The sequence below is a fragment of the Ochotona curzoniae genome, unplaced genomic scaffold, assembly GCF_017591425.1.
Source record: "Ochotona curzoniae isolate NIBS_2020 unplaced genomic scaffold, NIBS_Ocur_1.0 contig_46, whole genome shotgun sequence".
In the NCBI taxonomy this organism is placed as follows: Eukaryota; Metazoa; Chordata; class Mammalia; order Lagomorpha; family Ochotonidae; genus Ochotona; species Ochotona curzoniae.
In genome coordinates this window covers 7360034-7498239 of record NW_024466340.1, presented here as the reverse complement: position 1 = coordinate 7498239, position 138206 = coordinate 7360034, and the positions used below count along the sequence as shown (strand labels likewise).

Sequence of the window (138206 nt, the reverse complement as noted above, 5' to 3'; positions counted from 1 at the left end):
TCCGATCATGAACAGACAGCCTGCACTCAGCCCTAACGTTCCGGCCTTAGCTGCAACACGGACGTAACGGCAACGCCCTGCCCACAGGGCTTTAGCCACCATGTAGAAGGTCTTCCTGACAAGCACAGGTTCCACGTAGCTCCCGGGGCTCCCCAGCCTCCTCCTGTGTCGCTCTCACGTTCTGCGATCACCCTCTGCACGACAACAGAATTCCCAAGACCCGCCCGCCTCACACTGGCACGGCACAAGTTTATGAGACGTGTAAGTATCCATTATTATCCATTATTACAATAACCAGCGCCCCCCGGGGCCCACAGTGCTGGCTCGGAGTGCAGCCAGGCAGGAAACGTGCGGCAGTCCCACGCCTCTGCCCCTCCCTCTGGACCGCACAGCAGATCCCTGACGGGCCCGAGTTTGCCCCCTTGCTGCCCAGGGCCAGCACAGCACTGGCCGAATGGCTGAAGAGGTGGCAGAGGCCAATGGACTGAGCCCTATGTAACAGACCTCATTCCCGTACCATGGCTGCGAATGCTGCAGCTCTAGAAAGAGGTGACTCCCAGGAGAGCCAGGAAGGCACAAGTTCGAAACCGTGCCTGTCCCTGAGTTGGAAACTCGCTGCTTCCCTCTGTGTGCACCAAGCCTTCTCATCAGTAGCTCCTGGTACCCCAGAAAGCCCACTTGGCACAGTCACACTCAAATCAGAGACGGAAAGTCCCATCTGAAAGTTACGGCTTCACCCTAAAATCGCCCTTCATCCCTGCGGTTCTGCCCCTCCGTGTGCACCCAGGATCAGCAAAGCAGGTACTCCTGCACACCCATCTCTGGCATGCTGGCACACACACAGGAGTCCCAGCCGACTCACAAGGGCCACAAAGGGAAAACAGCGCCAGTGTTCCTGTCCCATGGCAGAATGGAAGAGGGTCCGTGCATGTGACTGAGAAAGGAATGGCCAGCTGACCCCCTGCACAGCCCAAGTTCACGAGAAAACACATGCCTGCAAGAAGCCAGACGCCAAGGACACATACCACATGGGACAGGGCTGTGGGACGTTGTGAGACGGGGAGTGAATCAGCAGGAACCCAAGCCTGAGGCCACCAGTGGCGGTCAGCGACAGCCAGTGGCTGTGGTCATTCTCGGGCGTAACAAAGCTGCTCTGGGAGTCGACAGGGGTATGGCTTCACAGGTGGTACATACTCCACTGCTAACAAATTGCATTGAAAAAGTCATATATGATGAATTTTACGCTATCTGGATTTCACCACCAGAAAAAGGCATGGTCAGAACTTCACCTTGAAAAATCAACATTCTGCAGATGAGCCTGTTGGCGCGACATGTAGGCGACACTTGACAACCACAGGCCTGTCTTATGCTAACGCACTAATGGCATTGCAGAATCCATGGCCTAAAACCATGAACCCAGTGCAGCAGCCCCTTCCCCCGTCAACCTGCTCCTGCAATGAGCCCAGGGGAGGCCCACTGGCTGAGACGGCACTGGCTGAAGGTCATCTTGGCTCCTTTGGCGTTGAGGCTGTTCCCTCTGGAAGCCCCCCGGTCAGTGGGCACCTGGCCAGCCTCCTGGTCTTCAGCGCCCACTGTTCTAGCCCTGAGTTTCCCTTCACCCCATGGGTTTGCTGTGGTTCCGGCAGTTTGCAGGTGTCATGTGCGTCGACTTCTTGGAACCCTGGTTTTGCCGCAAGCCCGCAGCTTCTCGTTGTGACCAGCTCACCAGCACACACGGACCCCAGCCGGAGCCATGAGAAGCAGGATGGGTGAGGACCGATAACTGCACCTCACCCTGGGCCAGTGGACTCTCCCCGGGAGCGACCCCAGACATTTGTCAATGTCTAGATCCGTGCTTTACCTCCCAGGCTTGTGGCAGCCATGACCAAGCCAGATCAAAGCCCAGAGCCAGCAACTCCCTCCAGTGGACCGCGGGCACCCAGGCACCTGGATTCTTGTCTGCTGTCCCTCTGGGAGGAGGCAGAGCCAGGACACAGCCCAACACCCAGTATGGGGTGCAGGTGTCCCCAGCGGCAGCTTAGCACATTGTGTCACACGCTGCTATTTGGAACAGCATTCTATCACTACTCCCCAGAACACCTGCAACGCTGGAGCCAGGAACATCTGGACCTCCCACAGCGGGGGCAGGATGCCACGGACCTGAGCCATTGTCCGCTGCCTCCGAGGGGTGCCTTAGCAGGGCCTGGGTGACAGCACAGAGCACATGGGACTGACAGCAGGCATTCCAGGCAGGGGCCACAACACCTGCTCCTAAAAGATCTAAGTAAATAATATACACACACAGCACAGAATTCAAAAGCCATGAAAGCATGCAGTTAAAAATTAAGTCCCACCTCATGGCCAACCAGGCCCCTCAAAGAGGTGTCAGCAGCCACCCATGTGGGGTGACCCTCCACCTGCCCTCACAGCTCGTTTTGCCTGCTACACTAACCTCTCCCAGCCCTGGATCAACACAAATAACACTGTCCTGGGCTGGATTTTTTACCAGCTGCAAACCGTTCCATCACCTACACACCCTTCAAAACGCTCAAGGAAAACAGAATTTAAACTACATTTATTTGGGGCACAAAATAATTTTGAGATCTACATCTAGGTTTCTGACAATATGCATTCTCCATGACCCGGGTGTGTGAGTGTGCGGGACGCTGGGCAAGGTCCAGTGGCTCTGGGTCTGAGCGATCACGCCCCCGGGTGTGTGTGTGTGCGGGACGCTGGGCAAGGTCCAGTGGCTCTGGGTCTGAGCGATCACGCCCCCGGGTGTGTGAGTGTGCTTTAGACTCGAGGGAAGATGTGGTCGCAGAATGAGAATTTCCTACGTAAGCTCCCCAGGCTCTGAGACAGAATGACCTGAGATGAGAGGCAGGCATGCCCATTCCTAAGATGGGAAATGGGCCAGTGTTGTGCTGTAGCACATTAAGCTACTGCTTGAGTTGCTGGCATCCCATATGAGTGCCAGTTCAAGTTCCAGCTGCTCCACTTCTGACTTGGCTCCCTGCTAATGGACCTGGGGAGACAAGAGAAAATGGCCTAAGTCCTCGGGCCCCTGCCACCCACACGGGAGACCCAGACGGAGTGCGGGGAGGGTTGTCTCTACTGCCCTTTCCCTTCCTAATCCTACCCTTAAAATCTTTACTCAAAAAGGGGAGAGCAAACTGACACTCAGAGAGGAGAGTCGGCAGTGCACCCTGCACCTGCTCCTGCCTGGCAGCTCCTCCTGGCCATGCCACCCTGCCAGGGTGCATCTTGCTCCAACCCACCAAGCCACACGTGGCTGGCTCCCTGCCTCACAGCCCATACTCCAAGTGCCCCTGAATCTGTTGACTTGTGGTCCTGCCTTGACACCCATATTAATCACCATAACTTTTAATTACACTAATACAAGCATCATATGTTGCTAATTACACAATGTGCGTGAAAACCCTTGCGGATGACCCTCACATTCGGGCTCAGCAGGGCACCAAGTTGCATGTTAATTATGCGCTGGCACAGCCAGAGACAATTTCTGCGTGGCTGAGCCCAGGGCCTGGCATCTCCAGCTTGCAAAACGCCAAGCCCGCGGTCAGGGCCTGCGGCCTGCAGTCTGCCAGCTGTGTAGGACGGTAGAGGCAGAGGCATTGCCGCCTGGGAGGGGCCAGGAATCTGTGGTACGGTCTCTCCTCCCGCAGCCAGGAGTGACTTCAGGGCTGCAGCCTCAAGCCAGCCCAGGAGAGGAACCACGGGCTCCTCTTCCTAGCCGCCCCTTAGCTCCGAAAAGGGAGCTGCCAGTGAAGAAACACAATGAGAGGCAGAGAGAGAGGCGGGCCCTGCTGCCAGCCCCGCCGCCTGAGGCCCAGCCAGGTCCAATGTCTCACAGGACTTGCCACTTGAACAGAAACCAAGTGATGTTTGCTTTCAGTCATGACATTCAAACAGAAGCCACTCGTGATGGCTCCCAACCCCATCCCTGAGCCCACAGTCATGTTCCTGCCCTTCACGGAACCTGTGTACACGGGACCACCTGGCTCCAATGCAGACCGGGCACCACAGCCGCTTCTCCCTCTGCCCAGCTCTGAGTGCACTGGCACGTGGGACACATACATGACAATTTGCCAGATGATGCATGCTCTCCCTCCGACGGGCCCCAGCATGGAGAGCTATCCCAAGAGCAGAGCCACAGCTGTCTCACAGTGAGTCACCTTGGGAAGCAGCCCCTGACCTGGCGCTGCCCACCTGGCATGCCTGTGCATGCCAGAGAGACAGGGGTCCAGGGTGAGCAAGGTGGCTGGGCTCATTCGCATGGGAGTCACGTTCCAGTCTGGAGCAAGGGAAGTTAGATCACATACAAGCAAACCATGCAGCCAGCCACAAAGGGAGATTCATTCGGGCAATGGTGGGTGCAAGACAGAAAACTCAAACAGGGCGGGTATTGAGAGTATCCTGGCTAGAGAAGGCATCACACGACAAGAGGCCACAGAGTAACCTCTTAGGCACCATTTGCCTAGAAATAAAAGACTCTTTCACCAGGCTCAAAATTCCAACAGCTCACAGGTTGGCTGCCCCTCATGGTCCATGTGGAGTTTGTAAAAAGTAGGCAGGTGCATCAAAAGCAGGTGCATCCAACAGCAAGAAACAGGCACTCCAACCCTTGAAAAACAGGCATCCACAGCAACACTATTTACAACACCCAGAAATGTGGCAACAGCCCAAGGTCCACCAACAGATGGTGACGAGGTCCACGGAGGCATGCAGACACGATGTGACATGACTCAGTCACTAGGAATAAATGAGACCTGACACCTGCTGCCATTGGGAGAACCAACCACAGCCCTGACACCTGCTGCCATTGGGAGAACCAACCACAGCCCTGACACCTGCTGCCATTGGGAGAACCAATCACAGCCCTGACACCTGCTGCCATTGGAAGAACCAACCACAGCCCTGCTGCCATTGGAAGAACCAACCACAGCCCTGACACCTGTTGCCATTGGAAGAACCAACCACAGGCCCTGACTTTTTTTTTTGCAAGGCAGGGCAATAGAAAAAGGAGAGGGAGACAGGAGACCCTCCATCTGCTGCTTCACTCCCCCAGTGCCTGTGGCAGCAGGAGCTGGACCAGGCTGAAACCAGCAGCTCCTTCTGCAGCTCCCACACGGTGGCAGGGGCCCAAGCCCTTGGCCATCACCTGCTGTATCCCAGGCTGCAAGCGCAGGAAGCTGGGTTGGAAGCAGGGGGGCCAGGAACTCTGACACTGGACACAGGGTACAGTGCCCGCCCTAGCCAAGATCTTCATCTGCTTTATGCCTTGGTACATCTGGCCCCTGCAGGACACAGAGCCAACAGTCCCTGCAGGACACAGAGCCGACAGCCCCTGCAGGACACAGAACTGACAACCCCTGCAGGCCCCTGCAGGACACAGTGCCGATGGTGATGGTCCCTGCAGGCCACGGTGCTAACCACCCCTGCAGGCCCCTGCAGGACACAGCCCCTGCAGGACACAGCCCCTGCAGGACACAGAGCCATCAAATAGGCCCTGTTACCGAAGGACCTCTCTGTGGGGCAGAAGGTGGAGCGGGGGTGGCAAGCTGGGGTGGGAGTCACTGATGTGTGGGCCGGGAGGTGAAAGCTCTCGGAGGGGGTGGTGGCAGCTACACACAAGGCTGCTGCAGGCTACAGACTCCCGGATCTTTCACCAGCATTCCAGACACATTTCCTCAGCTGCGTGGGTGGCATCACAGTTGCTGGGTGCCAGCAGGTGGTGAGTGGATGCCACTCTGAGTGCACCGAGCTAGCACACAGACTCCATCTCCACCGTCCCCAGAAACCCTGCTTGTGGTTGCTGGGCTGGGACTCCACCAGGCAACAGCCACAAGCAGAAGCTCTGATCCCAGCACCTCCATGGGACCTGGCACACAGGAGGTGTACAGCTAACGGCCCACAGAGAGAATTCCACCCTCAGAGGCCCTCGGCGCCCCGCGAGAGAACCCTGACTGCCAGCCGGGAGACGCCAGCCCCCGGGTCACCAAAGCACCAGGACTGTGTCCAGCCAGCGGCACCGCTAGTCCACAAACAGTGGACAAGAGCAGCACAGGCCCCAATAGGCTGCAGCCCCAGGAGTTGCATGGACAAGCTTGGGAGCCCTGCTTTCCTCACAATGAAGTGGCACTTGATACAGGTGAAATTAATATTCCAGTGCAAGTTGTTCAGGCTGGCAAAAGGAGCAGCAGTGGCAGAATGCTAACACCCAAACGCAGCCCATGTCATAGGAGCAGCATGAGGAACAGGGGTGGGGAGGTGGCAATGCCAGAGCTATCCACGAGGAACCCTCAGGATCCCCACCAGAGGCTGGAGACTGCATGCCCACAGGGGTTTCAAGTCCATCAGAGCAGAGTGCTCACTTCAGGGGTCCCCAGGGCCCTGCCTCCCGACTGTGGTGCTGGGCAGTCCCACCCCAGCCCAGCCCCATCAGACCTGGGTCTGTCCCAGGGAATTGGAGAGTCAGTGAGAAGCCTCGCTTACTGGCTTTGCCTCGCAGTGCCAACGCTGAGATTCAGCCAACATCGCCTGCCCTTGACCCTGGCTGGCCTTGAGGAATAAAATGTGGCCTGAGTGACTGAGAAGCTGTCAGCGGCTGGCCAGATTCCTCCAGAGAACCCCTGTGGAGCCCTGGGCCTCCCTGGGAGCAGTGGGGCCTGTGTAGAGACCACACACAGTAGCCCCAGGTACTCCTGCTCAATCAGGTCAAGTCCAACTGTCCCTCAGCCCCAACCCAGTCTAGGCAGGCCAAAGGGCTGAACAACAAGCTCCGCCCCAGAACGTGGCTTCTAGTTGGAGGCTCCGCCCCAGCCCTGGAGCCCAGCCTGGCTGCACCTTGCATCCTGTTGGCCCATTTCTCTTGAACATTCTCTCTATACTAATCTGCTTTGTGCCTCCCCACCCCCTGGTGCTGTGAGCAACTCGTCAGCTGGGAGCTTCCTTCGCTTAAATTCCCCTGGGCTTTGGCTCTCCTGGTTAGACCCTACTGACTCAGCCCCTGCCCATATCCGCCCCTGCCAATGTGGAGGAAATGCAGGAATAGATGGCACATCCCAGCTTTGGGAGGAAATGGGGGAAAAATTACACTTCTCCTCGTGCGTTAATAAAAAGCATTTAAAGAGGCTCGCAGAGAGCACATTATACTTTGTACATATTGGCTTAATAGGAGGTCATAAGTTCTGGATAGGCAATAAAATTCTGCTAACTCTGGAAAAATTACAAAGTCATATCACTAAAAAAAATATATTTATCAGGTAAATGTTTGCATATGGCAAAATGGTTACAGATGAAATCCATTAAACTCACAATGTTAAGGGAATCAGCTAAGTGCCACTTCCCATTGATTCCTGTGGTCCCCACCGCAAGTCAAGGCTGTCGTGGGGTCAGTGAGCTGTGGGTGCGGCAGGCACGGCCACTAGGGGTAGCATCAACATGTCTGCCTGTGACATTCAGCTAGTCAAGGCTGAGCCGGGTGCGGGAGACAAAGAGCTGGCCACAATTCCAACGGACAGGACTGTGCGAGGCCCTCTCAGACCCTGTGCTGGTGGACAGCCCCACCCGGGGCCAACGGCCACCTCCCGTCTGAGGGCTCACCCCAGGTCTGATGACCCCCCAGCCCGGATCTGACAGCCCTACCCCAGGCCTCCTTGATGCTGGAAGGAAGGGAGTTCAGCCGGGGTAGGGCCAGTGTGGGGCGGACCTAGGCTGAGGCACAGGTCGGGCCCAGGCATGGTCCCCCGCACAGGACCCAGCGCCTCCCCAAAGAAGCCAGAGGGCCCGAGAGCCACACAGGCCAGTCTCAGGTTCTTTGGGTGCAAGGGACAGAAACACCACCACCACGCTGAGCTGTGGGGCACGTCCAGGTCACAAGCAATGCCCTCCCTCAGCAAGCCCAGAACAAGGCAGCGTCCACACTGGCTTCTCACAGTTACCGGGAGGGCGTAGCCCGGGACACCCTCTGCGGGGGCCTGCGAGAGCTGGCCACTGACTGTCGGGAAGGAGCTTGGGCCGAGGTCCTGGCCGCCAGCGCAAGGGCCTCCGGGCCGTGGAACCCTGCCACCAGCTAGGGCGTAAGGCAGCAGCTCCACCCGGTCAGCCTTCGCCAGCCACACAGCAGCTGGTAGGACTCCAGGACCAAGGTCCTCCCCAGGCCACGCCTGCTCGGACCCGCAGGAAACATGGGGTAGAACGCATGTGCTGCTGGGAGCTCCTCATGGTCGTTTACTTCACAGCAAAAGCTCCTTAAACCCACACTCATCCCACCAGCCCAGCCACTGGAAGGCCACAGGAGGGACACACACACACACTCACACTCATCCCACCAGCCCAGCCACTGGAAGGCCACAGGAGGGACACACACACACACTCACACTCATCCCACCAGCCCAGCCACTGGAAGGCCACAGGAGGGACACACACACACACACACTCACACACATCCCACCACACACACACCAGCACATATATCCCACCACATATGCACCACACACACATCACATCCTACCATACACACACATTCCACCACACACACTATACACACACATTCCACCACACACATCCACAACACACTCATTCACAACACACACATCCCACCACACACACAACAGCTTCAGCCAGCATCCCAGGGCCCTCATTGGCGTAGCCTCGGTCATACGCCTACCCCGATCCAATCCTTGAGGCCTAAAGAGATGGGGTGCTCCAGTTGGTCAGGAGCCAGTCCTATGCCTGCCCATGAAGGAGGAGGAAGCCAGCCATCCCCAGCCCCAGGGACGGACCGCAGGCACTGTGGCATGACAGGACTTGGAAACGGGCTCCCATGAGAGACAGAGCCGTCAGCACCACAGCAGGGCAGGAGGTGTGAGGTGTGGCCAACGGCCCCTGAACCCCCCCAGGTCCCAGCCTTGTGCCAGCGACCCTCCCAGGGCCCCCGGAACACGCACTCTGGAACACCAAGGTCAGGAACTCCCCCCAAGCCACGGCGCTGGGAAGCGGCAGCCCAGGTTTCCAAGATGCAGTGGGGACAGTTGGTGAGGGGAGGGCAGCAAACAGAGCCAGAGTGAAGCAAGCAGGGCCACAGGTCCGCCCCGCCCACTGAGAACTTCCAAAGGTAAGGTTGGAAGCAGGCAATGCTGCGGGGTGGGGGCATGGGACTCTGAGAAGGACATCCCAGCACCTGCCTGCCTCCCGCTGCCCCTGCCCCACCACGAGGGGCGGGACGACCCAGGGTGAGCGGAGGATTGATCGCACTGGCAGGTGTGGCGTGTCAGAGCTTGCTTACGTGGGACAGGTGTGAACAGCCAGGCCGACGCCTCCTCCACCAGTACTTTCCCCCAGAAATATGCATACTCTCCTTGTAGCTCAGCCCACAAATTTAAGAGAAAAATACTTAACTGGGCCGGGCGTGGGGGATGGTGGGTGGAGGGAGAAGAAAAAGTCATAAGAAAATAGAATTTCCATCATAAATGCATGGGGGTTTTTAACAGCCCTTTCCATTAAAAACAAGTGCTCCAAAGACACACTCGTCAAGTCCACAGGGAAGCTGTCACTCCCATGAGCAGATGCGCTGGCACTCTGCATACCCTGGGCACCGTCCACTGCCAGGGCCGATGGGCCAGGACCTCAGCAGGCAACGCACACCGAGGCTCCGAGGAGCGGCTGACTTCGGCAGGAGCCCCCTTGCCGGCCCTGGCTGCCCTGAGCTCTGCTGTTCTGGAACTCCACTGTGGCTCCATCACCCTGGCTGTCCCCGAGGGCTGGACACCTGCAAAGGGGGCTGGTCCCCACCCAGTGGGAAGGACGTGTACAAATCCTCCTGAGCCTTCCTCATGTGGCAGAGGAAATCATGAGGCATTTCTGTGTGTGCATGGGAGGTGGGGGTGTGGGCACTGGGGGAGCCACGGTGTGCAGCTGTAAAAGCATGGTACAGTGTTGTATCACAGAAGGCTAAGCCGTCACTGGGGACATCCACACCCCCATGTCGCAGTGCCTGGTGCAAGGCCTGGCTACCCCAAGCTTCTGAGCCAGCTTCCTGCTAACATGCCCAGAGGGGGCAGGTGACAGGCCAAGAACTAACATTCCTGCCACCTGGAAGGAGCTGCTGGCTCCTGGCCAAAAACCCTGGTTACTAGGGACATTTGGAAATGAAAGATGGATGGCCTGCCTCTGTCACTCTGCCTTTGACATAAAATAAATAAATCTGCTAAAAGAAGGAGGAGGAAGGGGAAGAAAAAGGAGGAGGAGACAAAGGAGGAGAGAAGAGGAGAGGAGAGGAGAGGGGAGGGGAGGAGAGGAGAGGGGAGGGGAGGGGAGGGGAGGGGAGGGGAGGGGAGAGGAGGGGAGAGGAGGGGAGAGGAGGGGAGGGGGAAGAGGGAAGGAGGGGGGAGGAGGAGAGGAGAGGAGAGGAGAGGAGAGGAGAGGAGGGAGAGGAGAGGAGGGGAGGGAAGGGGAGGGGAGAGGAGGGGAGAGGAGGGGAGAAGGAGGTGGGGAAGAGAGGAGGAGGGGGGAAGAGGGGAGGAGGGGGGAGGGGAGGAGGAGAGGAGGGAGGGGGGAGGAAGAGGGGAGGGGGGAGGGGAGAGGAGGGGAGGGGAGGGGAGGGGAGAGGAGGGGAGGGGAGGGAAGGGGAGGAGGGAGGAGGAGAGGAGGAGGGGGGAAGAGGGGAGGAGGGGGAGAGGGGAGGGAGGACCGAAGCCCCTCGCTCTCACTGTGAGCTGCCTCTGATCGGCCCCACGCCTGTGCTGCCGTGCCCCTTAGGTCTACAACGTACAGACTGCCCGGACACAGGGTTGCTGCATCTCCGCCTGGGCACCACGTTAACAAACAGTAACAGATGCGGCCCCCATTATCCATGTTCTCAACCAAAGCAACCAAGATCATGCACCTGGAGGCCAGGGTCCCAGCAGGACCCAGCAGCCCCCAGGCTGGCTCAGAGCGCCTGGGAAAGTTTGCCTTCCCCTCCTCGTGGGCTGGAACTGCATGTGGTCAGATTCACGTCAACCAGGGAACTACAGGGTGGAGTAAGACATCTGCAACTCTCCTCAGCACAGCAGGGGCCCCTGGATCCAGCCATGCCTGAAGCCTAACCTTCCATGACCACACCAGCTCCAGGAATCAGTAACCACCCACTTTGGACCCTTGGATCTAAGCAAGGATGTCCCCTCGCACCCCAATCTCCCCTCTGTGAGTGCACCTAAGTTCTCAGCCCTGGGAAAGTCACAGACAAACACAGAAAAGACCGTATTCATTTCCAACCAGCTCAGTAGGGAAAACACACACATGGATTCCTATGGACTGGAGTCACCAGCCAGTGGGCTCCCGTAACCCGCACCCTTCCAGGGAGCAGCCTCTCCAAGGGGCTCCTTGAGCTGTGAGCCACCGAGCTTCGTCTGCAGAGTAAAAAATATCTTGCACACACATGTGCTACTATTTTTAAAATGTTACATAAATGTGACTGTAATTACCAAAACCTGCTCTTTCAAAAGCACAGCAGAGTTGATGGCAAATTTTCATCAATGTTTTTCTCCTTCAACCAAGAGACATCCAACCCACAATTCTCATTCAGCACAGCTGGGTGATATTTGTTACATTAACAAGGTTCCTTGTTCTGGAACAAAGTCAAAGTGCTGCAAATACACCAGGTTCCTGCACTCCTGCTCGACCACTGGAGGCAAATCCGCCAGGAAGGGGCAGGAGACGAGGCCGTTTATTTAGGCTTTGCAAGCCAAATGAGCTCCATCTCCACGGCCCATTGCCATTCTCCCTGTGTCAAAGCATCTACAGTCAGTATGTAAACAAATAAACAGGGCTGTGTTCCAATAAAACTTTATTTGTAAAAGCAGCTTGGAGAGCCTCGTCCAGTGCCTGGTTTAGAGGATGCAGAAAGTAACAGGTGGAAAGTATAGACAGGGAGACTGACAGACACAGCAAAGCAGCAAACACAATGGTGTGGTGTTGCAGTGACCGATACCCCAGCGGCATTCAGCTAACAGCAATCTGAACTCCACCGGCAGCCAGAACTCCTCCAGCATTCAACAGGAGCGCAGGAGGTGAACCCAAAGAACTGCCCATCCTGCTGGTCTGTCTGACTTGACCAGGAGCAGAAACAGAACAGTAGGTCCCTGACAGGCAGTGCGGGAACAGGGTAGATTTCACAACCCAGTCCGCCCCCTACAGACAAGTCGGGCGCCATTTTGCTTAAGGTGGCAAAGGCTTTGGGGGGCAGGACTGAACATGCACCAAGCTGTGCAAGTGAACTTATTTCTGGCTCAGTAAACTGCCACAACATGACATCCTACAGGCTCCACCCAGGATAGGTTTGGATTGCCCACAGACCTAATGGTCAGCAGATCAAGAACTCTAGGAGTGGTACATCAGGCACCATTTTGTACAGTGCGGCAAAGGCTTTAAGACTGCAGGAACAACAGTGAACTGCACATGCACTGAGCCGGGAGCGATCCCACTGAGCTCAGTGCATTGCACTGGTCCCATAGGGAAAATAATATCAACTTTGGCATTGTACAGGTCAAAATAGGTCCATGGTGCCCTCAGACCTAGCAGTCAACAGGTTCCGGCAAGATCAGCATCACCAACAACCTAGCTATATAGGATACCTGGTGTCTCCCTAATGCTGGGACCTGCTCCAACCGGAAGTAGGAGAAAGGTTGCACAGACAACAGTGCAGCCTCAGCATGGTATCACAGGAGGTGGAGACCGGTGAGCCAGGAGCTGGGGCTATGGAGACCATGGTGGAAATCTAACATAAGAACCTAGACCTGGAACTTGCTGGAGGGAGTGGCACAAGTGACTGTAAACAGTCTATCAACTGCAATTTGTAAAATCAAATTGTAGACCTGTGAGTGACACAGCTTACACACCTGCCCCAAGGAGAAGAATCTGCTAACTAGAAGTACAATGACCAAGAGCAAAAGAGGAAACAAAGGCACAATGAATATGACTGAAGACTCCCTTGAAAAGGAGCAAAAGCCTTTGCCAAATGCAGAGTTAATGGAGGAGTGAATCGAGAAAATGGGGGATACAGAATTCAAAACACTTGTTATAAAGCTTCTTATCAACAATGAGAAGCATGTAATATAAGGGTTCAAGAAATTTAAAAAACATGTCACACTGGAAATGAATCAAATGAAAGCTGATACATTAGAAATGAAGAATACAATGGAGCAAATTAAAAGTACAGTGGAGAGTCCCCAAAATAAAATGGAGAAGGCAGAAGAAAGAATATCAGAATTGGAAGATATTTCCTGTCACCAGAAGGAAACAAACAAAAAGTTAGAAGCAGAGATGGATCAAGCTAAAAAAAAAAAAAAAAAGTATTTAAGAATTGAATGACACTATTAAAAGGCCAAATATAAGAGTTATGGAAGTCCCAGAAGGTGCAGAAAGAGAAGCTGGGATTAAAGATGTATTTAATGGAATAATAAGAGGAAATTTCCCTGAACCTAGAGAAAGAATTGGGAAACAACATCCAGGACAGTCACAGAACCCCCAACAGGGTTGATCAAAAGCGATCTTCACCACGACACATGATCTTCAAGTTCTCTTCAATTGAACATAAGGAAAAGATCCTTAAATGTGCACGTGAAAAAAATCAACTGACATATAAAGGAATGCCAATTAAACTCACAGACCTCTCTCAGGAAACTCTACAAACCAGAAGAGAAAGGAGTGACAGATTCCAGATTCTAAAAGCCAAAAAATCGTCAGCCCAGGATAATGTACCCAGCAAAGCTTTCCTTTATCTTTGAAAATGAAATAAAATTCTTCCACAGTAAAGAAAAGTTAAAAGAATATGCCTGTTCCAAACCTGCCCCACAAAGAATAGTTAAAGATGTTCTCTTAACAGAGAAGAGGAATAGCGCCCACCAAAACCAAAGGCAAATGGGAAGGGCATCCCAGCAAAATAACAACAAAAGACTAAATCAATGAACAACTCCTTGCTAAAATAACAGGACCAAATTACCACCCATCCGTACTAAACCTGAATGTAAATGGCTTAAACTCATCAATCAACCATCATAGATAAGTACATTGGATTAAAAAAAAATCTATTTGTTGCCTACTGGAGACATATCTCACCAACAAAGATCACCAGAAACTATATCTCATGGGTTGGATTTTGATTTTTTGTTTTAGTTTCATCTCTTCAAAAACCTTCTTATTAAATTCTTCACTGACCCATAGATCAAACAGCGACATCATTTTCTTCAAGAAGATTCTTGATTTTCTTTTTAATTTCTTCAGTGACACATTAGTCTTTTAGCATGTTATTTAACTTCATGGTGTTTTTAATTTCTTTTTTTCTTCCTGTTGTTGATTTTGTTTGGTGGCTTTTCTCTTAAGGGGATGTATAGTAGCTGTGTAATGGAGACTGTCGTATCCAGATGTGAGGATACAATGCAGTATGCATCTGTACTTCCAGACAAAGATGGACTCCCAATGAAACTGTTAACTATATCCTGACAATAGGATGCTGGACCTTTGCCATTGTCCATGCCCGCAATGATGGACATATAACTGCTTATAAAGAACTATACTATAGTAATAATATAGTAATATCATAATAAAATATAATAATAAAGCCAACTCACATGGGAACTCAGTAGGGGAGAGGGAACTTGGGGAGGGGTAAGGGAAATCCTAGGGCCTATGGAACTATATCATAAAATGATAATAACAATAATAATAATAAAGTATATATTAAAAAAGACAAAGAAGAAAGTAACAGCCACCGGGTCTGTGGATCAAGGCCAGCACGGGGTCAGATGCAATCCACACTCCTCTAAACTGTCATGGGAATGGAAACCAGAACTTCTCACCCGCACAGCTTCTTACTAAGTAATCAAGAACACCTGTACTAGCAAACTAACAATAAACTGCCAGGGTAATTGCATCAAGAACACAGAAAGACGACTTTTCCTAATATTAGCAGTTTCAGCAGGAAAAAAAAAAAATGAGACCCAAACTGCGTCCTAGTAATTGCAGTTCCAATCCGAAGTGCCCCTTGCTAGCTGGGAAACTGGCGGGCCAGAGCGTGGTCATCCCCAACAGCACTCAACAGGGGACGCAATTCACTGGGCACACGGCCTGGGCACAAGTACCAGCCAGCAGTCTGCACCTGTCGTCCCATGGCTTTCCTCCCCTCGGGACAGACACATTTCCATTTCAGGGTGAACAACGGCGGGCTGGGCATGCAGCACAGCCCGGGAGAGGGAGGCCCCCAAAGAGTTAATTCAGGTTAACGCAGCAGGCAGTCAGCCCAGCCCGCCCAATTCAACACACTCCATCACCCTCAGTAATAAAATACAGCAAATCCAATTGGACTCGATCGATCTCTTCTGTAACTATTTTGGGGCGGCCGCCTAAGGAGAGAGTATTGATCAGCTGCGGAGTCGGGGTGTCAGGGAAGGCAGTTCAGTGCACCCTGGCTGCAAAAGCAGGCCACCTGGTCCCCTGGCTGCTTGGCCGCATGGCTGCATGGCCAGGAGAAGGCACAGGGGCCCTCTCCCTCCTGGGACCTGGAGAGTTCAACCTGCCCCAAGGGGAAGCAGCCCGGGCCCACGCAGCTCTGGACACCAACGCACGTATGTGTGTGTGCACCTGCCTCACTGCCTCTCCTGCCCCTCTTTGCCCCTTGCTGAGCCCCACTTACTCAGGCCTGCCCAGCCGCTGTCCCTGGGGTGCTCCCTATGTGTCAGGCGCTAAGAAGAAACCTTGCATTCCTCGCACCAGGCTTGCTCCTTCCAGTCACTGAGGCTCTGGCGGTCACTCCCACCCCAGCGCCCTGGGACCAGGGGATTCTGCTCCCCCTGTGTTTCTGGGCCTCTTCTCTGTCTCCCTGCCCACCCCACCCATGTCTGCCCTGGGATGTAAGCTCGTGGGATCACAGCCAGGGAAACGGAGACAAAGCTCCAGGACAGAAGACATCATTTGGGTGAGATACACCTCCGCCAGTCTGTGGCTGTGTTGTCTTGAGCCACGCCTGGGCTTCCACTGAGTCTTGGTGACCCCATCCAGGGGACATCAAAAGTGTCCCAGCATCCAGGGATGTCCTGGAGGGAGAATCGTCCTTCTGGGGTCTGGCTCAGCTCCCCCACCTCTGGTCCCCACCCAGGGGCCCTGCCCAGCCACACCCTACTTTGTGTACAAGCTGCTTCCCTGCCAGAGCCTCAACTCTGAAACGCGACCCACAGGGGAAGATGCAGTCCCATACCACAGGCAGAGACTCCAGTCGCTCCGGGTCTCCCCAACTCTTGAGGGAAGCCCAGACGCTGGGACTCAACAGGCTAATCCTCCACCTCCAAGGGCCACCAACATGGATGGGTGTTGGTTTGTGTCCCGGCTGCTCCACTCACATCTAGCTCTCTGCTTGTGGCCTGGGAAAGCAGCAGAGGACAGCCCAAGGCCTTGGGACCCTGCACCCATGTGAGAGACCCAGAAGTTCCTGGCTCCTGGCCTTGGATCAGCTCAGCTCCGGCTATTGCGGACATTTGGGGAATGAAGCCGTGGATGGAAGATCTTTCTTTCTGTCTCTCCTTTTCTCTGTAAATCTGCCTTTCCAGTAAAAAATAATTTTTAAAACAAACAAAAGAAGTACTTAAAGGAAAAAAGCATGGCTCCCCTCTTGTCAGTGCCCATAGCACACAGAAGTGTGCAGACCAGGCAAGACCCAGAGATGCCCATCAGGGCTCTACCATCCTCCACGCCTGCCCAGTCTCCCCAGAAGCAGCCAAAGCCCTCGAAGCCTGGACCCAGAAGGTTCTGAAGGGCTTCTCGCAGAAGACCCAACTGCCTCTCAACTCAAGAAACACTCTTTAATCCCTTGGCTCCAAATGAGCCTCAAGATTCACAGACTGTCCCCAGATTCAGAGGACCTATGACAATGACAAGACACAATGTGAGGGTCGCATCGTCACTCTGCCACCCAGTGAGCGGGTGACGTGCCCCAGTTATGCTCCCCTGAGCCTCAGTTCACTCGCCTATGAAATGGACAGACATTAGTTCCCACCCATCCGAGAGTTCAATGGAGCAAAATCTACTGGGCAGGGCCCATTGTGTTTACTGTGGATTCTGGGGCATCCAATGGGGGGGAGACTAAAGCAAAAGAGGGGGCTCTGCCTGGTGAGACCTCAGCCAAGAGCATGGTAACCCAGACTCTGCAAGACACAGGACCCTGAGCAAGCCTAGTAGGCAGTAGAGCTGGTTCCTAATTTCTGCAACTCTTGCACTGAGTTCATACCAGCAGAGGTGTCTGAGATGACCCTGGGTTCACACCAGGAGAGGGCTCTGTGGCAGACACAGGGCAGACCAGGGAGCAGGGAGCAAACAGCATGTGACCCTAGCTGGCCAAGGCGTGCTTTGGACACTGACCTGGGCCTGGGCTGGGTCATGAGTCAGCAGGACTCCTGACATGTCCCCAGTGTCTGCACCCTGACCAAGGCCAGCAGGGACTGAGTGTGCTCACTTCGCTCAGCACTCACACGCCTGGCTTCCCCCTAGCTGGAGCACAGGAGTGGCTCAGGGTATCTGTGACCCCACCGCCACCCCACTATGACCTCACACCTATGAGGGACACACCACACACCTGTGACCTCACCTCACACCTGTGACCTCACCTCACACCACACACCTGTGACCTGACACACCACACACCTGTGACTGACTGACACCAGGACCTATGACCTCACACCACATACCTGTGACTTGATACCACACACCTGTGACCTCACACCACACACCTGTCCCCTGTCTGACACCACACACCTGTAACCCCAAGCAAAACACCCCATGCCCCAGTCCCGAGCCCTGGCTATAGAGAGGAGGGCTGCTGGGGCAGAGGCCCTGACCACTTCCTGTTCTGCACATCACTCAAATGGGGCCCATGAGCTCCCGCCTTCCCACGGAGCTGGGAGCGCTGGCAGACCCCACTGCCCAAGGCAGCCACGCCCTCTCTGCCCCCACTCAGACTGAGACCCCAAGGAAAGAAAGGAGCCACCCAGCTGCACAGAAGCGGCGACACACCCCAGGGCCCCAACTCCACACCAACACACAAGGGATTTCTCTTTCTCTGCTGGGTCATGGCAACCAGCATGCCCACTGCTGGCTCCCAGTGCCAGGCTCCTGCAGCAGCCCCACAGCCCCTGCTCCCGCCAGGGGGGAGGGGCGGTGCCATGAGTTACTCTGAGATCACTGAATCACTGGGGAGGCCCCGTCATCTGCATACCACCCCCCCACATCTCACACAGGCAACCTCCCCTTCCCAACCTGGATCACAAAGAGAAACATGCCCCCTGCCACATCAACGTGCCCAGCAGCTCTGCCTGCAGCACTCAGAGTCCCCTCCCGACACCTGCCAGCCAGTTCTGCCACTCGCAGGGCCTCCCTAGGGAGGGGGTGGGGGTGCTCCACCCACCCCTCGTCTGCCCAGCAGGGAGGGTAACCAGGCCACTGATTTGCAAAGCCACAGCGTGCACAAAAGGGGCTTGAATAATGGGGCCCCTAGTCACTCAGCGCTCAGCCTGGGGATTTGTGCTCTTAGCAAGTGCAGCTCCATATGTCTGAGCGCCTGTGAGGCTGAAAGAAGCCTACCCACTCCAGCTCTGCCATGGTAGCTGCCCACGCAGGCCCAGAGAAGACAGCCCCTGGGTGTGACCGGAGCCGCCTCATTGCTCCAGCAGGGTCGGGGGAGCGTGGCGGGGGTCGCCGGAGAAGCCAGCCTGCGCCACCGGAGAAGCCAGCCTGCGCCGGAGCCTCCTTCCTCTGGCCCTTCTGACCAAGACGAAGCCAAGTACTCTCCAGGAATTCGGGCCTGGGGTAGTTGCCGGGTTTTGTGTTTTGGGGGTGGGTTTTTGGGGTGGGACGGAGCTGTTGCAGCTCTGTGCACTGGTGCTAAATACAGAGCTAGCAAAAACGCTGTGCCCGGTGTCTGACACAAGACTGGCAGACGCTTAGCTGTGGCACGGAGGGCTCTGCCCCAGCAGCGGCTGGCAGTGCGAACTACGTGGGGAAACTCCCCGGGAGGGAGGCGGCTGGCCCTAGAGTTCCAGGCTGGGGCTCTGCGAGGTGCGAGGGAGGGGCCAGCATGTCCCTCCACGAAGCAGTAGAGCCGCGGGTCCTCCAAGGTAGTCTGTCGCTCACCTGGGAGACGACCCTCGCAGAGACGCAGGCTACAGACGCGACTGCCACCTTCAAGTACAAAGAGCTGAGCTCTCTCGGAAACAGGTGCCAGGCTTTCCCCGCCCCCGCCCGAGCATCGCCCCGCGCGCCCGCACCGCAGAGGAAGGACAGCAAAACAGCTCCCGGGGCTGGTCCTTATCCAAGCCGCCTGACGCCCGGCCGCCCGAAGCCCCACACCTCTCCAGGCTGAGCCAAAGCTGACGCTGGTCCCTCCGTGACAGAGGCGCATCCCCTACTAAGAGTCAGATCAAACGCTGGGGGTCACGTAAGGGCATCTCAGGGGGGCCAGGCGTTGACTCCTTCACGCGAATGCATCGCAGGTCTTGCTCCCCACCGCACCCTCACCAGGATACTTTAGAACTGAAAGTTAAAGCTGTCCCCCCACCCCCACCCCCCTTTGCAGGCTGTGGGATTTGTTTGTTAAGGAAATGGGAAGAGATTTCCTTCCCAGAAGCGAAAGGGACCTACCCCCACCCCGGCCGACCCTGGGTGCTGGTGTTCAAAGCCTTGGGAGAGCGCAGCTCTTCACTGCTAGGGAGCCTTCTCACGGCTGCGCCCGTCCCTCGGAGCCCCCACGGGGGAGGGGAGAGGGACTGTCCGCAGAGTGGGCTCGTCTGGGGCCGACAGGCAGCCACTACCGACCGACGAGGCAGAAGGCTTTCCAAACTCCAGCCCAGGCAGAAAATGCCCGGCTACGTTGCCTTCCGCACTCGCTAGGTTTGGGCGACAACTGCGCCTGGCTGACGGTACGCAGGCAATGGCTCTGGACATCACCGCGTACCAGGCGGCGCTGCCCGCCCGGCTGCCTGGCCACCCGCTCCCTTCTCCCGCCAGTCCTGCGTTCGGGTCGCCCAAGAAGCGAGCGGTGACCTGCGCCTTGGCCAAGCCAAGGAGGCCACCCAGAGAGAATACATGTTTTGGGGAGAGTCGCGAGGTGTGGGGAGGGACTGCAGACCAGCCAGACTGCGCGGGCTGAGACGACCTCAAGGCCCCGCAGGTGTCCTGGAATCGCGTGGCCGAGCGACCAGGGGCAGCAGGGAGCCCGGAGAACAACCTCCAACTCTGGCCGCCTGGCCCCCAGCGAAGCCCTGGAGGCCCCCGTTCCGGGGAGATGCTGGCCCATGGCGGAGCGGAGAAGGGGGCCAGATTCCTACAGGCGTGCCCCCACCCGTCCAGAGAGGCTGGGCGCACCCCAAGTGAGCCCCTGTGCACCCCGAGAGCATCCGCGGGGACGCTGGAGGTTCGGGGGAGGTGGCGTGCAAGCTCTCGCCCCAGGCAAAGCGGAACGCGCCAGAGGGGCCCTGGGTTCCCAGGATCTCCTCAGACCCGTCCACGTCCGGGAGATGCACGTAGCCAGTGACTTGAGAAAGAAGCAGCCCGGTTCGGGAGGCAACTTTGTACGCCGCAACCGGGGTCGGGGGTGGGGGTCCGGGGACGCGTTACCTGGGCACCGGAGCGCAGTCAGCGCCAGCAGGAGCCCGAGCGGCGGCGCCCGGCCCGGGGGCGGCATGGTCCTCGGCGAGCGGTGGGCGCGGCGCGGGGCTGCTCCTCTCGCGCGCCCGGCCCGGCCCGCGGCTCCCGGGAGCAGCCCCCGGCGGCTACGCCCGGGCGCCGGGCATGGCTCGCTCCCAGCGCGCTGCTCCTCCCCAGACGCAGGCGCCGGGGCTGGCGGCGCTTCCTCAGCTGCGCCTCTGCGCGCTCTCCTGGGCTCGGCCGTGCGCGCCTGGCGAGCCGGGGGCCGCCCGGGCTCAGCGCCCCGCGCCCTCGCCGGATGCCCCGCACTTGGCCGGAGTTGCGCGGCCTCCGCCGCCACCACCAACACCGCCACCACGGCTCCGGCGTCCCAGCGCCCGTCCCATCCCGGCCGCGCCGCCGCCGCCACCGCCGCCGCCTCTGCCAGCGCCAGCTGCCGGCCGCCCCTCGAGCTGGCGAGAGAGTGAGCGAGCGAGCGAACGGGTGAGCGAGCGCGGGGACGAGGGAGGGGGCGGCGCGGCGAGGGAGGGGCCGGCAGGCGGGGGAGGGGCGGCGGCCCGGGAGCCGGGGCAGCAGGCGACCGCCGGGATAGGTGGCGGGACGTGCCAGTCGGCGGCGGCCCGGGGGAGGGCGCCGGACGCAGAGGCCCGGGGACACCGCGGGCGCGGCGGGGGCCGCGGGCGGGCGCGAGGGCGCAGCGGCTCCCAGGTAGATGGGGGCGTGTTTGGGCGCAGTGGTGGGCGTTCCCAAGGTCGAGGGGTTGCGAAGTTAGGGGAGGGTCGGCGGCATCCGGCAGCGACGTCCGCGGAGGAGGCGTCTGCAGGGGGCAGGCTGCGGTGCCGAGCGCGCACCGAGGTCCTCCGTTGGCCGCGGCACGGCCCCGGGTGCTGCGGAGGAGGGGGTCGGGGACTCTCTGGGCGGCGTCTGCGGGTTTCCCTGACGGGGCAGGGGTGCTCAGACCGGAGCGGTCAGGGACGCTGACACCGGGGAGGAGAACGTCTTAGGAATGCCCACCAGGCAGAGGGGCAGATGCCCGCTCAGCGCGCGGCCCTACCGAGGGCAGGTGCCCTGCGCGGGAGGGGCCGCGGCGCGCAGGGTTGCTGGGAGAGGCTGGGTGGTCAGCCTCTTGCGTTCAGTTGGCAGGACCTCAGCTGGAGGCTAAGAGCGACGTTAGCCCTGTCGGGGTGCTGGGAAGCCCAGGACCCCATCGCCCCCAGAAACTGCCCGCCCTCCTGGACTCTCCACGCGCCGGGGTTCAGAAGGGGGAGTTCAGCCTCGGCTATCAGCCTGGACTGTCCCTCCACCTCCATCCCACAGCCCCTGGGGCAGCAGGCCCTGGCTGGGTTCGGGTCCTCGCATCATCACAGCCCCAGCACAGCCCCAGCACAGCAGCCACTGGCTCCACTGCCTGTTTTCCATGAAAAACTGGGTCAAACTCTACAGAAATAGTCAATAAGGCAGCATGGGGTGATGGATAGACTGGGAGACTTCAGGTCGCGGGGATGGGCTCTGCACCCCCTCCAGGGGCAGCCAGGACACAGGCCCTTCTGTCCCCACCCCAGCCTCAGTTTCCCCCATCTGGTGTCCCTGCCCAGCGAGAAGCATATCTGGAAGGCTGGGCCGTGAACACCTCACCCCTTCGTGGTGCACTGCCCAGCTCCCATCAGACCAGCCCCCTGCCCAAGCGGCCAGCAGGATGGAGGGAGACCCAGCACCTGCTTGGTTGGCACAGACAAGCTCACTAGTGGAGATAAAAGCTGGGGCAGGTGGCCTGTCTGTGGTCAGGTGAATTACCAGACATAATGGATGACCCTCCCGCGGTTACTGCCCAAGGATCCATCCCCCGGCAAGACCCTTCCGGGATCCTTGGCAAGCCCCCCACAGCTGGAGGCCCCTTGCGGGGCTCAGGAGTCCTTCTGCAAGGGTCTTCTGTCCCAGGGGTCTTCTGACCCAGCTGGGCAGGTGCTCCTGGGGACACTGGATGCCCCTGCCAGCTGGTCGGTGTCCCCACTCGCTCACACAGAGGCACCTGCAGAGCCAGCTGCCCACTGGGCACCAGGCCTGTGCAGACAGGGCCAAGACAGACAGTGACCAGTGGGCACCAGGGCACCCCCTGCCCGGGCCAGCCGAGGCGGCACCACCCCAAGCCAGGGCTCACAGCTGACAGCTCTCCTGCCCCTTCTACCCTCCCCAGCTCAGGTGACCCCTCACGCCCCCCACAGGCAAAGCCGGGGCTGATGTGGCCAGGGACCCCCTGTTGTGTGACTCGGATCAGGCTCGGGCCGCTGTGCGCCCACGCAGAGCAGGGCTGAACATCTCAGCCGCTTGGGGATTGCCGACCTTAACCAGGCCTCTCTGACTAGGCGGGGCAGGTCCCTCCTGGTCCGGGAGCTGGGAGATGGCAGCAGCTATGAGGGGAGACCTCAGGACTGAGCAAACCCCCTTAACCCCACCCCCACCACGCAGCCCCCGCTGGCAGCCCGGGCAGGACCCTGAGGCCGGGTCCTCCACCCCACCCTGCACCTCGTTCTGTAACTGCCGGGAGCCCCGCCAGCGTCGACCCAGCGCCCTCGCCGCACCTTCCCCGCCCCCTTCGCGCCGCGGCTCGGCCCACGCGTGTCCGCCAGCCGCGGGCGAAGAGCAACACTGCCATCTCGCGGCGGCCGCGGGCACTGCGGGCGCGAGGGGGCGGCCGGGCCCGACAGGTGGAGGTGGTCGGGGCGTGCGGGCAGCGGCTCGGGATGGCGAGGGGCGGCCGAGCCCGACAGGTGGAGGTGGTCGGGGCGTGCGGGCAGTGGCTCGGGATGGCGAGGGGCGGCCGGGCCGGGATGGGCGCTCGGATACCCCCGGGAAGCGAAGCTCCTACGGGTGCGGGGAGCCGGACGTTGCCCTGGGCACGGGGAATGCGCGGGACAGCATGTGTAGGGCTGGTCGGGGTGGTGGTACCCCAAGGCCAAGATTCCCACGAAAATAGAGCCCGGACGGTGGATCCTAACGCGAGGTGACCCCAGATGGGAAACAACTGGAACAGAGCGGGCTTGTGGGGGGTGCAGCGGGATGAAGGACCGCAAGACGACCCCCTGACGCTGAAGACCCCTCCTGCTGGTCCCTGTCCCAGCTGGTTTGCCCACCCACTGTCACACCCGGGGCCTGGCCCGGGCGCTGCTGTGGGTCCGTCCATCGGGGGACAGCTCCCTGGGCACCTCTCTCGTCACCGTGGGCTCCTCCTCACGTCCCACCCTGCCACCAAGGCTCAGAGAGGCCGAGCAGGGAGCCATGTCCACCACTCCCAGGAGACCAGGCCTCTGCGCACCAGGCCCCGGCTGCCCAGACCTGGACCTCGTGAAGGCCTCAGCCACTCCCACGCCCCTCTGTCTGAAGCAGACACACGTGCCTGACCGGTGAGAGCCGGGGTCAGGCCACGTGACAGAGGCCAAAGGCTTATCCTCCTGGGCAGTTTGTGGAGGTAGGGTGAGAAGGGCAGGGCTGGGGCAGCCTCTGGGGAGCTGAGGCAGCCCCGGCTGCAGGTGGGGCGATGGGACAGAGTCCCCTCCAGATTTCCAGCTCCTTGAGATGTGCGGCGGTAGCTGTGCTGGGTGCCCACTGCTTGCAGCAGAGCGTCTGACCAAAGTCTGTGCAGAAAAGTCCTAAGCGGGACTTCAATGCATGGAACGTAGGACAAATTTTTTTTTTAAATACAGAAAATTCTATTTCTTTTTTACTGGCTTTATGGATAAATTATTTTCCAAGTTATGTGTTCCTGGCAGAAATTCAAAAGCACAAATATTGAACATGCACAACCCCCATTCTTCAGAGAGAAACGTTTCTAATACTTGAAGGAATGTCTCCGCGCTTCCTGCATGTGCACTGCACGTATTTTTTATTAAAGCTTGGCCCACCTGCTAGGGACTGTTTCAGCTTGTTTCCTGCCTCATGTATGAACATCTTTCCATGCCATTTAGCCCTTCCCTTCAGGATGGTTTGCATGGCGTATATTCTACTAGCCGGCACAGTGTGTCAGACGTCTGGGGTCACCCACACTTGTCTTGGCTGGACTTTTGGCACAGCAGTTAAGACCCTTTGGGCATATCTGCGTCCAACCTGCAGGTGCCCGGTTCAGGTCCCAGCCCCCCAAGGGGCCTCTGCCAGTCACCACAGGGCTGTCCTCCAGCTCGCAGTGGCGCTGTCCGCTGCAGGTTCCCCAGTGTGCAGCCACAGGCCTGTGATCCCACTGGCCCTCACAGCTGCCTCCCTCAGGGGTGCCCATGGTCACAGGGCCCCAGCTGAGCCAAGCCTGGCACACTTCCAAAGGCAAGTCCAGCCCTGCCCACCAGTGCCAGGCTCCTGGGTGGGCAGGGAAGCGCTTTCCATAGTTACTGCAGAGGGGACATCCGGCTGCAGGGCACAGGGCTCCTCTCCCAGGGTCAACCCGAGTCCTGCAAGGATTCAGACAGGGGAGTGTCACCACCACGGCCAGAAACTCTGGGCCAGACCACCCAGGCTCAGGAGGGCCACCCAGGCTCGGGAGGTCTGCCCTGCCTCAAGAGGGTCGCCCTGGTTCTGGAGGGTCGCCCTGGCTCTGGAGGGCCACCCTGGCTCTGGAGGGCCGCCCTGGGCAGCTGAGGCCCCAGGACACAGGGCTGATGAAGAAGCACAGAGCCACCATCTAGTTCCACAAAAGGACATGGCAGTGGGCGTGGCAATAAGGACATTGCCTGAGACCCCCATGGGCCCCGCTCTGCTCCCAAGCCCTGGCTGGTGACAGCTCCAGTAGTTGGGTCTGCACCCCCATGGGAGACCTGGGCTGTTTCCAGCCCCAGCGCAGGCGTCTGCACAGTGCGTGGGGGGCCCTTCTCCTCCCTCCCTCTCAAATAATGGAAAAGGAGCTAACCAGTACGAAGCCACAGCCAATGCCCTGGCCCGGCAGGGAGGGGAGCTGGGACTGAGCTGTGTGGTCCTGGAATGCCTGCATGTGGACACCCACCCCAGGCTGGCCACAGATCAGAGAGCTCGCGCGCCCCACAGGACACAGCCGAGGGGAAGGTTGTCTTAACCCAGGGAGGGGGTGGCAGGGCAGGCTCAGAGCCACGGACCCTCCCTGTGGAAGCAAACCCCGAGCGAGGCCCCAGGGATGGTCGGAGAGACGGGGCACATGGGGCTGAAAGTGGCGTTCCACTGGCTACACTGGCCCCCAGGCACCCATTCGCTGCCCACCCCACGATCATCCCGGATATGGCTTCTGTCCCTGAACTGTCCACTCTGACACAGATCCTACCAGCCACTTTGGATCAACTGGCTGGGGGGAAGGGGAAGGCACTGCTGTGCCACCAGGAGGGAGAAAGACAACTGGACCAAGAGCCCACGGGTGCCCACAGAGCACAGATGCCCACAAGGTGAACTTGACCACCGTGGGAGGCCCTCGGGGCCTGGAGCAGGGGCCATCACGGGCTGAACGATCCAGCCCTTGAGCCCATGCTGCCACCCACACATCGGGGGTGCTGCTGACCCCGCCTGCACGAGGAACTCGGGTGGCAGGAGCCACCACCCTTTTTCTGGGCAGGCTGGGAGCTAGGACGAGGGGTCCACTGGCCTTGCTGTGGGTCCCACCTGCCGCCACGCCCCTCGGTTGTCTGTGCAGGGGCCTCCCCAGCTCCGCAGCCCACACAGGATCGCTGTGGCATTTCCTTGTCTTTTCCCCCAACCCTTTACAAATGCAGAGGGCCAAAGGGACCTAGCAGGCACGCACCAAGTCTCAGCCACATGCTGGAGGCTGACATCCCATCTGTTGGGAAGTGGCCCTGCTTGTCTGACCCGCTCCATGAGCCACCGGGAGTTCCCAAGCGTTGCAGGAGGCCAGCCAGGGACAGCCGAGGGTGCCCCACTCGGACCCAGTCACCCTCCAAGGTGTCACAGGGACCGGCTCCTGTGTCTCCAGGAACGCGATTAAAACACGACCAATGTTTTGGGCCCCTGCCCACAAATGATTTCTCCGAGCAGAGGCATGCATGCTCTACCCCTACTCTGCACATGAGAATGGGGTCCAGAGAGGTGCAACGACGGGGTGATGTCACGTGCCACCAGTGCTGGGGTCTGACTGGGACCACAGTCACTGCCACGCCATCCTCTCTGCCTTACAGGGCTTCCTGTCCCAGACACGGGTGCTCAGGGGGCAGGGCTGCACGCCTGCGGGCAGCCAGAGGGCCTGTCTCCCAGGGGAAGCCAGCCCCAGCCCAGGAGGCTCCGGTAGCCACACTAAATATGCCCACTCACCACGACAGCGTCTCCGGAAGCCAGCCCGCTTGCATAACAAGGTTGCCAGGGAGGGGGAGACTGTGTCTGCTCAGGTTGTTCCAAAAAGAAACGAAGGCGTATGCCAAAGGTTGAGCCTGTGCCATGCGGACCCCCTTCCTCCTTGCCCCGGGCAGTGCCCCAGGCATCGTGGCAGGCCCTGGGGCTCAGCAATGACTCCCCATGCCTGGGAGCCAGGCCGCAACCCAGACGGCAGGGACCCCATGAGGGAGGGGGAGAGGGAAGCCATGCTGCCAGCTCTCCAGGGGCAGGTCACACGCCGCCTGCCAGGCGAGGCAGCACTCCAGCCGGGGGCCAAGGCAGGGCTGTGCCGGCACTTCCTGCCCGGGAACAGCTCGCTTCCCCCAAAGGCACGTCCCATGCCACAGGCACCATCTTGGACCACCGTGTCCCCCACCCTGGATCGGCTCCTGGCCGGAGTAGATAGTCCCAAGACCGCCCCCCATGACCAAAGGATTGGAAAGTTCTTGGCCAGGCAGGCCTTGCTCTTGCGGTTCCGTGGGGGCGGGGGCGGAATAATTCATCAGGAAACGGAAAGCCTAGGCAAGAGCGAGACGTGCATTTGCATAACGGCGAGTTCTAACATAATCCACCTGCAAAGTGGAACTCCAGCTCCTCAGACACATGCAGTCCCCAGGGCGCCCAGGAGGCCTGGCAGGGACCCACAGACACTTCTCCATGCCTGAGGAAGAGACAGATATGCCCACGCAGGCCTCGGCCTCTTTCCCTGCCTAAATTAGCACCTTGATGGCTGGAGTCACAGCAGCCACCTTGTGAGCACGAGGAGGAGGCCAAGGAACGGACAGAGCCTTGACCATTACATCATTAAGCTTCTAGATTATCATCCAAAGATAAGCAAGCACCTCAGAACCGGTGGAAGATAGCCCTTCACGGCCACAGCAGTGTCATTCCGTGGCGTGCACTTCAGATCGGCCGGCTGTGTGGGCACAGCCCCACATGTGCATGGAATGATGTCTCTTGCCAAAACCACTGATGGCCACAGTCTGACATGAACATGGCAACACCTGAGTTCACGGCAAGCCCGAGCCCCCGCTGATCGGGCAAGGAATCAGAAGTTCAGAGAGGGGAAGTGAGTTGCCAGGTGTCACACAGCACCCAGGGCAACGTAAGACTTGGAACTAAAATGTCTTAAGTTGACCCCCAGCGCAGTACTCCGCTGAGGGCAAGGGTGACCAGGGCCTGCAAGGCGGATGTGGTGGGACAGGACCCCAGGCTGAGGTTGGGCTGCCAACCAGTGTCCCCGAGCACAGGGGCCTGCACGGCTCGGCTGGACCAGGCTCAGGCGGGGCCCAGCTGGACGCAGGGGACGCGGCCGGTGAGGGGTTCACCGTGGCAGCCCCAGCCCAACCCCACAGGGTCCCCTGGGCGCACATCCTGTGCCAAGGGGGTAAGAATGCATGCTCGGTGGGGGAGGGGCACCTGCCTTCCTGAGCAAGAAGACTGTGCAGTACCCCAACACAGCACCCCGACAGTACCACGGCACAGTACCCCAACACAGCACCCCGACAGTACCACGGCACAGTACCCCAACACAGCACCCCGACAGTACCACGGCACAGTACCCCAACACAGCACCCCGACAGTACCACGGCACAGTACCCCAACACAGCACCCCGACAGTACCACGGCACAGTACCCCAACACAGCAGCCCGACAGTACCACGGCACAGTACCCCAACACAGCACCCCGACAGTACCACGGCACAGTACCCCAACACAGCACCCCGACAGTACCACGGCACAGTACCCCAACACAGTACCTTAGCACAGTACCACAGAAGACCCCTAAGAGCAGCGCCTGCAGACCATGTGGGCCACAGGGCCCTGGCTGAGTCCCTGGGGACCAAGGCATGGACCACCCATGGGAGCTTCCCTGGGAACAGCAGTGATGGGCTCACACCTACAAACAGAATGAAAAGGAGGAAAACAATCAGAGGCCCAGATGGGCCAGGGTGAGATCTGGCAGCCCCCAAGGCTGAGCAGCAGAGAGCACGTGGTCACTGACCCCTCGGAGCCCTGGGGCCCAGCTCTGTGGCCTGCCCAGCCCTGCAGCCAACCCCGCAGCCAGCCATGACTGGAGACAGCCCTGGAATGTGTTCGGTTCTCCCATGAGCTAGCAGGAGGCAGATGTGTGTGTGTGTGGGCTCAGGGATGGGATTAATCAAAGTCCCTCTGTTTCTCCTTTCATAAGGATCCCTCTCACTGTTTATTTGAAAGAGTGACAGGGGCCCAGTGTCATGGCTCAAGGACTAAACCTTCACCTTGTAAACGCAAAGGTCCCATATGGGATCCCGGTTCAAGTCCCAGCAGCTCCACTTCCCACCCAGCTCCCTGCTTGTGGCCTGGGAAAGCAGTCAAGGATGGCCCAAAGCCTTGGGTCCCTGCACCTGCATGGGAGACCCAGAAGAAACTCCTGGCTTCAGATCGGTTCAGTTCCAGCTGTTATGGTCACCTGGGGAGTGAACCAGTGAATGGAAGATCTTTCTGTGTCTCTCCTTCTCTCTGTATATATCTGCTTTTCCAATAAAAATAAATCTTTTTAAAAATAGAATGACAGGACAAGAGGTCTTCCATCTGCTAGTTCACTCCCCAGGTGGCTGCAACAGCCGAAGCTGAGCCAGGCCCAAACCACAAGCTCACAGCGGCACAGCCCGCCCCCACAGACACACACACCGTGGGCAGCAGGGCCCAGGCAGCGTTGCTTTGCCTCCAAAGTCAGGTTCTTCTGCTGATCTCAGAACCCCAACCACGAAGAGACTGTCAGCCAATGGACTCTGAATAGGTTTCATCGCAATTGGAACAGCGAGATCGGCAGCAATCCAGAACTGTTGAACTATCAAAACTGCTTGAGCAGGACCCTCGCAGCGTGCCCCACACCGGGGACCTGGGATGGGTGGGAGGCTGGGTGGGGCTCCTCGCTTTGTTTCTCCCCGACCTCAGATACAAGGGAAAAAATGACACTAGTGTGGAAACAAGGATATCACCCACTTTCCTGTAGCCCTTGACCCTTTGTACCCTAATCAACTAAGATTACTAATAAATAAATAATAAACAAAGCCCAGTTCTTCTTCTCTGGACTTAGAATACATTCACCAATGGGACCCAAACTAAAAGGCCAGGTGGGTGGAGCAGGGCCAGGGTGGGCAGTAGGGAGTGCTGGGGGCCATGGTGGGCAGAGCGTGCGGGCTCTGGTTCAGTCCCTATGGGGCAGTTGTTGACCAGGTCTCCCATAGGTGGCAGGGGTCCCAAGACTCGGGCCCGTCTCTGTTACTTCCCCAGGCCGTCAGTGGGAGCTGGCATGGAAGCAGAGGACATGAACAATGCCTACACGGGATGCCAACACTGCTGGAGGTGGTTTTAGCCGCTAAGCCACAACAGCCTCCAGTGACAGTTTATAACACATTAGGTTAAGCCACTGGGACACCAACATCCCATGTGGGTGCAGGTTCAAGTCCCAGCTGCTCCACTTCCCATCCAGCTCCCTGCTAATGCTCCTGGGAAAGAGGCAGAGCATGGCCCAAGTGCTTGGGCACCTGCACCCGTGTGGGAGACCCGGGTGGAGCTCCTGGCTTCTGACTCTGACCATCGTGACCACTTGCGGGAGTGAACCAGTGGATGGAACATCCCTGTGTAACTCTGCCTTTCAAATAAATAAATCCGTTTTTTTTTAAATAGCATGAATAGCGGAAATTTGCGGTGCCCCCCTGTCTCACATGTACTGACTCAGCCCTTGCATCACGCGCAAGTGGAGAACAGGCTGAGGGCTCGTGCCGCCCAGCCTGGGGCCACAGGGCACACCTCAGAAAGCTCCTGGAAGGTGGCCTTGCACAGGAAGCGAGTCCGCTGCCCAAAGAGGCAAAACTCTACCTAGGCGAAGTTATCACGCCGGTCGGCTGTGCTGTAACCCACGGCCAAGGTGCCTGGGAGGGCCGTGCAGGCGGCAGTGCCCATGGGCAGCCCTGGCCTAGCCTGGCTCCACAGCTAGGAGCTCGTGCCCTTCAGGGACAGGGCGAGCTACACTGGGGCGGCAGTCCTGGGCGGCCTGGCCAGCGACACGGGGCGCAGCAGGCACCTCAGGGCTCCAGGCGGCACACGGGCACCTGTCAGCCTCCCGCCGGACCTCCTGGCTCCTGTCAGTCAGGTCACCCCGGCAGAGTCCGGACCCTCGGCCCCAGGGGGACTCTGGCCCCGCAGCCCCCACCCAGGGACCTCCAGGCCCCCCAGACAGGCGCATTTCACCATCACCAGGAATCCACTCCGTGTGCGCAGCACAGCCAGCACCCCTCCAGCGCCTCAAATCCGCCCGCCATCTGGGACAGACTTCACTGGCAGCGCTGGGCCCAGATGGACGCCCACAGGGGAGCTGAGAGCAGAACCCGCAAGGGGTGGGGGAGGCAGAGGAGATGGAAGGAGGGAGGGAAGGAGAGAGAGAAACAGGGCGAGTCCAAGGGACGGGAGAGGGAGAGAGAAGCCGGAGGAAAGGGAGGGAAACAGGACAGAGAGGAGGCGAGTCCAAGAGAGGGCCGGAGGGAGAGGGGGCAGTCACAGAGAGAAAAAGAGGAGAGACAGAGATGGGGTGAGGAATAAAACCACTGAGAGGCGTATACGAAAGGGGAGAAAGAATCGAGAAGAGTGAGGACCGCAGTCTGAGAGACTCCGGGCGGGTGAGGGCGGCTCCCCGGGCAGCCCTGCCCCAGGAGGTCAAAGGGGAAGGACCCCACCCCCTTCCCAGAGCCCAGGGGATGAGGGGACAGTACGGGGGGCTGCTCCCACCTGGCACCACCTCCAACATGGCGCCCGCTCCCACCTGGCGCCTCCTTGCGGTGGAGCACAAGCCCCGCCCTCCCGAGCTGAGCGCCTGCGGACGGCCCCCACTGCACCCGGGATTAGGTTTCACGTGCCATAGCATCCTGGAGGACCACAGACCCTGGGACGCCAGCAGCGATGGTGGCCTTCCGCCCTGCCCCCGGGGATCACCGGGGAGGACAGCGGGCGCTGCCTCCCACCTGGGCTGCTGCCCCAGCTTCCAGCCCTGCGGCCTCCAGGGTCAGCCAGCGTGCGACAGAACCAGGGGCCTCCAGAGGCAGACACCCAGGCTGCCCCCAGCCACAGGGCTGGCCCTGCGGCGAATGTGGGGTGGAGGAGCCTCCGGGCTTGGAGCTGCTGGCAGTTGCGGGAGCTGAGCATCTGTGCATTGTGGTCTGGGAAAAGGGCTGTTTGGAGGGGTGCCTCGCTGCCCCTCTGCCCACCCTCCGCAGGATGCTGTCCAGAGGTGGCAGCCGTGTGCACACTGGAGACAGGACCTCTGCAGCCCACGGCTCCGGCTGTCCACTAGACATTCACTCCCCATCTCTCCCCTCCAGGGCCTGAATATCTTCTACTCACTATTTAGTAATTTGTCCACTGTAGGTTTTGTGTGACATCACACCTTCTGTCACGCCTGTGTTGTAGTAGGTATCAGTGCTGGGTTCCTTTTTAGAGCTGGGTAATATTTTCCACTGGATGGACAGACCATGCTGTGCTTGTCCTGTGATGGATACTGGACCATCTCCACCTGCGGGCACGACAGCCGACACTGCCCTCACCATTGTGCTGGAGCCATGAGGGCCGCTGGCTACAGACCGTGTGTGGGACTGCTGGGCTGCCTGACAACTCTGCGAGAAACCCAGGGACCGCTTCCCATCAGCCAGACGGCAGGGGGCGTCCTCTTCCCCGCACCCAAGCCCCGGGAACCACAGGGCAGGCAAGGGGCCCTCAAGGGGGCCTGTAGGAAGTGCTGCAGCAGAGGGGTTTCCGCAAAAGCCCTGGTCAAGGCCCTAAGCCCGCTGTGATCCCATCTCCAGAAACAAGCCCTGCACCCCAAGAGCAAGGATTCAAAATGGCGCTGTCACCCTGTCAGAGTGGCTAAGACCGCAGGCTGGGAGCCCCTCCCTTCAACCTGGGGCACCGGGGGCACCAGGAGAGGGACATGGCTCAGGACAAGCCATCCCCACGGCACATGGGAGCCCCCACTGTGCCCCGGAACACGAGTGTGAAATCTAGCAGTCAGGGCAAGGCTGACCTCCCTGGATTCAATTTGCAAGGTGAACCAGGCAAGAGCCTGGGCCTAATGGAATTGTCACATTTGCGTGGCAATCATTTACCATGCGCTCCAGGCATGTCAGAACAGGAAAGCAATTACACGACACATTCCCTGGCAGGACCCTGACGTTCTCATCCAGGGTAGAGACTGCCAGCAGGTCAGGTTGCTTTAAATGAAAAAAAAAAAAAAAAAAAGAAAGCCACAAAGACAGGTTCCTAGTGAGAAGTTGAAAGTTTGCTCGTGCCTGGAGACCCCGTGTGCGAGCCTCGAGGCATGCTCTCTCTGAAATGCACTGTCTTAAAGGTCTATAGTGAGCTGCCTGGTGAAAAGCCCCAGCTTGCACAGGTGGGAGGAATGGGACACACCAGGCCTGGGCGCTGTGGTTTTAGAATTCTGTGACATGTGAACTGATTCTCACTCCAGATCTAATCAGGGGCTGGAAATGACAGGGTGTGTGACAGAGCTGAGGGACCTGGGAACCATGCGCGACAAGTGATCTTAACACTGAGGGACAATTTTTCCATTCATTCCAGGAACTACCCCCCACAACAACAAGAACAAACAAACAGGAGGTGGTGTTTATCCAAGGGTCCAGCCACCCTCATGGGAATCCTCCCCAAAGGCTCAGTGCCTCGCCCCCTGGCCAGGAGCCACAGCCCCCAAGGGTCCCTCTGGATGCGCTATCTCCTGAGAAGCCTGGCACCCCTGGCCCAGCCAGCTCACCTAGGTACATCCCAACATACTGGCCACCAGCCCACCCACTCTCAGGTGCCTTTCTGTGGCTGCCACAGCTGGACCCTGATGTCATGACCACCCATCCCCTGCCCTGGAGCCTGTGGAAGTGTCAGGAAGCACTGACCAGGGCACAGCTGGTGACTGTAGACTCTAGCAAGTCGGTCAGCAGCAGATGTTAAGATGTGGAGGATCAGCGTCTGGCACTTGGTGCAGTATCCAGGACGCCACCTGAGGGGTCGGCCTGTGGTGAAGTGAGTTAAGCTACTGCCTGCAACACCAACTTTTCCTAGGAGGGCAATCAGAGTCCCGGCTCCTCCACTCGCAACTGAAGTCCCTGGGAAAGCACGCCAAAATGGCCTGAGTACGTGGGCCCTGCAGCGACACAGGAGACCAGACGGAGTTCCTGGCTCCTGCTCTCACCTGGCCCAGCCAGCTATTCTGAGCATTTGGAGAGAAGCCAGTGAACTGGAGATCTCTTTCTGTGTGTCTTTCAAATAAAACTAAAATGTTCTACTTCAGGGGGTACAAAGTGGCATCATCCTAGGACCCTCAGACAGGCCCGAGGTAACCCAGCCTGCGGGCAAGCCAGAGGGCGGGCCCTGCCACTGCCAGCCTCAGGGAAGTAGATTCCATGGCGCCTCCAGAAGCAGTCAGCCCTACGGAGACCTCTCCCCGCACATCTACCAGCCTGTAGGGGGTTGCTGCAGCCACCAACTAGACAGCAAATGCAGCAGCCACAGGGGCCTGGCAGCCGAAAGGCCCCCCGGGAAGACGTGGGCCCCCAGCTCTGTCCAGCGAGCCAGACAAGCGCCTGTGCCAGCGACAGTACAGCCCAAAGGCGTTCTCGAGAGGCCACTGTTTTGCAGATCAAAGGGGGCAGGTGTGGAGGCAGCTCCTGGCCTTGCATCCAGCCCTGCTGGTCTGTCCCCTCCCTGGAAGACTGAGACAAGGCTGGAGCTGCAGCCTGAGCAACAGGCCGTGCCGGCTGTGGTGCCACTGGGCCACACAGAAGGCTGTGACACACAGCAGACACAGGCCCACTCCCAGCATCTCTGTGATGGGAGAGAACCATAGACACCAGGCCAGCTATGGGGGAGCCCGGAGCAGGGGATGAAGGGACCCAGGGTGTCAGCCACCCTGAACAGCATGGCTTGGCCAGCAGCAGTAGCCACAGGCAACCCCAGCAACGTGGGCCAATGAGCCCAGGGCACAGCGCCCCCAACCCCCAGATCGCCCCCAAGAAACACACAGGCACAGCCGCAGCATCCAGGGGTGTGCCGAGGCACACAGGAGGCGACTCCTCGGAGCAACTGTGCCCTTGTATTTTACAATCCAGAACAAAGTAGGTCACCGTGCTCAGTCAAAAGATACAAAAATGAACAATGGGGCGATAGACACCTGCAAGCCTTGAGGAACAGCAAGTGCACAGGCGCTGCCTGGCCGGGACTCCAGGCCTTGGTGGACAAGTCACAAGGAGAACCCCCAGGTCTGTCCCCTGAGGCCTCGACCTGGAGCAGCCCCAGAGAGCCCCAGGAGGAAGGTGGGGTCACACTCAGCTACAGCAGACACCATCAGAAACCTGGGCAGGGCTGCAGGCTGTGTGCTGGGAGTGACGGAGGAGCCGCGTGTGCTCAGACGGGAGCTGCCCACGGCAGGGGGTGTGACTGGAGTGTGGCTAGGGGTCCAAACTCTGTGTCAGCCATGACTCAAGACGACGGGAGCAGCTGGTTGCTAAGGCCCAGCTGCCCACCGTGGAAAGGCTGGGCCGCCGGCCGTCCAAGGCTGGGGCCGCGTCCTCTGGGGCTGCTCCCTTCTCGGGCCGGTGCTCAGCATGGAGTACATGAGGCCTGCGGGAAAGCAGAGCGGCCAGGAGCACAGCAAGAGGAAGAAACAGGCCTGCATCTGCAAGGAGTGAATGTGAGCACGCCGAGCACTCAAGCCCATGGGTGCCCTGCTGGCTGCGCGCACCCGGGGCCACATGCGCAGCCCCCGCTCCGTGCCCTGGCCAGGGCATGGAAGCCTCATATCCCTGAGATCCACCAACAGGACAGGGCACGGCTTGCCCCACCCTGGCCCACAGGCTTCTACACAACTGGTATATGGAGGGCTCGCTGCACATGTGTGTGGCCAGGCAGCAGGCAGGCCAGCCGATTCAGAAGTCCCGCAGCTCAGGGATGTCCCAGTACAGGTCCAGGCTCTCGGGGTTGGAGAAGGCCCCACGCTGCTCCACAGCCTTCCCAGCGATGACCTGCTTCACGGCCACCTCCACCTTCTTGCCATTGAGCGTGTACTGTGAGGAATAGGAAAAGAGGACGCAAAGACACACTGTTACTTTTTAAACTGACCCCTTGCAGACCCTGGACCGCAACCAGCCCCGGGGAGCCACGCTCAGCTGCAGCACCCTCGGGCTCTGGAAGCTCACTGCAGCAGCCGAGACAGACAGCCACTCTCCTGAGGCTGAGGGCCCAGCACCAGCTCAGCATGTGCCACCCATCCATGGCCTCCAGGCCTTGGGTGCTGCACACCCAGGCCCCTCAGAACCCAGCTGTCTGTCACAGGCCAGCTGGACGCCACACAGACTCCACTGGCAAACAAGGCCTGTGTCATGACCAGGAGGTGATGGCAGCTTGTCCCCAAATGCCAACAGGGAGGAAGCTCTCGGCACAGCCGGGGAGTCGTGGGCCAACTCCTCACCCAGACCTGCCTTACCCTTACATGAGCTGAGGATGGGGTCTGGCCTCAGAGGGCGGCAGGCCTGCCCAGGAGCTGCAGGAGGCTGGCTGTGTTCATCTCATCCCACACACCATCCCCGAGTGACCCTGATTTGGCCTGCAGAAGCAGACCCATCTGAGCAGCTCTCTCTCAACAGGCAGAGCGAGACAGACAGCGAGAGCACCTGCTCCCGGCTCACTCCCAAGGCCCTTGGCAGACGGGCCCCAGCCAGGAGCCCAGAACTCTGCAAGGTCTTGCACCCACTCAAGCCGTCCTCACTGCTGCCAGGGTCCGCACTAGCAGGGAGCGGAGGTGGGCAGGAACTGCAGCCCAGCACCCTGACGTGGCAGGCGGGACGTGGGCCTCCAGACCACCAGCTCACAAGCCTTGTATGCTCTCAGCTGACAGGAAGAGCTGGCTGGGACAAAGCCTGCTGCAAAGTGAGAATGCTTCAAGTCAGAAAGGCCTTGCAGGTCAGAGCCGCGGCACAGCAGATGCACGCCTGCAGCGCTGGCATCCCATACGAGCACTGGTTTGCACTCCGGCTGCTCCATCCAATCTGACTTCTTCTAATGCACCTGGGAAGGCAGGGGAGGGCAGCCCAAATGCCCGGGCCCCTGTGCCCATGTGGGAGACCTGGAGGAAGCTCCTGGCGCCAGCCTGGTACAGCCCTGGTTATTAGAGCCATTTGGGAAGTGAATCAACAGGTGGAAGAGCTCTCTAACTCTGCCTTTCACACAGCTCACCCAAAAAGCATGGTGGCCTTAAAGGTACAGGGACACACACGCTGGCCCTGGGCAAGGCCACCACGTGAGCCGCCTTACTGATGTGCTGAGCACAGGGAGCCAAGCAGCCGCTGTACTGAAGGTGGAAACAGGAGAGCCAGGCCGTGCAGGCACCATGGGGAACCACACAGCACACCTGAGCTGGCCGGCTGCTAACCTCACTGTGCCTGGGTGCAACAGGAGGCCTGGCCATGAACTTGGGCCACACCCCAGAACCTCACTCATTCACAAGTGTTCCTGAAAACCACTCCTGGAGGCGGTGCATCACCTCCCTCACAGGCAAAGTTCCCTTTCAAACTCCGGCAGCACGTCGCATGCGGCACCGGGCTCCGGGCAGCCTGGCTGAGGTCACTGCCAGAAACTGCTAGGGCTGCCGCCGCAGAGCCAGGAGGCAGGCCGGCCACCAGCACCCCAAGGGCCCTTGACACACACTTTTTTTTTCCCAGAGATGTAATTAAATTCGCTCATTGGTAAAATCAGCAATGTGTGAACTAATTAGGGCTCTAAACACTGACTTCCAAGGGAACTGCAAGGGCGTGTGTGCTGGCCCTCTCGGATGTCTCATGTCCGTGTGACCAGGCTTCACACACACGGCACAGCACGCGACGGCCTGCTCCCCTCCCATCCTGGCTGTGTGGGCATTTGGGTACGTGAAACAGAAAGTCTCTCACCCCATCCGTTGCTCTGCATCTCAGTACTAAACCTGTTATAAGTCAGGAGGCGGAGCAGCCCGTCAGAGAAGACGCGGCACCAGCAGAGGAGGCGCCATCACCCAGTCACACCCTCTCTCTAAGCGCCTCTCCCGTGTCTCCTTTGAGCTCCCAGTCTCTGCTTTGCAGTTCTGACCACGGCCAGCAGACTTGGGGCCCCTGCCGGCTCAGGAGGCAGCAGGGCCTCCCCCAAAACCACCACAAGCAAAGCCCCTGGCCTAGCATGGGCCACCCACCCGCCCTTTCTGACCTGACAGGGGTCCTGTCCCCGAGGAAGAGGACCGTGGTCACTCCTGGGCCCCGCCCTGCAGAGGCAGGCCAGGCCAGGCCCTCCCCTCCATGTTCTGGGACACAGGGGTCTGCTAGCGGGTTTCGGGAGGGAGGGCGGGAGTGGGGCACAGCTGTAGCCCACAGGCGCCTGGATGGGGTGGGAGGGTGAGCACACGAGAGCTCTGAATAACTGCCCACACTCCCGAGACTGTGTGAGCCTGGACATGCCCACATTGTAGCTAGGGACACAGGGCTCCCTCCAACACAGTGACACGCCCCCAGACAGAGCTGGCTCAGACCCCAAGGACAGGAAGACAGGGAAGCGTCACTCTTGCAGGACGGGGTGCATCTCCACGGAGAGCCAGCACTGAAGGCAGCTGGCAGGAGAGAGGAAGAACCCCACCCCCACAGCAACAGCATGACAGGCAACCTGGGGCCGCTGCGGGACGACTCAGCAGGTATGTACGGCAGGGGTGTGGGCAAAGCAAAGAGGCTGAGGGAGCAGTGGCCTCCAGCAGCGAGCCGGCAGCGTACCAGATGTGCACGGGGGCTTACCGCCTGTCAGGTGGACAACACCCTATTAGTGCCCTCCACACACCGGAGGCTTACCACGGGCAGCAGATGCCCTGCAAGTGCCCCCTCCACAAGCAGAAGGTTCACCACGGGCAGCTAGTACCACTTGTACAAAGTAGGCATTCCCTAAGCACTCTCCCTCCCCCTACTCCAAGACAGGGGGTTTGCAGAAATCCTTTAAGACAAAGAAAATGGGCCAGGTGTGTTTCCAGGATCTCAGATCAAGGGCTTTGCAGACTGCAGTACTGCTCCACCCCTGGCTAATTCCATCTAGCTGCTCCTTACACACTCAGCCCTGCTCATGTTCAAAGTCAGCTCCACCTGTGAACGAGGCGGCACTGCTCCAGGGTGGCAGGAGTCCACGCAGCCCTCTGTGCACCTACGTGTTTAGACCGTGCACACACATGTACACGCACAGGCTCACATGTACACATACGCACACGGCTAGAGGCACCCTCTGCCCCCAGAGACTGTCAAGCCGTGCTTGAGCCGAGACTGTGGGCAGAGCACAGAGGGGACAAAGGTGCCAGGCTGGCTGCCCCACAGACTCAGAGTCAGCAGGCAGGAGTGACAGCACCCCAGCAGCTCCAATCAGAATTGATCTGCTCATTAATAACTCTGAGAACACATGGAGCCCCTGAGGGAGAAGTCAGCGGGGACCGTGGGGCCACTGAAGCCCAGAGCCCAGCGTTTAGTGGCGAGGGCGGGCTGGCAGGCCCAGGCGGCGTGTGGGGCAGGAGGTGGGGCGTACCGGGATGCCCTGGGTCTCCAGGATGAGGCTGGGCACGTGGCGCGCAGACAGGCCCCTGCGGATGGCGTCCCGGAGGCGGTTCACCAGCTCAGGCCCGAAGGTGTGGCCCGGGGCCATCTTGAGGAAGAGGATGACCCGCTCCTCGCCGTCCTTGTTGTACTGGGGCACGCACAGGCTGTCCATCACCTCCTCGAAGGCTTCCACTGCGGAGACAGTGCCCTGGCTCAGGGAGGCTCTGAAAGTGTGGGCAGGACCAGCACGGGAGGGGTGGGGTGGGCCGAGGCCATGCAGCAGGACTGCCCCCACTGGCTGTCCAGAGGCCGGGACCTCCCTCCGGAACTCTGACCCAACTCTAGCTCGGAGGCTGCCTTGCAGCAAGAGCAAGGCAGTGGCCTGGCTGGGCCCCTGGGCCAGCACCGCTATACTCCACGGCCTGCACAGTACCGTGTGCCCTCAAGTCACATGATCTCTGACACAGCCAACCACCTGACCCACCATGAGGGTCTGGCGTCACCCAGAGCCCCACACCGAACGCCTGTGGGCAGCAGTGTCCTCAGGAAGGACTTGGTCACGCCCAAGGGAACAAGGGAGGAGGGTGCCACGTACCAATGTTGTAGATCTCCGAACTGCCGAACCGCACTCCATTGGGGTTGAGTGTGCCGTCACTGGAACAGACAGGGTGGTGCACAGCAGGTTGTGGGGTGCTGTGGGGAGGCCGCCAGCCCTGGGCACAGCCCCCCTAGCACCCACAGCTCCAGGAAATGCGGACCGGGTCAGTCCCTCTCAGCAGGGAGCAGCCCACACTGCTACCGACCAAACAGGGGCAGCTGGGAAGCTTTCTCGGGGGGCTCCAGTCAGAGGGACACCAGGGACCTTGGTCACAGCAGAGGTGGAAAACCCCAGCCATCAGCCCGGAGGGCCCAGGCCACCTCTCGCCTCCCAGCCCCTCCCCAGCCATGCGAGAGCCCACCCCAGCCGTGCAGACCCTCACCTCCGGCCCAGCATGACAATGCCCCCAGTCTTTGGGTTGATTCTGCAGTAGTCACCATGGGCCCAGACACCTATGGGAGGGTGGGGAAGCCTGGTCACCGTGAGGGGCCGGAGGACAGCAGGCCACCTGTACGCGTGCAGCACGGAGGCTCCGACCAGCTGCCATATGGGTTGGGGGCCAATGGGAGCGGAAAGGAGCGAAGCAGCAGCGACCCTGTCGGCAGCTGCTGCCCAACTGGCTCGGACCCAGGCAGTCGGAGGAGCTGGGGAAGGAATTCCACTGGCAGGACCAGCCTCAGCAGACCCTGGAGGCCAGCAGAGCACCCAGCGGAGGGAAAGGCCAGCCAGGCCCAAGGACACTGAGCGTCTGGGGCAGCAGGGGACAGGGGTCAGGACTAAGCATGAACTCACACACTGTGACTGGGCAGGAAGCCACCGCCCCAGACCCAGCCACGCAGCTAGTTTGTGTGCAGCAAACATGGTGGCTTGCACCGTGAGAACCCCCATGTGGCCAACAGGCCATGCTACCACCCCGAACGCCAAGAGACCCAAGGGGACCAGACCCTAGCAGTGGGGTCCCTCTGCCTCTCCAACACAGCAAGGAACAAGCCTTCTTCACACCCGCCACTCAGATCCCAGGCAGCAGATGCCGCGGCGTGTGAGGGCGGCCAAGGGCGCACATGAACGGCCTGGCCTCCTCAGCCAGCCCACGCTGTGTGCTGTGGTGGCGTGGATGCCCCCTGCGGCCACTGCCACAGCAGCCTGCCTTCCCACCATCCAGGCAGGGGAAAATGCTGACTAAGGCAGCCTGCGTGGCAAGCTTCAGGAAGGCACCCTGCCCTCCCCTGCCCTCTCCCGTCCCTGTCTGTCCTCTGTTGCCGACTCAGCCTCCGGCCACAGCACCTCTCGGTGGCAAGGACAGCTTGGGGGACTCCACGAACCACAACCCTGACCACCCCCACCCGGCAGCTACTCCCACACCCTGACTACCACCACGACCAACATGCTGTGGAGACGAAGGCCGTGCCAGGCCCGTTCGGAATCCGTCTTCCTCAGTCATCTATTGAAATGTATTTATTCATATCACCCACCTACTCCCAGAAAATACCTGACGACATCATGGCAGGACTATTTAGAGTCACAAACCCTGATCCAAACCATTGCAAAAAAGCAACCATTTCAGCTCGGAGTCTCCTGGCAGCCATGAAAAAAAAACAGAAATGTGGCCTTGGGGCCTGTTCAACTCACACAGCTGAGGGTCTAGAGCGACCAGGTCTGCTTCCCACCAAGCTCTCTGCTGACACACACCGGGGGCAGCACTCAGGCCCCGCCTCCTACAGGGCAGACCCTGAGCGAGCCCTCGCCTCCTGCAGGGGAGACCCTGAGCCCCTGCCTCCTGCAGGGGGAGACCCTGACCGGGCCCCCGCCTCCTGCAGGGGAGACCCTAAGCCCCCTGCCTCCTGCAGGGCAGACCCTGACTGAGCCCCCGCCTCCTGCAGGGGAGACCCTGAGCGAGCCCTCGCCTCCTACAGGGCAGACCCTGAGCCCCCCCCTCCTACAGGGCAGACCCTGAGCGAGCCCTCGCCTCCTGCAGGGCAGACCCTGACCGGGCTCCTGCCTCCTACAGGGGAGACCCTGAGCCCCCGCCTCCTGCAGGGGAGACCCTGACCCCAGCTCCCAGCTCCTGGCTTCAGCCTGGCCCAGCCCTGGGTATGGTGAGCATTTGAGGAGTGAAGAGCAGATGGCTGGCCATCTCCATCTGTCCCTGTCTCCCAGTCTTTCTAACAAAACTAAAAATTTTTAATTGTTAAGTCCTTCAAAAAAAGCAAATACCTTTGTGGGAACTTGAAGGAAGTAAGTGCTTGGGGCAGAAGGCTCACAGGGTATGAACTGCCCACAGCTCGGACATGAGCTCGGCAGGAGCTGGGAGCCCCAACACGCCCCTGCTGGGGGGCGAGGCACCCGCGTCGGCAGGCATCCATCTGTGGGACAGGGACCCCGCTGCAAGATGCATGGGCAGACAGGAAGAAACGAGCCCAGCAGACGCCATCTGGATCCACCAGCTGCCCTCACCCAGCCAAACCTGGAGTTCAGCCCAGCTCCCAGCTAGGACCGCACCCAGCGCAGCCTGGGCCTTCCTGCACCATGGGACATGGCCATGGACGGAGACCTGGCAGGGGAGCTTCTGGTCTGCCAGGGCCTGTCGCAGAGGCCCCACCTGCGCCATGCCCTGTGACCTACCTGGGAACTTGGAGAAGTACGCCTTCCTGTACTTGCTCCCGTTCTCATCATTCCAGAAGTGCGTGGGCTGGCAGGGCAGCGGCTTCGTACACACCAGCTCCCCACTCCGTCCCCAGACTGCCCTTCCTGGGAGGCAGAGCACAGGCTGAACCCAGCAGGCCGGAGCACACGTCTCCGAGCCAGCACTCACGCCACGACACCCCAGTCCCCACTCCCCTCCCTGCGCTCTGGGCTTCGTTCCTGCCAACTATGACCCAGTATGCACTGCAGTTACCCAGCCCCAAGCAGTACACACACACCCCATAGCACACAGCTCCAGGTATGTGGCATTGTGCCCCGTGTGGCCCCAACATCTGAGTAATGTGGCCACACTCCCTCCCGCTGCTCTGGCCCACTCCCACTGCCCAGCCATTCTCTGAAAGGACCAGCTAGCCCACCCGTGGCAGCCATGTCCATGGCTCTGATGTTGCACCTATTACAAACACCTGGCTTGAATACCCTGGCTCTGTCAACCCTGCTCAGACGCCCAGGGCTTCTCCCAGGAACAGGGCCCCACCCACAGGAAACAGGCTTCTTCCTGGAGCGGCTGCATGGGTCTCTGGAACCCCAATCTAGCAGCCAAGTTTCTAGTCCGGGCACAGCGAGGGCCACAGGGGCCAACGGCGGGGGCAGAGGGCTCCCTTCCCAGCAGGGTCGAGCCAGTGGGCACCCTCTTCCTGCAATCCACTGCAGATGGCCCAGGCCCTGCCACCTGTGCTGTGTCATCTCAGGCAGGACACCAGGATCTGGGAGCAGGGTCTGCGCAGCTGAGAGCCAGGCACAGGCCTGGCACAGGCCCTGACCGGCTCAGATTTGGGGATGGGGAAGACCTGCAAGCAAATAGGCAAAGCACTTTTCCAAAACTAACGATCTCCTTCCAGCAAGGCCACTGGCACCGTCCTGGCACCACTGCTGCCAGCTTGGCCCCTGCCTGCGGAAGTAAGCACACCCTCCCCAAAAACTAAGTCTGTGAACATGTATAGCACACATCACACCAGGCCCTGTGTGGTGTTGACACAAACGGCCGGGGGTCACCCTGAGGGGCATGGTCTCCTTTCCTCTGAGGGTAGACCACCATCATGCAAGTGCTTCCGGGTGACCGTCCGCCCCAGGGAGAGCAGCAGGCAGTAAAGGCGTCACCTTCCTCACTCCACGCCTCCACGGCCATGGCCAGGTTCCGGGCCTGGATCTCGCCTCTGTGCACGGGGACGGACGGGTTGTGGCCCATGAAGCAGGAGATAATGTCAGTGCCACCTGCAAACAACGGCCAGAGGAGACTCGAGTTCAGACTCCAGAGGCAGGTACCAACCCCTCTGAGCGGCACTGCGGCTCTGGATCGGCGTCTCTGGTCCTGGCCTTCTGTCTGCCCTGCTGGCCAGCGGGAAAACAGAAACATCCTGGCTATGGGACAGACACCAGGAAAACAGCCCCGCTCCAGGGAGCAGCCCCACAGAGTCAGACGAAAGTGCCAAGCTGGGGGGCAGTGTGAGTGCCCAAACTGGACAGCTGTACCCTGGGCCACACAGGGCTGTCCATCTCCCAGCCACTAGTGCTCGGCACAGGGCGAGGAGGGGAGGGCAGAGGGCACCTTTCTGCCTCGGGATCCTGCCTGCCACTCCTCACACAGGTATGGACACCAGAAAACGTCTGTTTTAATGGAAACTTTTGTTGTTGTTGAATTCTGAAGATTTATTTTTATTGGAAAGTCAGACACATAGAGAGGAGGAGAGACAGAGAGGCTAGATTTTCATTCTGCTGAATCACTCCCCAGTGGAAACATTTTTTACTTCCTCACACTCTGCACAGGCGTGGAGGGGCCCCTCTCGGGTATGTGGGAACCCCAGGCCACCACAGTGCTCAGCCCAGTCAGCGGGGTTCAGCTGACGCTCGGTCTGCCCTGCCCAGCCCTGGTAAGTAACCCCAGCACCCGCTGCAGGGAGGGCTGGCCTGGGACCAGCTTGGAATCCCACCTGGAAGCTGTGAGCACCACTGGGTTTCACTGATTCTGCAAAGCGGCAGCCCCATCCCGGAGGACTTGGATGACGAGAGCAGCGAGCCGTGCGTGCTGCTCCCTGGAGCAAGGACCTGCCAATGCAGGGCTGCGGCCACCCCACAGGACATCACGCCTCAAGGACACACTGACCATGCACAAGTGCAGGGACCTGCAAGGCCAGACAGACTGCTCCCTGTGCTGGCGTCCCCAGTGGTCAGCAGGTGGCCCAGAGAGTTGCCCTCACGGTCCCCGCTGTCTCTGAGCCTTCTGTCACACTCAGATGCCCCGTCTGCCACCCCAGCACGTCGAGTGGGAGGCGCACCTGAAATGGAGCCCAGCAGGACGCTGCTCTTGATGCACTTGTAGACGTAGTCGTAGCTCTGGGCTTTCAGCGGGGAGCCGGTGGACAGGATGGTGCGCAGGGTCTGCAGGCTGTGGGTCTCCACTTGGGGGGAGTCATGGAGTCATGGGAGACTGAGCCACGCCCCAGCTGGGAACAGGCACACAGCCCCCCACCCAGAGAGGCACTCCATCTGGGACCTCGCACACCCTGGGAGCACGCACATGGTCCCCCCACCCAGAGAGGCACTCACCAGGCTTCATGTCCTTCTCCTCAAGCACAGACAGCCACTTGGCACCTGTCCCCAGAATGGTGATGCTGGAGGGGTGGTGGGAAAGGAAGCGTGACTGGCTCGAAGCCACACGGGCTGCACGCACCAAGGTGCCCAAGCTAGTGACGCACGGACCGGAGATTCGGGGCCGGAGGCGCAGTGTGCCCCATGGTGAACTGAGAGCCCACTTTCTTCACAGGCATGTGCCTATTCCTGCAGCTATCCTCACCCTGGCAGCACAGTGCCCAGGGCACAGGCCCCCAGACCCCCATTTGTCTATGCAGGAAGCCGCCATCTTCCCCTCCCCAGGAGGCCCTGCCTTCTGACCTCTGCACCTGCCGCAGCATGAAGGGGCCCAAGACAGACATGGATAGCCAGCCCTTCAGAGCACTCACTGCCCCTGGGGTGTCTTCCAAGTCTCTCCTGGGGTTCCAGGAGGCAGAACGTCAGGGTGCCTGCCCGTGGGGAGAGGACACTGGCACCAGGGCCTGAGGCTGTGTGCACAGAACACTGGAAATTCAGGGCCAGCAGGGCTGGGTGAGAGTGGCCAACCCCTTGGTGCCTACTGGCCCTCCACTCTCTCCAGTTCACCAGGACCAGCTGCCACCATGAAGCCAGGTCCACACCCACGGGCAGCTCCAGGGCCACTGTGCCCCAGACCAGAGAGCCCCATGCCAAACCTGCAGTGCCACGGAGCTGAGTGCGGTCTGACCCATTCCCAGGAGGTGGGTGAGGCTGACAGCAAGGTCCCGCCCCTTGGCTCTCCTCCCCCTGCCACTGGCAACCAGAGCAGCTCCACAAGGCCTGCTGTCTTTCCAAGAGCCCCTTGCCCCTACCATGCACACCTGCTATGCTGAATCGCAGGGCCAGCCCCGCCAGGCATGGGAAGGTCACATCCAGGGAGGCCCAGTGGGCAGCCAAGACTATACATTAGGGCGAGGACCCTGGCCGAAGAGGGGCTCACCTGCTCGGTATGTGTCCTGGCACCCAGGGCCATACACACATGCACAGAGGGGCATACACAGGCACACACATGCAGGTACTGGCTGCTGCACTCCCACACACACACTCTTTCTTCCACACTCTCCAGTGCACACCACACCGACAGCCCTAGGGACCAAGCTCCAATGGGGCAGTCTGCTTTCCACCTGCCTTCCCTGAACCCTCCCAGCTGACCTGACATACACACCCCAACGAGGTGTCTCCACCGACCTCCACCAGCCACGGGCCACAACCACGGGCCACAGCTATGGACCCCAGCCATGGGCCACAGCCACAGCCAACCCAGTCACAGGCCACAGCCACAAGCCCTGCACGGATGCACCTGCATGTTCAGGCTCCACTTCACTCCTGAGCAGGCAGAACCCCAAAACCAATTTTCTTTCCACACTGGCCCTCGGCTCCCCACATGGACTTCCAGGCAGGCCCTGGCCTCCACAGACACAGACATGCATGCACAGACGGGGCGCTGCAGGGGACAGTGCCCAAGGTTGGGCTGGCTCAGCACCAAGCTTCTCCTTCCAAAGTCTGGCAATCTCAAGCCACGTCCGCCTCGGACCTCCGGTGCCAGGCCACGTCCGCCCGCCCCGGCCCTCCAGCGCCAGGCCACGTCCGCCCACCCCAGCCCTCCAGCGCCAGGCCACGTCTGCCTGCTCTATGGTAGCTTACTTCTGAGGCCAGCCTGCAGTGACCACTTCACACAGTTTTCACTATAATGTTAAAAGAAATAAGTGCAGGTACGAATCTGGACTAGCAGCCCCACATGTTCCATGTCGGGGGCCTGGGTTGCAGTGGCGCCAGCTTCCTGCCAGCATGTCCCCCAGATGGCTTCAGGGGATGGCTCAAGGGCCTGGATTCCCATCCCCACTCCACTCACAGGGGTCCTGGCCTCTCAAGTGGTCCCTAGGGATGGCACCCACCGCATCCCCACCTCAGACAACCTCAATTCTGCCTCTAGCCCTGCCCACACCCTGTCTCTCCTCCCCAAGCAGGGACACAGTGAAGAGCAAAGCACTGCACACCAGCAGCTGGCAGCTCCTGGCTACTGCAAAGCGCCTACCTGACAGCTGAGTGTGTTGGCAGGTACCTACCCTATCCTGTCCACCAGGTCCCAGAGCACATTGGGAGTTGGGACCAGGGGGGACCCGTCATAAAGGACCAGAGAGGCCCCCGTGGCGAGAGCAGACACCATCCAGTTCCACATCATCCAGCCCACCTGTAACAGAGGGGGCAGCTCAGCCGGAGCGCAGGGGGTCACCGTCCACCCCGGGCAGAGGGGGCAGCTCAGCCGGAGCGCAGGGGGTCACCGTCCACCCCGGGCAGAGGGGGCAGCTCAGCCGGAGCTGCAGGGGCAGCCACCACCCACACCAGGCGACAGGGTCCGAGCTAAGGGGCGGCACCACCATCCCGGGCGCCAGGAGACCAAGCTAAGGGGGTCACCGTCCTCCCAGCCTGGACACACACACTCTGCCCCAGCAGCACCAGGGCAGAAGACACATGTGGTAAGGCCATGTCACAGGATGTCTGCTATGGCCTTGCTGAGGACAAGAATCAGAACAAGGCAGACACCATAAACGTGGAAAGGGTCATACTGGGTGCCCACATGCCAATGACACCACACACATGTGGTACCCGCATGAAGCACACACACACGGTACCCACACCATCAGCACGACACGCACACGCCATCCACCCCACAAAATAACGCAGGTGCTATGGACACCATGCACTTGGGGAGCAATCCCCATGACACTGCCCTGGCAGCCAGCGGTGAGCCCACAGCTTCTGCAGCGTGTGCTGACAGGGGCTGAGCACAGGGCTCACACCGAGTGCGACAGGGCAGCACCACGCCACCCGCCTTCCCGAAGGGCAGACAGTGGACACGCGCACGCCTGCCCTCCCAACGGCCCCTGGGAGGCACAAGCCTTCCCCACACAGCCTGCCAACACAGCCTGAAATCCTCACCATATGCAAGTTCATTTAAACTTTAATTTTAATTTAATTTTTTTTAATTTAAATGTTTTTGAAAACTAAAAAGGTGGTACCACCCACTGACAACCATGCCATCTCCCCAGAGAGAGCCTGTGGGTGGTTCTAGAACAAGCAAAGGCGCTGGGACAGGGCCAGGAGGCAGCACCCACAGGAACCTGCCCCAGGGCCGGGGGGCAAGGAGGTACACACACAACTCATATACACACACATTCATAAACTCACACAGCCACACACACACAATCACACACACTCATCAATCTCACCCACGCCACACACACACACTCATCAATCTCACCCACGCCACACACACACACTCTCGCACAGTCTCACACACACCCCAGGGTTGAAGCAGGCAGCCAGGACGTCCTGGGCGTCACCCCACCCCTGGGGTCAGACCCTCGGCCACGCAGGAGGTGCCCCATGCAGCGCCCACGTGCTGCTCGGCCACGCGCTGCCCGGCCCGCAGAGGCCCGCGCCCTTCGCGTACTCACCGTGGTGTAGTAGAGCAGCACGTCCCCGCTCGTCATGTCGCCGTGCAGCACGTGCTCCTTCAGGTGCTGGATGAGGGTGCCCTGAGGGGCACACATGCCAAGGACACCTCGTGAGGTGCAGGGGCACGCGCAGTGCCAGGATGAGCCCCCACAAACCCTTCCCAGGGGCCATGGTCACTCTGCCACCTTATTCCAGCATCACCCCCAACTGTGAAAGGAGAACCCAGACCCAGAGCCCTCAGGGACCCACCCCAAGGCAGGAATAGGTGACCCTTCCTGCGGGACAGCCCCAGCCAAAGGACAGAGCAGGGCTGGGCCAGTCTCGTCCCAGCCTCCGGCTCCCCCTGGTGGCAGACAGGGAAAGGTGCAGTGGCCCAGTGCTCACCTGCAAACCTGGGGTTAGAACTCGGGAACCTTAGCCAGTGGGACCACACCCGAGCCGTGCCCCCTCCCACAAGCACCACTTGACAGGCAAGCCTGTGCAGGGGTTGCGAGCTCCAAAGTGCAGGCACCCCAACCTGGAGGCAGCCAATGTCACAGGCTCTGTGTGAGTGCCCAGTCTACGGCCTGCCTGTACCAACAGACGTGTACCAATGCTGAGTGCTCAGCCAGCCTGCTGTCCCTGGACCCAAGCTCTCCCTCGGCCCAGCAAGCACCCTTAAGAGTTTTCTGGCACCCAGAGTCCTCTGTCTGTGCCAGGATAGCAGGGAGGAAAGGCGTCTCACCATCACCACAGAGCCAGTACTATGCCAGTCAGCCTGTGCCCACAGCCCAACCCCACCCCACAGCCTGGGGACACCACCCTGCAGTGCACTCCACAGGTGCAAGCAGCTGGTTCAAGGCCACCAGCCACCTGGTGGTTCAGACTCTCACGGCTGGTGCAACGACCCATGTGCCAGACGGCCTGTGTGACCCTCGCCACCACCGAAACAGTTTCCCGAGAAGCCAGGAGGAAATGACCCTTTGAAGAGCTCCAACTCGCAGCCACCTAATGCCATGCGATGTCCCCATACACTGCCCAGGTGGGCGGGCAGCAGGCGCCACAGGGCAAACACTGGTTCCGGGGGCCCTTGCGCCAGTGGCAGGGAGGCTTGACCACCCTGTCCTCAGGCAGGCTGGGTGCCAGCACTTCGGAAATGCCTTTGATGGCCACAGGATCATGTTTCCACTTAAAGGGGAAGAGTGATCAATTCCAAGGCCAGCTGTGCGGGAGAGCCGTAATCCTCTCCCACAGAAGCTAGTGTGTGAATGTGCGCCTGTGTAAGCAGAGACACAGCCCCCATCCACTGCCAGGCCTCGACCAGGCGGAAGCTGATGCCAACAACTCCAGCCAGTCACACGGGACCACTGCCTCCAGGGTCCACATCCACAGGGAGCTGCAGCAAGGAGTCAGAGCCGGCAGTCCAATCCCAACATGCCAGAGCCTCAGCCACAAAGCACAGGGCCTGCCCCAGGAAGCAAGCTATAAATTAAAACTGGATCCTTGCCGGCCAGGACCCACACCGAGCCAGGGCAGAGACAGGACGGAAGTCAGCTGTGATGGGGTGACTGGAAGGGGGGCCTGCCCCCCCGGGGGCTCCTGCTGCGTTCATGGCCTAGCACATCCGAGGCACTGAGGGCAGCCTCACCGCCCTTGCGTCCCAAGGTCTCCAACCAGGCCTGACAGCAGGACACGACGGCCCTCACGCATGGGCCCCTGCAGCCCCATGGAGACCCCAGTGGACCCCCAGCTGCAGCCTGGCCCAAAACCGGCCGCAGTGGCCACTGGAAGCACACTCTGCACTCTGCCTTTGGAAAACCAATAAATCCCTAAGAAATAAAACAAATACCAGCGATGCAGCCGTAGTCTGCCGAATGCACGCTCTGGGTCTAAGCAGCAGACCAAAGCAAAGGGAGCCGTCTTAGGAGGCTGGGGGGCAGGACTCTGAAAGTGCACAGTGGGGGGGTGCGTGGCACAGCAGGTACCCACGTGCCCTGCCACAATGCCCAGGCTCAAGGCGCATATCTACTTCCTGTCAGGACACACCCTGTGAGCAGATGGTAGCTCAGGTGCTCAGGCCCCTGCGACCCAGGGGAGACCTGGGTGGGCTTCCTGGCTTCTGTCCTCAGCCGGGCTCACCCCAGCTGATCCAGCCATTTGGGAAACACAAAAGCTGACGAAGAGCCCCCTCTGCATAGCTTTTGGTCTGTATCTCTCTGCCTTCCAAATAAAAACAAATACTTTCTTTAGAAAATATAGTGGGGGCCCGGCGCGGTGGCGCAAGTGGTTAAAGGTCCTCGCCTTGCACACCCGGGATCCCATATGGGCGCCAGTTCTAATCCCGGCAGCCCCGCTTCCCTTCCAGCTCCCTGCTTGTGGCCTGGGAAAGCAGTCGAGGACGGCCCAAAGCTTTGGGAACCTGCACCTTGTGGGAGACTCAAAAGAGGCTCCTGGCTTCGGATCGGCATAGTATCGGCCCGTTGCGCTCACTTGGGGAGTGAATCATCGGACGGAAGATCTTCCTCTCTGTCTCTCTTCTCTGTATATCTGCCTTTCCAATGAAAAAATAATAAAAATAAATCTTTAAAAAAAAAAAGAAAGAAAGAAAATATAGTGTCGGGTCCAGCACAGTAGCCTAGTGGCTGAAGGTGCTAGGATCCCATATGAGCACCGGTTCGGGTCCCAGTTGCTCTATTTCCCATCCAGCTCCCTGCCTGTGGCCTGGGAAAGCAGTGGAGGACGGTCCAAAGCCTTGGGACCCTGCACCCGCCTGGGAGACCTGGAAGAGGCTCCTGATCGGCTCAGCTCCAGCCGTCGAGGCCGCTTGGGGAGTGAATGAGCAAATGGAAGATCTTTCTGTCTCCTCCTCTCTGCAAATCTGACTTTCCAAAAACAAAACTCAGCATCAGGAAGGGTAGGTGGCAGAAGGGTACAACAGCTGACAGCGGCCTGGGCCCCGGGGGACGGCCACACGGGCACTGCTGGGGACCTTCAGGTTGAGACCAGCTGGGCATCAACTCACTCTCCGCGGGTCAATGGCGTGTGTCCCAGGGAAGAGAACGGGAAGGTAGAAGCAGCATGAAGAAAGTGTGGCATTCGTGCAAGGAGCCAGCTCCGGGGGCCAGAGCTTACAGCCTTTCTGCCAGTCTTACCAGCACTGATCCTGTGCCCACTGCTGCCTACTGTGAAGACCTGAGCGAACAAGGTCCAGTCCCCAACCAGTGCCCCCACAGGAAGCGAGGCTAGAACCTGTTGCAAAGCCGGCAGACCTTGTCACTGTTCTCCATCTCCGTGCCAACCAGCCTGTGGGCCAAGCGCACGTGGTCCCGGGTCACCTGTGCACGCCCACACCCCCCACAGCAACGGGGGCGCAGGTATCTGATGAGGGGCTGCGGGCACCACGCTCCACAGCACCCCGGGCCATGCCCATGCAGGGCTCTCCGGCTCAACCTCTGCCTTGGTCACAGCAACCTCAGATAGGAGAGTGGTCCCCTGCACCCCTGCTCCCTGCCCACGCACCCCGCAGCACGCACCGCGCTCAGGACACCCCGAGGGGTGAAAGGTCCACACGGAGCCTGCACCCAGCTCACCTCCCTACCCCACACCCGATCGACAGAAGCCGCACTGCACTCAGGCTGGGAACGGCATGACAAGCCAGCTGCCACGTGTCCCCACCTGGACTTACCCCAGCAGAGTGCACCATGCACTTGGGTGCCCCGGTCGTGCCTGACGAGAACATAATGAATAGGGGGTGGCTGAAGGGCAGCTGCTCGAACTCCAGCTGGGGGGCTTGCTCGCCCATCCCTGTGGCCAGGAAGTCATCCAGAAACACACTGCGGACAAGTGTGGGGTGGGAGGTAAGCGGCTGGAAGCTCTGCCACGCTCTCGTGGCCGCCACAGCAGCTGGGGCCGGGGGACAGTGCTGAGGGCCACCCAGCCATCGAGCAGCCACCGTGGAGGAGCCCTCCTCAGCCCCGCCCCCGCCTGGCCTGCTGCCCACACCTGACCACCCAAAGGGAAGCCTCAGCCAGGTGGGCCTGTGTCACAACATTCCCCGCAAGGGGTGAGGGGTCCCTGCGTCGTCCCAGCCTCAAACACAAACACGGCCCATCCAGCCTCCGCCACTCGGGACATTCTCTCTCGAGGCAGGGGCCACAGTCCACTTCCTGGGACATCGGGAGTAACTGCTCTGAGCCCACAGCCCCTCCCCTGAACGCACGGCCTGCCAGGGCTACCACGTCCACCTGCTCTGCAAACGGTGCTTCTCTGAGGCCAGACACTTCACACTTCCACTCAAGTGGTCTCAGAGCCATGCAAACAGCGGTGACTCCTGAGGTAGCCGGGCAGTGGCCTGGGGTCAGACGCTGAGCCTGTGGCACCACAGCAGGCTGAGCGAAGCGGCCGCTGGTACCCTGCCGGATGCTCTCTTTGGGTACCAATCCCTGACCAACACATTCGGGAAGAGGCAGCAGGCCAGGGGGGCTGCCGGCCTCTCAGGGGAGCCAGCAGCAAGTGCACCAAGGAAAAGCACTCAGTGGGCACACTGTCCAACAGGACTGTTGACGCCAATCTAGGGAGCCAGGCTTGGCCCCTCCCAAACCTGCCCGAACTCCAGGCCACAGAGGGCGGGCCCTGGGACTGTGCCTGTTCTGCCATCGCTGGCATGGGGGTGGAGAGGGGACCCGCCCTGCAAGCAACCAGTGCCCCGTCTACCAAATGTCAGCTTTCCTACAGCTTTCCCCGCACTCTTCTGGCAGCGGGCAGCAGCCTGGTACCTGTTTGGAATCTTGGAGATGTCGATCGTCTCTCTGGTGGCCACGTAGGGGATCACCACCACCTTCTTCAGGTCGGGAAGCCCTGGGAGGAGAGGAGAAAACTCGAGGTCGCAAGACAGACATGCGGCTGCCGACGGCTGTGGCCTCAGGGCCGGCCACCGGGGTCCGCACTGGCCGCTTCCGAGGGCCCTGGGCTCCCGCACTGCTGTCACCGCCACACACCGCCAGGGACGGCCACACACCTCGAACCACCCGCTGCAGCTTCTCCATGTGGCTGTGCTCCTTGCCATTGTAGACAACGGCCTCCACGGAGAACAAGAGCTTCGGCTGGATCTGCGAGAACCGGTCCAGCACGCCCTGAAAGCAGGAAGCGGGACTCACCACGGCATGCCCGGCCCTCAGGACACCCAGCCGCCGACGGCAGAGGCCCCAACCAGGGGCGCCCTGCGTCCTAGCAGAAAACCCATGGTGACATGCCCAGAAGGCATCAACTTCAGGGAACACCCAGGAGGTCGTACAGGCATGGCCTGCCACACAAACCCACTCACCCCAGCCAGACTGGCTACCTCACGGAGGAACCCCGTCTCCTGCAGCTGTGGTCATTCCCAGCCTGGGTTCCCCGGCCCCTTCAGCTGAAGAGGAGCCCGAGCCCTCGTCCCACATGGCACCCTGTGCCCACTGCAGCACCCCCTGCTCGTTCTGCACGCAGGCTCTTCCCTCCCGCCCAGGGCATCCCTTTCCTAAACTCCACCCATGAGGGCCAGACTTGCGCCTGAGTGGCTGCAACAGACAGGCACTGCCTCGGCCGGTAACACCCATGGGTACTCCCTGGTGTCCGTCTGCAGGCGACAGCACTCAAACGCCTGTGCTCAGACCCACTCCCTAAAGCTAGGGAAGAAGTGGGCGTCTGTGTCCACCCGAAGTTCCTGGTGCTAGCAGACAGACTCTCACAAGCTTGAATCGGAGTGGACAGGCCCCTGTTTGCTCCCAGCGCTCAGGGATCTGCTCTGATGGGCCAGCAACAGAGTGGAAGAAGTGCTGCAGCCAGCCGCGGCCACAGCAGATCACAGCGACCTGTTTCCAGGCCTGTGGTTCCTGGGAACACCCTCCCTACTGACCACACTGCAACCCCAAGCCAGCTGCACAGCCACCAAGGACCCTGGGGACTACAGAGGCCACCTCCAACTACTGGCCCTGTTCAGAAACCAGAGGACACTGAGGACAAGTAACTGACCCTGGGGCACACGACCAGCAGGGCCAGGCCAGCCCAGCCCAGCCAGCAGGCATCACAGACTCATGTCTGGGCAGAGTCTGACTCAGAACTAGAAAATTCAGCAGCCAAGGGAGTGGGAGGCAGGGCCAGCTGTGCCCCAGCAGGGTTGTCCTTGCTCTAGGATGCCCCCAAGGCTCCGCCCATGGCCGGGGAGGAAAACCAGAGGGCCCTGTTGCTTCTGTGTCCACCTTATAACAGAGCCCTGGGGCTGGATGCCACGCAGGCGTCCAGTCATGCCTCCCACTGTCTGGGCTGCCCTGAGCCGCTGGACGCATCCATGGGGGGGGAAGTGGTTGCTCCAGGACAAACAGCGCATGCTAAGGCATCAAGACCACCAGACTGGATCGCTCTACCTCCCGGGACCATGCATCACGAACCAGAACACAGGAGCCCATTGTGACCTCACTTCCTGCTCCACCTCCCGGGACCATGTATCACGAACCAGAACACAGGAGCCCATCGTGACCTCACTTCCTGTTCCACCTGGCCCACCGTGACACCCCCTAGACCTGGCTGCACCCCAGGATGGGCCCCAACTCACGTTCACCCCAAAGTCTGGGGACGTGGAGCTCCAGATGGCTCCAATGCTTGCTGCAGCCAGCATGGCCTCCACAGCGTGTGCGCCGTTGGGCAAATAACCTGCGGAGGAACACAGGGAATGTGGGCGAGCGTGCTCCCACACCACGTGCACAGGCCGGGGCTCCAGGTGCACAGGAACACCGGTCACACCCCCGCCCACCCTGGTCCTGCCTCTTACGCTCGGTGTAGCAGGCCCTAACCCAAGCGGGACCCACCGCCTGGTGATGGGCATTTGGCCAGCGACCCACCCTACTCCCAAAGCACCACATGCCCAACCTGCGTGGGTGGCGGGGGAACAACTTCACAGCTGGGCCTTCCAACTCCCACCTGATGCCTCCCCGGCCCCGGGGACTGTGGCCAGGTGGAGCCACATCCTGCCACCATACCCTGGAGTGGCTGCAGCTTTCAAACTCTCAAGCTGCAGCTCCGCTCCAGCTTGTCACCAACAAAGGCCCCAGGAGCAGCAGCGACAGCTCAGGTAGCTGGGGTGCCGTCACCCACAGCAGAACCAGGCCGAGTCCTGGGCCAAGCCACAGGCCCCTGTAGGCATCGGGGCTGGGGACCAGTGCACGGGACGAGCACTCCCCTGGGTGGCCACCCTCAGGGAGAGCTGGAAACAAGGTGTTCTTAGTTAGAAATCGCCTTGCTCCACCGGGAACCGGGGCAGGCTGGGCACAGGCCCCACCCCACCACGGGCAGGCCCCTGCTCCCTGCTTCCCACCTGCCCCTTACTCTATGGTCCAAGGGTGATGGTGGGGGCGCAGCACAGGGCAAGGTGGGCAAGGCCCCCAGGATCAGGTTCTGTCTGTCCCCGTCCTCCCCTCAGGGTTGCCGGGCCCCGTGGACTGCTGCCTCCCGCAGGACACCTGGCCTCGCTACAGGCTGCATCAGTGCCAGGACCACATTTTCCTCCAGGCCAGGGCAAAGTCCTCACTGCGCCTCTGCCAATGCACCCGGCTGGCACTGACTACACCCCTCAGTGTAGTTCCCCTTAGTCGTGGAACCGTTTCACGCTCAGGACAGTGTGGGCATAAAGCACGTCAAGGCACCGCGGACCAGGGCGCTCTTGCCGCATGAACAAGGCTGTGTGCACTCTGCGCTACCCCGGCTCACCCCAAATCACCCACCCCCGCCACCCCGCTGCCGTCTCGCCCCCGCTCCTGCCACCAGCCCAGAGGACACCTACCGACCACACGGTCTCCCTTCCTCACGCCCATCTTCCTCATGGCGGCTGCAAACAGAGCCACCTGCTGCCGCAGCTCCTCAAAGGTCACCTTCACGATCTCCTCTCTGCCTTCCCCTGCGGACAGCGAAGGGCAGGTAGGCCTGGTCACCAGCAGGACAGACAAGACCAAGCTGTGTCAACCAGGCTCTGAGTGCAGGCCTGGGCCACGGCAAGGCCATGGCGATACTCTCCCGGGAGAGGAAGGTCCCTGGGAGCCGGGAGAACATCCCGGGCAGACGACCATCGGGAGGGTATTTCACACACACAGGCGCTCCAGGACATGACGGCAGCACACGGCAGGCTGCAACGACAGAACAGCGCAGCCCCTGGGCCCCTCCACACTCCCTGCGTGGTCACACGGCCTAACTGCCACACAGGTCCAAGCCGGGAGACCAGCGCAGGCACGCGGTCCTGGGCATGGCTTTGCACCATCTACAGCCACAGTCCAGGTGAAGGGCAGCTCCAGACACACAAAGGACCTTGCCGCTCACAGACAGAGAGACAGACACGTGCGCACACACACGTACACCAGAGGTGCAGCACACACAGACACACACATGCACACAGAGACACGGACGCACACATGGACCAACGCTCACACAAGTGAACCTGTCTGTAAAGCCCCTGCGAGCTTGCCGTGTGAATGCAGCCCCACAGCAGGAGCTTTTCCATTTGGTGCAAAGCCCTTGAATCATGTAATTTTTACATGTATCACTAATTTGCCGATTTATTCCTGAGTGGCTGAAAGGCAGCTAGGGACGTGGACACAACTTCACCGAGCGTACGCCAGGGTCGCCGCAGGTACGAGGTTCTCCCCGCAAGTCCATGCAAGAAACCTAAGGGGGCTGCTACCTCCTTTCCACAGAGAGGTCGAGCAACTCACCCCCGTCACACAGCAACGGCATGAGGGATGGGACCCGAGCCCCAATCCTTTCACACTCACTTGCCCCCAAAAAGCACAAACGTCAACCATCACACAGACTGCCAGCCCAGCTCCAGCCGTTGTAGCCATCTGAGAAATGAACCAGCAGATGGAAAAGCTCTGACTCTCCCTCTTTCTGTAATTCTGCCTTTCAAATAAAAAAAATAAACACATCTTTTTTTAAAAGTGTAACGACACACTGGCATCGCGACACAGCATGTCAAGCTGCCATCACTGGCATCCCCTATCAGGACACTACCCGCTCCAACCCAACTCCCTGCCGACGCGCCTGGGAAAGCAGCTCATGATGGGCCAAGTGCCTGCGCCCTCACTCACATGGCAGACCCCGCTGGAGTGCCAGTCCCAGCACTGTCTGTCCCTGCCAGCTGATGGGGGCCTGTGAGAGTGAACCAACAGCTCAGTACTGCGTGTGGAGGTGTGCGGGTGTGGGGGTGGCTGGGAGTGCCAACACAGAAGGTTCCACATCTCCACCTGAATGGATCTCTGCAGGACAGGAGAAAACCCTCCATGGCCAAGGTATACCCAGGTCTGCCACTCAGACAAAACCCTGGCCACTTAGCTCACTTTGGGAGATGCCTCAAACACCGTGCCACACCAAGCCAATGTCACTTAATACTGCTTCTGTTTAATAAACCTTCAGCTTTACAAAAACCCATTTAATCAGGGAGCCAACAACCCTAGCTCATTACCAGGAAAACCCCCAGCGTATTTCAACACTTCATTGATGTCAATTCTTCTGCAGCTTGCTTACGACAGGGCAGGCCGTGTGGCACAGCCAGTTGAGGTGCTGTCTGCAAGCCTGGCACGCCATCGGAGTGCTGGCCCCTGCCGCTGTGCCTGGGAAAGCAGCAGAGCAGCTCCAAGGGCTTGGGTCCCTCCGTCCACACAGGGAGCTCCAGGCTCCTAGATTCAGTCTAGCCATGCCGGGGCCCATGTGGCAATATGGAGAATGAACCACAGACGGAAAATCTCCCTACCTCTCTAACTCTGTCTTTCAAATAAATAAATAAACATTTAAACAGAAAAAACTGCTAAAAACTTAAATTGGATAGTCCTTTAAGAATTATATATACTGGGCCTGGAGTGGCAGCCTCGCGGCTGAAGTCCTCGCCTTGCACGTGCCAGGATCGTATATGGTGTTGGTTCATATACTGGCGACCTTGCTTCCCACTCAGCTCTCAGCTTGTGGCCTGGGAAAGCAGTTAAGGAGACCCAAACCCTTGGGACCCTGCACCCGCATGGGAGACCCAGAAGAGACTCCTGGCTCCTGGCTTCGGATTGGCTCAGCTCCGGCCATTGTGGCCGCTTGAAGAGTGAATCATCGGACGCAAGATCTTCCTCTATGTCTCTCTTTCTCCCTGTATATCTGACGTCCCAATAAAAATAAATCTTAAAAAAAAAAAAAAAAAGAATATATATCTTGTTTGAGAGGCAGCCAAGCAACACAGTGGCTCGCCCCGAACGCCCACAGGGCACGGGCTCCGTCCAGCTCTCCCGCCCGGGTGCAAGGGCCCGGGCACTCGGCTGCCTCCCAGGAACACCAGCAGGAAGTCAGACGGGAAGGAGTAGCCGGGACTCCACCCAATCACTGCATCGGGGTGAAGGCATCCCGCTTACTGCGCAGCAGAGCCACGTCCCTCCCCGGCTCATTCTTCAAGCTTGTTTATTTCTTTAAGATCTATTCTTTCTGGAAAGGCAGATTTATGGGAGAGAGACAGGAAGATCTTCATTCACAGGTTCACTCTGCAATGGCCGGAGCGGAGTCGATCCAAATCCAGGAGCCCGGAGTTCCTCCGAGTCTCCCACACAGGTGCAGGGGCCCAAGGCTTTGCGCTGTCTGCTTCTGCTTTTTCAGGCCACAGGCAGAGAGAAGTGGAGCAGTCAGGACAGAAAATGGCCCATGGGGTTTCAGTGCTCGATGGGGAAGGATTAGCCGATTGAGCTGTTGAACCAAGCTCCGCAAGCTTTATTCCAAGAGAAGCCAAGGACCTCTGCGGTGCCACAAGTTAAGCTAACACTGGCGACGCCAGCATCCCAGGAGGGCCAGTTCGAGTCCCGGCTGCTCCACTTCCGAGCCAGCTCCATGCTAATGCTCCTGGGAAAGCAGAAACAGATGGCATGAGTTCTGGAGGCCGCGCCACCCACGTGAGAGGCCACGTCAGGCTCCTGGATCGGACAGGGAGCAGTCTGGGACACTGTCTCCATTTCCATAGTGAACCACCAGATGAAAGATTTCTCTCCTGTGTAACTCTTTCAAGTAAGAAAATGTTCAAGAAAAAAAAAAAAAGAAAGAAAATGAAAAAAGCAGCAAACAAGAAGTCAGTGAGAGACCGTGGCCGTAATCAGAGTTCCTTCACAACTTTCCAAGGCGCTCACAGCGAGGGCCCACAGACACAGGGCACCAGGCCAGGGCACCAGGGCACCAGGGCACCAGGCCTGCATCCGGGGCCTCTCCAGACAACACCGCCTGCCCCCAAAGGCCCCGGAGGAGCCACGGGCCAGAACTCACTTGCCACGTAGAGAGCCACCCTGTCATTCTTGGCATGCCGCAGCAGGTTCTCCGCATAGTTGAGGCGACTGCCGCGGAACCACTCCGGGACATCAGCGATGCCTTTTGACGTGTCCACAACCTAGAGGGCGACAGCAGACCCAGCCCTGACGTGGCCGTGACACGGGCTGCACCAGCTGAGCCGCTGGTCCAAGGCCGCGTTAACTCATCCTCCATGCTGACCCTGAAAACACCCTGAAGGCTTGAACCCCAACATGGAAATTCACACATCCTGGGCAGCCTCCCCTTTCAACCAATGTTCATGGAGCACCAGATTCCACAGTCAGCGGGGCCAGCAAGCGGCAGGAGGCAGAGCCCAGACCCTCTCTGTCCTCCTCGGCGAGCTGGCCAACGCACAGTGGCTCAATCTTCCAGAATGGCTTGCCCCCAAAGGACAACAGGAAGGCACAGGGGTTGGAATTCGGGAGTCCTTCCCCCACCCCAGTATTTACCAGTTAGCAGGTAAGAAATGAACAGCACTCCGGACTCCAGGCAGCTTTCAAAACTGCAGCCAACTAAAGGTACTGAAAACCACCAGGCCACGCATGAAGTGCTTTAAGCGGCAAAGCACATGCGCTGTGCATTTACCGCAGCCTAACACTTCTCAGAACCCCACTCTACTGCTGAGGGTCAGCCAAGCTCTGGGACAGGGCCCGAGCAGGCGAGAGGCAGGGAAGGGGGTGCGTGGCCAGGTGGCATCCATGAGGTGAGGGAGTGGGCTTCAGCATCCTCCTAAGGAACTACTCCACTGTGCCAAGTGACCTTCACAGCGACCCTGGCCAGGTGCCACTCACCTCATCATACATACGGGAGAAGACGAGGCCGCTGAACTTCCAGAACTCTGCCCAGAAGTCCGAATACGACGCCACGGACCAGTGATACAGGTCGTTGTAACTCTCTGCAAAGGAGACAAGAGGTGCAGTCACCCAGGAGGACAGGTGTGGCAGGCTTGCTCAGAAGGGACTGCGGACCCAAATGCCCCGTGGCCCAGGGAGGAGCCAGCTCAGCTGGGCGGAGGTTCCCCAGGACCGCGTGTTCCCACAGGCAGTCCAGGCACCATCTGAGTCTTCAACCGTGGCTCAAGCCGCTGCTAACCAATCGACCTCAGGCAGGTTCCCCAGGCTGTCCACCACCCTCGTGACACAGGCTGACAGATAGGTGCCCCCTTCAGAGGGCTGCCAGGAGAGCTCAGTGAGCTGAGCACAGGGCTGGGACATGATGGGGCTGCGCCCTGTAGGCCCAGGCAGTCTGAGGCCACAGGCTGGAGACCAGTGGCCTGTGCTGGACTGCCCACTGGACGGCCCGCGTCACACCGCAGTGGGGGAAGGCTAGGCAGAGTTATTCACTTTGATCTTGAAGTAAGGAAGACATCTGTATGTTTCAAGATCACAAACGTACAAAGGTTCTATGGCAAAAAGCACCCCTCCTCTTGCCCAGAGCATCTCCAGGCCGGAATTACAGACACTCCTGCGTCTCCGGAAGTCCTCAGCTGTGTCAGTGTCCACCACCCTCTCCCACAGGAAGCACAGCACGTGGCGCACAGCAGGCCCAGCCCAGGAACCTCACACACGTCTCCTGGCCCATCTGATGCCTCCAAGCAGGACACCCATCCACACACACTCCCAAAGGCCAAACAACAGCTGGCTCCAGGGCCCCGCCTCCTGGGCTCACCAGGACAACCTTCCAAACACCACGGCTTCACTCTCCTGGCTGACAGAGCTCGGGGGCTCTGTGTCTCTGATTTTCCCACAAACAGCAGCCTGCTTTATGTGCTCGTCTCTTTCTTCTTTCGCTCAATGTTCGCTGGAGATCTTGCCCCATCAAAGTCTGAAAACCTGCCTCGCTCTTTTTAGTGGCTGTATAATACTCCAGTGAAGCTGAACTACAGCACATCCAGCCACGTTCCTAGCCAAAGCAGTGCCACGTGCTTTGCTCCCGAGCCACAGCCCTGGGGTCGAGCCAGGATGGCAGAGGCTGGCAGCAGTAGGGAGGCACCGTGGAGCACAAAGGCTGAGCTGACCCCCTCGCTGCCAGCCATCAACTGCACCGTCCTTGCTGGTCCAGGCACTGTTCAGTCCATGACCCTCCCCTCCCTGCTGTCCCCTCTAGCCTTGGCCATGCTGGGCTCAGGAGCAGGAGAGCGGCTGTCAGGGCTGGGGCCAAAGAGGGCATGGGCCAGCCCCGGCACTGGCGCAGGGTGTGGGCCCTGGGAGGATGCAACAGCTGAGGCCCAGAGAGCGAGCGGGAGGGAGCAGGTGCAATGGGAGTCGGTACAGAGGTCAGAGCCGAGATCGGGGACAGGCTGCAGAGCCTGGAGCCCCACGAACCAGCTGGGTTAGGGTTAGGTTCAGGGCGGAGTGCCATACCTCCCCCAGCCATTCCCCAGGGCCCACAGCTGTCTGAACACACAGCGATGGTGGGGCTGGGAACCTGGGCCAGCTCAGCCAGCCTTTCTAGCACTCAGTTTCCTACTGGACTACTCCTGCAGCAGTGGAGTGGCTGACCCCGAGAGGAGCCACCCTCCAGCTGCCAGGCCCCACAGTCCCACAGTACTCGTCTCCTCTCTCCCAGCCTTGTCTTAAAAACCACGTTCCTCCCAAACAGCATCACTGCAGCGACAGAACCCAGTCCAGACACTGCCCCAGCAGCTCAGGAAGGCACGGGTACACGGAAGACCAGCCCTGACTGTTAACTCCAGCTTCTGCCTCATCGTCCTCTGGGCTCCCCTTCCTCCTGCTGACCCACCTGCACCTGCGAATCCCAGCTGTCTCAGTCGGCAACCACCCTGTTTTAAAGACGGATGCAGAAGGCAGGAGCAGAAAGCTCCATCCAGGCCTCCTCTGGCCAAGACTCTGCCTCCCCTCGAGCCAGGGCTTCGCAGTGAGCCAAGGACACGGATCCAATCTGCCGTGCTCCTGGGACTCGTGGTGCTGACAGCCCCTCTGTGCCCAAGCTGCCCCCAGACCCACTACACCTGAGCTGAGAGCAGCACCTGAGCCTTAGGCCTTGGCCCGATCCCCCAGGTGCCTGCAGACAGCTGCTGTGCAGCTGACACAAGGACACTCAGCAAAAGGCGTCTCCTGTGAGACTGGTGCCTGCTCCTTGCCGCTTGGCCCCTAGGGCCACATGCCCTTACGCTGGCTGCAGCGGCACACCACCCCTAGCAAGCCTGCATCGAGGGATCCGAGTCCACAGGGGAGCTTTATGGGGAGCAAGGACACAAACAAACCAACACATGTCTGGATGTGGAAAGGGGGACACAAAACTCCACCAGGGCCTGCCTCTCCAGAAACAGGCGGAATCCTGCAGACCGCAGGCCGAGATGCGCTGACGGCTGGCCGGCCAGGGCAGATGGGCCCCTCCCTCCAGGTGTGCCTGGCTCTGTGGACGCCCCATCAACAGCACTGCTCCCCCTGGACGCCAGCTGCAAGCAGGCACAGGCGCTGTCAGCGACAAAGGTGACCACCAATCCACGAAGGGGCAAGCAGGAGCTGTATGCACTCGGCAAAGGAAAGGAACACGACCCAGGGAACAGGTGGCCGCTGAGTCGGGGATGGGCAAGGGAATGAAGAGAGACAGGTGGGGCAAGAGGCTGAGCTTCCGGCACCCACTCCAGCCCAGAGCACCCAGCCAGGGGCCAAGGAGCCGCCGGCGGGGGGGGGGGGGGGGGGGGGGGGGGACACAGACCCCGCACTTGTCAGGCAGCAGGCTTCTCACAGCAGTTTCCCAACTTTCACATGCAACAGTGTGTCCTGGGGTCAACTGGGACCCGCAGGCCAATCAGAAGCTGAGGAGGAAAGACACCCAGCAAGTCAGCCTATGAGCCACTCAGTCCCCTGCTGTGTGCTGCCCCAGGGCACCCTCACTCCACCACTTCCTCCTGCCCAGAGCAAGTGCTGGGGCGCAGGAAGGAGGGTGCCCACGGCAGAGGGCTGCCCTCAGGGCAGACAAGAACAGGTCAGTACCAGAAGGGATGGAACCAAACGGGACCCACAGCTTCCTGGGCTCCCTACTCCCCGCCTGGCCAACACACATGAATTCAGCAAGCCACCCAGGCAAGCCCTGAGAGCACCCAGACACACACCTGTCTCCCAGTGGGAGGGAGCAGGCCGCCAAGGGCAGGGACGCTGGGACAGGGCGGGGGCTGCCAGGTGCCAGCAGCCACTGGGAGCCTCTGGGCCAGCAGGAACCAAGCCACACCTGTGCCTCCCCATCACCCCAGCAAAGCAGGAAACAGGAAACCCAGGCCTGTTCAGAGGAGGCAAAGAGGCCCCCGGGAGAGGAGGAGTTATTGAGTCAGGCAGCCCGGTGCAGGGCAAAGGAACTCCAGCTCCGGCCCCAGCCGGTGACGCCACCACTAGAAACAAGGCAGTGTCGGGGCTGGGCAGAAAATCCTGAGGGATGCCCGGGCGGGCGGGCAGGCGGTAGGACCGGCCAGCCAGGCGGCCCCTAAGTCCCAGAGGCACACGCGCAGCAGAGCGTCCGAGCGCCAAGGCAGTGGCTCAGAGCATCCTCTGACCACAGGTCCCGACGGGAGGCGTGGGGCCAGGGACAGCTGCACCCCGGCCCGGAGGAGAGCACCCCACGCCGGCCTCGGCCGGGGGAGAGCACCGAAGGCCCTGGCCCAGAAGGGGCCCCCAGCCAAGGCCCTGACCGACCTAGAAGGGGTGTTCCTCCGGGGAGCGGGCAGCCCCGCGCGCACAGGCGATGCGGCGCTCGGGAAGCACCTCCACCCCGGGAGACGGACCTCCGGGTCCAGGGACGGGAAACTGACCACCGACAGCCCCCCAGGCCTCCTCGGCCAGCAACCAGGGACCCCGGCGCGGGGGGCGCGCCTCACCCAGCGCCAGGCCGCAGGCGGCGCCGGCCACCGCGCGGAAGCGGTCCATCTGCGTGGTCCTCTTGCTGTCCGGCTCCCACATCACCTGGCCCTCCATGATCTCGTCGCGCCCGGCCCGCGCCTCCTTGGACATGGCTAGGGGCGCTGGGGGCCGGCGGGGGGCGGCTGGGGCGCTGGGGGCCGGCGGGGGGCGGCTCGGGGCGCTGGCGGCCGGGGCTGGGGCGCTGGCGGCTGGGAGCGCACGTCTGAGCCGCCGCCGCCGTTCCCGCGGGACACCCGGCGCGCCCCGCCTCGGCCGGCGCCGCCCAGCGCGTGTAACCCTCCGCCGGACGCGCGGCGCAAAGAGTGCCCGCCGCGGGGACGGCGCGTGCGCGCAGGCGCGAGGGGCGGGGCGTCGGGCCCGCCGCGGCTTCCTTCGCGAACGCGAGCGGCCGTGGCGCAAACGCGCGGTGCGAGGCGACCGGGCGTGCAGGCAGAGTGGCTCTGAGCCGAAGTAAACGTCCCCCGCTAGTCCCGTTTGCTTTTTGAGCTGTTCTCGTTGCACTGAGTGGGCAGGGGGGCATCACACGCGGTTATAAGGCACACGGGCACAGGCACTCGTGAATTTTCTCTTGTTGACGAGAGCAGTGTTCCCAGGCAGCGTGCCTGTGGGCCTCGGGACGCACACGAGGGAGGGCCCCAGGAGTTGGCTTCGGACCCAGGCAGTGTCCAGGGCCGGGGGTGAGCCCAGAGTGGGTGAGCCCAGAGGAGTCCCGAAGGCGGGCAGAGGCTGCAGGTGAGCCCCCGGGGTCCGCGCGGCCGGCCTGGGACTGCTGAGCCTGCCAGGCTGCGATCCGGAGGAGCCTGACCTTGGTCCATAACCTCCCAGCTGGTTCGCCAGTCCCCCGCACAACTCCGACCCAGGAATGCACAACCGAAGGAACACTGGAGGGAGCTGGATGGGAAGTGGGCCACCAGGATTCGATCCAGCGCCCATATGGGATCCCAGCGCATGCAAGGCGAGGACTTTTAGCTGCTAGGCTACTGTGTCAGGCCTGTCTTTTCGCATTTATTGGAAATGTAGTGTTAGAAAAAGAGGGAGAAATGGAGACATAGCTTCACCCTTGATGCCACGATGCTGGCACCAGTCTCTGTTCCTTACCATCTCCCTGCCATGGCACCCAGCAGGCTTTCCAAGGTCTTGCACAGTCAGCCATTAGCCAACAGAAGAAATGACGCAAGCACGCCAAGCCCCCTGGCCCGAGTGGAGAGCAGTCCCACGACAGAGGCATGAGACCTTGGGAACAGCCTGAGGTTCCCCAAGGGCTAGACTGCAGGTGTGGGAGAGGAAGCCACAGGGCCAGCTGCCCCCCGGGCCGCTCCGGAACAATCTCATGGCGGGCTAACCGAGAGCTGGAACAGGCAGAGTGGCTGTCACTCGGGGCAGTCACCCCTGCCGCCCAGGCTACTGGAATCGCTCCGTCAGGGTCCACCTGCACCTAGGGTCTGCACCCTGACTTCAGCTGCCATCTGGACATTTGCATAACACGCTGAGACAATAAAAAGAAGACGGAAAAGGAACTGTCCTCAAGGACTAACATGGCTGCAACCAGAAGGAATCTGCTGGAACACACACTGCCACACCGAGCCACGCACGCTACCACACTGCACACCGCGTGCCCTGCCTCTGCGCCACCTGCCATGTGGCACCTGGGGGCCTTCACCTGCCATGCCCCGGCCCCCTGGCTCAAAGCAGCCAGCCACCAGCATCAGCTAGGAAGTCCAGCGCCCCCGTGCTGCTGTGACCCAGGGGAGGACAGAGCCCCAGCCGTGATTTTAAACCCCCACGGCTTCCATCAGATGCTGCAGGCAGGTAGGTCCCAGCTACGTTCTATGTGGCTCTTGTTTTAACCAGCTTGGGTTTTTGTGCGTTTTTGTTTATTCGGTTTTGTTACTTTGTGTGTTCAAAGGAAAAGATTTTACCTAAAAGCTGGAGTCAGGGCTTGGGTTGGAAAGTCAGCACTTCGGGCAGCACCACATGCCCTTGCCATGCTCGGGGCCCGCCCGTAGCAGGCTCCTCCACCACACCTGCTTCCTGCTCGGTCTCTGCCTGTCCTCACGTCCACGTGGCAGGGGATCACAAGGGCTGAGTGCCTGCCAGGCGAGCAGGAAGAGGGGTGGGCATCGCGGCTGGTCCTGTAATGCTGCATAGAGCAACTCTTTGTTGCTCACCACCCCCACAAACTCCTAAACGAATGAGAAAGAGCTGAGCGGAGCAGGGAGTGCAGGTCAAGAGGAAACTCTAGGCCGATATTTCTCGAGAATTCTGCTGCCCTGAATTGGCCTCGTGCCCAAAAAGATTATCCATCCATTTATTAATAGACTGTGTGTGCTGCACACCTGCCCCGTGCCACGCACCGTGTTAGTGCCAGCACTGAGGGCACCATGGGCCCGGCAGGCAGAGCCTTGCCTCTGCCACTGACGCGAGGGGGGACAGCAGACCACCCTGCACCCCTTTTTGTCCGAGGGTGGCGACTGGCTGGGGGCTACACACCACGGAGAGTTGTTTTGTTTTGTTCTGTTTCGTTTTTCAGTTAGAAAAAAAAGAGGAAGGTAACAGCATGCCTGGGGAGTGGTGGGCGTTTCAGAAGCGGCCAGAGCAGCAACTCCTTAATGAAGTTGGCACCAGCTGACATTTCAGTGAGGCAAGTCACCCAGCCTAGTGCTGGTTTTAAGATTTATTTATGTATTTATTGCAAAGTCAGAAATACACAGAGGAAGAAAGAGAGGAAGATGTTCCATCCGATGACTCACTCCCCAAGTGACCACAACAGCTGGAGCTGAGTCGATCCAAAACCAGGAGCCACGAACTTCTTCCGGGTCTCCCTCACAGGTGCAGGGTCCCAAGGCTTTGGGCCATCCTTGACTGCTTTCCCAGGCCACAAATAGGGAGCTGGATGGGAAGCAGGGCCTCCAGAACTAGAACCAGCATCCATGGGCCTGGCGCAATGGCCTAGTGGCTAAAGTCCTTGCCTTGAACGCACTGGGATCCCATATGGGTGCCGGTTCTAACCCCAGCAGCCCTGCTTCCTATCCAGCTCCCTGCCTGTGGCCTGGGAAAGCAGTGCAGGATGGCCCAAAGCCTTGGGACCTTGCACCTGCGTGGGAGACCTGGAAGAAGCTCCTGGCTCCTGGCTTCGTATCAGCACAGCACTGGCTCTTGTGGTCACTTGGGGAGTGAATCATCAGACAAAAAATCTTCCTCTCTGTCTCTCCTCTCTGTAAAGCTGACTTTGCAATAAAAATTAAAACTAAAAAAAAAAAAAAAAAAGAAAGAAAGAAAGAAAGAAAGAAGTGGCACCCATACGGGATCCGGCATGTTCAAGGCAAGGACTTTAGCTGCTAGGCCACCACACTGGGCCCGTAGTACTGGCCTTTAGGAAGAACCTTCCAGAGGGCTTAGCCAGTGCCAAGGGCCTGAGGCACACTTGGCATGCTCAGGCGGGAAGTGGCCAGCTGGAGGCTACAGGGTGAGGAGTCTCGGGCTCACTCCAGGTGTGCCGAGAAGCCGTGGGCAAGACCAGGGATCTGACAACATTTGGAAAGCTTCCTCTGGCTGCCGGGTGTCTGTGCTCCTGGGTTTGGGGAGGGGTCCCACACCACACACATGGTGATACATTTGTCTCTGCCCAGCTGGGGATCTGCAGATGGCCATGTATGCTGACACTTTGGAAGACATGCCGCTGAAACTTGCCAGACGGGTACAACTTCCTGTACCCACTCGGTTCTGCCCAGGCCTCAATCCAAGGGCTGCTGAGGGTGGCTGAAGGGGAAGTGAGAGGCACACAGGGCCAGCGGCTCACAGAGTCCCCCCTGTGGCTGTATCGGCCAGGCCACAGGAAGGTGAGAGCTGCTTCCAACTGGAGCGCCAGCTCCATCCCCGAGGGTGGCTGCACCACCAGCCTGCCCTGCACACCGAGCGCCGATGGAACTGGGCGGAGGTGGCGGTGGGTGACCACAGGCCAGGCACACTGAGGGCTGATGGAACTGGGCGGAGGTGGCGGTGACCACAGGCCAGGTGTGCTATGGTGGTGGCTCAGAGCTCAGCCACCCAGCACTGGAAGGCAGAGAACACGGTCCCGCAGCCCAGCTCACTGCACAGAAACAGGGCAGGAAGAGATGGGGACAGTTGGTGGCTCTGCCTCGGAACAGGGTCCACGGCCTCGGACGAGGCCACCGTGGAGAGGTGCCTCCAGAGGCCTGTTGGACGAACCAATGAACATGTCTGGCTGACGTGGACCCCCGGAGGGCCCTGTACACACAGACCTCCCCAGCCCGCCAGGATGGCCGGGGCCCCGTGGCCTCGCCTGGACACGGAGTCCAGTCACCCCACACACAGGCTCAGACAGCCTCAGGCTGGAGAGCGAGCTGTGCACCCTGTCCCAGCACACCCTGAGCAGAGGGGCCCTGGCGGCGGGAGGCGGGACGGTGGACCCTCCTGAGGGCCCCATTCGGGGTTTCCCAGTACAAAGCACAGGAAGGTGTTGGCAAATTTTCTTATCCCCAAGACAGAAATGGCAAGGCTGCACTTTCTTATTCATGGGGCGCGGGTCGAGGAGCTTCGGCCCACAGCACGGCTCTCAGAAGCGGAGGAACCCTGAACGAGCCTGCAACTTCAGTGAACTTCAGTTGGCCAGTCAGCTATCCATGAACCGAGCTTCTGCCCGGTCACCTGACACACACACCGCGGCCGCCAGCCAACGGCGACTACAACGCTCTCGCCGCCCCTGCCAGGGGCCCGGACATCACGGCCCAGGGCCAAGCCCCCTCGGTTCTTCACTTGTCCCTTCTCGACTCTCCCAGAACAGGACAAGAAGCAGGGGCCAGGTGAGCTGACCCTCCGTGACCCTCCGGCTGGAGCTGGCCACGGTCTGCTCTTGGGCAAGTTCTGCGATCTCGCTTCACTAAAGGCAGGCTTCCAGAAGACAGGATTATGAAACAGCCCCCAGGGTGTCCTGGCCTGCTGGGGCAGGAAAGGCCGCGGCTGATAAGATACCGAGAAATCTGTTCTCTCTCACAGGCACGTGTGCCCCCTTTCTTTGTGGCTTTTACATGATACCAGCAAGAGACCTCCAGACACAAGTTCCGGGTTAGAGTGGCCCCCCAAGTCAGCAGCAAAAAGAGGAGCCCCCAGCCGCCCAGCACAGCTACTGCCCCGCTCCCCCTACCTTGATGGGACTTAAGATGCTGAGCCAGGAGGCCCGGCGCAATAGCCTAGCAGCTAGTCCTCACCTTGAACACATCGGGATCCCATATAGGCGCCGGTTCTAGTCCCGGCAGCTCCACTTCCCATCCAGCGCCCTGCTTATGGCCTGGGAAAGCAGTTGAGCACGGCCCAAAGCCTTGGGACCCTGCACCCACATGGGAGACCCAGAAGAGCTCCTGGCTCCTGGCTTCGGATCAACACAGCACCGGCAGTTGCGGTCACTTGGGGAATGAGTCATCAGACAGAAGATCTTCCTCTCTGTCTCTCCTCCTCTTTGTACAGCTGACTTTGCAATAAAAATTAAAAATCTAAAAAAAAAAAAAAAATGCCGAGCCAGGTCCTGTGGTCCGCTCGGAGTGTGCCACAGCCACTTCCCCTGGACTTCTGGGGCACTGAAGTGGTTTTTGCTTTTTTCTCCTACTTATTTACTTTCACAATCCATTCGCTCCTTTTAAATATTTACACTTTTCCCTGATGCACGGTAAGTGCACGTGTGGGTTCCAGCGTGTGAGGATCTGCGCAGGCATAAGGGACGGATTCTTCGAATTCCCTCTTTAGACTCTCCGCGCCAGAGGTTTGGACTTCCGAGAGAAGCCCCGCGGGGCCCGCCCTCGGTCCGCCCTCGGCCCTCCAGCCGCCCGGTCCTGCCCGCGCCCCGTCGCGCTGCTGCCCGCGCCGTCCGGGGGCGGTGGCGCGGCCGGCGGAGGGATCCCGGCCGCCGCACGCGCCACACACAGCTCGCCCTGCGATTGGCTGGCGGAGAGCTGGCCTCACATCAGCCCAGGCCGAGGCAGCAAGGAAAGCTGGCGTGAGCGCCAACCAATCGCACGGCGTTCCGGTGCGTGGGCCGCGCCTCCCAGCCAATCCGGAAAGGACTTCGGAAAAGGGTGTGCCCAATCGGAGCCGGGTCACCTTCTGACTCCCCAGGGCCCCCGGGCTCCGTCACCTTGACAACCCAACGTGTCCGCACCCGGATGCTCCAGGGGCGCCTAGTGCCAACCGGGGGATTGGCGTCTGAGGAGGCTGGAAAATTCCTCCTCCAGATCTGCGCGTGTGGGAGCAGCCGGACTCGGCGCGCGGGGTGGGCGGAGGGAGGCCGGCAGGCCCACCCATCAAGTGGTGGTGCTCCTGGGCTGGGCGCAGGAGAGCAGGGGCTGCCGCTCGGGGGTCCTGAGGCACGGGCTGTGGCAGCAGCCAGGCTGCGGGGCGAGCGGCACAGGAGGGCCCCGGAAGGGACCACCGTGTCCTCCCCGACCCCCAGCCCAGGGGCCACCAACGAGCCTCCCGGGGCAGGGCCCAGCTGCCCAGATGAGATGCCAGGGACGGAGGAGGACAGGGGGCACGCATGGTGACCGTGCAGGACAGGGCTCCGGGCGTTTGCAGGCAGGGTCCAGGGCTTCAGTGCCCCTCGCAGCAACACCCTGGGAGCATTCCTAAGCTGTAGCAGGCCACTGAGCACCCCGGCTGCAACTTGAGGAAGAGGTGGCAGTCGCCCTACAGGGCAGCTTGGGGCACTCGGTGTCATCCTCTGACAGGACACAGTGAGGACGAGGAGACAGCGCTGGCTGTGGCCTTCCTTTTTCCTAGGCCATGTCACGCCTTCTTAAATGCCAGGGAGGCGACTTCTGTGCAGCGGTTTCTCTTTGCAGCCGGTTCTGGCAGCGTGCGGGCTCCTTGGGCTGCAGTGGGCGTTTCCCCGCACGTGCTTGTGCCCGGGGTGTCATGGGCACACCAACATTCAAGCACGAAGGCATCCAGCAGCATGAGGCCATGGGCGTGTGTCCTCGTTCCCAGCCACAGGGAGGAAGGCAAATGGCCAATGCTGACTATTAAGGAAGTTGGAACATTCTAGAATTTCTAATACCAACAAGACCCATTTCTGTCCAAGACCACAAACTTGCCTGTGGTAAGGAAGCAGATGAGAGGAGGATGGAAATCTGCTGGTTTACTCCCCAAGTGGCCACAACAGCCGGAGCTGAGCTGATCTGAAGCCAGGAGCCAGGGACCTCCTCTGGGTCTCCCACACAAAGTGCAGGGTCCCAAGGCTTTGGGCCGTCCTCAGCCTGGCTCAGCCGGAGGGAGGGGCCACAAAGGTGGTGACCGGATGTAGTGGTGACAGGGAAGGTGACAGACAGGACATCTGGAACATCACATGGCCCGTCTTAGCTGATGGGAAAGCCCACCAGGACAGGGCACTGGGCACACGTGAGTACAAAGGCCCAGGGGCACCAGGTCAGGCCTCTGGCACCCCCACGACAGGCCTGTAGTTCTCCCTGCATTCCCTGGGTCCTGGAAGGTCTTGCTCCTGCTTTATTTAGGTTTCATTTTTCAAAAATATATTCTTGCAAAGATGTTTTAAATCCCAGGCTTTTACTCAGATGAGTTACACCCCTGCTCATTCAGATTTCTGTCTGGACACCCCGTGCTGCTGCTCACACTAGTGGATGAGTTGTCTTGCATCGTGCCTGGCCCCAGGGGTCACCTGCCCACTCTCCCAGCGACAGAGGGTGCCAGGACCTTCCCACGATGTCACAGGGGCCAGCTTCGCCCAGCCCCGTGTATGGTATGGGATCTGCTGGCAGCACTCAGGGCCCAAGTTGGTTTACTGGGGTTACCCTCTTGTCAACCTTGCTGCTAGCGTTCTGTGAGGAAACAGCCTGTGGCACCCAAGTTCAAGGTGCCCTGGAGGGCTGAGTACCAGTCACGCCACCCTAATGGGGCTGTCCAACTTAGCAAATAAACGCAGAGCACGATGAGCTTGAGTTTGAGATTAGGTCACGGGCAGCACCTGGGAGCGCTGTCGAGGCACAGCATGCTAAGCCACTACTGTGACATCGGTGTCCCTAAGAGCACGGGGGGTTTGCAACCGGCTGCCCCACTACCAGTCCAGTTCCTCCTGTGAGCGCAGGTGAGGGTGGCCTGCACCCCTGGGGAGACACGGATGGAGTTCCATGCTACTGCCTTAGCCTGGCCCATCCCTAACTGTTACAGCCATTTGGAGAGCGAAGCAGATGGAAGATCTCTCTTTCAAATAAATAATCTTTTAAAGCAAAACTGCAGTACACTTAGTTAAAAAAGAGTGTAGGTTGCTTATGTGAAACTCAGGTCAGACTGGCCAGCTCCAGCTGAGGCCGGCACACCTCCCTCCAGCAGCTCATCCGGATTCCTCCATCAAGCCGGCCCCGGCCATCACTGGGTGGTCTACCGATGCTCGGCTCGAACAGAGGGATTTAAGAGGTACACACAGGGATGAAATTACTGTCATGTTCTCAGAATCATCTATTTAATCCATACCATCTAGCCTCCATCCACTAATGAAAACCATCATAATAAAACATTAAAGTCCACACAACCAAATTACAACAAACATTTATTAAGTTATAATTTTCACAATATTTTAATTCTGTTCTGAAATCGATCTACAAATACCTCTACATAACACCAAAGCCGGTGGTTTATAAATAAGAGGAATTAGATACCGCTTTGCCGAAAAAAAAAATAATAATAAGCCCAATACATTCACGTCTGTTGAAAGTACTTGTAGAATCAGTTTCCAGGTGGAACTCATTATCTCCCACACCACTGTGTTTAAATCAAATGGAGCAACAGCATCCAATTCGATCCTATAGAAAATGTGTAACCAGTCGGTGTAACCCAACACCAACTGAGCTAAGGATGTGCTTCTGCTAATGGGTGTTTGCCTTCCCAATTATAACCGATTTCCAGTTCAGAAAAAGGGAACCGTTGCTGGGCTGGAAGCGTGTGCTGACCACCACGGCCGTTCCAAGAGATCTGGGACCGAGCACACAGGTGGACGCTAAAACTGACACCAACAACCTCTGGACCCGAGCCCGGGAACAGCGGCCAACAACGTCCTTAGCTGCCACAGGTTTTCAGCCAACGCCACAGATGACGGTTGGCTTTTTGTGCCACAAGAGAAAAGCTGGTGCTGACACAGGTCCTGGTTCCAATGACCCAGCCAGGAGGAACCAGGAGAGTGGTGTGCTGGGCACAACTGGGTTTCTGCCCCCGGCTGACTACCCAGCACGAGCCAAGAGGGTCCTGTTAGAACCTGTGATGTCACTACAGTTCTTCAGTTTTGTTCGCGCAGGACGCGCAGGACGCGCAGGTCGGATCATTCAAACTTGCCCAGAAACATCAGTGTTGTGCAAGTATGGGTCGGGAGGAACCTCAGCCAGAGGGCAAGAGCTGGCTTTCTGGTGAAGTCAGCTGGGTCAAAACCCTTTGGCAAGTACCTAGCAGGTGTTGGCCTAGCAGGTGCGCTGGCACCAACCCCAGGACAGCTGTCCATCTCCACTAAGTGAAACACATCGCAGTGCAGGAGGCTGCAGGTCACGCTGTTACCCTGACCTGCTGACTGGTACTTCCCACCACCGTGCTGCCCTGCCCCACCTTTGCCAGCATGGGACAGGCTGCTGGTGGCCCTGTGTGGCCCCTGTGTTTCTCACTGACCAGGGGAACCCAGCAAAAGCCTTCCCCAGGGCATTCACCTCTTGGCAATGTCTCTTAGCCACCTAGTATGACCTACCAGGGGACATGGGAAGGCGGCAGCACCCACAGCACCCCTCAAGGCCTCAGGCACCCTGAGCAGGGGCCAGGCCATGCTGTTCCCCTGGGGCACACACCCCCTGAGCACGGGCCTGGCCATGCAAACCCCGGGCCCCCTATGACACACACATTTCAAACCAGATCAACATTGTTTTCATCCGAATATTCTGGAATCACACTCTACCAGGTGCCATGCTGGCAGGCTCTCTGGCTCTGAAGGGATCACAAAGGTCCTTCTTACAGGTATGAGAAATGGTACAAAAATACATTTTTCCACATACAAAAGACAGAGAGAGATGGCGAGGGAAGGCCAAGGCCCTGCAGAGTGTCCACGGGATGGAGGAAGAAAACAAAGAACTCCGTGGCCTTGGGGTCAAGCACTGTCCCAAACAGAAGTGGAACTTGGGTGCTACAAACCACTGAAAGCTGTCAGCCGCGCAGTGAGGATGCTGCCGAGAAGAGCAGAGCAGAGCGAGCTGTCGACCAAGGCAAGCCCAGACTTCGGCGCTCAGTGCTTCCGACCCGACGCCCAGACACAGGGCCCTTCCTCAGGCCACGTGGTGGCTGCTGACACCGTGCCCTGTGCATCTCGGTGGAGAATGGGGAACAGCGGTATCTCGGGCACCTAGTGGGTACAGCCAGATGTGCAGGGGAAGGAGGGCAGGGATGTGCCCATGTCACTCACCCCCGTGCTAACATGGACCTGTCTGTGTGACACAAAAGCCAGAATCCTGGATGGAGACCGATGTGAGCAATGCCTAGAAAACAGGCATGCTTTTCAGGGAACTAACTGAACGCCAGAGAGACTGGGCCCTTAAAGACACACAGCTCCATCCAGGCCTTGCCACCACAACAGGAACTTCAGAGACATGCAAGAGCTGGCAGACAGCTCGGTTTTCTTCAAATTGGTACCTGGATGACTGTGAGGTCCTGGTTCTACAGGATCTGACAGGGGTTCCTACAAACCCAAAGGCAGGGCTCTGAGGGCTGCCAGGATGTGCTGGTGAAGGTGCCAGGCCAGCTTGCACACACCGGCTCCCTTTCCTAATGGGATCCCAGTGAGGGCGCATTGCCACTCGCAAGGAGCTGAGCCTTGAGAAGCTCTCTTGCCTGGGCCCCCTCGGCTGCTGCCCCCCATCCCCAGAGGCCATCTAACAGAAGGACACACAGCAGGTCCAGACGGAAGGCATGGCACATGCGTCACCATGGCGGGGTCTCCCTAGGTCTGCTCGTCTGAGCAGGTCTGAGCACCCCCCGGGCCACTCTGCAAACAGCCAGAATGGAGCTGCTCATGTCGGCGGGTCCTCCTTCTGAGGCCCTGACTGGACCAAAACTGAAATGAAACAAAAACACTTGGGGTACAGCTTTCTGTGCAGGCCCCGAGACACAGGGCAGCGAACAGGAGCTGGGGCGACCCTCATCACCTTCCCAGCCCCTGGCGTTTCCTCCCAAGAATGCTGAGCTTAAAAAATACCAAAGGACACAGGACAAAGACACTCAGGTCTTCGGGGAATGGAAAGCTGCTGGCCCCTGGGTCCCCGAAGCATTTCACCCGCAAAGGAAACAGTCATTAGGTCAGCATCAGCCCCAAACCTGTAAAATGGGGCTCCATTCTGGTACACGTATCTACGCACACCAAGCTCGCCTGCCTGTCCCTGCGCTGCAGAGACAAACGCATGGAAGCATTTCCAAAACATCAAACGGGCATATTCTTTCCTTCAGTGTGAAGTCTTAATAAACTTGACTCATCCACCTTTATTTAAAAAACCTTACAAAAGATGTATTTAAATGCTCGAAAAAAAGTGAACTATGCTCTATGCACAGATAAATTCCTTTCTGTACAGCTAATGTGGTGATCGCCTTTGATTAAAAAATATTTTCCCCACTAGTGACGCTTGGTGCAGTCACTGACGCCGTCTCCTGTGAGCTGCCGCCGGCCGCAGCCACCCTCCCCAAGCGCCACGCTCACGTTCCGCAGCGTTTATTGATAATGTTTACGGTCTGTTGCTGTTTTTCCTTTTTCCCTCTTTTTATGTTTCCCGAGAGCCCGCGCTGGTAGAAGAGCACCCAGGGGGCTGGCTGACCTTCATTTGTCCTTGGCGCGGTCCAGGCTCTCCAGCACCCTGCTGAGGCGAATGTTGAGCACTCTGACCTGGTTCTCCAGGAGCTCCAGCTTCTCCTGCACGCTGGGGCCGCCGGAGCTGCCGCGCCAGTAGAAGCCCATGGGCCCGGTCATGAAGTAGACGGCCACGACGAAGCAGAGCGGCAGGACGGCGTTCTCGGGCTCGCCCTCGTACTTGTGCAGGATGTACACGCACGACATGGAGAACAGGATGACCCGCACCACCCAGAAGAAGCGGCCGAACAGCAGGTGCAGGACGCTGAAGGTGCAGCCCAGGATCAGCGACAGGAACCAGTAGGCCAGCAGGACCACGCCGACCAGCAGGAGCGCACGGGCAGGGCTGTTGGCCACCGAGGCCGGGCTGAAGTACTGGGACATGTTGGAGACTGTGGAACAGAAGAGAGAAGCAGAGGGAGGCTGGTCACGTGCACGGCAGGCAGGGAGCGATCAATCGTTTAACAGAGGATTCAACTTGCGCCTGCACTGCAAGCATCCCACGCGGGCACCAGTTCACTGCCAGGCTGCTCCGCTTCTGATCAAGCGCCCTGCTCACGGCCTGCGAGGGCAGCACAGGAGGGCTCAAGGCCCTGGGCCCCGGCACCTGCGCAGGCAAACTTTTGGGGATACATTTCCCTGCTAAAACACAAATCCCCAGGCATAGGAATGCTTTGAACTTATGCATCACACACAGTGGGAAAACGACACAGAAGCCAAGCTCGCTTCACCCCGGGAAGTGCCAGCCGCTCTCATCACAGATGCAGGCATCCATGCTTGCCCGATTCTGCTCCTGGCTATAGGACTGAGAGCCTGTGAGTCTGGCACAATAGCCTAGTAGCTAAAGTCCTCACCTTGCATGTGCCAGGATCCCACATAGTTGGGTCTAATCACAGCAGCCCAACTTCCCATCCAGCTCCCTGCTTATGGCCTGGGAAAGCAGTCAAGGACGGCCCAAAGCCTTGAGACCCTGGACCCAAGACGGAGACCCAGAGAAAGTTCTTGGCTCCTGACTTGAAGTCAGCTCAGCTCCGGCCATTGCGACCACTTGGGGAGTGAAACAGTGAATGGAAGGTCCTTCTCTCTGTATATCTGCCTTTTCAATAATAAGAAACAAATCTTAAAAAAAAAAAGATAGGGAGGCTCCCCACACCGTGTCTCGTGCCAAGCCACGGGCAGCTTCTTGCTATCAGATCTGCTGCTGCGCGGTTCACTGGTGACAGGAGTGGAAGGCCCTGGGCCAGCGTGGACTCGGATTGCATGCGGTTGCTGCATTTGGGCGATGTGTTGATTCAGCCATGCCCCATGAGGGGCCAGGAACGGCCCCAGGGTGCTGCGGGCTGTACAGCATCCTCCCACGTGGCCGCGCAGCCGCCTCCGATGCTCTGCCGGAGCAGGGAGGTATCCTGAGTCAGCAGGGCCTCTCAGCAGCTGAACCCAATGGAACCAGGTGGGAAGGCAGGAAATAGGCTCCCGAGTGGGGCAACAGCAAGCAGGGACGAGCCATCCTCATGACTCAGCCTCAAGGCCATCTGTAGAGTGGGGTGTGCAGGCCTTACAGGGGCATGTGTGACTGTCCTGTGAGCAACACACCTTTCCTCCAACTCTGGGGGCCGGAGGCTGGGGTCACCGTGGGGACGGGCCCGGCTGCCTCAGCAGGCTGCAGGGTGAAGGGCCCTGCCACCTCCCGGGTGCCCCAGGCCTGCCTCAGTGCAGCCTCTGGCCCTCTCTGCACAAAACCGTCTTCTCCCTGCTGCCCTGTGTCCTTGGTCTGAATGTCCCACCTTGTAGAAGGACCAAAGGCAGCAGAATCAGAGCACTTGGCCCTGTTCTCAGCACAGCCGCGTCTAGACTCTGGGGCCACAGCTGCGGTACCCCTTCTTAGGGGTCTTACTCTTCCCTGGGACTGGCTCTTCCTCCTGCTGGTCTGGCAGAGGGCCCTCGTGTGCCAGGCCCTAGGCCAGGCAAGGGTACAGTCTGCCAAAGATGTGCACACAGCAGACACTGCCACCAGCGCCTGCCTTCCTTGGGGATGTGGGGAAGCCACGGGCATTGGGTGCCCACACAACCAGCCCTAGCAGGAGGCCCAAGAGCTGAGCGCCCCTGGCCGAGGAAAGTCCACTCGGGTCGTCACAGCTCACGGATGGAGGAATCCCATGCATCCCGTGTGACCCCATGAGGAGAAGACTCCGGAGGCTGAACCTGGTCCCCCGGTCCCTCAACCTTTGCTCTGGGCAGTGTGTCCTTTAGGGCCAACACACAGCCCATGAGCATGGCTGTCTGCCCTGTCCCTCTGGTCACTCACCAGACCCAGACATGGGTCCTGGGCAGGAGGCAACTACAGACTTCCCAACAACACAAATGGCAACTCGGACCTGGGGGTGGAGGCAGGAAGGCGGTCCTGGACAGCCCAAGTGCACAGGATGGCCTGGACCCTGGGGGAAGCAGGGCAAAGGGGACCATTCTAGGAATTCCCATCAACCTGGTAGAGCACGGGGCATGCTGGGACAACAGGAAGGTGGTGGTATCGAAGAATCTTAGGACAGAGAGGGGCAAGGTCTCCTATGGGCATAAAGCTGGCACACAGCATATGCCCTGCCAAGGATGGCATCCGTCATCCTCGATGGGACTCTGAGTCTGTGCCACCGACCCTGCCAGAGGGACAGGTAAGGACAGAACTCATGGCCCAGGAGAAAGGGGGCAAAGGGGGGCATGGCTGCAAGCCACAGCCAGGACCAGGCTGGCTCTCACTCCCTCCCTGCCTCTGCCCAGTGGCCCCCCAAGACCAATGCCAGTCTCTTACCAGAACACGAAGCAGGGGAACAATCCCCCCGACACACAGCAGCCACACCAGCCCTCTCTCGGCCTACGCTCACAGGCCAGCTTGCTCCCTGGGCTACAGCCGTTCTGGTCCTCCGAGCAGCCTTCCAGGACACTGTCTGACTTGCTAGCAACAAGGGATTGGACAGGCTGGGTGGGCTCTGCCCCAGGGGGCTCTGAGAACTCCTTTCTGCTGCCTCGGGCATATACGCCTGTGCAAACGCCAGGCATCCCGCCGCCGAGCACCATGCTGCCACAGAGGGCGGCAGCTTCTTGGCCCTCCAGGCCCGGCGAGGCCGTCTGGCCCCGATCAGGCCCAATGGCAGTAGCCCTGGCACACCAGCTCAGCAGTGACCGCTGCCAGGGTTCTGGGAGCGCACCATTCTTGCAATTCCTGTGTGCCTGGCTTCTCGGTGGGTCCTGTTAGACCAGACAAGCAGTCCAAGCAGCCTGCCGTGGGACCCTCACCCCCACCTCATCCTAAACAGCTGCTGGGAAAACGCCACCCCCGTGGGCCTCATGAACAGGTGCCCACTGCACTGCCCCTCACCCTGATGGTCTGCTCCTGGGCCTCTTGGGAGTGACTGGCACCTACCGTCAAGTCCAAGGACATCCAGCAGCTCTGTCCACATCTTCCACAATGTCTCCACGAACATGTCCACCCCCAGGACAAACCTCTCCGTCAGCCTGGCCAGGAACTGCAGGGACAAGAAAGGGACCGTGAGGGCTAAGTCACCACCTTGCTGCCAGTCCTGCTGCTCCACCTCTGAGCCAGCTCCCGACTCATACACCTGGGAAGGCAGCAGAGGATGCCCGAGGGCCTGGGCCCCCAGGAGCAGCTCCCAGCTCTGGCCCGCTCTAGTCTCAGGCTGCGTGGCCATCTGCAGAGTGAACCGGCAGACGGAGAACCTCTCTCTCCATCCTTCCCTCCTCTGTGTAACTCTGACTTTCAAATCCTAAGACTAAATAAAATATTTTCTAAAAATGGTCACCCCGCCCGTCCCCTGCCAGACTTCTGGAGCTTCCTGACACAGCAGCTCAGCAACAGGATCACAGACACAGCTTCCCACTGACAACAGCACTGCGTAAATCTGGAAGCTTCCATCCCATCTCTCAGTGGGCACTGGACCTCACACTGCAGACGCCGGCAGCTATCTGATCTGCACAGATGGAAACCCAGGCTGTTCCCAACCTGTGCTGCTGGGCACATCGGCTCGCGTGCCCCCAGTGTGTCTGCCCCAGGACAACAACCCCTCACCAGCACGGGGGACACGGGGGTCCAATCGGCAACCAGGAGAGCTGACCGCCTCTGAGCTAGCTTGCTGCCGACTGCCCAGCTCTGCAGGTGGGCACTGTGGGGCAGAGGGTTGGGCTGCCCACCTGTGACCCTGTCTCCCACGTCAGACTGCCAGCTCCAGTCCCGTCCCGGCTCTCAGCTTCTAACCCAGTTTCCTGCCAACATGCCCAGGAAGGCAGCAGAGGACAGCCAAGTACCTGGGTGCCTGCCAGCCATGTGGGAGGAACATGGAGTCCCAGCTCCTAGCTTTGGTCTCGCCCAGTACCAACCACTGTAGCAATTTGAGTAGTGAACTAGAAAATGGAAAATAATCAACCCATCCTAGACTCCCCACTCTGCCTCTGTAGATATTAACTATGATTGAGCTAAGAGGTAAGGCACAGAGCTGAACTGACAGGGGGGCCACTCATCACCCATTTCCCTGAGAAGTACAAGTTGGGGCCAAGCTCCCAAGGCCACTCCTCGCCCTTGGCCAGGCAGCCGCTCCCATGCTCGGGATACTCATGGCAGCGGCCCTGCTGGCTTCATGGCTCACCAGGGCTGCAGCACCCATCGGCACTTCCGTCCTGGGTGTCGCTGAGCGATGGATCTTGCGGGTCCCCTATGGGACAAGCAACTGGGACACCCACCAGTCCACAGCCGTGCCTACCACTTGTCCAAATGGAGGACCAACGAAGGCTTCTCCAGGAAAGGCCAGCGGATGTCTCCATGGCAACAGCTGCCCGAGGGAGGGGCACGCGGGAAGGACACGACTCCATTCCTCTGCCGCTGGTCCTGCTGGCGGCTCAGCTTTCTCAGGTGGAAAACAGGCCAGAGCCTGTGCAGACCCCAAAAGGGCCCAGCCCACAGCCAACTGCTCAGTGACCCACGGGTGGCAGCGTGGTCACCTGTCACCTCCCCTGTAACTCAAGCCTGCTAGCAGGTGCTGAAGCCTGTTGTACCTGAGAAACCAGTGCAGCTGGCAGCAGGTCTGGGTAGAGGCTCTCTCCCAGGGTGGAAAGGACCGCCCCCTCCTGTGGACATGGGAGCCCTGGTGGGAACACACGTGCCTAGATTGGCAGATGGGGTCTGTAGCCCCAGAGGAGGCCCCGGCAAGGGCTGTCAGGTGGATGATGCCGTACATGCACCCACTGCTCTGCCTCCGCTCCAGCTCCCTGCTCCTGTGCCCAGGAAGGAAGCAGGGGACCCCTGCACCTCACATCTGCTTAGACCTCAAGCCCGGGATGCCTGCCACCCAGAGCTGGGACACAAGCAACCAAAAGCACACCGCTGGCCGCAGGGGTCAGGGAGCGCCGGCCCCCACAGCAGGAAGGGACTCTGCAGACCAAAGCCCCTCTCCAGATGGGCCTGCTGGTCACCAGTGTGCTCTGTGCGGGACAATACCTTACTCTGTAGGTAGGCACACACACCGGGAACCACACCAACCGAAAATGGAAGCTGGCACTGGGGAACAGGTGAAGCCACCACGGTGACGCCTGTGTCCCGTATGAGAGCGCCACTTCCTGTGCCACCTCCTGTGCCGGGGACTCAGCTCCCAGCTGACACGTGTGGGAAAGCCACAGAAGACGACCCACGTGTTTGGGCCCCAGCCACCCCCGGGGGTTCCAGCCAGGCCCAGTCCTGGCTGTCACTGCCGTCTGGCTGCACCAGCACAAGATCTTTCTCTTTCAAAGTAAAAGGTACAGTTTCATCCCTAACAGAGCTCCACTGCAATCACCTTCGCAGCAACCAAAGACCTGTGAACCTTGCCCCAGTGTCCCCACCAGGGCCACTGCCTCCACCGGGCACAGCCACACACCAGCCCTGCTGACCTTTGCTCTTCCCTGGCCTCCCCCATCCAGGACACTCGACTGCAACCGCTTTAAGCACACACGTGGGCAGCTCTCTGTGGAACCGTGGAACGAGGAACTCACTCGGTTTATGCCTCAATTTCTTCATTGGCAGCATGGGGTGCCAAGAGCCACAGCTCTCCCCAGCCCACAAGCCTGCTTTACGCATTCCCAGCTCACCCTCCCCGTGCCTGCCTACCACCCTGCCACGGCGGAACTTTTCTGGGAGGGATCACCCGGCCCAGCTGGCACACCACTGGAAAAACCCACACAACGGACCATGTGGGCCACCCTGGAGCCCACGGGTTGTGACATCACAATTTGGCACGGCGTGGTGCAGCTGCCCTCCTCCTCCTCACCCCGGATCAGCCAAGGAGAGACAAAGCCCATCCCTGACAACACCCTCTACTCTCCATCCCGCTGGCTTTTCTCGTTCTAGGGACTTCACACACACGGAGTCACGGGCTACAAGGCTTGCGCTTTTGCAAGTTCGCCCCCTCCTTCTTCTCTCTCTTTTTTTAAAATGTTTAGTATTTATTTTTCTTGGGAAGTCATATTTACAGAGAGAAGGAGAGACAGAAAGATCTTCTACCCACTGGATCACTCCCCAAGTGGCTGCAACAGCTGGAGCTGAGCTGATCTGAAGCCAGGAGCCAGGAGCTTCTCCCAGGTCTCCCATGCAGGTGCAGGGTCCCAAAGCTTTCGGCTGTCCTCCACTGCTCTCCCAGGCCACAAAGCAGAGAGCTGGATGGGAAGTGGAATAGCTGGGATACAAACCAGCATGCTCATGGGATCCCAACGCATGCAAGACTAGGACTTTACCACCAGGCCACTGCACCAAGCCGCCCCTCCTTTTCCATGGCTGATTCACGCTCATAGACCAACCCATCCTGTGGGCCATCTGCACCCTGTGACTACCTGGACAGGTGCCCAACAAACACTCCTGTCGCAGGTGCTTGTAACTGTGAGGGAGTGAACATAATCCCCATTGTGTATGAACGCTCCTGTTGTTCTCTGAGCATTCAGGGCCTGGTGTTGAACAACTCAGCAGTCACAGCTAACCCCGACTGCTCGCTGGTGCACACTGGACAGAAGCAGGGCCCAGGTCGCGAGCCTGTGAGCAGGACTGCAACGCAAGCCCGTTTCCAGCGGCAGCAAGGGCTCTGAACGCACAGTGCAGGTCTCTCAGCCTAGCGTAGGTTACACTATGTGGTATCTCTTTAAGCACCCTCAAACCTCACATTCAATCCATGAAGCAGGTCTGGCTCTAATCAGGAAACCTGAGCTCCGAGGCCGGCAGGCCCAGTTTTCCCTAAACTCAAATGAGCCAAGTCTCCCCGAGGCCCAGCTTGCCTGGGCTGCTCTCAGTCAGGTGGCCTTGCTCCAGATGCTTTACTGGGGGACCCAGGCAAGAAAACGGGTGGGTGGCACAAACACGGGCCACATACACCCTGCTACTGCCATTGCCACTACGTCTGATCTGGACCCAGCTCCTTCCCCACGGCGCCCATTGGTTTTCTCCAGGACCCCTGCCTGACGTGTGCAGGATGAAATGTGGTGACCTGCAGGCAGGCTTGGCACAATTGGCACAGGCCACAGGGGTCAGCGTGCCGTGCCCTGCACTTCGGCCCAGCCCTCCCCTGCCCCCGATGCTCGGCTTCTCTGCCTGGCCATGCTGCCCCATCCACAGATCCACGGAAGCATCCCTGCACATGGCCGTGTACTCAGCAGACACCCCCACGGAGCTGCCAGCAGGTAGCAGGATCCTGGTGTGTACCCTGCATGGAAAAGGCACATCTCGGGGCAGCACTGTGCCATGCAAATAAAGCTGCCACCACCCACACTGAGGAGTCAGAGTGGAGAGCAGGCACTTAGGGTTTTTCTGGTCCCCACATTATTATTATTTTTTTAATATAAAATTGTATTTTCTCCCCCATGTCTTAATTTCCCCAGACCACCTTTCTCCCATGGACATCCTCCTGCCCCAAAAGACACAGCGGCCTAAGTAACATCAATTCACCATCTACAAGGGCTGGGCCACTGTCCTCACCTCTGGCCACTGTCACAGGTGGTAGCTGAGTGCACGGCTCATCATTAGAACGACAGAGGAAGCTAACCAGTCCAGGCTCGAGGTTTGATCGAAACCAGCTGCCGTTGGGAACGATTCTGTCCTTTGAGTAATCCCGGGGACGGTGCACAAAACACACCGTCTCCACCATTAACTGGGTTTCTTTCTTTCCTTCCTCCTGCCCCTATGGCAAGAAGTCCAGAGCTTTCCTCAGGACCCGTGAAGCCCCCTGCTGCCAGCATGGCAGGAGCCCTTTCTCCCTTTTTTCCTAAATAAGTCCTGCTTTGCAAGCTAGAATTGTCTGCATGAAAATTCTTCTTTTGTGTGAGACAAGAAATGAGGTTGCTGCCATGTTTTGCATCAAAACATCCTACAACATCCCATGTGGGCGCCAGTTCAAGACTCGGCTGTGCCACTTCTGAGCCAGCGCCCCGCTGACGCACCTGGGGAACTGCCTGGGCCCCAGAAAACCACACAGCACACCCAGAGGAAGCTCCTGGCTCCAGCCTGGCCCGGCTGAGTTGTTGTGGCCATTCAGAGAATGAACCAGCGGACAGAAGACCCCTCACTCTGCCGGTCTCTCTTTTCCGTCTAAGACGAAATACTGCCTTTCAACGGGTCAGGCAGGGCAGGGTGCGGTGTGAGCAGGCCACGTGGCACAGCAGGCCTCAGGGCTACCTCTGGCCACCAAGATGTCCCAGGTGTTCAGTCTCACGCCTCCCGGTCCCTGGCTGGGGCCAAGCAGCTCTCTGCCTCCACAGGCTAAGCCCACCTGTGGGACGCCCACACCCCACACGGTAGCACTAGTTCAAGTCAGGGAGGCCCACACTTCCAATCCAGCTTCCCGCTAATGTGCCCGTCAGGCATGGCAGACGATGGCCCACGGATGGAGTCCAGGTGCCTGCAGTGGCCTGGCCCGCCTTTGCAGAGGGAAGTAGCAGAAGCTTTCTGTCTCCCCCTTTCAAACACTAGTCATAACAAACAATAGTCACAACAGGTTCCACTCCCCGCCATCACCCAGCCATCTCTTACGGACCTCCTGTTAGCCCCAGAAGGTCTTTAGCAAGCCTGGTCTGGTAGATCCACATCTTGGCCCCAAGTAACAGCTCCCCACTAACTGGCTGTGGAGGGATCCAGGAAGATACCCACCACTGGTTAGCTGCAACCTCTTAGTGGAGCCACAAAAGCTAAGCCCATTTAAAAGACCGTGAAACTGAGGTCCAAAGAAGTTGGTACAGCCTCCAACTTCAAAACCCCAGGAAGAACGACAGGCGAACAGCATCCCCACAGCCAAACGGCCCTGTCAACTTCCCCTTTCTCAGAGAGGGCCTAAGGCCCATGCAGGAGTGGGGAGCAATCCACGCACCCCTCCTGCAGCCCAAAACCATTTTCAGGGGCCCCCCAAAAGGTCCCCGACAACTCCAATTAGAAGCCCAGGCAAGGGGCACAGTGCGGCGACCTAACAGCTAAAGTTATTACCTTGCACACACCAGGATCCCATATGGGTGACTTTTCTAATCCCGGCAACCCAGGTTCCCATCCAGCTCCCTGCTTGTGGCCTGGGAAAGCAGTCGAGGACGGCCCAAAGCCTTGGGACCCTGCACCTGCGTGGGAGACCTGGAAGAAGCTCTTGGCTCCTGGCTTCGGATTGGCTCAGCTCCGGCATTTGTGGCCACTTGGGGAGTGAACCAGACGGTGGAAGATCTTCCTCTCTGGTCTCTCCTCCTCTCTATATATCTGACTTTGCAATAAAAATAAATCTTTAAAAAAAGAGAGAGAGAGAGAGAAGCCCCAGGCACAGCCCTAGATCGGAGCGCTCGACTTCTTCTCTACCCGAAAGTAAAACCAGCCGGAGCCCCCATCGCGTCTGCAGGACTGGGGGGAGGCCGGAAGGAGCCGGGGCCGCCGAGCAGCGCGGGCGCGTGGGGACGCGGTGTGCAGCCCGGGCGCGCGCCTGCCTTACAGTGAGGCCCATTCAAACGCCGCGAATGAATGAAGCGCAGCGCCGGTGGCGTCAGCGCGGCGGGCAGGGGCCCCGCAGGGCCGCTCTCCGGACCAAGGTCCAAGAGGACGCCGGACACCGGCACCCCGCGTCCCGCACGTGCTGGGCCCTCGGGAGAAGCGGGGCTCGCAGGCCGGGCCTCCCACTGCTCCCCACCCGGAACCGGGTCCCTCGGCCCGCGCGCACCGCCAGGCCGCCCGTTCCAGAGGCCGCGCGCGGCCCGGGCCGGCCCCGGGCGCCAGGTGCGCGCCGGCCCGGGGCAAGGTGACCGCGGGCGCAGCGCCCACCTTCTGCGCGGCGCGCACGTTGTCCTCGCCGAACAGGCTGCTGACGCTCTGCGAGAAGGTGCTGACCGTGCGGCGGTAGCTGTTCTTGTCGGCGCCGCCGCGGCCCCGCGCCCCCTGCGCGCCCGGCGCCAGCAGCCCGAGCAGCAGCAGCAGCAGCAGGAGCCCGGCTCGGGGCCCGGGCCCGGCCGAGGCGCGCGCACCCATGCTCGGCCGGCAGTGCGGGGTCGCCGCGCCCGGGGAAGAAGACCGCGCTCGGGGACGGCCGAGGCTCCGGCGGGGACCGCGTTGGCGCGCTCGGGAGCCCCGCGTCGCCTCGCCAGCCGCCGCTGCGCCACCTGCCCCGCCCCGCGCGCACAGGCGCCGGCCCTGCCCACGCCCCGCCCCGCCCCGCGCCCGGACCCGCCACCCACCGGGCGAGCGCGCCGGGACCAGAGGTCGCCTGGTCTCCCCGGCCCCAGCATCCCGGAAGCCTTCCCCGACCTGGTGGGCCTTCCGAGGCTGAAAAAAGAAAAAAAAAATTTTTTTTTAAACTTGATTTAAAAGTAGCGTGAGCCGGTAAGACCTGGAACGGCCTCAGGTGTGTGGTGGGAAAACACGAACGAAGCCTCCCGAGGCTCCCCATGGAACCCCAGGGTGGCCACTGGAAACTTCCGGAAAAGCGAGCCACGCCGCGCTCCTTGCCCTAGCCGCACGTGGTGGGGGACAGAAAGTACTCACTGGAAAGCTGCAGGAGCGGTGCGACCACCGTCGGGAGACTGGGGAACCCAGAAGGCCAGGTGGGAAGACCCTGCGCCACCTCCCTGGGCGCACCCCACCTGCCGGGCTCCCCTCGACCTGCAGAGGGCTGAGTGCGATGGGGTGCCTTGCAGGGGAGGCAGGCAGCTTTGGACACCCACTCGTTCCTCTGGGAGCCTGGAGGGATCCCCAAGGCAGGAAGGGGCACTTCCTCTGAGCTCCTCGTTTTGTTTTTAAGATTTATTAATCTTTATTACAAAGTCAGATATGCAGAGGAGAGGCAGGAAGATCTCCCGTCCGTTGATTCATTCCCCAAGCGGCCGCAATGGCCAGAGACGAACTGATTGGAAACCAGGAACTAGGAGTTTCTTTCAGGTCTCCCATGTGGGTACAGGGTCCCAAGGCTTTGGGCCGTCCTCGACTGCTTTCCCAGGCCACAAGCAGGGAGCTGGATGGGAAGTGGGGCAGCTGGGATTAGAACCAGGGCCCATATGGGATCGTGGCTCATGCAAAGTGAGGACTTTATCCACTAGGCCTTTGCACTGGGCCCTGAGATCCTCTTTGAGAGCTGCCCCCGTTCCCTGTAGACCCCTCCTGGACTTCACAAACCTGCACCTGTTCTTCGTATGTCCTTAGGGGTTTTATTCCCTTGGGGAAGCAAATCCCCAATGTGTAGTTTCACTCCTCACCTCACCCTGGCTGTGCCACCTCACTCCCTACCTGCAGTCCCCACCATTCGATGTCCAGCTGCTTTCTGCATGTGACCGGTAGAGGGGGAGATTGAGAGCAGCCACCAGGGCTGTTTATTATTCTAACACGTATCTGTCTACTGCAAAGGCGGAATTGACAGATCTTCAAGCCATTGGTTCACTCCTGGAACGGCTGCCACAACCAGGGCTGAGCCAGGACAAAACCAGGAGCCAGGGGTCTCTTCTGAGCCTCCCATGCAGGAGCAGGGTCCCAAAGCTTTGGGCCGTCTTCTACTGCTTTCCCGGGCCACAGGCAGGAAGCTGGATGGGAAGTGGGGCCACCGGGATTCGAACCGGTGCCCATATGGGATCCTGGTGAGTTCAAGGCGAGGACTTCAGCTGCTAGGCTACTGTGCTGGACCCATAACTTCTCCTTTCTAAAAAGAAAAAACAAAAAGAAAACCATTATACACTTTTTAACCCTCTCATTTTTGTTAATGTGCTATCAACACAGAGAACAAATTCAGTGTTATTCATAGGCACACTATCATGATATTGATATATATAACGAGTATATAATGATATTCCCTCCCTCTGTTGCTGCTACACCATTAAACTTACACCTGACATCTTCGTGTCGCAGTCTGATCTCTTCAGGGTAGACTTCCCATGGTTTAACAAATGCTGGCTAGTGCCATAATTCGGAAGACATGCGGCTCCCCACGCAGTGGAAGCGGAGTGGGGAAGCTCCTTCCTGCTCGTTGCCCATCTATCTGTTCCTTGATGGGTATAAAGCCTCTTTATATCCAACGCCATTCTTGCAAGAATATCAGAAGAGAATAAATACAACAAAAACCAAAGCAAACAAAAAGAATATCAGAAGAGGGCGGGCCAAGTTTTATCAGGAGCGGGGCTATCTTTTAAAAGATGTCAGGAGTCCCTGGGGCCCAAACAGTATTAGTGAATAATTCAGATTTGGAAACTACGGACTTGTCGGTTGGGCACAGCCCTGGGCGCGAACTGTCGGCTCAACCCACGGTCACCCAGTTTGAATCGGCCCCGCCCACCCGGTTGGCCCCGCCCCCTCCCTCCAGGACTCCGCCCAGCCCCGGCCTGGCCCCGCCTCTCCGCATGGACTCCCTGCGACCCCGCCCCTCGTTCTCCCGGGTAGATGCAGTTCTCGCGAGAGCACAACCCGGAAGTGCTCTGCCGCGGGTGGTTTGGCTGCCCACGTGAATCGGACTTGGGATCGCGGCCAGTCGCGATGGGGAAGTTGCGCAGGCGGTACAACCTCAAGGGGCGGCAGCAGGCAGCCCCGGGACCCTCGAAGGGAGCCCCGGAGGCGCTGCCCCTCGTGCAGCTGGAGCTGGAGGGTGAGGCGGACGGGCGTGGCACGCAGGTTTCTGTCACCTCATGGCCGGTGGTCATCCGTGGCCGGCGAGTGGCCATCCCCTGGCTCCGGACTGGCGTTTCTGGGCTCACCTGCTCGCTCCATGGGATGCCGAGGCGATGACGGGGAGGAAGGGCGTGGGCTGCTGGCTCCTGGGGGTCGTCACTGAGGAGGTGTTGGCATTGGGGCAGCTGGGGCCGCCCGGGTCCCGTGAGAGAAGGGAACCCAGGGTCGGGGGACTTCGCGCTGGACCCTGGTGCCCGGGGGAGGAGGGGCTGCAGGGGCTGGCGGCTTTGGCCGGGGAGCAGCCTGGGGAAGGTACGGGTGGGCATCCAGACCTGCACTGTGCGAATGACTGGATGGGTTGCCCCGGTGAGCATCTGGTGGCTCTGATGCAGAGAGCAGCAAATCCAGGCCAGCTGTTCCCTGGCCCTCGACAGAAGATTGCAGGGAGGGTGCGGTTGTCCAGGCCGGGGTGGGGGCCCCAGAGGGACAGGAGGAGGGGCAAAGCTCCGGGCTGACCTGGGAGGTCCCGGTCAGCGTGACCACCTCCACAGTGGCTTTCTTGGCGGATGTTGGCACTCACCCAGGTGCCTTGTGCATCAGTTTCTACATCTGGCCTCTGGCAGTTCAGAACTGACAGGGTAGTGGGGGCTCGTCGTGCCCTGGGACAGGTGTCTGTCACCCTGGGTTGGGGGGAGGGCGGCCGCTCAGAGGCCAGCAGAGGCGTCCAGGCCTGGTGGGCCCAGGGTCTGATGGGGAAGGCAGGTCTGAGGCCAGCCTGCCTGGCTGCCCCCTCTCCACGCTCCTTAGGTGGGTGTTCGTCCCCACCCACCTGGTGCATGCTAGGCAAGGGCTTTAGCCACTAGGCTACCCTATTGGGCCCTCAACATTCTTACAGTATTTGGTTATATTAAAGCCAAAGAGATAGGCCTGGTGCTGTAGCCTAGTGACTAGTCTTCATCCTGCACGCACCAGGATTCTATACTGGCACCGGTTCTAATCCCGGCAGCTCCACTTCCCATCTAGCTCCCTGCTTGTGGCCTGGGAAAGCTGTCAAGGACAGCCCAAAGCCTTGGGACCCTGTACCCACACAGGAGACCTGGAAGAGGCTCCTGGCTTCGGATTGGCTCAGCTCCAGCCATTGCAACCGCTTGGGGAGTAAAGCATCAGACAAAGATTTTCCTTTCTGTCTCTCCTCTCTGCTATCTGCCTTTCCAATAAAAATAATAAATATTTTAAAATAAATAGATAAAGCAAAGGCAGGGAGCCTTTTTCCATGTACTGGTCAGCTGCCCGTGTGTGCGCGACATCTAAGGTCAGCGCAGGCCGAAACAGAGTTTAGTGCACTTCACCCTCGTGGGCGGCCTTGCCTCCTGGGCTGTGTGTCAGCCGGAAGCTGGGTCAGGGTACAGTCAGGACCTGACCAGGCCCCCCAAGCAACAACACCGCTACACCTGTCAGCTACCCCCTCAGAACTCAAAACCCGCTTCTCCCTGTGGACCTCCCAGAGCGTCCCGCGGGAGGGTGGCGCCCGGGAGCCAGGGTCTGAGAACAAGCCGGGGTTGTCTTTGCAGGCAAGGATGCGTTGAAAGGCGTCGATGCCAGCAACGCGCTGGTGCTGCCTGGCAAGAAGAAGAAGAAGACCAGGGCCCCACCCCCACGGAAAGAGAGGAAGCCACTGAGCAAGAAGGAGAGGAAGGCACTGCAGAGGGTCCTGGAACAGAAGGAGAAGAAGAGCCAGGTGCGCCCAGCCCCCTGCCTCCCTCTCACAGGCACACAGGCCCTCAGGTGGTCCATCTGGGGAACTTTCTGGAAGGAACAAAGCCACCTGGAAATGGGCTGCTGTGCCTTGTCCGGTGAGCCAGCTGTGCCGGCTCTCTGCCCAGCTCCTGCCTCAGCTCCACGGGGTGTGCCTGCCAGCGTGCCTGTGCTTCCTGCAAGTTAGCGTTCACAGCCGGGCCAGGGATTCCATGCCAGGACAGTCTGCCTTGGTCCTAGCATGAGTCTTGAGGATGCTGCTGGCACTGGGGTGGCAGGGAGGAGGCAGATCCCAGAAGCTGCTGTTGGGCTATGATGCGCGGATGATGCAACCTGACCCTAAGTGTGAGCTGCATCGCGGCGGAGATGCTGTGGGCGGGGGGCTGAGGTGAGAGCTGACCGGCCAGGCCCACGTATGCAGTGCTGGGCGTTTGTGGTTTTGTTTTATTTATTTGAAGGGCAGACTTGCAGAGAAAGAATCTGGCTCCAATGGCCAGGGCTGGGTCAGGCGGAAGCCAGGGGTCCAGAGCTCAGTTTGGGTCTCCCATGAGAATGGCAAGAGCCATATAGTGCTGTCTCCTGGGTGTGGAAGCAGGGAGCTGACCTGGCACCTCCACCCCAGCGTGAAGCCGGTCCTCGGGCCTGGCTGCTCCCCGTCTGCCTAATTGTGAAGTGTGCACGTGAGAGCAGGTGTAAAACGTGTCCACTTGCAGCAATGATGGCTGGGCGGGGGACAGGCTTCGTGCTGCCGCTGGTCAGGCTGCCACTTGGGGTGTCTGTTACCTGTCCTGCCTGCTCGTGTCCTGGGAAGGCCGTGCAGGGGACCAGGCTGCAGTCCCTGGCCCAGAGAATGAATAGCAGCTGGAGGATTTTTCTCGTCACTTTGTTTTTCAAATACATGAATCAATGTGTATTTAAGAAAAAATAGTAAAGAGAAACTCAGAAACCCCTGTGTGGGGTGAACAAAGCCCACCGGGCCCTCGCTTTTCCCACTGTGTTAATGCAATGGTCGGCTGGGGTCTTGTTGCGGTTTGCTCCCGGACAGCAGCAGGGGCCTCACCTGGCTTCCTGCATGTGACAGTCAGTGCCACACGGAGCCCCGTCTGGGAGTCCCAGGCCCCATAAACAGGACAGAGGCCTGCCCAAGCTCAGCCTGCTGGCCCAGGCCCCCTGTGAAGCCTGGGCAACCTTGGGCCTCCGGGAGGAGCCTCATACAAATGTCAGTGTCACCCAGGGGCTGTGGAGTCTAATCCCTGCAGAGTGCCTGATGCCGAGTGTCCACCACCCCGTCTCTTCCAGCGGGCTGAGCTGCTGCAGAAGCTGAGTGCAGTCCAGGTCTCCGAGGCCGAGATGAAGCTCTTGTACACTACGGCCAAGCTGGGCACCGGGGAGCGCATGTACCACAGCAGAGAGTGAGCGGGGCCGGGGCGGGGATGGGAGTACAGCAGGGAGTGAGCTGGGACAGGATGGGGGTACAGCAGGGAGTGAGCTGGGACAGGATGGGGGTACAGCAGGGAGTGAGCTGGGACGGGGCAGGGATGGGGGTACAGCAGGGAGTGAGCTGGGACAGGATGGGGGTACAGCAGGGAGTGAGCTGGGACGGGATGGGGGTACAGCAGGGAGTGAGCTGGGACGGGATGGGGGTACAGCAGGGAGTGAGCTGGGACAGGATGGGGGTACAGCAGGGAGTGAGCTGGGACAGGATGGGGGTACAGCAGGGAGTGAGCTGGGACGGGATGGGGGTACAGCAGGGAGTGAGCTGGGACGGGATGGGGGTATAGCAGGGAGTGAGCTGGGGCGGGGCAGGGATTGGGGTACAGCTGGGATGGAGCTGGGGGGACCAGACACAGTGGATGGTAACCTGGCCTCTGTTGGGGCAGGCCTGGGGAGCAGGGGATGACACCCACATGCCATGGGGTACCTGGGTGCTCGTCCAACTCCACTCCCATTTTTTATCCTCCCGCTGAGGCTAACAGGCCCTGTCACAGGTGGGGAGACCTAGATGGAGTCCCCAAGTCCCAGCTCTGGCCTATCTGGACCGTTATAGGCATTTAGGGAGTGATCCAGCAAGTGGAAGCTCTCTCCAGTTAACAAATACATACATTTAGCGCAAAGTTTTTTGATGTGTTTAGTATTTTTAGAGTGCATGTTCATGACCTTTTGGAGACCCCCATGCCTGGCAGCGCAGAAAGCCAAGGGGAAGTAGGCAGAGGGGCAGGGCAGTATACTGGGCTGTGTCCCCAAAAGGCGGCGCCTGGGCAGCATAGAGGAGGGTGCTGCCTGATGAGTGGGGGCCTCAGAGTGGAAGGTTCGGCCATTCCCATGGGACCCTGCACCCACATGGGAGATCTGGAAGAGGCTCCTGTGGCCTTGGGCGCAGCCCCGGGTCCTGTGGCCCTCACTGCTGATGTCTGTTCTGTTCCCAGGAAGGCTGATGAGGCGGCAGCCCAGGGTCAGAAGATGAGCAGCCTTCGTGGGGCCCGCCGGAAGCGCAGTCGCCAGCCATCCTCAGAGGAGTCTCCGTCCTCCGCAGACTCAGAACCAGAGGACGCCCCTGGCTCTGGGCCGCTGGGGGCAGGGCCTCTGACGCCAGCCCTGCCAGGGCCTGGGGACCAGGGCCTGGTTCCCCAGCACCAGCCTGCCACAGCTCGGACCCCTGCTCCCCTTCCAACTGCAGCCTCAGCCGTACCCAGGCCCCCTGCGAAGCCCGCCGTGTTCATCCCCCTGAACCGCTCCCCTGAGATGCAGGTCCGCCACTCCAGCATTTGGGATTAGGGTCGGAGGGGTAAGGGCGGGAGTGGGGGGCATCCCCTTTGCTGGGCCTGGGTGTCCAGGGCTGCAACTGGCCTTCCCTGCAGTTTAATCCCAAGTGCTTGCTGAGCCCCAGGCCAAGGGTTCCGCCAGCAGCTGGCTGAGCCTGGGGTCCTTGGGCACAGTCCTTGTCTGCCACGCATGCTCTGGTCCCGCCTCTGCCCTGCTGCAAGGTGACACGCCCTCTCCCCCAGGAAGAACGGCTCAAGCTCCCAATCCTCTCTGAGGAGCAAGTGATCATGGAGGCGGTGGCCGAGCACCCCATCGTCATTGTGTGCGGTGAGACCGGCAGCGGGAAGACGACGCAGGTGCCCCAGTTCCTGTACGAAGCAGGCTACAGCAGGTGGGGGCTAGATGTGAAAGTAGTTACGGCGGGCTTCGGGGGATCTGGTCCTCCCTGGGATGTTTCCATGCCCTGCAGCTTTGGGCAGGAGGCCCGGAGCAGCCCTTTGAAGCATGCAGACTCGCTGCGGGATGCCTGGGGCTCCACGTGGAGCTGTGTCCATGTCAGCAGACAGAGCATACTCTCTGAAGGGCAGAGCTCCAGGGAGACCAGACTCCCACTTCTGGGGTCCTCCCCACTGGAGTGCCCAGGTGTGCCCAGTGTGATGCGGCACCTAGCGGGGGCAGCTTGCTGAAGCCTCGGGCCCCCTCTGCCTTGTAGCAGCCGAGCCCTCCCATGCAGAAGGCAGCCCAGGTCCCACAAGCCTGGCCAGTCCCTGTGTCTGGGGGCTCTGCACTGTCAGGCGGGCCAGCGTGTGGACACAGCTGCTCCCTCGTCCAGTGGGAGGCAGGCTCAGTGCGTGCACAGACGGCTGTGTGGTGACCATGACATAGCAGCCAGGGTGACCATGGAAATGCAGGGCTTTTTCTTTTTTTTTAATCAAAATGATTGAGTTATGGTACTACAGCATGGGTTTGTGTGTGTGTGTGTGTGTGTGTGTTAAGATTTATTTTGGGGGGCCCGGCGCGGTGGCGCAAGTGGTTAAGTCCTCGCCTTGCACGCCCGGGATCCCATATGGGCGCCGGTTCTAATCCCGGCAGCCCCGCTTCCCTTCCAGCTCCCTGCTTGTGGCCTGGGAAAGCAGTTGAGGACGGCCCAAAGCTTTGGGACCCTGCACCCGCGTGGGAGACCCGGAAGAGGCTCCTGGCTTCGGATCGGCATAGTATCGGCCAGTTGCGGCTCACTTGGGGAGTGAATCATCGGATGGAAGATCTTCCTCTCTGTCTCTCCTCTCTGTATATCCGCCTTTCCAATGAAAAATAATAAAAATAAATCTTTAAAAAAAAAAAAAAGATTTATTTTGGGGAAGGCAGATTTACTGAGAGAAGGAGATACAGAGAAAGATATTCCATCTGTTGGTTCATTCCCCAAGTGACTGCAACGGCCGGAGTTGAGCTGATTTAATACGAAGAGCCCCCTCTGTGTTCCCACGCAGATGTAGAGTCCCAAGGCTTTGGGCCAGCCTTCACTGCTTTCCCAGGCTACAGGCAGGGAGCTGGGTGGGAAATGGAGCAGCCAGGACGTGAACTGGTGCCCACACGGGATCCTGGTGCACGTACGGCAAAGATTTAGCCACTATGCTGTTGCACCTAGTGCAGAACAGGGCAGAACATCTTAACCAAATGCCTACCTCCAGCTTTTTATTCTGACATGACTTTATTTTTTTTTAACATTTCTGGATTTTTTTTTAAGATTTATTCATTTTATTGGAAAGGCAGTTGTACAGAGAGTAGGAGGAGAGACAAGAAGATCTTCTGTCCAATGATTTACTCCCCAAGTGGCCATAACAGCGGGTGCTGTGTCGATCTGAAGCCAGGATCCAGGAACTTCTGGGTCTCCCGCGCGGGTGCAGGGTCCCAAGGCTTTGGGCCGTCCTCGACTGCTTTCCCAGGCCACAAGCAGGGAGCTGGATGGGAAGTAGAGCTGCTGGGATTAGAACTGGTGCCCATATGGGATCCTGGTACATGTTTAAGGCAAGGACCTTAACCATTATGCCATCGCGCCAGGTCCCCCAACGTGACTTTGGATTGACAAGAAAGCTGCAGATAATAGAGAGCGGAGGTGACCTGGCACAGGTTCCCTCGTGTTCACACTGCGTAGTGCGTTTACTGTGCTAGGGCACCGGCACAGGGCGCTGGTGTCACCAGTACTCGGGTTCTCATATTTCTCCTGCTTGGCCAGCTGCTTCCCTGCCGTTCCCAGCGCTGTCCCTGGGGCCGCTGGCCCGTGGCTGCCTGCTCACATCCCGGGAGTGCGTGTTGGGCTTTGGCCTTTTCTGTGCCAGGCTAGGTGCCTCTGTGTGTCCGGGACCCTGGCGCCCCACTTTGTGTCAGGGCCCAGACAAGGCTGAGCTGCCAAGTGCCCCTCTGTGTGTCTGGGATCCAGGTGTGTGTGTGCTGCCAGGGGTCCCTGTGTGTGTCCACAGCAGAGGCGAGCTGCTGGGCGTCCCCATGTGTGTCTGGGACCCAGGCGAGCTGCTGGGCGTCCCCGTGTGTGTCTGGGACCCAGGCGAGCTGCTGGGCGTCCCCGTGTGTGTCTGGGACCCAGGCGAGCTGCTGGGCGTCCCCGTGTGTGTCTGGGACCCAGGCGAGCTGCTGTGGCTGATCACTGCTGACATGTATTCTCCCCAAGTGACGACAGCATCATTGGTGTCACTGAGCCCCGCCGAGTGGCTGCTGTAGCCATGTCCCAGAGAGTGGCCAAGGAGATGAATCTGTCGGAGCGGTGAGTGCCCCTGCTTCCTGGGAGGAGGGTCATGGGCTGGTGTTGGCAACCTTGCCCAGAGTGAGCCAAGTCACAGTGCTGTGGGCCTCGTCCACGTGGGGGCAGGGTGAGAGCTGTTGCCATAATCGTCTCTGAAAGGGTTGGTGTGTGGTGGATAGAGGACCAACCAGGGTACCTTTGTCACACCAGGGAACAGATGGCAGGGACACGTGAGTCAGAGCCCACTAGCAGTGTGGACCGAAAGCAGTGGGTGCCTCGCCTCCCTGGCACTGCTCACTCACTTGCTCTCTCTCTCTCTTCCTCTCTCTCCCCCCCCTCTTTTTAAAGATTTATTTCTTTTTATTGGAAAGTCAGATATACAGAGGAGAGACAGAAAGATCCTCCATCCGATGATTCACTCCCCAAATGTCCGCAACAGCCAGAACTGCCACCTGGCTCTCCGTGGTCCCTCTTACTGGATGTGGGTTTGCAGGGGCAGGACACGCGGGGAGAGCTGTGCTCTGGGCAGCTGCTGGCCCTCCTGCTCGCCTCAGAGCAGCCTCGCTCAGCCCAGGCAGCTGCTGGCCCTCCTGCTGGCCTCGGAGCAGCCTGGCTCAGCCCCAGGCAGCTGTGCTGTGGCTCTCACCTCCATGAGCGGGGCCTGTTCTGTCCCTGCAGGGTCGTCTCCTACCAGATCCGCTACGAAGGGAACGTGACGGAAGAGACCCGGATCAAGTTCATGACGGACGGTGTGCTGCTCAAAGAAATCCAGAAGGTCAGTTGCCTATCTCAGTGCAGTCAGTGAGCCCGACTGGAGCAGCGGCCAGCACCGGGCTTCCCAGTGCTCTCACTCAGCCTTCCCAAGCTTCCGTTTCACGCTGGGTCCACTGGTGCCTTCCGCCTGGGGTGGGGGGCATCGGGCAGTGGCTGAGTGTGGCTCTGCATGGAGCCTGGCACCTGGCCGGGCCTTCCTGAGAGTAGATTCAGGTTCCTGCTAATCCGCAGCATTCAGCACGTTTCCCAGGCCTGTGCTGAGCACGTGGGGCATGTTGGGCACTGCCCCGCGTTTGAAGACAGGTGGACCCCGTGTCCTCTTGATGCCTTGCTGGGCTAGGCGGGGCTGCTGGTCAGCCTCGGGAGCAGAACCTGTGTTCCAGGGACACCAGGAGATTCCCAGAAAGTGACTGGCGGGCAGTGGGCAGGGCCCAGAGGGGAGGCCACTGGCAGGTGGGCTGGCAGGTGGGCGTGCTGTTTCTCCCTCGCGGTACACCGAAGGGAACCTTTGCCGTCTGGCTGCCGTCGAGCTGCCGTCGAGCTGCCTTCATGGCTGCTTGTGCTCCGGGCCCGGGGAACCAGCGGCTGCCTGATGCTGGCCTGTTTTCTGCCAGCGCACTGCTGTGTGCATTACAGGTTTGAATGACACCACGACTCCTCTTGCCCCCATGGCAGGGGCCTGTTGTCCTCGTTTCCCAGATAAGGACACCGAAGCCACAGGGCAACCAAGTGTTGTGGGGTTCCTTGGATAGGGCTCTGGGGTACGGAGCGTGACTCAGGCCTCCCCGCTGCCTTCGCCAGGACTTCCTGCTGCTGAAATACAAGGTGGTGATCATTGACGAAGCCCACGAGAGGAGCGTATACACCGACATCCTCATTGGCTTGCTGTCCCGCATCGTTGCCCTGCGGGCAAAGGTAAAGCTGGACGGGACGGGGGTGCGGAGGGGCGCCAAGGCCTTCCCCGCACTACCAGGACTCTGCCCTGGGCTGGTGCTGTGGGCAGACCCTGGACGCACTTGTCCCCACTGTCCCTCCCCATGCATAGGGGCTGGGGGCTGGCCCCCTGTGCTGGTCTGCCCTCTGTCCAAAGCAGGAGACCCTGCAGGAGCTGGCTTTGTGACACCTGCAGATCTTTGGTTCTGCAGTGCAAGTGGGGCTGTCTGACTAAGCCGCGTGCTCCCTAGACCCGCAGATGGGTCGCTCAGGACTGGCTGTGAGCTTCTCCATGAGTAGACAGTAGGGGCCTCCTGGGTCGGGGCTCCCCAAACTGCCACAGCCCGTGCTCTCAGGCATTGGCTCGGTGGGAAGAACCCAGTGGCCAGGGGGTGCATGGGGCTCACGAGCCCCATAGGGCAGATGGTGGCATGGGCAGTGGAGGGGGCTGACAGCTTGAGCGCTAGAGTCACGCCCGCTTTACCCACCATCAGCCTGATTTCAGGGATGTGAAAGGCAAGGCAGGGCCATTTTCCCGGGAGTCCTTTGGAACCAGGAGGGGCTGGGGAAGAGCAGAACCCACAGGGTCCCCGGCTGCACGCCCGCCTGCCCATGGCTCACCAAGCCTGTCCCCCACAGAGGCACCTGCCACTGAAGCTGCTCATCATGTCAGCCACGCTGCGAGTGGAGGACTTCACCCAGAACCAGCGGCTCTTTGCCCAGCCGCCCCCAGTCATCAAGGTAACCCCGGAGGTGCCGAGCCTCTCCGGGTGGAGGGGATCCCGGCCGACCTCGCTCTGCTTACAGAGAGCCATGTGCTTACACACTTGGCTCGGAGAAGAGTAGCTGCCTGCTGCTGAGCTGGGCACATGAAGGGCCAGGATGGAATCTGCCCTGGCCAGCCCTGGGCATTGGGAGCACTGAGTGAACCAGCAGATGGAAGACCGCTATTTCTGTCTCTGTAAATCTGCCTTTCAAATAAATAAGAAAATTTTTTTTTAATTTATTTATTTTTATTGGATAGGCAGATTTACAGAGAGAAGGAGATAGAGAAAGATATTCTGTCTACTGAGTCGCTGCAGTGGCCAGAGCTGAGCTGATCCAGAAGCCAGGAGCTTCTTCCGGGTCTCCTGTGTGGGTGCAGGGTCCCAAGGCTTTGGGCCGGCCTCTACTGCTTTCCCAGGCCACAGGCAGGGGACCTGGGTGGGAAGTGGAGCAACTAGGACATAAACCAGCACCCATATGGGATCCCGGCACATGCAGGGTGAGGATTTAGCCACTAGGCTATTGTGCCAAACCCATAAAATAAGAAATCTTAAAAAGAACAGCATGCAGAAAGACCAGGGAAGAGGCAGTACGCTCCTCTTCCTCGCTGCCCCCACTCGTGTTCTTGGAGAGCTCCTGTGCGAGTGTACCCTCTTCCCCTTCATGCTTTCTTGGGGCGCTCCTGGGGCCCTCCCCCACTTCATTCTTGTGGAACTCCTGGGCACAGCAGCCCCTCCCCCGACACCTCGGGCCCCCGTAGGTGGAGTCCCGGCAGTTCCCGGTGACGGTGCATTTCAACAAGCGGACTCCGCTGGAAGACTACAGTGGCGAGTGCTTCCGGAAAGTGTGCAAGATCCACCGGATGTTGCCTGCAGGTGAGGCCCTGGTGAGGGCAGGGTGGGCAGCGGGCTGAGGTCCAGGCCCTGGCCCCTCTGATTTGGATCAGTCTCTTACTTTGCTGTGCCTCAATTTCCTCATTGGTTCTGGATGTTCACAATGCCAGCTCGCCTCTTTCTGCCCAAAACAGTGTGAGGATGCATGACTGAGCCGGAGCAGGCAGCTGAGGGTTGGCCATATCCGATGGCAGGACAACCCTTGGGCACTGGCAGTGCCCCCTTGTAGATGGGAGACCGGGCACACCTCAGCTGATTGACCGTTCTGCCGTGTCCACTTGCTTACCTGTGTTGTCTAAGCCGGCTTCACCTGGCTGGGGGTAGATTGATGTCAGAGGAATCCGTGGTCCCGGGCACTGGTGGCACGCATGCGCACACACGTCCACCTGCAGTACAGCAGCTCAGGAAGTCGTGGCCTTGCGGAGCCGGAGCCTGAGGCTGCCTGCTGCGCCCTGCTGAAACGGCACATGTGACTTCCTCTTGCTGGAGCCGCGGCACCTGCCCGTGTCCTGCCGCTGACCAGGTGCAAGGCTGCCTGGGGTTCTCACTGCTGTCTGGAGCCTCGGGCTGGTGAGGCAAGAAGCAGGGTTTGTACCAGGAGCCCCCCTCTGCCTCGTGCCTGACACAGGAGACCTCATTCCTGTCCTCTTGGATGATGCCCGGGAATGGCCCCCCAGGTCTCTTGACTGAATAGCCCTCACAGTGCCTCCTGTCCTGGTGTGGCTTGTTGGCCTGTCTGTGCAGCCTGGCTCACTGGCGTAGACAGCCCCCACCCGCTGTGGCAGGTTGATGGCCATTGCTAAGGAAATGCTTGCTGGGAACCTGGTTCTCCCTACAGGTGGCATCCTGGTGTTCTTGACGGGGCAGGCTGAGGTGCACGCGCTGTGCCGCAGGCTCAGGAAGGCCTTCCCACACTGCAGGCCTAGGGCCCAAGGTAACCTGTGCCTCACTGGCGCCCTGGCTGGAGCTGCCCTTCCCCTGTGAGGAGCAGAGTGTCCTGTCCTCCTCTGGCCACAAGGTGTCTCTCTCCTCACATCTCCTCCTTTGCAGAAAAGGAAGATGAGAAAGAGTCAGCGGAAGAGATGCGAAAGTTCAAGAAGTCACGGACGAGGGCACGAAAGGCTCAGGCTGCCTCGGTAGGTGCAGAGCCTGTGGGCAGCTTGGGCTGCAAAGCCACATCGTCAAGCATGGTGGCCACCAGCCCATGTTGGATTGCAGGAAAATGAGAAATTAGTCTCCTGGCTGCGCCATACCACCGTGCGCAGTGGTCACATGGAGCTGCTGGCAACCATGCTGGGTCCCCAGCACCCTGAGCAGGGCCTGTGAGAGCACTTGGGAGGGCAGGCCCCACCATGCTTGCTGGAGAAGTGGAAGCAGGGGGTCTTCTGCGATGGAGGGCTCCCCGAGGTGCCTCCAGGGCGCGGGGTGTGAGGTGTGGTGTACCTGTTGCACTGCAGCATGCTCACAGCAGCCCTAGGATGTGGCTCCCATGGCTGTCCCCTGGTCCAAGGGGTGGACCTACACTGGGCTGTCACGCAGGCAGGCGTCAGTGGGTTCACTGTCCCTGTGCACGACAGTGGTCACACCAGGGCAGCCGCAGCCCATGCTGTTGGCATCTCATTGACCGCAGACGCTGCCCCTGATCAGCCTGGACAACTACTCGGTGCTGCCGGCCGGAGAGGGCAGCGAGGACAGGGAGGCGGAGATGGATGACGAGGAGGCCGCCCTGGGCTCGGACCTGGACCTGGACCTGGGGGATGACGACACCGGTGGAGGTGCGCCCAGCAGAGCCCACCCTCACCTCCCTCAGTCCTGTACCCCAAGTGTGTGCTGAGCGCCACCACCACCCCTGCCCCACATGGCAGACGCTACCGTAGGCCTGGGCGGCAGCTGCCACAAACCCCAAGTACTGCCCTTGTGCATGGCTGGCTGCACTGGAGAGCCAGCCTTTCTGGCTGCTCCATCCCTGCTGTGCTCAGAACTCCCAAAGCTGCCTGGTACAGGAAGGCCCTCCCATACTGGGGGTGTTGAGTGCCACTGGGCACCATTCCCGTGTGAACTCAGGCCTCGGCGGTAACTGGGAATGCTGGCTGTAGGGTGTGCCCATTGAGGCTGTAAGAATGTGAACAGGGCCAGTACCCTACTGTGTGGGGCACCCAAAAGCTGCCCAGCTTCAGTGGTGCCAGCCCTTGGAGCACCAGTGGCAGGAACTGCAAGCTGTGCTCAGGGCATCTGTGGTGGGCAAATGGTCCAGAGTCTCTCACCGGGCCCCAGGCTTGGCCCAGCTGCCCTGTTCATCGAGGGTTGAGCTCCTGGCACAGGGCGCTGGTGGGTGTGGACAGGCTGCCCCACACAGGGATCAGCAGTGTCTGTATCCCCCAGGAGAGCAGCTGGACGCCTCCCTGCCACTCCATGTGCTCCCGCTGTACTCACTGTTGGCCCCCGAGAAGCAAGCACAGGTACCGGTGCCTCCCTGGGGGTTCTGAGAGGACACTGGGGTCCTGAGATGGGTGGACTTGGCTGCGCCCCTGCCCAGTGCCCAGGCCTGGCCCACTGTGACGCACCCTGCATCCCACCGGCCCTCCCTTGACCCCCATACCAGGTCTTCAGGCCGCCTCCAGAGGGTACTCGGCTATGTGTGGTCGCCACCAACGTGGCCGAGACATCCCTTACCATCCCTGGCATCAAGTACGTGGTGGACTGCGGCAAGGTCAAGAAGCGCTACTATGACCGCGTCACCGGTGTGTCCTCCTTCCGCGTCACATGGATCTCACAGGCCTCGGCTGACCAGCGGGCGGGCCGGGCGGGCCGGACGGAGCCCGGCCACTGCTACAGGTGGGTCCCTGCTTCCCGTGCAGGAGTGGTACCGTCCTCTCCCATCTGCTGGGCCCTGTGCCCTTGGGCTATCATGAGCTCACATTTGCATTCGTCCCTTGTTCTGTTGCTGAGCCTCTAGCCTTTTCTTTATATATAAAAAAAAATCATTGAATTGAGGAGAAGAGGTAGAGATAGTGGTCTCCATGTTGTGGTTCGCTCCCCAGCTGGCCTCAACAGCCAGGGCTGGGCCAGCCATGTCCAGGAGCCAGGAGTTTCTTCTGAGTCTCCCACGTGAGTACAGGTGCTGACCCTGCAGGGCCTGTGCTGGGTGCTCTGTGTACTGGCTGTCGTGCTTTGCCCACAGCCCCCTGTAGGCTGCTGCCCTGCCCATTTCACAGCTGAGAAGGGCGGGATAGGGCAAGACGGGCTGCCCGTGCTGGCTCACAGCTGGGGCAGGGCTGGCCGGGGCTGGCATGGCTGAGCCATGTCTCCCTGTGCCCGCCCTCCGTGCCCAGGCTGTACTCATCCGCGGTGTTTGGAGACTTTGAGCAGTTCCCTCCTCCGGAGATCACCCGGCGGCCCGTGGAGGACCTCATCCTGCAGATGAAGGCGCTCAACATTGAGAAGGTCAGGCTCGGGGGCAGGGCTGCAGGTGCCCCCGCAGGTACGGTCCCGTCACTCCCCCTCACACACACGGCATTCACTGTCCCTGCCATGTGCCTTCATCCCAGGTCATCAACTTCCCTTTCCCAACGCCCCCCTCGGTGGAGGCCCTGGCTGCTGCAGAGGAGCTGCTGATCGCGCTGGGGGCCCTGCAGGCCCCCCGGAAGGCAGAGAGGTGCAGTGGGGGCACGGGGCACCTGGCGCCCAGGATCTCCAGCTCTGACCCTCAGGGCAGCGAGCCACAGGCAGCCCTGTCTTCCCTGCAGGGCGAAGCAGCTGCAGGTGCACAGCTCCCGGCTCAGCTGCCCCATCACCGCGCTGGGCAGGACCATGGCCACCTTCCCTGTGGCACCCCGCTACGCCAAGATGCTGGCTCTGAGCCACCAGCACGACTGCTTGCCCTACACCATCACTATCGTGGCCGCCATGACTGTGCGGGAGCTGTTTGAGGAACTGGACAGGTGCAGTGGGGGCCAGGCCGTGACCTGAGCTGGGCCTGACTCAGTGGGTAGCCTTGTATGGAACCCTCTGGCCGATGGCAGCCATGACCCTGGTGGTCCTGGCAGGAGAGGACCCAGATGGTGGGAGGGACTTTGCTTCCAGAAATTAGCCTCTTGGAGCGAGTCCACTTAGCAAGCAAACCCAGGAAGGGCAGTGGCCCCTGTGGTGTGTCTGCAGCTGGGCCTGGGGTTCCCTGAGGCAGCAGCCACCTGTTCTGCACAGTGTGTGTGTGTGTGTGTGTTCTGCAGGCCGGCGGCCAGCAAGGAGGAGCTCACTGTGCTGAAGGACAAGCGGGCTCGGGTGGCCCAGATGAGAAGGACTTGGGCAGGGCAAGGAGAGTCCCTGAAGCTCGGCGACCTCATGGTGCTCTTGGGTGGGTATCCACTGCTGGGCATGGCAGTGGCTGTGGTGCCCTGGCCTGGTGTGGGCCTGGAGTGAGGGCGGCTGATCCTCTTGCAGGTGCCGTAGGAGCCTGTGAGTACGCCGGCTGCTCACCCCAGTTCTGTGAAAGCAATGGGCTACGCTACAAGGCCATGCTGGAGATCCGGCGCCTGAGGGGCCAGCTGACCACTGCAGGTACACCCCACCCCCTGCCCAACCTCACCCACCTGGCTCCACGTGACAGCACGGGGCAGACTGCCAGCAGACTTCGTGTCACACTTGGGGTGCCCTCACAGTCCCTGTCTCACTCCCATCTCTAGCTTGGCTGCACCCCTCTGGTTCTGTCCCCCAGGCCCTTCCCAGCTTGAGAAGAGTTCTCGCCTAGACCCCATGCTTGGGCTCAGCAACTGCCAGAGCACCTAGGGCCTGCAGGGAAGCAGAGAGGGCTCTGGGACATGGCTTCTCTGGGACCTGCCTTCTCCCAAGGGGCAGGGGGCTGAGGCTGTGGCCTCGCTCAGCAGTGTACCCCAGTCCCAGCGTCAGTGGCCTCTGCTGCTGCCCTCATGCCCAGCCTTCACCCCTAGTCAATGCCGTGTGCCCCGAGGCTGGGCTCTTTGTGGACCCCAAGATGCAGCCACCCACCGAGAGCCAGGTGACCTACTTGCGGCAGATTGTGACGGCCGGCCTGGGCGACCACCTGGCCCGCAGGGTACAGAGCGAGGAGCTTCTGGACGAGCGGGGGAGGAATGGCTACAAGGTAAGGCCTGCCTCCCGTCGGGCCGCTGGCCTGTGCGTGGCCCCAGGTCCTCTCGCACCAGTGGAGTCCCATCTTGGAGTAGCTTCTGCCAGCCCCGCCCTGCCCTCTCTGGGCCTCCCGTGCCCCTGAGTGAGCCTGCAGCGTGTGGCACTGCCCCATCCATCATACTGAAGCGTGCCCAGTCTCCCTCGCAGCCAGCACAGCCATTTGTTGGGGCTCTTCTGAATGGCGGGGTCTGGTGACTGCATTGACATCACCCTCCCTCCTTGTCTGTGCAGACCCCCCTCCTGGATGACCCCGTCTTCATCCACCCCAGCTCCGTCCTCTTCAGAGAGCTCCCCGAGTTTGTGGTCTACCAGGAGATTGTGGAGACCACCAAGATGTACATGAAAGGTGTGGAGCTGGCAGCCCTGGTGAGCCGGGGCAGGTATATCCAGTCAGCATGGCCTACCATGACCCTGGCCCTCTCCCTGGTCCCCAGGCGTCTCTGCCGTGGAGGCCGAGTGGATCCCGGCCCTGCTGCCCTCTTACTGCCAATTTGACAAGCCCCTGGAGGAGCCAGCCCCTGCCTACTGCCCTGAGAAGGGCCGAGTGCTCTGTCACCGCGCCAGCGTGTTCTGTGAGTCTGGGCTGCCCGTCCCCCTGCCTGGAACCTGTGTCTTGGGGAGTGTCTACAGGCCCTCTGCCTCGCTGGAGGTGGGGCCCAGGCTTGGGGGGTGAGGCTGGGCTCTGAGCACCACCCCTCACCGGCCTGCCTTCCAGATCGAGTTGGCTGGCCGCTCCCCGCCGTGCAGGTGGACTTCCCAGAGGGCCTGGACCGCTACAAGCACTTCGCACGCTTTCTGCTGGAAGGGCAGGTAAGCACGGGCCCCTCTGCCTACTCCTCGGCGCCATGAGCAGGAATGCCTGGATCTCAGTCCTGTACCATCTCTCCTCAGGTCTTTTGCAAGCTGGCCACATTCCGCAGCTGTTTGCTGTCCAGCCCCAACACCATGCTGAAGACGTGGGCCAGGTATGCCCCCAGGTGTCCTGGGGCAGTTCACATGTTCTGGGGCCACTGGGACAGGCCTGCAGACTGGGGGCCGGGAAGCGCTCCTCTCTGGTTTCCATTCTCTGTGGGCTGTGCGGGCTCCTCCGGCAGCTGTTGGCAGCCAGCACCCTCGGCATGTGGCTGCCGCGCTGCAGTTTCTGGCTGCCTTGGCCTCCTTCTCCTGTGAGGTCAGGTGTGTGACAGGTGCGGGATCCTCTCGCCCAGCAGGGTCATTTCTGAGGTTCTGGGTAGCTGTGGATTCCTGGGGTGGGACCCTGCAAGCTGGGTGCAGAGTGCCCCATCCCACCCAGCTCTCACTGCCACCTCCTCCTCCTCAGCTCCTCGTTTCCGTCTGCTCTGTCCTGCCCGAGGTCCAGGTGCCCCAAGGCCCTGCCTCCCTGTGGGGCAGAGTAGCCTTTGCTGGCGCATGGGGCAGTGCATGGTTTTGGGGAACAGGGAGCTCCCTGAGGGGCGAGCAGGCACCAGCATATACCTGTGCTCATCTGGGAACTCGAGATGGGGGCCTGGGGCTGGCCCTGAGGGGCTGGTGACTCACAGCACAGGTCTCCAGGATGGGCTCCACGGGAGAGGCCTGCAGAGGTGGGAGTGTGGGGGCAAGGTGTAGATCCTTGTGTCCCCAGCTGATTGGGTCGGGACCCTTCCCCGTCCCAGCCCCTCCTGCCCCACAGTCATGACCTTGCTCTGTAACTCCTCCTGCACAACAGGCTGCAGCCCAGGACGGAGACTCTGCTGAGCGCCCTGGTGGCCGAGCAGGCCGACTGCCGCGATGCCGTGCTGGCTGCATGGCGGAAAAACCCCAGATGTGAGTTTGCCAGAGTCAGTGGGTGAGAGTGGGCAGGAGCTGGCCCGGCCTTGGCAGGTCCCTGACGTGGCTTCTCTGTTGCCCTGCAGACCTGTTGGCCCAGTACTGCGAATGGCTCCCCCAAGCCATGCACGCCGATGTCGAAAAGGCCTGGCCGCCAACCGCCGACCTCTGAACACTGACCCCCACACCTGCTACGAGGCTGAAGACTGGTTTGAAGGTTAAGAGGACTGAACGGCAATGACCTGCAGCCACCAAGACCTGGTCCGGTCCCTCTGACCCATCTGCTCACAGGAGGCAAGCTGAGGCCCCCGAGAGCTCATCCATTCCAGTCGGAGCAGGGACGGGCCTGCTGCCCTGGACAATGGGTCACGTGCTAGATGGGCATTCCCACTCACCAGCTGGTCCCCGTTGCAAAGGGGATCTCCTCAGGACAGGCCTGGGCTGTTGGGGGCCCTGCCCAGTGGTGTGGCTCCCCCCACATACACTTGTTCAGAGCTCTTTCCCGTGGAAGGCGGGCACCGGTCCCATCCCTGTGCAGCTGTGTGGAGTACACATCTGGAACCCCTGGCAGTCAGCTCTCAGCTGGCCCAGAGATGACCTTGCCTGTCCCTCTGCCACAGCACGCTGACAGGCCTTGACAGGGGGGCCCAGAGCCCCTTCTATTTTGTGAGGCAGGAAGAGGACCCTGTTAGGAGCAAGGAATCCCTACCATCCTGCCACCCACATGGAGGGCCCAGCATCTGGCCTGTGACAGGTCACCCGCACCATAGACTGTGGGGCAGAGCATGGGAGCCAGTCTGGCCTGCCCTCACTGCCCAGCCCTCGCCCCCACACGCTCCCACGGCTGCTCACCTGCCCGGCTGGCCACAGGCCCTCAGAACGCAGGTTCGGGTCCCGACGGTTCCACTTTGCACCCGGCTGCCTGCTCTTGTACGGGGAGGTGGCCGCTGGCGCCCATGTGCGGAACCCTTGAGGAAGTCTGCTGGTGACCTCAGTCATGGCCGCTGTGGCCCTGTGACAGATGGGGCACGCGCGTGTGTGTGTGTGTGCACGCGTGCGCCCCCCTCTGTACTCTACCTTTGCAATAAATAAATGTATGTTTTGTTAAGCCTCTGGAAAGTCCCCTCTTCTGCCTGGGGCTGAGCCCCTCCTCTGCTGCCCAGGTCCCTGGATACTGCCAGCCTGTCCAGCCTGCCGGTTGGAATAAAAGGACCTCAAAAAAAAAAGGGAGGGGGAAGCTTTGAGCATAAATGCAGTTGCCTGAGCCTCGCACAAGAACACGTTGGATGCAGAAATGCCAGCCTTTGCGATGGCGGTGGTGGACAGCATCCGGGTCCTGCAAGCTATTGGCTTTTGCAGCCAGGTAAACGAATCAAGGGAAAATGTTACGAAAAGGAGTGGAGATGCCGGGGATTGAACCCGGGGCCTCATACATGCAAAGCATGCGCTCTACCACTGAGCTACATCCCCTGCCATTGGTGGATGCTTGGGCAGTGCTGATACCGGAGAAGGCGAGCGCACCGGGCTCACCCGGTTCCTCCGGCCTCTTGGCTTCCGGGCGCGCCGCGCTGCCTGGGAACCCCGCGAAGCGCCCACCGGCCTCGCCTCCCCGCTGGGGCAGCTGGGCACCGCCACCCTAGAATGCGTGTCTACAGGGACCGGGCCGGAAAGCAGCTAGCATGGCCTGTCCTCGTTAGTATAGTGGTGAGTATCCCTGCCTGTCACGCGGGAGACCGGGGTTCGATTCCCCGACGGGGAGGTTCCGTGTGTTTTTTTCCATTTTGGGAAGGCACTGCTGTCCCTCCCTGCGGGAGGCCGACTCCTTTTACAGGCGTGAGTGTGGGGCGCTGTAGGCTCCCGCTGCTCCCGATCTCCCGCGGTCTCGGTGCACCCTGCACGCTCACGGTTCACCCTTCTTCGGCCTCCTTCTCCTGATTTCTCCGGAGTGGGAACTCTGGCAGCTTCTCCTCCTTCTGCCCCCGCGTGTTCTGGGAATCTGGACACTTTGGGGACGCCGCGCACTGCGGCGGTCACTCTGGGTTCTCACCCGCCTCCACCTGTAGTCGGCCTGTGCGATGAGCCTCCATCCGGGTTCAAGGCAATTTGGAAAGCAGAGGCGGCCCGGGGACGGGAGCGGAGCGGCACGGGGTCAGCCCGTGGCGTCGGGGCGGCTTTGTCCCCGCTCCCGCCCCGGACAGCAGCACCCCGGCCGGTCCCGGCTCTCCAGCTGCAAGCCTGGCCGCGGCTGCTCCGGTCTGCAGCCTCCACTAAGTCCCGTACTGTGAACCCATCGCGTGCTCACAGGAGAGGCAATCCAGAAGAGGTGTGTGTAAGGCTCCTGTGAGTTCATGTTCACAACCAGAAATCCACACAGAATAAAGTTCAGCTCAAAACAAGCTTTACTGGAGCCCCAGGGAGAGGTTCGCTGGCCTGGTACAGACAGCGGGCCAGGGAAGTAGTACCCTGGGGTGTGAGGGGTCGTTCTTGTTAGGGGGCTGTCATGGTGGGGCTTGGGGGACAAAGGAACGCGTCTTAAATGGTGCTACAGGGTGCCACAGGCTCCTCAGGAAATCTGTTCGTCACTGCTCCACTGCTCGGCTGAGGAGGGGGCCGCATTCTGCAGGTGCGGCCTTAGCAGCCCCCTCCTCGGCCTCCTCCTGGACTGGCGCTCACCCACCCGGCTGGACGCTAAATGGAGGATCTGCTCTGGTGTTGGGCTTGTGACAGGAATCCATGTCGCGCTTTTCTTCCCCCTTGTTGGTGGCCAAAATCCCAGAGAGGAAGGCCGAGGGAGCCGTGGGGGGCTGGGGGAGAGGCCCGGGGCAGCTGCGGGGTGCCTTTCCGTGCAGGGCCCACTGACGACGCCCGGCCCCGAGTCTGCAGGCAGTGACAGGCACTGGGCTGGCGAGGACGCTGGCCGCCCTGTCCCCGCAGGAGACAGCGCACAGGAAGCAGCGAGGCTCTGGGGCCGGCCGGGCATCGCCAGGGTTTCCTGAGGGCCCGGAAGGCCGTGCCGCCCGCGCGGGGAGCGTGCCGGACTCCTGCCCAGCCCCGGTTCCAGGCGTGCAGCGCAGGCGGACCGGAGACGCGAGGCTCTGCGAGCCCCAGGAAGCATGCACAAGCAGGATCTGCAGCAGCGGCCGAAATAGCTCAGTTGGGAGAGCGTTAGACTGAAGATCTAAAGGTCCCTGGTTCGATCCCGGGTTTCGGCAGCCGGAGTTTTTCTTTCCGATTCCCTTTCTTTCCTGCGGTGTGGAAACTTCCGCGTCCCCACTGGTGATCCGCCTCCTTTTACACCCCCTCAACTCCCCCAGGGCTGCTATCCGCGCTGCTGGCTTTCGTTACCCTCTGCTTCCTGCACGGTCCCTGCGAATCCCTGCGTGGCGAACTCGCGAAGGAAAACGGTGTTACAGAAAAACCTGCCTATTCTTTTTTTATATGTAGCTTTTTTTTTATTTTGAATTTTTGGATTATGTGTTACAATTTCGTATAGACGGGGATTTTCCCCCAAACTCCCACCCCCAACAGATTTTCCCCATTTGACTACAGTGGTGTAATCCTTCATAAAGAATTTTAATTCCATCAATGTTTTATTGAAGTGTATTGAAGTTTATTTAGCATTGCTAAACTCACCTATTCTTTAACAGAGTTGCTGGAGTCACATCACTTGCTTCTTGTCCTCGTTAGTATAGTGGTGAGTATCCCCGCCTGTCACGCGGGAGACCGGGGTTCGATTCCCCGACGGGGAGAGAGCTAACACTTTTTGCTTGCGGTTGGTGCTTCCCCGCAGTCGGAGAGCTGGGGACCCCCTTTGTACAGGCGCTGGTCCTGGGCGGAGAGAGGTCACTCTGGGGGCCCAGGCCCTGTCCCCCCCCAAAAGTACATTCTGCTTTGCCTTTGCTAAATCCTACATTGCTGAAACACACCGCACACAATTGCAGCTCAGGGCAAAAAACAAGACCAACTTTAAGAAGAGAATATACTTTAGTGGCGCATTAAGCCTTTGACTATGAAGTAATTTTTAAAAACGTGTTATCTTAAGAAGAAAAAAGAGAGGGAAGTGCCTCTGTGGTCCTAAGAATTGTGAATCCAACTTCTTTATAGTAACACATAGCACAAATATAGCTAGGCTTTTCAAGCACTACCTACGTGAGGGAGGGGGATGTAGCTCAGTGGTAGAGCGCATGCTTTGCATGTATGAGGCCCCGGGTTCGATCCCCGGCATCTCCACCTCTGCTTTTACCACTCCTTAGTAACAACAGGCAGGTGAACATGTCCAGGCCTAGTATTGGGCTTCTCAAGTCCCGCAGTAGGAGAAGTCACTGCACCGGAATAGAAGATGCGAGAAACGCCAGGTCTGAAACCACAGCACACTGGTTGTGGAGCTGCGGGCTGGGTTTCAGTCCAGCAGGTGCCAGCCCCACGTCTCCGTGCGGGCGGCTTCCTTTGTGCGCTCAGACACCACTTTCAGAGGGAGACCCTCACCCTCACTCCGAGGCAAGGCAGCACCCAGCGGGGAGCCCTGCTTTTCTTGGCGCCCCAGAGGCCTCCCCCACGAACACGCGAGGCACATTCCCGGTGCGTTCCGCGGGATTGCCAGCAGTCAGCTCCCGGCTCTCCCGGACCCAAATTCCTACTGCAAATGGTGGGGTCTTTGCAGAGCGTGGGTGTTGGGGTGGAAGACATGAAAACCTTGAGCTGACTCCCCAGGGAGATGGTGGCGCCAACACTAAAGGGGATCAAATGTCTAGGGTTATTCTCAAGTGAACATGCCTGATAGGTGATAGGTTAATTGTGTTTTATGTCCCACAATTAAATATTTCTACCGGTGTAAGACAAGGGAAAAATATTGTAGAGCGGTGCTTATTGTTAAAGCTTCCCAGAAAAGTTGTATCTTTTGGGAAATTTTTTTCAACTATTGTTTTGTACTTTAAAAAACCTCATTTTATGACTTAGCCAGAGACATTAAATTCATAGAGACGGCGCCAGTGGGGATGCCAGGAGTGGACAGAATGGTTTACTGGAGACAGTTGTGGTTGGGAATGAGGAGATAAAGCCGGGGGGGGGGGGGGGGGTGTGGATGGCCGCGGCCAGCAGCAGGGAGCCCTGTGTCCAGCTGAGCCTTTGCTGGAAGATGCCCAGCACTGTGAGCGTTCTCCCACAGTTGAAAGCGACACCCAGAACAAAGCCCCGCCGGATGCAGGAACTTCCTAACGTTCCCGAACAGGAGGTGGGGGCGACTGCGCCCTCCCTGTCACTCCCACTGCTGGGACGGGAACTGGCTATTTTTGAGCCAGAGTAGTGTGTGTCTTGGCACGTATGGCGACACAGTTCAAAACACCCACGCAAATGGAAGAAAGAGCCAACTGGTGGCGGCTTTTTTTTTTTTTTCTTGGCAAGGTTTCTAACCTGCACGGAAAGTTGATGTTTCCTTGGTTATATAACCCGTGACCCAAGCCAGCAAAGCCCTCCCCACCCGGTTCTCTGACGCCACCCCTTGCAGGACAAACACTTTTGAACCTTGTGTTCCCCATACTAGCCAGGGGCCAGGCTGTGACCTTGAGTGCTGCGGGGGAAGGCACACTGCCAGGCAGCCAAGTGTACCACCGGCACCCCTCCCGCTGCGCCCAACCCCAGGCCCTCCGGGAGCTCAGCCCACCGCCTGCCCAGTCGGCCTGCCAATCCTGCCCTGTTGCTGGGCCTCTGCTACTTTCCCATTGGTGCAGGCTCCGAATCAGCCCTTTCCGGGGTGTCTGCAAAGCGTGGATCTGTGGGTGGAACCCACAAGACTGGATCCGGTGATTCAGGCAGCTTCTGGCACATTCTAGCACACAACATTCCAGGTTGGGGGCGTGGGGCTTTGGGAGCGTGACTTGAGACCCCACTTAGGAGTCCAAACGGGACACCCAGCCTGTGGGAACACGCTGCAGGGAGTGGAAAAGCAGGTGGAGCAGCAGCAGCCACCCCCGGGGCAGGGTTTCCAGCTGGTGCTGGCCCTTGGGGCACTCTGTCCAGTCTAGGGTGGTCCCACAGCAGTGACAACCCTACTGTCCCCGGAAGGGCAAGGCAGTCCCAGCTGAAAACACCAGCCACCTGTCTCCTGGGCCAGGTCATTTCCTCCTGCCTTCCGTGTCCTCACCACCCTTTAAGAAATGTTCACTCATGCTCACTGCAAAAACAACTGCAGGACTTCCGGCAGGCTGGTGCCTCACAAGACTCTTCTAGAACCCTCGGTGCGTCTTCGGAGCTAACCCTAGGCCCACTCCCTGCCCCAGCTTCTCCCCTTCCTCCTTCCTGCCCTCTCCCCACCCTGCCGCCTCTGCCACCAGGGCTGTTTTGCTCTGCCTTTCAGATCTGAAAAAAGCTCCAGTCACAAGGCTGCTGACTCAGACGTCAAGCAGCCCGACCCACAAGGCTCACGCAGCAGAGCAGTAACCAAAGCCAAGCAGGCTGCCGGAAAGCCAGCCACAAGACCTTCGCGTGTTCCTTTACACATTTCTGTCTGAAATTCAGAAAGAAAACAAAACTACCACGGGAATTTCTGCATTGGAAATCCATAAGGTTTCCTGCTAACCTTGGAAAAGCTTTTTTTTTTTTTCTGAAAAGGACATTTGCTTTTAGTTACGCATTTTTTATTTCCCAGTACCATGAATGCACCGTTTGAAAATGTGGAAAATTACAAGGGTTAAAAAGTCTTTTGAACAATGCTCAGGACTTTTTAAAAAAGATTATTGTTATTTACTTCAAAGGCAGATTTACTGAGCAAGGAGAAACAGATATTTTAACTGCTGGTTCAGTTCCCAATGGCCACAGCTAGTACTGGACAGTGTGAAGCCAGGAACCAGGAGCCAGGAACCTCCCCGGGGTCTCCCACCGAGTGCAGGGTCCCAAAGCTTTGGGCCGTCCTCCACTGCTTTCCCGGGCCACAGGCAGGGAGCTGGAAGGGAAGTGAGGCTGCCGGGCTCCCAATGGGACAGTCCCAACCCCCTAAACACAAGCCTGACACTGTCTTTTAGTCATAGCACCCCTTTTCCGGAAGTAGCCCCTAGGGCAGATGCTGGGCACCGCCTCGGCCCCACGCAGGGACAGGCGCTTCTGCAGGAAGCCAGAAGCAATTGAGGACTTGTGCGAAGCTCTCACCGGAGATATTTTCAATTCTCACCATTTCAAAATTCCTCAAAAACATGTAGAAATGACACATCAAGAACTGGAAAACAAGAAAACGTGTATCATTTAAGGGTGACCTTCGTGTTCTTCCGTTTCCTTTTATCAAAATAATTTTGTACAATTACATTTTTTTAATCCGACACATCCGTTCTCACAAGAGTTGAAACAAAAACCTTAGGCTTCAGTGGGTTTAATTTTGGGACAAGCCGGGTGGCTGTGAACCCTCAGGAAGGCTATGGAACAGTCTAGAAGGATCTGGTGAGGCCCGGGCTCCGGCAGGGCTCGAGGTGCGCGGCCCTTCTGTGTTTGTTTTTGAACTCGGCCTGGACGGCCCGGGGTCCCCCGTCGGACCGGCTGTTCGCTCGCCGGTGAGCGGGGCCGGCCGAGGGCCGCCCCGGGATCTGCCGAGTCATCGGCCTTGTCCCCGCGCCCGCTCGGCCGGGGCGCCCCGAGTCTGTGGTGAGGGGAGCGCCCCAAGCCAGGCCACTGCCCCTCTCCAACGTGACCCCACAGAAAACAGTGTGACCCCACAAGGAGCCCCTCAGCGTCGCGGAGCGGGGCTATCAGGGGGCTGCGCGCCGGGGAGGGAGCCCCCAACTCCGCAGGGCTGACGGACCAGCGGGGACCCGCCGCCCAGGGGCCGCTGGGGGCCAGGGGCTCGCGGCGCGGGGTCGCCCCCAGCCCGGGCCGGCCCAGCCCCCCACCCCCACCCCACCCCCACCCCACCCCCACCTCCACCTCCACCTCCCCTCCCCGGGCCGCAGCACGCCCCGAAAGCCCTGACCCCTCCGCGCGGCCGCCCCCCAAGGCCGCCCACTGCCCGCCCGGACTCAGCTCCCCAACCCCCGGCGTGACGGGAGAAGATTTTGTGAGGGGAGCCGGGGGATTCCGGGCGCTACTTTTCTTTCTCGATGGCGGAAGAGGCCGAGGCCAATAGCTCCTTCTCGGCGTTTCTGCGGAGGGATCTGCGCGGGGCGGTGACGTCTCGCCGAGGACTATATAAGGGAGCTGCGGGCGCGGCGCGCCTAGTTCCGTCGGAGCCGCGTCCGCTGCCGTGTCCGCTCGCCTGTCGTCGCCGCCAGCGCCTGGTGAGGACGTGGCCGCGGGCCTCGGGGACGCCGGGCTTTGGCCTGCGGGGACGAGGGCAGCGCGCGGGCGGGAGGGCGCCAGGGCTGCGGGTCTCCCGCGGCGGGGCGGGCAGCCGCAAGATGGCGGCCTGAGGGAGCGTCGGCGGGGAGCGGGCGGGAGGCCGGGGCGAGGCGGGCCGGGAGGCCGAGGGACGGGGCGAGGCGGGCGGGAGGCCGGGGCGAGGCGGGCCGGGAGGCCGAGGGACGGGGCGAGGCGGGCGGGAGGCCGGGGCGAGGCGGGCCGGGAGGCCGAGGGACGGGGCGAGGCGGGTGCAGGGCCGAGGGACGCTGCGCGACACCCTGGGCCGTGGCCGGGACGGGAAGACCGGTTTCTGAGGGAAACAGTGGGGGCGCGTTCGGAACTTGGGTAAAGGGGTTCCGGCGGGTTGCGGAGAAAAAGTGCGCTCTTCCGTGGGGTCAGGGGCGGCAACCTGGGGTGCTTTCTGAGCTCTGCCCCATCCGGGTGGGGCCGCGTACCGACGCCGTGACGCCACAGGGTGCGGGCTCATAATGCGGGGCGTGGCCGCCGGGCGCAGTGGACTTGGCCTTCCTCAGCGGCGAGCGTCAGCGTTAGGGCCTCGGGTAAATCACGCGGCGTGACAGGAACCGCGGTCGGAAAGGAGGGGCGCACGGAGCTTCGGAGTTGATTTTGGTCAGATTTTCCTCCCTAGGTTGGAAGTTAGGGTTGTGACTTAATCTATATTGGGTGGAAATTTTCAGGCAAGTTTTATTACTTATTTAGACTTTTTTAATACATGCCATGTAACCAATAACTATGCTAGGAGATTGTTGGCAAGAATTTGAGCACTTTAAATTTTGTTTGGTTGTAACAGACAATGCAGATCTTCGTGAAGACCCTGACCGGCAAGACCATCACCCTGGAGGTGGAGCCCAGTGACACCATCGAGAACGTCAAGGCCAAGATCCAGGATAAGGAAGGCATCCCTCCCGACCAGCAGAGGCTGATCTTTGCAGGCAAGCAGCTGGAAGATGGCCGCACCCTGTCTGACTACAACATCCAGAAGGAGTCCACCCTGCACCTGGTCCTGCGCCTGCGAGGTGGCATGCAGATCTTCGTGAAGACCCTGACCGGCAAGACCATCACCCTGGAGGTGGAGCCCAGTGACACCATCGAGAACGTCAAGGCCAAGATCCAGGATAAGGAAGGCATCCCTCCCGACCAGCAGAGGCTGATCTTTGCAGGCAAGCAGCTGGAAGATGGCCGCACCCTGTCTGACTACAACATCCAGAAGGAGTCCACCCTGCACCTGGTCCTGCGCCTGCGAGGTGGCATGCAGATCTTCGTGAAGACCCTGACCGGCAAGACCATCACCCTGGAGGTGGAGCCCAGTGACACCATCGAGAACGTCAAGGCCAAGATCCAGGATAAGGAAGGCATCCCTCCCGACCAGCAGAGGCTGATCTTTGCAGGCAAGCAGCTGGAAGATGGCCGCACCCTGTCTGACTACAACATCCAGAAGGAGTCCACCCTGCACCTGGTCCTGCGCCTGCGAGGTGGCATGCAGATCTTCGTGAAGACCCTGACCGGCAAGACCATCACCCTGGAGGTGGAGCCCAGTGACACCATTGAGAACGTCAAGGCCAAGATCCAGGATAAGGAAGGCATCCCTCCCGACCAGCAGAGGCTGATCTTTGCAGGCAAGCAGCTGGAAGATGGCCGCACCCTGTCTGACTACAACATCCAGAAGGAGTCCACCCTGCACCTGGTCCTGCGCCTGCGAGGTGGCATGCAGATCTTCGTGAAGACCCTGACCGGCAAGACCATCACCCTGGAGGTGGAGCCCAGTGACACCATCGAGAACGTCAAGGCCAAGATCCAGGATAAGGAAGGCATCCCTCCCGACCAGCAGAGGCTGATCTTTGCAGGCAAGCAGCTGGAAGATGGCCGCACCCTGTCTGACTACAACATCCAGAAGGAGTCCACCCTGCACCTGGTCCTGCGCCTGCGAGGTGGCATGCAGATCTTCGTGAAGACCCTGACCGGCAAGACCATCACCCTGGAGGTGGAGCCCAGTGACACCATCGAGAACGTCAAGGCCAAGATCCAGGATAAGGAAGGCATCCCTCCCGACCAGCAGAGGCTGATCTTTGCAGGCAAGCAGCTGGAAGATGGCCGCACCCTGTCTGACTACAACATCCAGAAGGAGTCCACCCTGCACCTGGTCCTGCGCCTGCGAGGTGGCATGCAGATCTTCGTGAAGACCCTGACCGGCAAGACCATCACCCTGGAGGTGGAGCCCAGTGACACCATCGAGAACGTCAAGGCCAAGATCCAGGATAAGGAAGGCATCCCTCCCGACCAGCAGAGGCTGATCTTTGCAGGCAAGCAGCTGGAAGATGGCCGCACCCTGTCTGACTACAACATCCAGAAGGAGTCCACCCTGCACCTGGTCCTGCGCCTGCGAGGTGGCATGCAGATCTTCGTGAAGACCCTGACCGGCAAGACCATCACCCTGGAGGTGGAGCCCAGTGACACCATCGAGAACGTCAAGGCCAAGATCCAGGATAAGGAAGGCATCCCTCCCGACCAGCAGAGGCTGATCTTTGCAGGCAAGCAGCTGGAAGATGGCCGCACCCTGTCTGACTACAACATCCAGAAGGAGTCCACCCTGCACCTGGTCCTGCGCCTGCGAGGTGGCATGCAGATCTTCGTGAAGACCCTGACCGGCAAGACCATCACCCTGGAGGTGGAGCCCAGTGACACCATCGAGAACGTCAAGGCCAAGATCCAGGATAAGGAAGGCATCCCTCCCGACCAGCAGAGGCTGATCTTTGCAGGCAAGCAGCTGGAAGATGGCCGCACCCTGTCTGACTACAACATCCAGAAGGAGTCCACCCTGCACCTGGTCCTGCGCCTACGGGGTGGTGTCTAAGTTCTCCCCCTCAGCTTTCAGCACATTTCATCACACTTTTCTTTCAATAAAGTTCTTGCATTCCCAAGTAGTGTGGTTTATTTTACTGTACGGTTTTGTTTTTACTGATAGGCTTAGAATAGGTTATTTGGTAGATAAGAGGAGACATCTGCTTGGGTAAATGAAGTGTGTGAAATCTGCATTCTTTGTTCTCAGAAAGTACAACTTTATCAGGAAATTTTGCGTGTGTGCACAGAAGTTCGTGGGTTGCTTGAGAGACTGTTTTGCTAGTGGCAGCATGTTTTCAGATACTGGGAGAAGCACTTGGCGGTAGTGTGGAAGTAGGTTTACCTACGGAACCATCAACTGATGCTACAATCACGTGGTGAGCTGTACCCTGGCCTGCCTGTGCTCCGGGGGCTGCTCCCTTCGGGATGAGTGCACTGCGGGGGAAGTCGTCTGGGGCTGGGTGGACCCGGGGCCCATTGAGTGAGTGGTGGATGGGATTGGGGAGGAGTGCGACCCTGGGCTTGGGGTTTAAACTTCCTGCGCGCTGCCAGCTGCTGGTGAACCTCAGGCCAGGTTGTCTTTATGCTCGGATCCCGGACTCCAGCCATCACAATCTGTCCCCAGGTGGCCAGTGTGCCATTTGGCACCAGGCTAACACCAGTCCATGCAAAAGCTAAGGCTCAGGGCTTGTCCAGCAGGATCACATCCTATTACCTCATATGATGGATCAGGAGATGGGTCACATTAGGCAGGGCCATTACATTAACTAGCCCTCGAGAACCCTATCTGGGGGTCGATTCTGTTAGGTATGTGTTGGCCAAACTCTGTGGAAAATAGCCCCACTGGTTAGCTCAAGAGTTGGGGTGGTGATGGGTTAAGCTAGGTATGACCAAGGAGCCTGCCATCACTCACAGGTAAAGGAACTGACAAGTCTGGACTGGTCAGGGCAGCAGCGCCCAAATGTGCATCCTGAATAGGGTGTGGGGTGGGCCGGGTTGCAACATTGACCAGCTCATGGAAGGCCAGACTTCGCCGGAACCTGGCCTAAAATCCACTGGCATGTATGGGAACCGGGTCTGGGAGTGGATCAAGTGGAGGAACTTGGGAAAGTCCCCTGGCAAGTCATAGCTCCCGCTGGCGAACATGTGGTCCAGACCTGGGGGTTGGACAAGCTGGACAAAGTAGCTCCAACAGCTGGGTAATGTGTCAGTTGGTAATGGAATGGGGTGTACCGGGCAGCACTGAGCAAACCTTAGCCCACAAGCGGAACTAGAAACCAGGATGGAGCACAGGTCATGCCGAAGTAGGCTCTTGCACCTACTGGTCTGCGTGAGCCAGCGAAACTAGAGACCAGGAGGGAGCAGAAGTGTCTTAAGGCAGAGGTCTGGACAGGTGAGGGGTTGAGTCAGAGCAACCACTGGCATGCGGTTGATCTATGGTTGGGAACAGGCCCAGTTGGGGAGCTAAGGGGACCCCTAGCTTGGTGGAGGTCCCCACCAAGGAGCACAGGGCTGGAATGGGGGCTGCATTCTGATTAGGAAATGGTTGTAGTCTTCTTTGGCACAAGTGTGGACGGGGACTGGACGCATCAGGCCGGGCCAGACTCCAACACTATCTGGTTTCCTGGAGGACCAGGGTAGATGTAGGATGGACTAGGCAAGGTCTCAACCCCTACTGAGCCATGTGTGAGCCGTATGTGGGTATGGACGAGCCAAGGCTGGGCTGAAACATCCAGCAGCAAGGACCAGTTTGGGTTGAAGGCCAGTCAGGAAAAGCCACTGTTTCTGCTAGGACAGGAGTTGAACTGAATAGGGCTGGCTCATGGACCACATGGTATGCGCAAAATCTGGCATTGGGAGAGGTTCTGATGGAGGAGCCTGGGCAACTCCTCTGGCAGGACACAGACCCTGCAGGTAAGCGCAAGAAGCATGATAGGAAACAGCCCAGAAGAGGCCATGGAAAGTTTCCCACTGGCATACATTTGGCATGGGTCGGGGACAGACCAGGCTGAATCAGTTCACGTCATCCACTGGCAAATCTGAGCACCAGAACAGAGTGTGTGGGTCGAGCAAGGTTCGGTCGCAACAAAGACTAGTGTACACTACGGAATGCCAAGGTGAGGCTGCCTGTACCGGATGTGACCGTAGCACCCAACCAGGACACCTGAGAACCAGGAAGGGAGGGGGTGGAGCCAGCAGGAGGAATATGGGGGTGCTCCCTTGCTGGACAGCTACTCCCACTGGAGAGCATGAGCTGGGATGGGGGCAGACCAGACTAAGCAGGGCTACAACACCTGTGTGCCTCATGTGGCCTAGATCAGGGAAAAGCCAGGCTGGGCTGATTATTCCAACTGGTGCAAACAAAATTAGAGTGGGTGAGGATTGTTTGGGCTTTGCCACAGCATCAGCTGGCAGAAGCTGGCACTGGGGGCTATTCTGTCAAGTCAAACCACAGAACCACCTGGAGAGTGCATAATCCAGGAGTGAGACCTGGGAGGGAAATAGTGGGCTCCTCCCTTTTGGGTTACCACTCCCACGGGAAGGCACAAAAGCTAGGACGGGGGCTGGGGTGGCCAGACAGACACCCAACAACATATACGAGGGCTGAATAGTTGAGCTGGTTAGGTGGAACTAAGCTTTAATACACATTGACATGTATGACAGCCAAATGGGATGTGGGACAGACTGGACTAGTCTGCTGCACATACTGGCAAACCAGGGTAGAGGGCAGGCCTGTGGGGGTTATTGTGGGCCGCTCTGACTAGGCTGCAGCTCCCACTGGTTTATGTGAGGCCCGACTATGTGCTGGGCAGAGCCAGGCTGGATGTAACACCCACTGGTTCCAGTGGAAGTCGGGGCTGGAAGCAGAACCAACCCAGCAATTGCAACCACCAGCTGATGGGGGCGATGGACTGTGCTGGGCCCTGTACTTGCTAGAACACACAAGAATCTGTTCTGGGAATACCTCAAAGTTTCTTTTGGGATCTCCCCAATCGGAATGCTGGACTCAGAACCCTAACCAAGAAAAGACAGAAGACAGAACAAGTCAATCAACCACCTCAGCCATATGTTGGCAGCGAAATACTGGGCAAATGGAGACTCTATGATGGACTATGTCAATCAGTGGATTCTTCAATGACCTCATTGTGCTTGGAGTGGTGAGATTGGCAGTAATTTATAGCTGGTGAACTATCAAAACCACTTGAGCAAGTATCTCAGAGCATGCCCCACATCCAGGACCTGAGATGGGTGGGAGACTGTATGGGGCTTCTCCCTTAAAATCCCCCTTTATCTTAGATACATGAAGGAAACAATATGGAAATAATAGTCTCACCCGCTTTCCTATAGCCCTTGAACATTTTTAGCATAATTAACCATGTAAAGATTGTCAAAAATATAATTAAGAAAATGAAAAAATGAAAAAAAAAGACAAGTCAGTTGTGGATCAGGGGTAGTGGACATTGCTTGGGTTGGCAGCAGCTGCGTCCTGTGCTGGAATGAGGGTCTGACTGCAGCGAATCTGCCTGCCAAGTTCTTGGTAAGGTCAAGGATGCAGCGTGGGGCTGCAGTGTGTGTAGGGCTGCAGTGTGTGTGGGGCTGCAGTGTGCGTGGGGCTGCAGTGTGCGTGGGGCTGCAGTGTGCATGGGGCTGCAGTGTGCATGGGGCTGCAGTGTGTGGGGGGCTGCAGTGTGCGTGGGGCTGCAGTGTGTGTGGGGCTGCAGTGTGCGTGGGGCTGCAATGTGCGTGGGGCTGCAGTGTGCATGGGGCTGCAGTGTGTGGGGGGCTGCAGTGTGTGGGGGGCTGCAGTGTGCGTGGGGCTGCAGTGTGTGGGGGGCTGCAGTGTGCGTGGGGCTGCAGTGTGCGTGGGGCTGCAGTGTGCATGGGGCTGCAGTGTGTGTGGGGCTGCAGTGTGCGTGGGGCTGCAGTGTGCGTGGGGCTGCAGTGTGCGTGGGGCTGCAGTGTGTGTAGGGCTGCAGTGTGTGTGGGGCTGCAGTGTGCGTGGGGCTGCAGTGTGTGTGGGGCTGCAGTGTGTGTGGGGCTGCAGTGTGCGTGGGGCTGCAGTGTGTGTGGGGCTGCAGTGTGCGTGGGGCTGCAGTGTGCGTGCGGCTGCATTGTGCGTGGGGCTGCAGTGTGTGTGGGGCTGCAGTGTGCGTGCGGCTGCAGTGTGCGTGGGGCTGCAGTGTGCGTGGGGCTGCAGTGTGTGTAGGGCTGCAGTGTGTGTGGGGCTGCAGTGTGCGTGGGGCTGCAGTGTGTGTGGGGCTGCAGTGTGCGTGGGGCTGCAGTGTGTGGGGAGCTGCAGTGTGCGTGGGGCTGCAGTGTGTGGGGGGCTGCAGTGTGCGTGCGGCTGCAGTGTGTGGGGAGCTGCAGTGTGCGTGGGGCTGCGTGCGTGGGGCTGCAGTGTGTGGGGAGCTGCAGTGTGCGTGCGGCTGCAGTGTGCGTGGGGCTGCAGTGTGCGTGGGGCTGCAGTGTGCGTGGGGCTGCAGTGTGCGTGGGGCTGCAGTGTGCGGGGGGCTGCAGTGTGCGTGGGGCTGCAGTGTGCGTGGGGCTGCAGTGTGCGGGGGGCTGCAGTGTGCGGGGGGCTGCAGTGTGTGGGGGGCTGCAGTGTGCGTGCGGCTGCAGTGTGCGTGCGGCTGCAATGTGCGTGGGGCTGCAGTGTGCATGGGGCTGCAGTGTGTGGGGGCTGCAGTGTGCGTGCGGCTGCAGTGTGCGTGCGGCTGCAGTGTGCGTGCGGCCTTGGCACGCAGGTGTGGCGTCAGCTTCAGTGGCAGGCTTGTGCTGCGCCCGGCCCGGGTGCAGAGCCCGAGGACCATGTGATGACTTGGCAGTCTCTAATAGGGGAAAACATTGAAGTGATGACACCACAGAGAACAATGTTTCAGGCATTCGAAACTGAGGGTCGAAGTGTCCTGTCGAGGCTCGGAGGCTTCCGGATGTATCCTGAGTTGATGGGTGCAGCGTTTCCGTCCTGCAGTAAGTTGTGCAAGGACTGTGTGGAGAGCTGCCCCCAGGTCTCCCCAACACTTGGGCCATCGTTGCTTGGCAGGTGCGTTACCAGGAAACTGGATTGGGAGCAGAGCAGCCAGAACTCAACATATGGAATGACACCACCATTCACCCACCCACCCCCCCTTTTTTTTTTTTAAGGATTTATATTCATTGGAAAGGCAGTTATACAGAGAGGAAGATCTTCTGTCTGCTGAATCACAAAGTGGCCACGACGGCTGGAGCTGAGCTGAACTAAAGCCAGGAGCCAGGACCCTCTTCCAGGTCTCCCACGCGGGTGCAGGGGAGCTGGGTGGAAAGTGGAGCAGCCTGCAGATGCGCTATGGGATCCTTGTGCATGTAAGGTGGGATTGGCCACTAGGCTGTTCCCGCCCATAGTTTTTAGTCTGTTTTTGAACTGGCAATACTGTCATGCAACATATTACATAGAAAAATATTTTAAAGGGATTTGTTGGGCCCAGAGTGGTAGCCTAGCTGTGAGAGACCTTGTCTTGCCAGTTCTGGGATCCCGTATAGGTGCTGGTTCCCATCCAGCTCTCTGCTTGAGACCTGGGAAAGCAGTCAAGGACCAGGGCCTTGGGACCCTGCGCCTGCATGGGAGGCTGTTGTGGCCAACTGGGGAGTGGGTCAGTGGACAGAGCGTCTTCCTCTCTGTGTGTCTGATTTTACAATGTAAAAAAAAAAAAAAAGCTAAAAAAAACAAACAAACAGGATTTTATTGGGTTTCTCCCAAGCACTGGTTTGCATCCTGGCTGCTCCATTCTGGTTCCCTGCTTACGTGCCTGGGAAAAGCAGCTGATGGCCCAAGTGCCTGAGACCCTGTGCCCATCTGTGGAAGAAATTCCCAATCCTGGCGTAAAACATCTGGGGGAGTGAGGAGCATGTGGAAGGGCTCTCTCCCCCGATGCCCGCCACAGCTGGGTCAGCAGGACTGGGTGGAAAGCAGCTGCCAACAGGCTTATCTAGGAACTCCTAGGAGGGAGGCACGGACCTGAAGTGCTTGGCCCATCATGTTCTGCCTGCCAAACATGTCAACAGGAACCTGGATTGGAAGCCTGAAGCAACTGGGATTCCACTGGGATTCACTGGGATTCCAGTATGGAATGGAGGCATCCTACGGGCCAGCTTCACCTACTTAGGCACAGCGCGTGTCCTAAATCTCTGTCCCTGCTTGCTGTCTTTCTAACCCCAGACTCTTGCCTGGAACATGTCCTTTCAGACTATGCATATACAAGCAGTTGGCATTTGACACCAACCCCTTGGGGAATTTTAAAGATTTACTTTTATTGTGAAGTACGATATACAGAGAGAAGAGAGGGGAATGTCTTCCATCTGCTGGTTCACTCCCCAAGTGGCCGCAATGGCTGGAGCTGCGCCGATCCGAAGCCAGGAGCCAGGAGCCTCTTCCAGGTCTCCCACGTGGGTGCAGGGTCCCAAAGCTTCGGGTTGTCCTCAACTGGTTTTCCAGACCAGAAGCAGGGAGCTGGATGGGAAGCAGAGCTGCTGTGATTAGAACCGGTGTCCATATGGGATCCTGGCATGGGCAATGCAAGAACTTGGGTTCTTCCAGGTCTCCCTTGTGGGTGCAGGTGCCCAGCGGGTGGGCCATCTGTGACCGCTGGCCATGGGCAGGGAGCCCGATCAGAAGTGGAAGAGCAGGACTCAAACTGGCATCCACGGGAAATGCTGTTGGTGGAGGTGTAACCTCGATACACTAGGGTTAATATACATTTCCCCTTGGCACAAGGTAACAGCAGGTCTGTACCAACTTTTCCCACCACTTTATACTTTTTATAGTTCTGAAAGTTCTAACATTAGTCTGTACAGAAAAAGACAATAGTGTTATTTTCTCAGGAATGAAGAAAGCCACCAGGGCCATACTGTCCCTAGTGAACCCTTAGCCTCTTGAAAGCGGTGGGGACATACTGGGGACCACAGCGACACGGTGAGGAACCGGGGGCTTTGCAGCGACCATGGGCTCCTCTGCTTGGTTCCCGGACAGACCCGATGAGCTTCCTTGCTTCTCATGGTTAAGCTTTAAAAGTGCCCTGGGCCCGACGGGGTAGCCTAGCAGCTAAAATCTTCACCCTGCACATGCTGGGGATTCCATATGGGCATCAGTTCTAGTCCCGGCAGCCCCACTTCCCATCCAGCTACCTGCTTGTGGCCTGGGAAAGCAGTCGAGGACGGCCCAAGGCGTTGGGACTCTGTACCCCACGTGGGAGACCCAGAAGAGCTCCTGGCTCCTGGCTTCAGATGGACACAGCAGCGGCCGTTGTGGGTGTGAAGATCTTCCTCTCTGTCTCTCCTCTCTGTATCTGACTTTCCAACAACAGGAATAAGTGCCCTACATCTGACTTCACACTAAATACTGCTGGGGGTTCAGTTACATGGGTTTCGTTGTGACTCTTGGATAAGAGGAACCCGAAGCTTGGACTTGTGGAGGGCAGTGAGTGTGTGCGGGCGCGTCCGTGTGCGCATGTCTGTAATGTTTGGTCTCCTGTGCTCCCGCGTTCTCAGGCCTCACCCGGCCACAAGGGGGCGAGCGGGGCAGGCCGGCTCAGCCAGGAAGCCTGCAGCGCCCCCGAGCGGTTGTGCCTGTGCTTGGCCAAGCTTTGCCTCGCCGCCCTGTTGGGAGAGGCCCTTGGTCCACTCTGAAAGCGCATTCGCTGTCCTCTGGCTCAGCCTGGGCTGCTGCTCCCGCGGCCCCGTTGCCCGCTGCGGCTCATCAGCTCTGATTGTGCCAGACGCTCTCACTTCCCTCGTGCAGTGGCCGTGGTCCCCCCAGATGGCCCCTGCAGTGTGCCACCTTATCCTCGCATCGCTTCTGAAGGTGCTACCGTCACTCCCACCTCAACGCCTCAACAAATCAAATCCCATGCGATGTGCAGATCCAGTCCAGGGCTGGGAGCCGTCAGCTGCTCAGCGCGGAGTGGGGCCCGTGCACCAACAGTCAGACAAACCAGTGAGGTTTGCGTACTCAGGTTGAGAACGCCCAAGTCTTGCTGTCATGAAATATATATATGTATATAATTTATTTAAAGGTTTATTTTTATTGCAAAATCAGCTAGCTATACAGAGAGGAGGAGTCAGAGAGGAAGATCTTCCATCCGATGATGATTCACTCCCCAAGTGAGTGCAATGGCCAGTGCTGTGCCGATCCGAAGCCAGGAGCCAGGAGCTTCCTCCGGGTCTCCCCCATGGGTGCAGGGTCCCAAGGTCCCAGGCCACAGCAGGGAGCTGGACAGGAAGTAAAGCAGTCGGGACATGAGCTGACATGTGTATGTGGCCTGAGTCCCTCAGGCCAGCGGGCCTTGTCCTCCGGGTTAGACATGGTAACGGAAGGAGCTGGCAGCCCAGGGGGCGGTGGCAGCTGAGTGTGTCAGGATCAGCCTCGCCATGGGAGTGTTCGCGGCCAGCCTGCCCCATGGCCCAAGCCCTACTTCCTAGACCCTGTAGAAGGACTGCCAGCCACTTCCTACAAATCTGGAACAAATCCCATGCCCTTCCCCAGGCTCCGGCAAGAGCACAGAGAAAACAGGCCTGCCTGAGTCCCAGAGGACCCCCTGGTGCAGGCCAGGGCACCCGGCCCTAACCCAGCCAGGTGGGCCGCAGGTGCCGGACGTGGAGTCTCTGGCTTGACGTTCACTTCCGGCCGGGATCTGGCCTTTCATTCCAGGCCATGGACTTCTCCCCTAGAACAGGGCTCGTCTTCCTCCAGACATGAAATGGGGAGACTGAAAGGTCAGGCGGGGCCGGCAGGCGGGGCCTAAGGGCTGCGCCCAAGCCGTCTCAGCCACGGGCCAGGGAGGCCAGCGAGTGCCGGCCAGCCTCGTCCTCTGTGGCGGAGGATGCCATGCCTGAGCTAGGGGCAAGAGGATTCTTTTATTATTATTATTATTATTATTATTGGAAAGGCAGATATGCAGAGAGGAGAGACAGAGAGGAAGATCTTCCATCCGATGATTCACTCCCCAAGTGAGCACAACAGCTGATTCTATGCCGGTCCGAAGCCAGGATCCAGGAACTTCTTCCGGGTCTCCCACGTGGGTTCCCAGGCCACGGGCAGGGAGCGGGATGGGAAGCAGGGCTGCTGGGATTAGAACTGGCGCCCATATGGGATCCTGGGCGCGTTCAAGGAGAGGACCTTAACCATTGTGCCATTGCGCCGGGCCCAAGAGGATTCTTTTTAAGAAAATTGTTTATTCTTAGTTGTTTGAAAGGCAAAGAAAAAGAGAAGGAGTGAGACCTTCCACCTGCTGGTCCTCTCCCCGAATGTCTGCAGAGGCTGGGGTTGGGGGACTGCAGCCAGGGGTCAGAGCACCCCTGAGTATTCTGGGGGGGCAGGAGCCCAGGCACTTGAGCTGTCTCATCTGCTTCCCAGGGTGTGTGTGAGCAGAGCCGGGACTGGGACCCAAGTGCCTGGATGAGAAGTGTGGGTGTCCCAAGCACTGTCAGTACGGCCGCCCTGTGACGCAGTGGGGTGGCTGATGGCCTGGTGGCCGAGTGAGTAACCACCTTACCTCCTGTGTACCCAAGGGCTGCAAACCCAGCAGCTCAGTCACAGCGACTGTGGGGGTCAGGAATTGGGGTTTGGCTCGGCAAGGTGCGTCTGCCTGGAGTGTCCGACAAAGGAGACTTAACACAAACATCTGGGGGAAGCCACTCACGTTCCGTCAGACATCTGTGGCACATCTGCTTTTGTCAACTTTTCCTTCACCCCTCCCACCCCCAAATGTGTTTGTTTGAAAGGCTCAGCGACAGAGAGGGGTTGAGAACGAGCCCATCCGCTGCTGGTTTACTTGGCACGCGGCCACAGCAGCTGGGGCCGGGCGAGGCCGAAGCCTCCTGGCGCTCGGCGGGGTCTCCCATGTGGGTGGAGTGAAGCGCTTGCGCCATCCTGCGCTGCTCTCTCGGGGAGCTGGCGGGGAACCTGCATGCCCGTGCTGTGTTCCTCTGCCCAGTGAGGCCCCTGAAGGGCTTGGTGGACAGTGAGTGGGGCTGCCTTGCTGCCTCGAGCCGGTGCTGGGCGGGTGCAACACAGGCAAGCCCTTGCTGCCGGGTACCCAGCTCTCGCACGTGGATCCTTGCCTAGGTATGCATGTGCAGATGAAAGAGAAATGCCGCAGGACTTGCTGGGTCAAAGGTTACATGCGCTGCAAATTCAGTCCATCTCCTGCCCCAGGAGTTTACACAAAGGCTGCTTCTGCCGTTGGCACTGCCTCCGCACGCTCCCGTCCACGCAGCAGCAACTCAGGGAGAGCCGCGATGGTCAGGCCGTCTGACAGAGAAAGCGCCGTGCTTGCGACTGTGGGTGAAGTGGTTTTGTGTGTGAAACAGGCTGCGTTTGGTGAAGCCCTTTGCATCTCAGCAGGGAACTTTGCCCTCAGCCGCAGCGGCTCCTGGCTGATTGCCTCACCGTGCCAGTGCGTTGCTAATGATCAGCCATGGTGGACGCCGTCAGGACAGGCTTGGATGTGGGGCGCTCAAGGCCAGAGCCAGCTGAGAGGGCCTGGCTGTCTTTCAGACGATGTGTGGTGGTTTCGCTGGGACACGGCAGCGCAGGACCCGCTCACTCAGATGAAGGGAACAGGTGTCGCCTCTTCCACCCACTCCTGTACCTTGTGACTGCGATGCTGAGCTGCTCCAATCAAGGCACGGGCAGTGGGCACTCAGCTCTCCACGTGGCTGGGTCATGCCGACAAGTGTTGCTGGCCCGCCACGCTCAGAGCAGCCCTGCCCGCTCAGCCCGGTGGGACTTGCCCTTCTCTGCTCATATCCATACAGGCACACCAGGAAGGTCATCCAGTTTCTTAATTATTTTTGAAGTTATTTATTTATTAAGATTCATTTTATCTTTATTGGAAAGTCAGATATACAGAGAAGGAGAGACAGAAAGAAAGATCTTCCGTCTGCTGATTCAACTCAAGTGACCACAACAGCTGGTGTCACACCAATCCAAAGCCAGGAGCCAAGAGCTTCTTCCAGGTCTCCCATGCAGGTGCAGGGTCCCAAGGCTTTGGACTGTCCTTGTCTGCTTTCCCAGGCCACAAGCAGGGAGCTGGATGGGAAGCGGAACAGCTGGGATATGAATGGTTGCCAATATGGTATCCTAGCAGATGCAAAGTAAGAGTTTAACCACTAGGCTGTCGCTTTGGGCCCCTGAAGAGTTATTTTCACTTGAAAAACATAGTTATAGAGAGAGAAGGAGAAACACACACACACATGGCTTTTCTATTCACTGACTCACCCCAGATGACCACAATGGCTGGAGCTGAGCTGATCCAGGGGCTAAGAGGTCCTTTCAGATCTCCCATGTGGACGCAGGGGCCCAACAACGTTCCTTTTGAAAGCTGAATGAGAGAGATGGATATTGTGGTGCAGTGGGTTGGGGTATGACTTGGGCACCAGCATCCCGGGTTGGAGTGCCTCCACTCCCTGCCAGAGCACCCAGCCTCTGCCATCTCCGGCACCACCCTTGGTCTCCCATGCCAGCTCTAAATAGCAGCCTGCAGCAGCCCCCCGTGCTGCTTGCTCTCTACCCAGCCAGACTGCTCCTGGGTGACGTGGCATTGAAGGGGCTCTACATGCCAGGCTGAGAAGAGTCCTCTGGCAATGTCCCAGATGAGGTCCCTGGAATGTGTGTTTCTGTATGTGGCAAAGTGGCCTCTGCAGTAGGGACCAAGTGAAAGGCTTTGGCACAGGGAGATGGCCCTGTGTGGGACATCCAAGGCCCCTGGAAGAGGGACACGGGAACCCACGGCCAAGAAGTGGATGCAAGGCTCTGGCGCTGAGTGGCAGCTAAGCCACGTTCCACGTCAGAGGGCGTGAGTTCAAGTCCCGGCTCGGCCCAGGAGGCAGCAGGTGGAGGCTCATGCACATGGTCCCTGCTGCCCACAAGGGAGCCTCAGATGGAGCCCCAGCCCCTGACTTCTGCCCGGCCTGGTCCTGGCTCTCATGGGCATTTGTGGAGGGTCAGTAGGTAGGAGATGCTTTCAAATAAGTCAGCAAAAAAAAGTTCATAAAGTAGAACAGGGCCAGTGTCAACAGCACAGTGAGGCGAGACCCTGCAACCCATCTTGGAGCGCCAGTTGGAGTCCCCGCCGCCCTGCTCCTACCTGCTCCAGCTCCCTGCTAATGGCCTGGGATAGCAGTGAAAGACGGCCCCAGTGCTGCCAGCCATCCATTGGTTTGATCCCTAAATGCCTGCAATGCTTGGAATTAGGCAACGCTGAAACCGGGAGCCAAGAATTCGATCTGGGTCTCCGATATGGGTGTCAGGGACCCAAGTACGTGGCCGTCCCCGCTGCGTCCCAGGGGCAACAGCAGGGAGCTAGTGACAGCCAGGACGCAGCCTCTGGGTCCCAGCGTGTTAATGGGGGCTGGGCAGCCAGTCCAGTCCCTCTGCAATTTTAGGGCTCAGAGACGGAGGCATGGAGTTGGAGAGCAATTCAAAGTCCCCTTGTGTACCCACTCCTCCCTGGGGGCCTGGTTTCTGTGTCACGCACCCTGCAGACACAGTTTCTGGCTTGAGTCAGCTGCACGGCCAGCTGTTGAGATCTTCCCAGAAGATCTCTGGAAGCTGAAGAATCAAGAACCGAAACGTGGCCCTCTGCCTGCATGGAGCTGGCAAGAGGAACTGAGTCCTCGCCTTCCCGTCCAGTCCATGGTTCCTGCGTTCAGAACTCTTGAAGGCAGCCCCCCAGCGGGGTGGGCTTGCAGGTCAGCGCCGCTTCGGGAAGCTGCGTCCTGCATGGGTCAGCCTGGGCTTGAGACCTGGGCCCACAAGGACAGCCCAGGCTTCGTGGTGAGAGAGGCAGAAGAGGGCTGGCGAGGGGTCCTTCCACGTCCCAGAGCTGGAAGTGGGCGGGGTGGGGTCTGCACGCCTGGCCCTGGTGAACGCATCTCCCAGTGTCCCCGGGCTCGGTCTGCTGCCTTCCCGGACACTGCAGAGATGACCCAGCAAGTGACCACCCCAGTTTCTCCTTTCAAGCTTGTGGCTCACTTGAGGGGAAGGGAGGGAGAGAGGGAGGAAGGAGGGAGAGTGTTGGTTATTTAAAACAGATCACGCACAGCTCACTCCCGCAGCCTGGTTCTTTACCGTGAGCTGAAAGCGCCAGACGCAACGAGGGATCTTAGGAGGCTTATTCCAGCGGGGCCGGAACGGGGTGGAGGTGGTGTGGATCAGCGGGGAAAGGGAAGATGAGGGCACCTGGGCCCCTTATGCTCAGGTGAGCCTGCTGGGCGTCGGGGAGGTTTGGAGGGGTTGAGGGCAGGCCCAGGGGAGTGGTGCCTGCAGGTGAATGCCTAGGGATGATTGGTGAGTGGGCGGGGTTGGGAGATTGGGGGTGGGATTCTCAGGTGAAATGCCGGGCTACATCGGATTGGTGGACGGCTAGACCTGCGCGAATTTCGTGAGCTGTGGGGAAGAAGGAATGGGTACCAGTGTCCGTGCTGACCTTCAGATCACTCCTCAGAGAGAGAGACTCCCCCTCTACTCCCAGGTACCCACAGCAACAGGCCTGCGCTGTCAGAAGCCGAAAGTGGGCACTTCACCTGACTCTCCCAAGCCCCTGTGCCATCCCTGCTGTGCCCAGGGCACAGGGCGGAGGGCACGGCTCTGGGAGCTGCCTGCAGGGCAGGCAGGGGAGGCTTCCGGCTGGCGAGCCGGGGTGCCTGCTGTGTGGTTAGCAGATTGGCCTGCCAGCGGGAACATTTGAGCCACTTTGGGACAGGACGCTGGTCTGGTGTATGCCTGCTCTCCAAGTGAGGTGCTGGGCCTGAGACCTCACACGCCCTGGCTGCCTGGTGGGATTAGTCCCAGTGGTGCCAGCCGACGTGCACCCGCAGCAGGCGCGCCAACCCCTGCTGCTGCTGGGAGCAAGGCCCACCCTGGGGTTGCATAAGACACAGCCCTGGAAGCCTAGGGCCCAGGCCTGGGCAGAGGTGTGCAGGTCGGGACGGCCCTGGGGAGAGGAGGGGGCCTCCTTCCCATCCCCCCCCCCGTCCCCAGCTCCCAGGGGCCCCTGTGGTTCTTGGCACGCCTTGCCTGGCACAAGCCTTGATCCAAGCTCCGCCCTGTGGGAATGTGTTGTTCTCTCTGGCGGCCTTTCTGTCCCTTGAGCTTTGCTGAGGCCTTCCTGAACAAGGCTGTGTTCACAGCTTGGGCACGCATGTGCCTTTCTGGGGGGACGCAGCTCTGCCCACAGCAGCTGGGCAGGGTGGGGGCAGGGCAAGGGCAGGCATCAAGTGCAGGAAGGGGGACCCTGCAGTGGCGTTTTCCTCTTGAAGGGATATTGTTTCAGAAACCTGTTCTGGGCCTGAGAGCTGAACCTGAGCTGCCTCTCCTGCTTGTCCCCCCTGCTGGCCTTTCTCATTGCCCTGTGGGTCTGGGAGCCCTGCGGCCTAGCCCTGCACTCAGCTAGGGAGCATCTTCAGAACCAAGTTCAAGCTACCAGGACCTGGGGACACAGCCACATCTGGGAAGCCACCTTGGCAAGGAGGAGCCTACCAGCCGATAGTGTGGGCATCCTTTGAAACGCTTGTTCTTCTGGAAAATTCTTCTCCCACCCACCGAGAGTGAGAATTCCCTGTAGGGCATGGGAAATGCAGATTGCTGGGCCTGCCTCAGGGTGCACACAGGGAGAATTCTCTGTGCCTGGCAAGGGCACTTGGCGAAGGGGGAGGTGGACAAGCCTCAGCTGTGTGCACCTGGCACCTGAGATGGCACTGCCCCCTGGGGCCCACTGAGGGCATTGAGGCTGGGTGTGCGTGTGTGTGTGTGTGTGTGTGTGTGTGTGGAGGGTGCCCAAGTTCTAATCGCTGCCTACACAAGAGGTCTCTCCAGCCACATTCTTTCTTGTCTGTCCAGACACAGCGCCTCCAGGAAGCCCTCCGTGACTCCTCCCCCACTGGACTCAGGGTGGGCCGTCTCCATTCCTGCTTCTTTTCCCACCTCTCCTTCTCTCTTCTCTCCTCCCTTCTCCCCTCTCCTCTTACTCCTCTCCCGTGCCCTCGCCCCCTCTCCTCCTCCATTTCCCCTTCCTTCCTATGTCTTTCCCTCTCCCCTTGTGGCCCCTGCTTGTCCTGGGCCCTGCACTGGCCCCCGGGGATTCTGCCAGGAGGCGGGGGTGGGGTCCAGCCCCCATGTGCGCCCTTGCCGCTGGAGGGCGGGTTTCAGTGTCAGACTCGCTGGGGTGAGAGTAATACCTTTGTGCCCATGGTGGTGGCCCTGACAAAGCCAAGGCTGACTCACACACACACGTGTCCTGGGGCACAGCAAAGTCTCCGTGGGTGCAGCTCCACAAAGCAGCCTGGGTGTGGTGGCCAGAGGCCCTTCTGGCACGCCCCGTCTGAGCAGACAAGGTGTGCTGCCCGTTGCCTGGCCGAGGCTGCTTTGGGAAGTTACACTCAGGCAGCGGCAGCAGTGCCTGGCTCAGCCTGGTGCCCAGGAACGGCTTCCCCCATTGGTTGCCGTCTCCATCAAGGGGGCTCTTCCGGAGGGTCCGGACGTGTCCTCAAATGCCCTGCGCAGGGCTGGCACACGCGTCTGCCCCTCGTGCTCACGCTGTGGGCGGCAGCCGCGGGCGAGTTCAGGTGGGTGCTGGTGCGGAGGCGGGTGAAGACAAGAGCGGCAGTCTGCCGGGCAGGAAGGGAATGGGGCCTTGGCAGGAGAACCGGCCAAACAGACCAGGGTGCTGCGGATGGAGCCGGCTGGGGCGCTGAGCAGGGGAGCAGGGCTTCTGGCAAGAACTTGGGAAACTGAGTCGCAAATCCTCACCTCAGACTCCAGCACAGAGCCTGGCAAAGATCTGAAGAGATGGGAGGCAGGAGAGAAACTCAAGCCCAGGGCTTGCTTTCAAAGATTTATTTATTTGGAACAGGGGAAGAGGAGAGAGCTGGAACTTCCATTTTCCTTCCCCAAAGGGTCAGAGCACTCAGGGCTGGACTGGGCTGCCAGCTGGGTTTATCACGGGGCTAGCAGGAACCCCGGTGTCGGGGCCATCGTCTGCAGGTGCATCAGTGGGAGGCAGCCAGGGTCCAGACCAGGCACCTGTTGTGGGATGCAGGCATCCCACGCTGTGGCTTAGCACACCACTGCCTTGGGCCTGCGTGTTCTGTTTGCTGTTACGGTTTTGAAAGCTGCTGCTCTCAAAGTCCACGGGTCAGTCTGTCGTTCCTGTCCCGGGCACTCGGCGTGTGCTGTGCCACCTGCCCGCGCTGCTCGCACTGGATTATCACATGCTTGGCTCTTCCCCTGCCGGATATCACCTCCCTCCTCTCACTCTCCACCACAGCACTCTGCTCTTGTCTTGTTCAGCACTTGCCGTGTCTGGGGTTGTTCGGTTTGCATCTGTCCCACCCCCAGGCGTGCAGCCCCGTGACAGAAGTGACGTTTTCCGGGCCAGGATGATCCTGATGCCCAGCAGGGCGGGAGGCACTCAGGCCCTGAAGGCTGACCATATGCATGTAGCCACGATGGACTGTGGCTCTGGCCAGTGGATGTGGAGCTGCCTCTGCCAAGAGGCGCTGGGCCGAAAGTGCCAGGGAGAAGCAGGAGGTCATGAGGCCCCTGAAGGGGAAGCCCAAGGTGGCCCCGCATCTTTAGGGTTCTCAGTTTCAGGAGTCAAGGGCTCAGGAGCTGCTTCCTCCCGTCTGACCTCTGGTGCCTCCTGCCTCACTGGGCCCCAGCCTGTCCTCTCTCATCTAGCCGGGTTGGCAGCCAATGGCACTGAGGCCTGCCATCCTTCCTGGGGGTGCTCTCTCTCTCACCCCCTAATGTTTGTCTAAAGGCAGAATGACCGAGAGAGAAGGAAAGAGAGGCAGAGAGTTCCTTTGGCTGAGGGTTCACTCCTCAGATGGCCGCGACAGCCAGGTCTGTGCCAGGCGCCAGGTGTCAGGTGGGAGGTGGCCCGGGTGCTTGGACCATGATCTGCTGCCTTCCCAGGTGCCTGAACAGGAGCTGGATCGGAGGTGAACAGGTGCTCCTGTGGAATTCCAGCATCCCAAGGGGTGATGTCACTGCAGTGCCCCACTGCCAGGGCCGTCACATGGCCGAGGCGTCACGGTGCCATCAGTGGGTGGGCAGCATGGAATTCCTGAGCAGGTCATTTTGCCACTGCTGTCTGTCTTAACGAAAATCATTTTTGGTAATAAAATAATTTATGACAATCTGTTATCACAAGGTTATTGATTCATTCTTCAGGTTTTTTTTTAATTTTTTTTTTTAAGGTTTATTTATTTTTATTGGAGATACACAGAGAGAAGGAGAAAGACCCATCCACTGGTTCACTCCCCCAACAGCCACGACGGCCGGAGCCGAGCTGATCCAAAGCCAGGGCCTCTTGCAGGTCTCCCAAGGCTGAGCTATCCTCTTCTGCTTTCTCAGGTCACAAGCAGGGAAGGAGAGTGGAGCAGCCGGGACATGAACAGGCACCTCTATGGGATCTTGGTGCATGCAAGGTGAGAATTTAGCCACGAGGATATAGCGCAGGGAGCCTAGTTTTTCTTCTTTTTCTTTTTTAAATTTAATTTTATTTATTTGAGAGGCAGAATTCAGAGATAGAGAGGGAAAGAAAGAGAAAGGTCTTCTACCTGCTGGTTCGCTCCCCAGGTGTCTGCAGCAGGCCTGTGTGTGCCGCACACCCGCCTTCCTCACCCTGCCCACATCCCAGAGCTCCTGTTTTCTGTAAGAGCCCGCGTCCCTCGCATACTAGCTTCCTGTGCCCCCTCCGTCCAGCCGGGAGCCCAGCCACAGTTCTGCTTTCTGTTTGTGGGGTGGTGGAGCCTGTGACTTAGCAGTGCTGTCCTCTGACGCATCCTGTCTGGGCTGAGCACTGGCCCAGTGTGAGGAGGAAGTGGCTGGCACAATCACCTGTGCATTAGCAGGTGGTGGGGTGTGTCACCTGCCAGCCTCGCTGAGGGGTGCTGCTCCGTCTGCCTCACAGGCCCCTCTGTCTGCCCTGCTCTCAGCTTCGTTTGGAATACACCCACAAGCGGCTTTGCTCTGTTATAGAGCAATTCTGTATGCAATATTTATTCATTTTTTAAAAAAAGATTTTTTGGGCCTGGCATGGTAACCTAGCGGCTAAAGTCCTCGCCTTGAACGTGTCGGGATCCCATATGGGCACTGGTTCTAATTCTGTTAGCCCCACTTCCCATCCAGCTCCCTGCTTGTGGCCTGGGAAAGCAGTCGAGGACAGCCCAAAGCCTTGGGACCCGGGACCCTGCACCTGCATGGGAGACCCAGAGGAGGTTCCTGGCTCCTGGCCTTGGATCAGGTCAGCTCAGCTCTGGCCATTATGGCTTCTGGGTGAGTCATCGGACGGAAGATCTTCCTCTCTGTCTCTCCTCCTCTCTGTATATCTGACTTTGCAATAAAAATAAAATAAATATTTTTTAAAAAGCCACTAGGTTACCATGCTGGGGGCAAACATTTATTCAGTTTAAATGCAGGGGACAGAGGAAGAGAAACTGGACTGGTTCACTTCCTGCATGGACACAGGAGCGAGAGCTAGGTCAGGCCCAGACAGGGGTCTGGAGCTGTATGTGGGTCCCCATGTGGGTTCAGGGCACACCCCTCCCTGGCCCCACAGGCCTCTCCCACACCACCCACACATGCTGCTGCCTTTTGATTGGTTGTGTTGTTAACACATTAACACACTCATAGTTCTCTCTCTCTCTCTTTTTTTTTTTTTTTTATTGGAAAGTCAGATATACAGAGAGAAGGAGAGACAGAGAGGAAGATCTTCCATCCGATGATTCACTCCCCAAGTGGCAGCAATGGCCGGTACTGTGCCAATCCGAAGCCGGGAACCAGGAACCTCTTCCGGGTCTCCCATGTGGGTGCAGGGTCCCAAAGCTTTGGGCCGTCCTCGACTGCTTTCCCAGGCCACAGGCAGGGAGCTGGATGGGAAGTGGAGCAGCCGGGATTAGAATCGGTGCCCATATGGGATCCTGGCGGATGCAAGGTGTGGATTCAGCTACTAGACTATGGCGCTGGGCTAGGAAGTTAGCATTTGCATCAAAACGTGTCTGGACACTTCCCCGTGTGCTTGTCACCGCCTGAGAGGCCGTTTGAGCCCAGCCTCCCACGGAGGGCTTAGCCTCGGGCTGTGATAGGTTCCTCTAGAGCGGTACCCAAAATGCTCCAGGAGTGCTGTTGCATAATGGAAATATGACACGGAACTATGTACATAATGTC

General features: G+C 59.4%; 4 protein-coding genes and 5 non-coding genes across 13 annotated transcripts; 6 read left to right on the top strand and 3 right to left on the bottom strand.

Annotated features, from left to right (window-relative positions):
• Nucleotides 1-35105: 35105 nt before the first annotated feature.
• AACS (acetoacetyl-CoA synthetase) lies at nucleotides 35106-65331 on the bottom strand. 4 transcript variants are annotated; one of them, XM_040987142.1, is made up of 18 exons: nucleotides 65159-65331; nucleotides 61113-61216; nucleotides 60280-60400; nucleotides 56789-56902; nucleotides 55565-55662; nucleotides 53993-54107; nucleotides 53751-53832; nucleotides 52661-52808; nucleotides 48996-49076; nucleotides 47604-47728; nucleotides 45496-45560; nucleotides 45225-45347; nucleotides 44050-44163; nucleotides 42871-42996; nucleotides 40631-40700; nucleotides 40246-40304; nucleotides 39640-39842; nucleotides 35106-36128 (listed from the first exon to the last, which is right to left on the bottom strand). In XM_040987142.1, the coding sequence occupies exons 1-18, from the start codon at nucleotides 65289-65291 to the stop codon at nucleotides 35991-35993; spliced, it is 2019 nt and encodes a 672-aa protein (XP_040843076.1). In that variant the 5' UTR covers nucleotides 65292-65331; the 3' UTR covers nucleotides 35106-35990. The 4 variants fall into 4 exon arrangements, with proteins under 4 accessions (XP_040843076.1, XP_040843077.1, XP_040843079.1 ...); XM_040987143.1 differs by having other exon boundaries at nucleotides 39724-39842; XM_040987145.1 differs by lacking the exon at nucleotides 39640-39842.
• Nucleotides 65332-76707: 11376 nt separating this feature from the next.
• On the bottom strand, nucleotides 76708-87595 carry LOC121160939 (BRI3 binding protein). Its single transcript, XM_040987141.1, has 3 exons — nucleotides 87392-87595; nucleotides 80504-80606; nucleotides 76708-77480 (listed from the first exon to the last, which is right to left on the bottom strand). The coding sequence occupies exons 1-3, from the start codon at nucleotides 87593-87595 to the stop codon at nucleotides 77059-77061; spliced, it is 729 nt and encodes a 242-aa protein (XP_040843075.1). The 3' UTR covers nucleotides 76708-77058.
• Nucleotides 87596-90038: 2443 nt separating this feature from the next.
• On the top strand, nucleotides 90039-108861 carry DHX37 (DEAH-box helicase 37). The gene is made up of 27 exons (XM_040987140.1): nucleotides 90039-90188; nucleotides 91783-91949; nucleotides 93266-93378; nucleotides 94393-94714; nucleotides 94972-95120; nucleotides 97413-97505; nucleotides 98163-98259; nucleotides 99060-99173; nucleotides 99831-99932; nucleotides 100717-100831; nucleotides 101688-101783; nucleotides 101900-101985; nucleotides 102480-102624; nucleotides 103232-103308; nucleotides 103452-103684; nucleotides 104182-104293; nucleotides 104398-104504; nucleotides 104596-104790; nucleotides 105079-105203; nucleotides 105290-105406; nucleotides 105796-105968; nucleotides 106247-106361; nucleotides 106450-106587; nucleotides 106731-106825; nucleotides 106907-106980; nucleotides 107724-107821; nucleotides 107911-108861. The coding sequence occupies exons 1-27, from the start codon at nucleotides 90080-90082 to the stop codon at nucleotides 107994-107996; spliced, it is 3453 nt and encodes a 1150-aa protein (XP_040843074.1). The 5' UTR covers nucleotides 90039-90079; the 3' UTR covers nucleotides 107997-108861.
• A 361-nt stretch (nucleotides 108862-109222) lies between these two features.
• Nucleotides 109223-109294, bottom strand: TRNAA-UGC. Its single transcript has one exon. It is a non-coding gene; the product is annotated as a tRNA-Ala (tRNA).
• Nucleotides 109295-109511: 217 nt separating this feature from the next.
• On the top strand, nucleotides 109512-109583 carry TRNAD-GUC. Its single transcript has one exon. It is a non-coding gene; the product is annotated as a tRNA-Asp (tRNA).
• A 1380-nt stretch (nucleotides 109584-110963) lies between these two features.
• Nucleotides 110964-111036, top strand: TRNAF-GAA. Its single transcript has one exon. It is a non-coding gene; the product is annotated as a tRNA-Phe (tRNA).
• A 465-nt stretch (nucleotides 111037-111501) lies between these two features.
• TRNAD-GUC lies at nucleotides 111502-111573 on the top strand. Its single transcript has one exon. It is a non-coding gene; the product is annotated as a tRNA-Asp (tRNA).
• Nucleotides 111574-111982: 409 nt separating this feature from the next.
• On the top strand, nucleotides 111983-112054 carry TRNAA-UGC. Its single transcript has one exon. It is a non-coding gene; the product is annotated as a tRNA-Ala (tRNA).
• A 4882-nt stretch (nucleotides 112055-116936) lies between these two features.
• On the top strand, nucleotides 116937-119079 carry UBC (ubiquitin C). Of its 2 annotated transcripts, XM_040987138.1 has the most exons (2): nucleotides 116937-117861; nucleotides 118090-119079. In XM_040987138.1, exons 1-2 carry the CDS (start codon nucleotides 116955-116957, stop codon nucleotides 119010-119012), a joined length of 1830 nt encoding a protein of 609 aa, XP_040843072.1. In that variant the 5' UTR covers nucleotides 116937-116954; the 3' UTR covers nucleotides 119013-119079. The 2 variants fall into 2 exon arrangements, with proteins under 2 accessions (XP_040843072.1, XP_040843071.1); XM_040987137.1 differs by having other exon boundaries at nucleotides 116937-119079.
• Nucleotides 119080-138206: the final 19127 nt, after the last annotated feature.

Bases quoted from the DNA above. Each gene is read 5' to 3' on its own strand.
- LOC121160939 (XM_040987141.1), bottom strand. From the start codon at position 87,595: ATGGGTGCGCGCGCCTCGGCCGGGCCCGGGCCCCGAGCCGGGCTCCTG. The intron at 80,607-87,391 runs GTGGGCGCTGCG...TTGTCCCTGCAG, and splicing joins ACGTGCGCGCCGCGCAGAAG to TTCCTGGCCAGGCTGACGGA. The intron at 77,481-80,503 runs GTAGGTGCCAGT...TCTGTTCCACAG, and splicing joins GGATGTCCTTGGACTTGACG to TCTCCAACATGTCCCAGTAC.
- DHX37 (XM_040987140.1), top strand. From the start codon at position 90,080: ATGGGGAAGTTGCGCAGGCGGTACAACCTCAAGGGGCGGCAGCAGGCA. The intron at 100,832-101,687 runs GTGAGGCCCTGG...TTCTCCCTACAG, and splicing joins CCACCGGATGTTGCCTGCAG to GTGGCATCCTGGTGTTCTTG. The intron at 104,791-105,078 runs GTGCAGTGGGGG...TGTGTTCTGCAG, and splicing joins CTGTTTGAGGAACTGGACAG to GCCGGCGGCCAGCAAGGAGG.
- AACS (XM_040987142.1), bottom strand. From the start codon at position 65,291: ATGTCCAAGGAGGCGCGGGCCGGGCGCGACGAGATCATGGAGGGCCAG. The intron at 55,663-56,788 runs GTAGGTGTCCTC...GTTCCTCCGCAG, and splicing joins GAAGGGAGACCGTGTGGTCG to GTTATTTGCCCAACGGCGCA. The intron at 49,077-52,660 runs GTAAGTCCAGGT...TGTGCCCCTCAG, and splicing joins GCATGGTGCACTCTGCTGGG to GGCACCCTCATCCAGCACCT.
- UBC (XM_040987137.1), top strand. From the start codon at position 116,955: ATGCAGATCTTCGTGAAGACCCTGACCGGCAAGACCATCACCCTGGAG.